This window comes from Vulpes lagopus, chromosome 19, assembly GCF_018345385.1.
Source record: "Vulpes lagopus strain Blue_001 chromosome 19, ASM1834538v1, whole genome shotgun sequence".
In the NCBI taxonomy this organism is placed as follows: Eukaryota; Metazoa; Chordata; class Mammalia; order Carnivora; family Canidae; genus Vulpes; species Vulpes lagopus.
The window spans coordinates 10,127,997-10,270,797 of NC_054842.1; the positions used below are offsets into that span (position 1 = coordinate 10,127,997).

Below are 142,801 nucleotides of genomic sequence, written 5' to 3' on the forward strand. Positions count from 1 at the left end.
AAACAGATGTATTTCTAGTCTGTTTTTCAGTGGTCTATCCATCCTTATTTGAAAATGTAAAGGAAAAGTGGGTGCCTGAGATAACTCACCACTGTCCAAAGACTCCTTTCTCAGCGCACCTGGGTGGCTCAGTGGTTGAGCATCTGCCTTCCGCTCAGGTCAGGATCCCTAGGTCCTGGAATTGGGTCCCACATCAGAATCCCCAAGGGAGCCTGCTTCTCCCTCTGCCTATGTCTCTGCCTCTCTCTGTATGTCTCTCATGTATAAATAAGTAACATCTTTAAAAAACAAAAAACAGGACTCCTACTTGCTTGTTGGGACTCAAATTGATCTCCATGATGACCCCTCTACAACTGAGAAACTTGCCAAGAACAAACAAAAGCCTATCACTCCAGAGACTTCTGAAGATCTGGTACATGACCAGAAGGCAGTCAAGTATGTGGAGTGTTCTGCACTCACGCAGAAAGGCCTCAAGAATGTATTTGATGAAGCAACAATGGCTGCCCTGGAGCTTCCAGAACTGAGGAAGAGGCACAGGTATCTGCTGTTATGAATCTTTCCAGAGGCCTTTCCACACAGCTGGTGTCAGCATCGTACTAAAACAATGTTAAACTAAAGTTTAAAGATTAAAATTCATCTTTATAAGAATGACAAGTGCCTTGTACCTACCCACATGTACTTGTGTGAGACAAGGCCCCTAGGTATGATCCCCTTCCCTCTCTTAGTACTAGTTACTTTAAATAACTGTATTGTCAGAAAAGTGATTACTACTAATTTTTGTTTTGTTGTTTAAAAAAAATTTTTTTTAAAGAAAGGCATGCTTGTGATGACTCTGTAACAGACTAATTTTAGTTGTTGAAGCTGCTCCCAGGCTCTATCTACCCTGGAGAATGATCCGGGACATTTACGGAGTTTTTTTCCTTTTTTTTTTTTCTTTAGGGGTATGTGTATGCAGGGCGTGTGTATGAGATTTATTTATTTTTATTATTTATTTTTATTTAGTCATGTTTTTTAAATTCATTAACCATTGGACAGCCCTTAAGGGAAGGACAGATTGATTGCACATTCCATTTCCTAGATCTAGTTTAGAAAATGTGTTCCCCACTTGGTGCTCTTACAAAGGAGTATAGTAAATGCCTCATTTAATAACATAGTCCTTTTTGAAAGTTGCTTTTTCTCTCCACCCTTGAGTAGTTCCACTCTTTGATGAAAATGGTGAAAGTGGGTGGAGTCTGTCTTGTCCCTTCTCTTTTCTAGGATGCACTATGTATGTGTGACTGTGACTTTCAAGGAAATTTGTTTTCCATTTGATGATTTTTTTGAAGTTAATTTCTAACTTCTGTCACTGATAAATGAAGAAAAGGATTGCACCTTTTGAAATACATCAAATGGATTGAGTGTGCAATTAAAAAAACATTTTTCCGGGGATCCCTGGGTGGCTCAGCGGCTTGGCGCCTGCCTTTGGCCCAGGGCGCAATCCTGGAGTCCCGGGATCGAGTCCCGCGTCGGGCTCCCTGCATGGAGCCTGCTTCTCCCTCTGCCTGTGTCTCTGCCTCTCTCTCTCTCTCTATGTCTATCATGAATGAATAAATAAATCTTAAAAAAAAAAAACATTTTTCCCTGTCAGTCATTGTCTTATATGCTTGCATAGATGTCCAGCTTAATAGTGTATGATACGGCGTTCCTAGAATACAGCTGAAGACCTGATAAATCGAGGAAATGTGAGGGGTGGCCCTAGGAGACAGATGTCTATCCTCTTTCAAGTTGGGAGGATGGAGACATGTTTCAAGAAGAAGAAGGAGGTGGGGGTGGGGGTGGGGAGAACATTTAACAACGTGGGGATTAATCAGGGGAATCCCGTTATTTCTGTTTCGCATATGAGGAAACCTAGAGTAGCTAGTTAAGGCTTTCTAGCTTAATTAAAAAATCATGGGGTCTTATGAAGACTCTTCATAAGTGTTAATAGGGATTTTATCCACTTATTTTGGTTGCAGTTTCCAATTTTTTAAAATGCTTAGATAATCTTCTCTACCTTTCCCAAATCCTAATTCTTGTACATTCATTAGTGTTGAACCAATATTTTCTCATGCTTCAATTCTTGGTATATGTATACTTTTCAGATGTATTAAACAAAAAAAACCCTTCACAAGCCAAAAAAGAAAAGGAAAACCCACCTACCCTAAACAAGGTACTTGGGGTAAATGATTAAAAGAAGGCAAGAGGGGATCCCTGGGTGGCTCAGCAGTTTAGCGCCTGCCTTTGGCCCAGGGACGAGATCCCGGAGTCTCAGGAGCAAGTCCCAGGATGGAGTCCCATATCAGGCTCTCTGCATGGAGACTGCTTCTCCCTCTGCCTCTCTCTGTGTCTCTTATGAATAAATAAATAAAATCTTAAAAAAAATAAAACAAGGCAAGAGAATTTCCATGTTACATAAATTGTCTACAGCAGAGAAAAAGGTAGACTTCTCCCCAACTCATTTATGATTGTGGCATAAATCTGATGCCAACATTACTAAATTAGAAGAAAGTAATTGGTCAATTCTACTTAAGAATATGATGAAAAAGTATCTCAATAAAATACTAGCAAACTGGTCCAGCCGTGAATTAGAAGAATAACATGTTATGGGTTTATTCCAGAAATGGAAAGATGATTCAGCATTAAGCTATTACTATAATTCAGTACAGTGAGATATTAAAGGGGAAATATATCACCATCTCACTAGATGCTGAAAAACCATTTGGCATAATAGAGATTGTTCCACAGTATATTACTGTCAGCCACACAGCAGAGGTTTTTACGAGAGGGTGGGGTGAAAATGAAAAATGATAATCAGTTCCACATCCTGGATGGTAAGAGAATAAAAAGTCATGTGGAGGGAGGCACTCCCAGGAGACATGAGAAGGGTTAAAAGCAAGGAGGTGGGGAGAACATTCCCAGAAGTGGTTGAGGCAGGAGAAACAACCCAGCATTTCTGGAAGTGGAGAACAGTGATGACCACCACTTTGTCAAAGACAAAGAGGAACACAACATGGCAAAGCGACAGATGAGGCAGTAGAGTGGCCGTCATTAAAACTGGGAACTCAGGCTCCCAGGTGGTACCAAGGGATTTGGGAGAGCAGACAGGATTCAGACCCGCTCCTTCCTAACACGAATCTCTCCGAGAAGCTTGCCATCTGCCATTCCTCCTTCTCCTGTAGAAAAGGATCACCTCTCACACATCCCAAACCTTCCAAAGAGAATTGTGCCGGCACACAAATACCTCCGGGGCATCCGAAAACTGGACACATAAAGAACATGTCACTTCTGGAGGAGACTCTGGAGGACACCCTACCTTTTCTATATAGTGGTGTGCTTGTAAAGGAGCATGTATAACATATTTATTTGAATTTTATTTTTTTAAAGATTTTATTTATTAATTTGACAGAGAGAGAGAGAGAGAGAGCACAAGTAGGCAGAGCAGAAAGCAGAGAGAGAGGGTGAAGCAGTTTCCCCGCTGAGCAGAGACCCTGATGCGGGGCTCATTCCCAGGGCCCCGGGATCATGACCTGAGCAGAGGGCAGCCACTTAACCTACTGGACCACCCAGAGGCCGCTATTTGAATTTTAAATGCAGTGACTTCTGTGAAAAAGGAAGCCAGGTCTGGTGGTTGGGTTTGGCCAGGAGGACTGGCACTGCCCACTAGACTGTACCCAGGCATTTCCATAAATTGAATAGGCTCAATCTGTGACTACAGTGCTTTGACAAAAATATATTTAAGAGGGGCACCTGGGTGGGTCAGTGGTTGAGCATCTGCCTTCAGCTCAGTGCACCCGCCCCCTCCAATCCCAGGGTCCTGGGATCCATTCCCACATCAGGCTCCCCGCAGGGAGCCTGCTTCTCCCTCTGCCTGTGTCTCTGCCTCAATCTCTGTGTATTTCATGAATAAATAAATAAAAGCTTTAACAATATATATAAAATTCATATATTAAATGTATACCCTGGAGATTCTATCCTTTGCAGGATTCTATTCTTTATTTAATCTTTTTTTTCTTTTATGAATGTTTATTTTCTAGATATGGCTTAGTTTCTTTTATAAAAACATTAAATTGAACATTTGCTGAATTTCAGTTCAAAAGAGGTTCTAAGGCAATTCTTATACAATTGAAAGCGAAAAAGAAAAATGTGAATGTGCTTTCATATTGCCTACTTGTGAAAAATAATGATTCTACTAGAGAGCTGTTTGATACTAATTTGTCTTTCAAACATTTTCTCTTAATACAAAAATATGGAACACTTCACGAATTTGTGTGTCATCCTTGCGCAGGGGCCATGCTAATCTTCTCTGTATCGTTCCAATTTTAGTATATGTGCTGCCGAAGCGAGCACTCTTTATTTAATCTTATGACAAAAAGAAGTATGGGGATCCCTGGGTGGTGCAGAGGTTTGGCGCCTGCCTTTGGCCCAGGGCGCGATCCTGGAGACCCGGGATCGAATCCCACATCGGGCTCCCGGTGCATGGAGCCTGCTTCTCCCTCTGCCTATGTCTCTGCCTCTCTCTCTCTCTGTGACTATCATAAATAAATAAAAATTAAAAAAAAAAAAAAAGAAGTAGATGTTAACTTAAAAGTGTGTGAAAAGAACATCGTTAGGACATATTCTTTAGGTCCAAGAGCTCGAAGAAAAGTGCACTTGAAATCTGGGGAGGTGGGCACTGGCTAAAGAAATTAGAGATTTTTACCATCTCTTGAGGGGTGGGGGAGGGCGCTAGAGGGAGGACTCATTTCACCTGCATGTGTCATGGTAAACCCAGAAACCTGGTCCCCCCCACAGCTATGGGGTTGGGTGACGGAGGGTGAGTGGTCAACATGAGGAATCTTCACGTTATTCTTTTGAAATCTCACTCCCCTTTCCACCTTTCCTTTCCTTTCTCCACCCTTCTGTTTATTTAATCCTTAGCCCCTACCCACCCCCTTCCCTCCTTCCTATTTCCTCCTCTTTCGGTTCTGTTTCCTCCACCTTCATCCTGTGACTGAATCAGCATCAATCCTGAACTAACAAATATGCTCTAGTGTTAATTTGGGTTTTTGTGTTTCAGGCTCCTAATTCTTCTGGAAATGGTGTGAGATGTATTTTATTTCTCTCTCTTTCAAAAAGTGTAACTCAGCTACCATTTCCTTGTGAAAGATTGTCTGCTTGCTTTATTCCTTGTGGCTCAGAAGCTTTGACAAGCTAGGAAAGAGCCTGTCTGGAATACATCACACAGTGCACACTTTCCTTCCAGAATGCATGCTTCCTTCTCTCTTCGAAGTCTGTAACACAGCCGTTCCTGTGACCTTCCCTCTAAGAGCGCAGCCTTAGCACAGCGTCAGCCTCTAGTCCTTTCTTTCCACAGACTGCCCCTTCTTTTTTCCACCTTGACTATCGGTGTCATTAAGGACTTTTCACTTTATTTCTGGTTGGTTTTACTCCCTGTTTTCTGCCCTCAGTGTTTCTGCTGCCTTTCCATCACTTACTGAGGTTTGTTTTGTTTTGTTTTGTTTACTGCCGTGGCTTAAACTGGTGGCCGGATCAGTTAGGGAGGTCCCCTGCCCTTGGGGACAGTTCCCTTGTCCCTGGCGGGGCTGCTTAGTGAGTTTTTCCTTCTGTGAAAAGTCAAGACATCCCTTTAGCCATGTTTCCGGAACCTTACTATGAAAAGGGGTGCAGAATATCATTGTCTACACCTCTTTCACACTTTTAATAATCTACTGCAGGGACTCCAACCAGGCTGGAAGCTGATTTTCATCTCAGTTCTGCAAATACCAGGGAGATTCTGGGCCAGTTTCCTAATGTCACTGGGACCCATCTGGAAAGATTACTTCTAAGGGACCAACTTTGTGATTCTATCAAATCCTTTGGTTAGTTGGCACCACAGAAAAATACAGAGCATCTTGCCTCACTCCTCCTCTCTGTAATTCCTGAACATAGCCCAGAGTCAACTCATGGTGGGCAGTGAATAAAATTTGATGTTCAAATGACTACGTGACAGATTTCAACAGACATTCTGGAGCCTGCTTCGTCAGGGACATGGTAAATGACATGAGGATGATGGAGTTATGAGGACTTTTAAGGACTGAGTCTCTCTCACCTCCTCTACAATTAAATGAGGCAGCCTTGGGGATGGTGTTTTTCCTCCCCTTTCCTGCCCCCACTGGACATCATGCTTGAGAATGAATCCTTAGGGCCCAGGGGAAAAGTTTTTAGCAAGCACTGGACAAAACACAGTATGCTTAATAACAAGTTAGGCTGCCCCAAAATCGCATCTTGTCTTTAGCAATATCTGTAATTCTAAGTAAACCAGCAGCTAAACTCACCACTAGCTCTGGGAGAAGGATCTATTGTCAAGCTTCAGGACAGAACATTTGGCTTGAAGTCAGCATCGTTCATTTTTAAAAGTGGCAGCAAATACAAGAACATTAAAAGTAGGGCCCATGCCTATGAGAAAGAAAGGGAAGTTGTAGTTATTGTAAATGTGTTGAGTTTCAGCCCAATGACGTGATTATTTTTTCCAGAAAAATTGTTATCAAAACAACAGTATAGAATACTAATGATAGTGTCAACGAATGATGACGTTCCATGAATTTGCAACAAGAGTCACTTCACTGCAGTGAGATTAAATTTATTTTATGGATGCACATCTCATCAGATTTCCTTCTTGTTTTAAATGCCTTTTAAATTAATATCTATTTTAATAACAACAATATAAGCAAATTATCCTGGGAAGAACACATAGAGAGGAATATGTTGGTTGCTTTTGCACAGGGGAACAAGGTGTAAGGGAGCAGGGGAAAAGGCAGACATTTTATTTTTTATTTTTTATTTTTTTAAAGCAGACATTTTATTGCACCATTTGAATTTTGAAATGTGTGAAAATACTTTCTATTATAAAAAATACTGATAGAATAACACAGGTACCTAATTTAACAAATAGTGTTATAAGAGATAGTTCTCTCCTTGGCCTCCCCCACTCCCCCAAATGCCTCCCCCCGGCCTTGTCCTTCTTCAGAAGCATTTGCCTTCAAGTATTTTAGTGTCAGGGCACCTGGGTGGCTCAGTAGTTTAGCATCTGCCTTTGGCTCAGGTCGTGATCCTGGGGTCCAGGATTGAGCCTGCTTCTCCCTCTGCCTGTATCTCTGCCTCTCTCTCTCTCTCTCTCTCTCTCTGTCTCTCATGAATAAGTAAATAAAATCTTTTTTTAAAAAAACAGTATTTTTGTGTCACACTTATAAACAGGATGCTCTTGATTTCCACTTATGGCATTGGTAAGGTTAGTTCTCTTACACAGCCTGATCTCTGCTGCCTCTTCTTCATCTTCTCAATATGGGGATTTTTAAAGAGCCAATGTGGGACTCCATCCCAGGACCCTGGGATCACACCCTGAGCCAAAGGCAGCCGCTCAACCACTGAACCACCCAGGTGCCCCTCAATATGGTTTTATCACAGTTTTTGGTTGAACAAATAGCCAATGTCAGTATTGTTCACTGGTGAACCAAATAATTCTACGATTTGCTTCCTTATCTTACAGTGTTCTGTTATTCCCTAGTTTTTATTTGCTTAATTTTCTGTGGTATTTTTTTCAAGTGACCCCCCCCCCCGAATTTTTTTCATTCTCCCAATCCTGTGATTATCAGCCCAGGTTATCAACAGCAGCACCCAAGGTGACTCACGCTCTTACTAAGAGCCTCCTTTGTTCTGAGACTTTTCACCGAGCCAGTGTTACCAACACAGTCCTACTTGGAAAAAGGTCAATTGGATTCTGTTTCCTTCTGGGATATGCCCACCTCTCCCTGGGGGCCGGAACACCCTGAACTCCCTCTTTGCCTCACAAGATAAGCGGGGCTCAAGGTGTAAACTCTCCTGTTCACATCAGAACACATTTTAACATAAAAAGCTGGCTTCACTGGTAGGATTTGTTTGTGTGCCTGGTATCACAGCGGGTGCGGAGTGGCAGTTAAGTTCCCTCATGCCAAAGACACTGCAATCAGGCTTATCTAGTAGCATAGGGGTAAGACAGAGCCAACAAGAAGTGCTAGAAAAGCTGATTTCTGGGGCGCCTGGGTGGCTCAGTCGGTTAAGGGCTGCCTTGGGCTCAGGGCATGATCCAGGGTCCTGGGAGCAAGCCCTGTACTAGGCTCCCTGTTCATCAGGGAGTCTTCTTCTCCCTCTGCCCCTTCCCTCTTCTCGTGCTTTCTTTCACTCTCTCAAATAAAAAATAATAATAATAATAAATTAATTAATTAAATAAATAAATAAATCTTTTTTAAAAAGCTGACTTTTTTTTCCCTTCCCACTTCTGACTGATATTTTTGTCACCTCTTAAATGTAGTAGTATCTGTAAAATTCTTTCCTACTGTGTTTTAACTTCTAGCCCTGTATGCCAGATACAACATTAACAGCTTACTGCATAATCCAGGTATTTTCATAATTTTTTGGAAACTCATTTTGCCTCCAAAGCTTACTCTCTGCATGGCCTTTGATAAATTACTTAAGCCTGTTGATCTTAATTTCTCCATAGCTATAATGGGAATAATAACGAACGGTATCTTGAACATTTGTTGTATTTAATGAGAAGATCAATGCGAAGAATTTAGCATAGTACCTGACATTTGGTAAGCAGTCAAATATTAGCTATCATCTTTAGATTGGAATTATCATTTAGATTGGAATTATCATCATTTTATTTGGTCATAAAAAGGAATCTTAACACATAACTTCATCATTTTCTAATATTCAGCATTATTATTAAGAACACTGGTGGGGGCAGCCCGGGTGGCTCAGCAGTTTAGTGCCGCCTTCAGCCCAGGGCGTGATCCTGAAGACCCGGGATCGAGTCCCACGTCAGTCTCCCTCCATGGAAACTGCTTCTCCTCTACCTGTGTCTCTGCCCGCCACCACCCACCCCCGTGTTTCTCATAAATAAATAAATAAATAAATAAATAAATAAATAAATAAATGTTTTTTAAAAAAGTACACTGATGGAATACTATATAGTTAATATTAAATATTTGAAAGTTAACTAAGAGAGTAAATCTTAAAAGTTCTCATCACAAGAAAAAAACTTTCTATGTGTGGTGATGGATGTTAACTAGGCTTATTGCAGTGACCATTTTGTAATATATACAAATGTCATACAGCTGAAACTAATATAATGTTATACGTCAGCTATAGCTCAGTGAAAAGAGAAGTCTGGTTAATCTAATTTCCATTCCTATATAAATGAGCTGTTTTCTTTCTCCCCAGTCTTCTCACCATCATCAGTGTTTGGAAAATTCACAATGACATACATGCATGATTGCTTCTTCTCTCATCCATGGTGCTAGGCACTCAACTTAGCACTTTTAATCTGCACATTATTTTTTTTTTCTAGTTCTAAGGATTTTTCTTACACTACTTCTCTGATCATCTCTTCCCTTATATTTTCTTTGCTTTATTCCTGGAACTTCTTACTGGTTGCTGTACTTCCAGGAGTGGCCTTCCAATTTTCTCATAATTTCTCTCCCATTTCCCATATCTTTATCTTTTTATAATATGTCTTAGTATATTTTTCCATCTTTATCTTAACAATCGATTGAGTTCATTACTTCATTTATCATGTTGCAAACGCCCTTTGGAGGATTTCATAGGCTCTGACAGTTCCCATTCCATAGCATCCTTTCTTGCTTAATGGATCCAATACTTTCAAGTCTGTCTGAGAAGCTGAATGGTCATTGGGGTTTGTTCTTATATATTTTCTTCTGTTATTTGCATTGTCTTCATTTTCTCTGAGTTCCTTTTTTTCTGATTTGTTTTGTTATTGCTGTTGTTTCTTGTTTTCTCCCACTTTATCGAGTGTGTTGGTGGTTTTTCTTTACTCATTGTTGGCTATTGGTTCAGATTTATCATTCAGCCTGGAGCTGAGGTCTTCAGTCATCACCAGGCATCTAATGAATTATCCAAACCAGACTCCTAGAGTGTAGACTGTAGGAGAGCCTTAGAACACCCATCCATAGTCTCCTGTGGTGAAGCCATGAAGGGTTTGGTCAGAAGAAACCAAGCGAACCAGTCTGATCCTTTTTAGACATAAGGCCTCCCCTCTCAATCAGACAAGACTTTCTGCAAAACATCCCCAAGTACTCCTTTATGACCCCCAGTCAAGCTCATGTCATACCCTCAGGGAGAAATGTGATCACTATTAGCCAGTTTCCCTTGAATTTCCTTCCTAAATAGACATCACAATTTACTTCAATTTTTTTACTTCAATTTTTCATTCAAAAAATTATTTTTTCTCCAAACCCAAAACAGTAAAACAAGTAAGGGCATGCTTTCTGGGAAAAACAAAACAAAAAATAGGGGTGCCTGGGTGGCTCATTTGGTTAGGCATGAGACTCTTGGTTTTGGCTTAGGTCATGATCAGGGTCTTGAGAATGAGGGGCTTCAGGCTTCAGGCTGTGGGCTCAGCAGGGAGTCTGCTTCCTCCCTCTCTCTCTCTCTGCCCCTCTCCCCCTCCTGCTCACACACTCACTCTCTCTCTCTCTCTAAAATAAATTTTAAATTCTTTTTATAAAAAAGAACAAAAACCTAATGACACCAAATCAGAAGAATTTAAGGAGCATGGATCAGAGCACAGGGCAGGAAGATTAGAACTGAAACTCATAGGAAGGTGACATTTAGTAGACATTTAGTTGACCTGATGCTCAGATATCCTAGCTCGAGGGGCCCTGTAGAGAAAAGGTACAAGTCATCATTTTGATGGGAAATGGATACCAGCAACTGTATGTTGAATAATTCTGTGGCAGAAATACGTATACTAAGAAAGAAACTTTAAATATTAACAGTCAAAAAGGAAATAGAAATATTAAATTCCTTCTAAAATCTGAAAAATTTTCAGAAAAAAGTTATGAGCAACACTCCCATTTTTAACAAGGAACCATTAAAATATAGCATGTCGTTGGAGGAAGATTTACTTTCCATCACATACCCTTTTGTGAGAATTCTGTGTGGGCAGCAGGAGTGTCTATTTGAATTGGCTGCCAGAGCCCCACCACCAAGCAGGAACTAAAGGTCTGGGAGATGTGGAGCTGCACGATCTGGTGTGGCCCTGTATAAGAAGGGAGAAATAGTTTAGCTGAGCAGCCTCAGGGGGCAGGATGAGCAAGAGAGGTCAGCCCTACAAGGCACAGCTTTGGTGCAATGTCACAGCATAGAACCTCCGCCTTTCCCTGGGCCAGCTCAAACCACATCTGGATGCAGCAACCACTCCTCCTCATTGCACAGAGTGGCAGGTGTGGGGAAGCAGAAATTGAAAGGGAGGCAGGCAGTCCCCACAGGGCACTAGTGCATCCTGCAATTCATTCTTTGCCCTTAGCCAATGCTCGTGCAGGTGAAGCAGGTGTGGCAGTTTTCTCATGAGTACTACAGTTCTAAAGAGAACTGTACACCTGCTCTTAGTGTCTACTCTGGTCCATCTGTTGGATCCAGTCTCCAGATTAGGGGAATGGCAGAGAGGCAGGTGTTCCAGATGAAGGGGCATTCGCAGGAGGGTGCCATCTCTCTATGTGGTTCCTGTGAGTTTGTACAGGCAGGACATATCCTTGTGGTTCTTTCAGGTACCGCACTGCTCATGCAACTTGTCCCTCAGTCTGGCTTTTCCTTGGGGTACTTGGCATCCCTCTGAAAATGAGAAGGTCAGTTCTTCCCTGCAAAGTCCAAAGGCTGGGTGCCCCACGTTACAACTGCCAAGACCAGAAGGAGTAGCAACCGTGCTGTCATTGATCAGGTCCTGTCTATCCTCAATCCTGAAACAAACAGACTAGGATTTTCAAGTCCTCCAAAGATTCCAGCAGGTCCAGGGTCTTTGAACACAAACCTTATGTTTAATCCTTTACCTTTTCAAAAAAATTTATTTGAAAGATGAACAACCTAATAAAAAGATAAAGAGTATGAATAGCCAAACTGCGGAAGGAGTCTTGGTGTCTATCAAAAGATGAATGGATCAAGATGTGGTCTATGTATACAATGGAATATTACTCAGTAATTAGAAATGACAAATACCCACCATTTGTTTCAACATGGATGGAACTGGAGGGTATTATGCTGAGTGAAGGAAGTCAATCAGAGAAGGACAATCATTATATGGTTTCACTCATGTAAGGAATATAAAAAATGGTGAAAGGGATTATAGGGGAAAGGAGAGAAAATGAGTGGGAAAAATCATAGAGGGTGACAAAACATGAGAGACACCTAACTCTGAGAAATGAACAAGTGGTAGTGGAAGAGAAGGTGGGCGGGGGGATGGGGTGACTGGGTGACAGGCACTGAGGGGGGCACTTGACAGGATGAGCACTGGGTTTATACTATATGTTGGCAAATCGAACTCCAATTAAAAAAATATACATATATAAAAAAAGATAAAGAGTATGTACTCCCAATTCACCAAAATGAACAAATAAAAACAACAAATGGCCAATAAAATATGAAAAGATACTAAAAATTTTTGTCACTGTTTAAATATGTTAAATACATCATTCTGTCTTTGTTATAAGAATAAAGGATGGAAATTAAGATTTTCTCCAGATCTCATATTTTCATTGGTTTTTCTAAAGCCCACAAATGCCTTTCCCTTGGTCCATCTTACTTTTTTCTAATATCAGAAGCAAAGCAAAGTAGGCTTACTTTCAAAATGAAAACTAACTTGAATAAAGAAGAGCCAAAATATATTCAGTTCTTTAGTCATGCCACCTATCTTCTTTGATTCCTATTATCCACTGTCTAATTGATTTGGGTATTGAGTTCATGTTAATAACTGAAGCTGTCAGTATAATTACTGAAGTCATCTTACTTTGATGGTTTTAAAGCTGGAGATTTCTATATTTAAAAACTACGTAACATCTCACAGTTAAATCTAAAAAAAATTTTAAATATAGGCTAGAAGGCTACATATCTCATTTTCTAACTTTGCTCTGGAATGATTTTAAATTATGTTATAGAAAGATGCATTCAGCTCTGTCCTCTATATAGAACAATAGGAGGCAGAGAAATTTTAAAATAGAAGAACACAAGAGACTGAGTGGCTCAGTTGGCTAAGCGACTGACTATTTTTCCTTTTTTTTTTTTTTTTAAAGATTTTTAATTTATTTATTCGAGAAACAGAGAGGCAGAGACCCAGGCAGAGGGAGAAGCAGGCTCCATGCAGGAAGCCCAATGTGGGACTCGATCCTGAGTCCCCAGGATCACGCCCTGGGCTGAAGGCGGCACTAAACCGCCCAGCCACCCAGGCTGCCCTAAGCGACTGACTCTTGATCTCAGCTCAAGTGTCGATCTCTGGGTTGTGAGTTCAAACCCCAGGTTGGGCTCCACAATGGGTGTGAAGCCTACTTAAAAAAGAAAAAAAGTAGAACACAAGAGAAACATTGAGGATGAAGTGTGGATCATTCATCTGTGAAGTTTATCTCCTTCGTGTCTTCATCAGGACTTTATTTAGGGTGGGACCCCAAAGAATCAGAGTTCCATCTCATTGACAAGTAACGTAACCAGCATCCCTGGTTATAGAATATCCATGCCTATCTGAGCTGTTTTAAGACATTTGTATGTCTTGAGCAGTCCTACTTTGAAAGCCCCACCTATATTCTTACTAAAACCTTCAAAATGCACCCATGTCATAAATATTTATTGAGAGCATTGCCCTAGACGTTGTTCCAGAAACTTGGCATATAGTAATGAACACAATTAAGAACCCTACCTTGGTAGAGCCTTTACTCAACATAATTTATATACAACGATGGAGGAGTCAGGTTGAACTACGTATAGTTGAATGGTGGGTACGTGGTTATGTAGATGCTTGTACACAGGTTAGGCTGGACTCTGCTGAGGTAACAAACAAGCCCCCAAATCTCAGTAGCTTAGCAGAAGACAAATGTATTTCCGACTCATTACATGTCCAGTGTAGATTGGAGGGGCTCTGCTCTCATGAGTACCCAGACTCCAGAAGGCATCATCATCTTGTAGCTGCACCAGTGAGAACATAAGACCTCTTCAGTCTCTATAACTGGGAAGGAGTAACCTGGAGAGTCATGCACTGGCTCTTAAGTGTTTCATACCAGAAGGGACAAGAGTCACTTGTAGTCATAGCCAATGGCCAAAACAAGCCATAAAGTCCTATCTAACTTCAAGGAAACTAAGAAATGCAGGGAAGCCCAAGGTTATTCATGAGCAATAAAGCTTATTTAATATTTACTGATTTTATTTTGCAGTTTTCCTTTTATAGTATTGAGCCAGTGAATGTTTTTTCAAGCTTCAGATAATTTGCACGAAATGCTCATATACCCTGAGCACTGTTATTATAATAGTTTATATTTACTGAAAGTTTGTTATGTGTAGGCACTGTTTTTGGTGCTTTGTAGGCATGCATAAATATGCAGCTTATCTTACTCTTCAAAACAACCCTGTGACATAGGTACTAGTCCTGTCCCCATTCTACAGCTGAGGGGATGGAGGTACAGAAAGGATGAGTCACCTGCCCAAAGGCACACAACTAGTAAGTGGCAATGCCTGAGTGTATACCACCTAGTTTCACTGCCTTTAAGACATGAGGGTGAAGACAGTCTGTGGGACATGCAGAATTTATCTTTTCTGCCTGTACCAATGCTTATGGTAACAATAATGAGAGAGGAAAGAAGAGGAAGGGGATTAGCAAGACCCTTCTCGCCCAAGTCAAGCCCAGTAGTGAGTAGCTCTCATTTTCCTTTGGATGTGTCTCTACCTAGCACAGTGCTATAAAGAAATGGGAGAAATAGGAGGTGGTCCTATCTTTTGAAATCTACTACAGTCCACATTCTGGTAAAATGGTGTAAAACACTTACTCAGCCAGTGCAGGCCTGATGGAGTTCATTTTGTTTTCAAATGAACATCTAAATGTGATTAGAGAACAGAAGTTATTAAGCAAACAGATGAAGTTCACTGAGGCAAAAATTTTCATCATTGTGCCTGAAACAAACATAAATGTAGCCTATTCACCCAAGATGTTGCCTTACCCCAAACCTAGCAATTAGAGATCTACAGCACACCCATTCACTGTGCATGGTGCTTATTTCCGGGTTTGTACTCAATGTGTCACCAAGAAGGGCAAACAAGACTCAGAGTACACAAGTATGTGCTAGCACACACATGCCCATTGCCTAGAGTAAGAAACCACACTTGAGGGCCTATAGCATGCCATTGCATTTATATCAAATTCAAGAAGTGGCAAAACTTATTTATGGTGACAGACGTCAGAATAGTGATTACCCCTTGCAAGAGGCACGAGGGGATGTTCTGAGGCAATGGAAATGTTCCATATCTTGAACTAAGTGGTTCACACATTAGAAATTCATCCAACTAAGCACTTCAGGTGTGTGTGTGTGTGTGTGTGTGTGTGTGTGTGTGTGTGTGTGTGTATCTCAGTAAACTTACCTCACTCCCCTCCCTCACTGGAAATCACTAGTCAGTAGTATATGATTCCACTATAACAGGGTCATAAACAAGGAATTACCTTTACCACACTTTTAGCTGAGTGATCTTGGTCAAGTCACTTAATCTCTCTGCATTTTAATTTCCACATTTGTAAAAAGGGCCTAGTCATTGTGCCTACTTTCAGGGGTTCCTACCTATACCCCCTAAGCCCTAGGCACAAAAAACTCTATGTTATATGCATTAATTAATATATTTGTGTGTAGGGGTGCCTGGGTGGCTTGGTTGGTTAGGCATCTGCCTTCAGCTCTGATCATGATCCCAGGGTACTGGGATGGAGCCCAATATGGGGCTCCCTGCTCACTGGGGAGCCTCTTCTCCCTCTTCCTATCATGCTCCCTGGCTTGTGCTCTCTCATGCATGTTCTACATGTCAGATAAATAAATAAAATCTTTAAAAAATAAAAAAATTCAAATTCATATATTTGTGTGTATACATCTAAATCTGTATTTCAAAGCCATAACCTTCATAGCCCATCAGTACGGGAGACAGAATCATTAGCATCCAAGAACTGGTTCACAGTTCCTAAAGGCGGGAAGAACATGATCTTCAAACAACCCCAGAGGTGAGTTGGGGGGCCGTAGTGGGGGCGCCTCGAGGTACACACTTGGAACTGCAGCCTTGGAAGTTGATCTTATATGAGTTATGGAGACAAAAAGGCAAGATGGGGAGAAACGAGAGCCCTGTTGCTCTGGAAGACTGTGCACCTAGCCAGGTCGGGCCACTGTGCTCAGCTATGCAGATTACACACTGTACAACCCCAGGGCCATAGTCCACATGAATGGCATCCCCTGCAGATGTGTTGAGCAGGATCACTGTGAGAAGCACTGTGGGAGAGCTAAGACCTCACCAGCTGAATGTCCCACCTTCTCCAGGAGAACCTCTCAAATGGGATCTCAACATGGCTGCCTCAGCCTTCACCTGGTGATTTCTCAAGTGAGCAAAACCCATCACTACAGTGCACTTTGTTCCATCAGAGTGCCTGGCTCCATTCAACTCCAACCAATAATGTCTTGGGAACACCTAAACCCAGTGGTGCCCCTGGATAGCCACAAGAGCAGAGGCGTGAAACTCTGCAACTATACTTGTGGAGGAGGGGGACCCCAGAGCTCAGTAATGTTAGTGACACACACACACCCACTGTGCTAGTGGCAGCAGTAGTAAGACTGATAAAATCTGTAGCCGTAGCTTATTTGGGGTTGCCCAAGGCAAAAACTTTGATAAGGCAAAAACTACTAGGGTGCTCAGAAAGGTCCAGATCATGGGACAGACGGGTCTTATCATACCAGAGTGCATCAATACCTGCATTTTTAAAATTTGTAAAGCCTCAGAAAAAAACAAATCCTTTATGTAAACTTTTTGCAAATTTCCCCATCCTCTGACTAGTAGGTGAAGTTAAAAAATGGTGAACCAAAATAAAAAACAAGACAAAAATGTTTTCTTCTGGAATGATGATCCTGAGTTTAATTGTCTATTCCAGTGTTACAGAAAAGGTAAGGGGGGGTGGGTTTAGGGCTCACAGCCCTCCTGGGAGGACACTTAGATCCAGATCTTTGGGCAATGCAAAGTGGGGACCAAAGGCTTTGCGAGGCTAAGAGGGGGCATAATCTTTCTCCCTTATAGAAACATGTTAATTTTAGAAAGAGAGAAAATAAAGATTGCCTCACCACAGAAATGAATCCAGTGGGACAGTTCATCCATTTTTCTTACTGTCTTATTTTTCCTTTTCCTTTTAATCTTTTATAAAACTCTTAGTGGATTTGTTACTTAAGTTGATTATTAAGACAATTTTTAAAAATTGCTCAAGAGATTGTTCAAATTTTCATGAACATCCACATAGGCCCTACACCCATTCTGGTAAAACAAGACTTGTGGCTTCTTGGGAATATACAGATTGAGGGAAGTGGGGCAAACGTAGAAAATTCTTGCTTGGCAAGTTCTGCTCTTGTATTTTTCAAAATGTGTGTGTTAGAGTAGTTGCGTGTATATCTTTTATTCTTACTGTTATTGGGTATAGTTCATGAAATATGGGGGCCCTTTGCCTCAGTCGATGGCTCAGAGCAAAGTGGATATCTTGATTTGGACCAGGCCGAATCCCTGCCTAAATATCCAAAGTCACCTGTTGTGAAAGCCTCAAATAAAAACAGTTTTAATAGGGATGCCTGGGTGGCTCAGTAGTTGAGCATCTGCCTTGAACTCAGGGTGTGATCCCAGAGTTCCACAATTGAGTTCTGAGATCGAGCCCCACGTCGGGCTCCCTGTATGGAGCCTGCTTCTCCCTCTGCCTGTGTCTCTGCCTCTTTCTCTCTCTCTGTGTCTCTCATGAATAAATAAATAAAATCTTTAAAAAAACAGTTATAATAATTGGCCTCACAATGAGAGCAGGTGAATCAGTCTATCAATGACATCAGAGAGGAAAAAGAATGAGTTTGGGCTGTAACAGAATAAAAAGGACTTAAGAGATATAAGAATCAAATGCAATATATGAGTGTGGTTGAAATCTGGACTCAAATAAACCAACTATAAAAAGACACATATTATATGATACTTCTACCGTTAATTTTGTTATGCAGAAAGGAACAGGATCTTTTAATGTCCCTATCAATTTACCAGTGAAATGATATGTCTGATATTTGCTTTAAGATATTCGCAGAAAAACATGTTGCCTGGGGGCATATGGAAGCAACAAAGTGTTAATTATTGAAACCAGATTATAGGAGTTCACAACACTATTTACTTCATTTTTGTGTATGGTTAAAATTTCCATAATAAAAAAATGTTTAAAAAAAAGCAATGGAGGGGTGTCTGGGTAACACAGTTGGTTAAGGAACCAAATCTTGATTTATTTCAGCTCAGGTCATGATCTCAGGGTCAGGAGGTTGAGCCCTGTGTCAGTCTCTGTGCTGGGCATGGAGCCTGCTTGGGATTCTCTCTCTCCCTCTCTCTCTGCCCATCCCCTACACCTCTCTTTCAAAAAAAGAAAAAAGAAAAAGAAGAAGAAGCAAGGGAGAACAAAGAAACTGGTGAACATAACAACTGAATGAAAAAATAAATACCTAAGAATACTAAATAATTTATATAGAAGCTCTGCTCTCAAGGAGGTAGAACATAGCTTCCCACCCCTTAAGTATGGGAATACTCATAGTGACTTCCTTCTAAGAAGTACACAGTGGAAAAGAAGAATAACTTTGGATAGAACTAATAAATATGCTCCAGTCAAGTGCTCAAGATCAACATCATCAGTGACAAGTCATGTTGACAGCAGATACCCTTGATATGATGTGATGAGAAGGGCCCTTCACCTCTGTGGGCTTCCTCCCCCAAACCCATAATTCCTGTTCAACTATGAGAACATCAGACAAACCTAAACTGAAGGACATTCTACAAAACACTTGCAGAGTGTTTCTCAAATTTGTCAAGGTCATCAAAAATAAAGAAAATCTGAGAAAGGATCACAGCCTAGAGGAGTCTAAAGAGACATAATGACTACATGTAATATGGCATCCTGGATGGGATCCTGGGACAGAAAAAGGATATTAAGGTAAAAACTGTAAATCTGAAAAAGTATGGGATTGAACTCATAAAAATGTACAATATCAATTTATTAGATGTCATTGATGTAGCATAGTAACAATAGTGAAAACTGGGTATGGAGAACACAGAAACTGTGATATTCTGGAACTTTTCTGTAAAACTAATTCTAAAATGAAAAGCTTATTTTGGGGCACCTGGGTGGCTCAGTCGGTTAAGCATCTGCCATCAGCTCAAGTAATGATCCGAGGACCCTGGGATCCAGCTTCATATCAAGCTCCCTGCTCATCAGGGAGCCTGCTTTTCCCTCTACCTTTGCCTGCTACTCCCCCTGCTTATGCTCTGTCTCTCTCTCCCTCTCTCTTCCTCTCTCTCTCTCTGACAAATAAATAAAATCCTTAAAAAAATAAAAAATAAAATAAAAAGCATATTTTAAAAAATGACTACCTCGGGGATCCCTGGGTGGCTCAAAGGTTTAGCGCCGCCTTTGGCCCAGGGTGTGATCCTGGAGACCCGGGTTCAAGTCCCATGTCAGGCTTCCTGCATTGGAGCCTGCTTCTCCCTCTGCCTGTGTCTCTGCCTCTCTCTCTCTCCTCTGTATCTTTCATGAATAAATAAATAAAATCTTTAAAAAAATAAAAAATAAAAAAGTGACTACCTCTGAGAAAGTGAAAAATACAAATGTAAAAGTAATGAAATAGCCAAACTGACTACAGGTCACTTAAATCAAAATCACTGGGGGTAGATGTCAGGCATAGTTAGCTTCTATAGTGTCTGAGAAAGAGACACAGAAGGACACAGAAAAAGAGAGATGCATATGTAAATGTTATGGACTGAACTGTTTCCCCCAGAATTTGTATATTGAAGCTCTATCCCTAAATGTAACTATATTTGGAGATAAGGCTTTAGAGAGGGAATTAAGGCTAAATGAGGTCCTAAGGGTGAGGCCCTAATCCAATGAGACTGATGTCCTTATAGGAAGAGACCAGGTCTATCTCTCTCTCCATCCCTCCCTCTCCATAGGCACAGAGGAAAGGCCATGTGAGGATACAATGAAAAGGTGACTATCTACAAGCCAGGAAGAGAGAGATTTCACCAGAAACCAACCTTGACAGCCCCTTGATCTGGGACTTCTGGCCTCCAGAACTGTGAGAAAATAAACTCCTGGTGTTTAGGCCACCCAGTCTGTGGTATTTTGTCATGGTGGTCTGACCTGCCTAATACAATAAATGCATGGCAACATTTTGGGAGATGGGCATACAGTGATTGCATGCTATAGACTGTGCATTGTTTGGGACTAAACTAAAGTTACTGGATTACCTTCATCAGGCATATATTTTATATCTTCGTACATGTTAAAGAGTAACTAAAAGAAAAAAGTTGCACCTATTTTCCTCTCCTTTCACACTTCTGACACCAAACATGTGAGAGTTTTCCCCACACTAATTTTCAAACTCTTCAGACACCAATTGGGTGTCCTAGAATCCAATCATGACATTAACTCCCTGGAGTTAGTGCAGACACCACAGGTCCTTGTAGGATTGGTTCTACAAGACTGCCCCTACTTCAGATGCCAGTCACAGATCTCAGGGTGTCTCCTGTACTTCTGCCTACTGGCTACAAATTAGAGGTTCCCACAACACCCTCCTCAAATTCAATAATTTTCTTTTTTTTTTAATTAACTTTTATTGGTGTTCAATTTACCAACATACAGAAAAACACCCAGTGCTCATCCCGTCAAGTGTCCACCTCAGTGCCCGTCACCCATTCCCCTCCAACACCCGCCCTCCTCCCCTTCCACCACCCCTAGTTCGTTTCCCCGAGTTAGGAGTCTTTATGTTCTGTCTCCCTTCCTGATATTTCCCAACATTTCTTTTCCTTTCCTTTATATTCCCTTTCACTATTATTCATATTCCCCAAATGAATGAGAACATGCACTGTTTGTCCTTCTCCGATTGACTTATTTCACTCAGCATAATACCCTCCAGTTCCATCCACGTTGAAGCAAATGGTGGGTATTTGTCGTTTCTAATTGCTGAGGAATATTCCATTGTATACATAAACCACATCTTCTTTTTTTTTTTTAATTAATTTTTATTGGTGTTCAATTTACCAACATACAGAAAAACACCCAGTGCTCATCCCATCAAGTGTCCACCTCAGTGCCCGTCACCCATTCCCCTCCAACACCCGCCCTCCTCCCCTTCCACCACCCCTAGTTCGTTTCCCCGAGTTAGGAGTCTTTATGTTCTGTCTCCCTTCCTGATATTTCCCAACATTTCTTCTCCCTTCCTTTATATTCCCTTTCACCATTATTCATATTCCCCAAATGAATGAGAACATACACTGTTTGTCCTTCTCCGATTGACTTATTTCACTCAGCATAATACCCTCCAGTTCCATCCACGTTGAAGCAAATGGTGGGTATTTGTCATTTCTAATGGCTGAGTAATATTCCACTGTATACATAAACCACATCTTCTTTATCCATTCATCTTTCGATGGACACCGAGGCTCCTTCCATAGTTTGGCTATTGTGGCCATTGCTGCTAGAAACATCGGGGTGCAGGTGTCCCGACGTTTCATTGCATCTGAATCTTTGGGGTAAATCCCCAACAGTGCAATTGCTGGGTCGTAGGGCAGGTCTATTTTTAACTCTTTGAGGAAACTCCACACAGTTTTCCAGAGTGGCTGCACCAAATTCAATAATTTTCTGTTAATACTCAGAGAACTCACGGAAACACATTTATTAATTCATTATAAAGGAGATAATAATGGAGACAGATATAGAGATACATAGGGCGAGGTCCCAAAGTGTTCCACATGCAGTGAACTTTGGATAGGCCACCCTCCTGGCACATGGCTATGTTCACCCAGAAGCTTTTTGAACCACATAGTTTAGGGATTTTTACAGAAATTTCATCACATAAGCATGATTGATTATTAACTCAGTCTCCAGCCCCTCTTCCCTCCTAGAACGAGGGGTTGTGGCTAAAAGTTCCAAGCTTTTAATAATGCTTTGTCTTTCTGGTGACCAGCCCTCATCCAGGAGCCTGCCAAGAGTTGTCTCTTTAGGACAAAATCTGCTTCTATCACCTAAGAAATTCCAAGGCATTTTGGGAGTTCTGTCATGAACCAGGGGTAGAAACCAATATATACTTATTATGTCAGAATAACCAGTGAAAGAAAAATAGGATGCATACAATCAAAACTGGTGGATGGTGGGATGCCTGGGTGGCTCAGTGGTTGGGCATCTGCCTTCAGCTCAGGGCATGATCTCGGGATCCAGGATCAAGTCCCACATGGGGCTCCCTACATGGAGCCTGCTTCTCCCTCTGCCTTTGTCTCTGACTCTCTCTCTCTCTCTCTCTCTCTCTCATGAATAAAAAAAAAAAAACACTGGTGGATGGAAAACAAGGGAATAAGGAAAGCTCCACATATTCAGTGGAAGGCAGGAAGGAAAGGGTGGAGGAAAGCAAAGAGAGAGAGAAAAGTATAGTAAATAAAAGTCACTAAATAAGATGGTAGAATAATAAGCGCAAATATATCAGTAATCACAAATTCACCTTTTAAAAAGGAAAGGTGTTGGGATGCCTGGGTGGCTCAGTCGTTGAGCATCTGCCTTCAGATCAGGATGTGGTCCTGGGGTCCTGAAATCAAGTCCTGCATTGGGCTCCCCACAGGGAGCCCGCTCTTCCCTCTGCCTATGTCTCTGCCTCTCTCTGTATGTCTCTCATGAATAAATAAAATCTTCAAAAACTATAACATAAAAACAAAAAGGAAAGGTGTTAAGAGGTACATAAAATCTAGTGATACAGCAAGTTTGAAGTAAAAGGATGGAAAAAATCTACCATATGCATAAGTCTGGATCCCAGTAGAATCCAAATCAGATGGTTCAAAAGACCTAGTGACAACCCACAGATAGAGGTAGAGGTAGGGGTAGATTCAGGAAATAAAATAGGGATGAGGGCAGCCCCGGTGGCTCAGCAGTTTAGCGCCACCTTCAGCCCAGGGCCTGATCCTGGAGACCCGAGATCAAGTCCCACGTCAGGCTCTCTGCATGGATTCTGCTTCTCCCTCTGCCTGTATCTCCGCCTCTCTCTCTCTCTCTCTCTCTCTCTCTCTCTCTCTCTCTCTCTCCCTCTCTCTCTCTCTCTCTCTTCTCTCTCATAAATAAATAAATAAAAAGGGATGAGAAGCAGAGAGAAACTATTGATACTCTCAGGGTAGACATAATGAGGGGAAGACAATTTGCCAGGCCTCAGAGGATGCCAGACCCATGGAGGAGGGGTCTCCATAGCCCCCATAGTCATAGGGAAACATGGTACCTGCCAGATAATGAGTTCAGTATAAGGGGGAAGAGGCAAAAAAATACTTTTACCTCTCTTCTCCACTCTTACATCTCCTGCCTCTCCTTGGCAGCCTAACCATGGGCAGTAAGCAAGAGAGCCTGGGTGGTATAGTTTGTGGGCCAGGCAAAGAAAAAAAGATGGGCAAAAGGCATCACAGTATTCATACCCAATAAAAAGGACTTTAAGACAAAAAGCACTGTTAGGCATGAAAAAGGGTTTTTGCATAATTATAAAACAAATTTGTCTAGAAGATGTTAACAATCCTATAGCTGTATGAATCTAACAACATAGGCTTCTCAGTATGCAAAGAAAATACCACAGGGGTTATAAGAAGACAACAACAAATACACTATCATAGTGGAAAGTTAACATATCTCTCCCAGAAAGTGATGGATCCAACAAATGAGAATTGTCTAAGTCTACAGAAAATTTAAACAACACAATAAGTTTCATATGATGGATATATAGAGAATTCTTCTCCCAGTAATTTAAAGCATACGGTGTTCCCGAAAACCATACAAATGTATTTCAGTTGGTGGATGGATAAACGAACTGTAGTATATCCATATAATGGAATACTATTCAGCAATAAAAAGAAACAAATTACTGATAAGCAAAAATGTGGATGAATTTCAAACACACTGTGCTGAATAAATAGATTCCAAAGGCTACATAACGATGTGATTCTATTTATATGACTGGAGGAGGCAAAAGTAAAGCAATAGAAAACAGATTAGTGATGGCCAGGAGCTGGGAAGCAGTTGATTCCAAAAGGGCAGTGGAGGGGGACAGAACCATTCTGGTTGGGGCACGGTAGATAGTTACTTGACTCTTCTTCTGCTAAAATTCACACAGCTGTCCATCCAAACCAGGAATGTTGCTGCATACAAACTTTTAAATTGGATTTTAAAAACATAGTCTATCCAAGCTCAAATAGCAATATAATTGACCAAGTGCATGGTCACAGAATGAATATTAAGAACCACAAAGGATCAGTATTATACCCACCAGAGCTTCTAACTACAGTGCAATAAAACTTTAAATTGCTTTTAAAAATTTAGCTCCCAAATGTCATACTTGTGAAAACTAAGAAAATGTATTTTAAAAAATCAATGGGTCAAAGAATATCATAATAGAAATCACAAACTATTTCAAGTTGAATAATGACAGAAGTGTTAAATATGAAAATGGGTGGCCTGCAGCCAAAATGGCACTTTAAGAGCTGAGTCAGGGAAGACAGAAGTTGTGTTGGTTTGTTTTAAATAATAAGGTAACCTTTTTCTCAGGAGTTAGAAAATGGACAAAGACAATTTAAAAAGTGGAAAGAAGGGGATGCCTGGGTGACTCAGTGGTTGAGCATCTGCCTTTGGCTGTTCAGGTAGTGATCCCGGGGTCTTGGGATTGAGTCTCACATTGGGCTCCCCGCAGGGAGCCTCCTTCTCCCTTTGCCTGTGTCTCTGCCTCTCTCTGTGTCTCTCATGAATAAATAAATGAAATCTTTAAAAAAAAATTTTAATTAAAAGTGAATAAAAAAATTAAAAGTGGAAGGAAGGAAATAATACACCTAAGAACAAAACTCGCTGTAATTGCAACAAGGCATGCTGCAGAGAGGATTGGTAATAAAATGACAAAAGAATTGTGGCTGCCAGCCAGAGAAGAAAACTATGAAAAGAATGCAGAATCCAATCAGGCAGTAAAAAAGAAAGTTGAAGCTGGTCACGTGGAAAAGGAAATCAGACATATTCCAGTGAGGAGTGCAGAGGTTCATTCCCTGAAATCAAGTGATTAAAAAATACAGAGAGATTACACGAAAATTGGTGCCCAGGGAAAGCACTTGTTTTTGAATCTCAACCCACCTGAAAGGCTTTGGTTGGGCCTGCCCATGCCCACAGATGCTGGCATAGACAGGGTCCAGTCCTAAGAAAGGGCTTTAGTATGTGCGCATCTGTGGTCAAGTAGATTTGGCCTAGAACAGTTGTCAGGACACCAAAGGGCTTTTATTTTCATGGGTTTTACCTACCAACATTTAATGTATTTGAATTAAAAATACTTTATTCACTTAAAAATAACAATAATAAACTCAATACAACATTGTTGACAAACAATGCAGAATGAGAACCCAAATATCCAAAAATATGGAAAGTCATGAGTGAATTGCACTTCATTTGTTCAATAAAATACTAGACAGCTTATTTCTAACTAACTCTATAGGTAACAATATGGATAAATCTAAGAAAAAATAAACTTAATGGAAAAGGCAAGTGGCAAAATAACAGAGTATACATAACTTATGTAACTTTTTTAAGGTAGAAAAAGAATTAATTGGCAGAAGCAAATCTTTGAAGGCCAGACTGAATTTGGACCTACTTCAGCAAGCAGTGAGAGCTCATTGTTGAATGAATGAATCATCAAAAGATTTTGAGCAGTTTCGAAATCCACACGTCTGCTGTAAGATCAGTCTGGCAGGTTCTTAACCTGGGGTCCACAGACAGAATTCAGGGGGCTTGTGTCCTTCCATGGGAGGGGAAAAAATCTTTATTTTTAGAAAATGGAACATTTCCTTCAATTAAGTGTACTCAACAAAACACAATGCTATTGGCAGGACCCGTGAGTTCATCACCAACAGAAATCACAGGTATTTTCATATCACATTATAGTTGTAGTGGATGTCTTCAAATATTCTTTATGCTCGTCACACTTTGAAATTAGAGTAGGCTTTATTTTTATTTTTTTAAAAGATTTTATTAATTTATTCATGAGAGACACAGAGAGAGAGGCAGAGACATAGGCAGAGGGAGAAGCAGGCTCCATGCAGGGAGCCCGAGGTGGGACTTGATCCTGAGACCCCAGGATTATGCCCCTGGCCGAAGGCAGACACTAAACCCAGGGGTGGCTTTAGATCTACTGCTGGATCTCACTGCTTAATAAATTTATTTTTTTAAAAACCCACATATATATTACATCCCAAATTTGTTTTTGTTTTTCGTTTTGTTTTGTTTTGAGAGAGAGAGAGAGCATGAGCTGAGGGGTGGGGCAAGACAGTGGGGGAGAGAGTGAATCTTAAGCAGGCTTCATGCCCAGTGCAAAGTCTGACATTGGTCTCGATCTCACGAACCTGAGATTATGACCTGAGCCAAAATCAAGAGCCAGTTGCTTAATCAACTGAGCCACACAGGCATCCTCCTAAATTTGATTTTTAAAAAGTTTGGAGGGGCACCTGGGTAGCTCAGTCAGTTAAGCACCTGCCTTCAGCCCATGTCATGGATCCCAGGGTCTCAGGACCAAGTCCTGCATCTGGCTCCCTGCTTAGCCAGGAGTCTGCTTCTTCTCCTTCTGCCCCTCACCCCACTCATTCTCTCTCTCTCTCTCTCTCTCTCTCTCTCTCTGTCTGTCTCCTTCTCCCAAATAAATAAATAAAATCTTTTTAAAAATAAATAAAACATTTTGAAAACACATTTCAATGTAAGAGTTTCCTTTGTAATTCTGCATTTCATTTAGGACATTTAAAAACATGATTCTGAGAATGTTCATAAGCTTCACCAGACTGGCAAAAGGGGTCCATGGCACCAAAAATGCAGAAAGTAGGATGGCTAAGAGTGGGAAGGAGAGGGCAGATGCCTGAAGGCTGCTGCATCAGTCTGATCCAGGGATAACAGGGCCGGAATGGAGGTGTGAATGACAAGGGGAATGCTCAGTCCTACAGCTCAGACTGACTCATTTCCTGCCCTGCCCCAGCGCCTAGTACGGTGCCTGGAACATAGAGGCCACCAAGTCAAATCTGTTATGTAAATGGAAAATGTCACTGGCATGGGAAGCAGTTGTACAGTAGGATATACTGGGTTTATGGGTGGGCTTATGAGACTAGAAAGAAGGAAGGAGCAAGGGGGATAGAAGCTGGAAGCCGTTGCATCTAACTCAGCTGCTTTCCAGTGGAGTCTGGCACTGGAGCAGGTTCGAGGGATCGAGATTTGCAATGAGCCCACCAAAGGGAGAGGATAGCCCAGAAGCACACAATGGTCTTAGTTTTTAATTTCACTGATCTTGTTCCAAATTTGCCTTTTCTCCTTTTTACATGGGACTCTTGAGCCATTGCCACAAAGCACATTTGTCAATCTTCCTGAATGTCTCCACAGAAGCAGGTTGGGACAAGGCTTTTCCCAGCCCAGAACTTCTATTGTAAAGGATGGCTTGCCTATATGATACCGCCCAGGCAAGACCTGGATCTGGGGCCAGAATCAAAATTAAAGAAAAGGCAAATTGGATTTCATAAGAGTTAATTTTATGTTTCGACTTGGCCGTATCATCACATGCCCGGATATCTGGTTAAATGGTGAGTGGCAGACTAAGAAAATTCACTCTCTGTCTGATTGTCGTTGAGCTAGGACATCAGTCTTCTGTCTACAGACTTGGACTCAAACTGAAACTTAACACTATCAGCTCTCCTGGTTCTCAGGCCTTCGACTCAGATTAGAATTGGCTCTCCTGGGTTTCCAGTTTGTTAGTTGTGGATCCGGGGACTTCTCAACCTTCATAACCACATGATTGATCAATTGGTTGATCTGTCGATTTATCTATCCTCTCTTGATTCTGTTTCTCTGGTGAACCCAGACGAATGGAAAAGATCTTTGCCTATAATCCTTTACCTACAAAAATGTTACAAGACATCTGTTACAAATGCCATAAATTCAGAGAATGATTGTTCCTTGTGCTTTGTTAAATTTGCTAAATCAACAAAAGAACATCAGGAAAAACAAGGTAATGAATTTCAATAGAACTTAAGTTTGGCTGAAATGGTAATGGTGAGGACTGCTTTGGAGGAGAGCAGGAATTAGGGTTGTCTGGGGCATATCTACACAAACATAGCACGCACACAGTTGCTCCATGTCCTTCTTGTGCACTCTTCATGACCTCTGGCGATTTGACTTCAACCTTGAGGCTCCACTTTTATTAATTTTTTTCTCTAAAGATTTTATTTTCTTTATTCATGAGAGACAGAGAGACAGAGGGAGACGCAGGCTCCCCGTGGGGAGCCCAATATGGGATTTGATGGCCAGACCCCGGGATCATGACCTGAGCCGAAGGCAGAGGCTCAACCGCTGAGCCACCCGGGTGTCCAGAGGCTCCACTTTTAGAGCTTTACCCTTAATTACTTCTAGTCTCCAAACACCAGCAATTCCCACTGTGCTAATGATGTTCATCCCTACACTTGAGCTTTCAAAAATAATGGAATCATAGGCAGTCTGATTTCACCTAGTGCCTTCATTTCCCAGATTATAAAACTGAGGATCTTAGAAACCTAGAGATGTGTCCAGAGTCACGTATGTACTGGTAATTAGTAGAGTTGAGACGAGTAGCCAGATTTCCAAACTACCACTCTCACACTCACTTGGACAACCTGGTTTTCTCTGCATAGTGAGCTATGAACTCTCTTCAGTTAGATGTCCTTTGTTCAGCTCAGACATGACAAGCCTCAACATACAGCAGGCACTTATAAAAATGTTGAGTCTTAAGTAGAAGACTAAGGGAAAGAATCTGTCATACAAAACAGTCAAAGGGTTAATATTCTTAATTTGTAAAAGAGCATTCATTCAACACATGTTTATTGAGTGCTCACCAGGTGCACTGTGCTAGACAGTGAGACTACAATGGTGAATAAGAATAGCACGGTTTCTCCTCGCGTGGAGTTTACCGTCTAGTGGGCACAAACAAACTAACCTGAAATTACCCTTGGGAAAGGCAGTCATGCGCAGCTTCTAGCTTCCTGCATAGCAGGGCAGTGTTCCTTGTGAGGACATAGCCCTTACAACCTGTTTTCAGGGGAGGAGATGGGGTCCTTGGCCTACAAGGCAAAGGGGACATGTGTGCAGACCATCTCCTGTGTTGACTGTGTGGGAAGACCTGCTGAGCATAGGAGATAGACATTGGCTATGGAAGCGGATCTTGCTCTGTCTCCTGTTAGTAAAGTGTTGTTTCACCCAAAGCATGTGTGAGTCATGTCTCTCCTGGCAACGCAGACACCTGTAAACTATGCAGTGGGTCAACACCCTGGGACTGCTGCTCCTGGTGATAGGCAACAGGTGCCACTTGTCTCACAATTACTGTAATAAAACACTAACTGAAGGAAAGAAATGCCTTCAGAGGCACTGAAGGCCTGACGCATGTAGTATGTGTGACTCAGACTAGGGAATGTCGGGAGCTATCCGTGAAGTTCTGAGCTAATTAGAGAAGGATGGAAGAAGGGGCAGACACCACAGGCCAAGGAAGTTCTGTGCAAAGGCCATGTGGCATATTTGAAAAAACTGAAAGAAGGCTCATATGCCTTCAGAGCATAAAGGGAGGAGCAGGATGTGGCTCAAATATAACTAGAGAAGGAAGCAACCACCAGACAGCGCAGGGCCTTCTAGGTCACTTTGAGGACTTGAATATGCATCCACTGAGGAATGGACAGCAGAGAAGAGTTTGTTAAGGAAGAGTTGACAGTGAGACTCCTGTTTTAAAGATATGAGGCTATTGGGAGCAGAAAAATGGATGCAAAAGGGAGAAAGCAGACATCAAGAGCCAAGTGAGATCATTGCCAACATCCAGGAGAATGAGGGTGGTAGCTTAGGCCAGTGGTTCTCAACCAGGGAAATGTGACCCCTCAGAAGACCCTTGACAAACTCTGGGAACATTTTTGAGAGTCATACTGTGTAGGGGGATATTGCTGGCATTTAGCAGATAAAGATCAAGAATGTCACTAAATAAACATCCTACGAGAGACACGATTGCTCCCACAACAAGGAATCACCTGGCCTGAAATATAAATAGTGTCTAGACTGACAAACTCTGGCTCAGGCTGTGGTGGTGGTGGAGATGGGGGACACATTGGAGACATAATGAGGGTAACATCAGCGGTACTTAGTGGCTGATGATGAGGGGTGAGGGAACAATTAGCAAAGGGAACACTCAGCTTTCTGGCTTGCTCGCTTGAATGAGTGGGGGTGTCATCTACTGAGACGAAATGCTGGAGAAATTGATGCTTTGCTGGAGAAGGATGAGGAGCTCAGCTGGAGACCTATGAAACTGAGATGCCTCTAAGACATCCAAAAGAAATCAAACAGGCCATTCACTAGGTCTGTAGCTCAAGAGGAAAACCCTGAGCATGACATATGCTTATTAGAGGCTTCTGTGACTAGAACAGAAGCCCCAGGCAGGGATGAGATTACCAAGAGAGGAGGTACAGAGTGAAGAAGAAAGAGGGCCCAGGATGGAATCTTGACAAGCTCTTGGGAGAGGAGCACAAGCCAGCAAAAAACATCTAAGGGGGCATCCGGAGAGTGGGAAGAAAACCAGGGCATGTCACCTCCCAGAAGCTGCAAATGAGACTGTAATCCCACACCTCCTTTAACACAGAGCACCACAGATCTTTTTAAAGCTTTGCTAAACTGACGAGTCAAGAAGAATCTTGTTTAAAGATGTCAAAGTTTTCATTAGCAATTTAGGGGTGAGTAATGAGATTAAACATCTTTGCCACGTTTACTGGCCACTTATACCTCTTGTGTAAATTGGCCAGGGTGTGTCATTGGTCCATTTTCCTTTTTTTTTTTTTAATGGACAACTATACTTATTTTATTTTTTTTAAATATTGCTATGATTTTTTTAAGTTTTAATTTAAACTCCAGTTTATATATATATATATGTATATATATATATATATATATTTATTGGAGTTCAATTTGCCAACATATAGCATAACACCCAGTGCTCATCCCATCAAATTGTCCATTTTCCTATTCTAGAAATTCCTATTTTTCTAGATTTGTATGACTCTATATGATTTTTCACTCTTTGTTATCATATTCTTAAATATTTCCTCACGATTTATCTTTTTTTTTAAAGGTGTCTTTTTCCGTGCAGTTGTTTTATTCCCCCCCCCCCCCCCCCCCCCCCCCGCAACATTGTTGTTTACTTTATCTTCCTGCTTTGATTTCATGCTGAAAGAGGCTGTTCCTTCCCGGGGATCATAAAAATGTTCTCCTATATTTTGTTAGGATACTAAATCCTTTTTCTACATTTAAACTTTTATCTAGGGCAGCCCCAGTAGCTCAGCGGTTCAGCACCACCTTGGGCCCAGGATGTGATCCTGGAGACACAGGTTGGAGTCCCACATCAGGCTCCCTGCATGGAGCCTGCTTCTCCCTCTGCCTGTGTCTCTGCCTCTGTGTGTGTGTGTCTCTCATGAATAAATAAGATCTTTAAAAATAAATAAATAAACTTTTATCTATCTAAAATCTATTTTGGGGTATAATGAGTGACTGAGATTTTTTTTTCTCACTTCAGTTGACCAATATGTTCTTTCAATCTTCTCTTTATGTTAAACTAAATTCAATAACCATTAATCCGGTGTCAGCCTATCTCTTCTGTTCTTTGGATCTGTTGGTTTAGATCCTGTGCCCAAACCAGGCTGTTTTAATTACTGTAGCTTTATCGTATGGTTTGATATCCATGGAGGCACATCTGAATCACTTTATAACCAGGAAAAATCATAAAACTAGAAAGCCAGGAAGAGCTTGTCCTGAATCTGAGCCTAATGATACTGACATAAAATGGGGTAGAGAAGGGCCCTGCTGAGTACAGCGAGCAGATCCCTGCGCAGGGCCAAGGCCGTTGGTCTGAAATATATGACAAGGGACGTCTCTGTATCACTTTGCTCTCCTGGCCCAGGTGATTCGGGGACCAGTGTGCCTGCTAGCCTCACGCCCAACATTACCGGTGTTTACCGGCTTCCGCCTCGCGGAAAGCCGGGGCCCGCGCCCACCTGTGCACGCGCACGAGGTGCCTGGTTTCCTCTTCGCCCTGCCCCCACTCCCCCTCCAGTTAGGCTTGGGGTGAGGATGGAGGAAACCAAAAGAGAGATCAAAGGGTCCTTGGCCTCGGTATTGATGGAAGAGGGAGTCAGGCGGTGGACACCCTCCTGGCCTCCGCCAGGTGAGCTCCGGCGGGATAGGGGTGGAGGGCACTGGAAGGGGGGGAAGCCCGGGTGCTGGGCCTTGACCCCGCCGGGGGCGGTCCCCGGCGGCCCCGCCCCGCCCCGCCCCGCCCCGCCCCGGCTCCCCCGCCTCCGCAGAGCCTCCTGCAGAGCCTCCTGCGGGCTGCGGCCGCCTGTCACTGCGGCAGCGCCGCTCGCGCTCCTCCGACGTCCGCGCGCAGGTGAGGACCGGGGACCCCGCGCCCCAGCGGCTGAGGAAGGAGCGGGAAGCTTCGTAGATCTGGGAGCTGGGAGGGAAGGAAACGAAATCGGATCCCGCCGAGGGCCGCAGGGAGGGAAGGAAGGGCGCGCGCCCCGGTCCTCGGCGGCGGGGAGGTGGCCCCCGCCAAGCCCAGAGAGGGGGACGCGTCTTCACCGGGCGCATCCGAGGCTCCGGCTCCGGGGATGCGCGGGCGCGTAGCTCTTCTGGCTGTGTGGAGACACAGTTCCCGAGCGGGGCCTCCCAGATGCTGGGGCTCTGGATCCCGGGGGCCCCACATCCGCGTGCAATTGTTTCCAGCCAGCAGCTAAAAATACCCCTCCTGGATCTTCCAGGGGCGACTCCCGGCTTGCGGGTCGCCAAGCCCCACAGAAACCTCCCTTGCCGCTGTGATTTGAAGAAGAGCCCTGCCTCAGCCCCGTGCATGTTACTGATAGGTGGAGGATTTGTTCTGCCCAGGTTGGTGTGTACAGGTGGAAAAAATCTGCAAGAAATGACGGACTTAGCTTTTGAAAATTTTCAGTTTAAAATTTCGGCAAGCCTGTTCTCTTCCTTGCATCTGCGGAGGTGACCCTGGAATTTAAGCCCAGCCTTGGGTTTATAGGCAGAGAGGGCTGCGTTTATCTGTCCCCCAAGAGGTTTTTAATTTTTTTTAATTTTTATTTATTTATGATAGTCACAGAGAGAGAGAGGCAGAGACACAGGCAGAGGGAGAAGCAGGCTCCATGCACCGGGTCTCCAGGATCACGCCCTGGGCCAAAGGCAGGCGCCAAACCGCTGCGCCACCCAGAGATCCCCCCCAAGAGGTTTTGACCTGGAAGAAGTGAAGTGGGTTCCAAAGCGGGTTTCGCCTCCTGATAGGCTTTCCTGCTGGTAGTTGTGGCTTTCTACCTGAGGACCAGGAGGCAGCCGCCTGGCCGTGGCCAGGAGACTGCTTATCCCCTCCCTCCCTCCCAGCACAAATGTTCTTTAGCACTGCAAGTTTCTGGAACTGAAGTCGGGGTCCACCGACACACTATCATTCTGTGTTCTCTCACCTGCAGTTGGGAGGAAAGATGTTCACTGTGCTGACTCGCCAACCTTGTGAGCAAGCAGGTTAGTATCTCTCGGCAGGCAGCAAGTGTGGCGTTCTCGAGTCACACTCCCCGTATCAGCCTACAGTTCTTCCCGCGTGTCCCCTGCGAACGACCTTAACGTCTTTGGTTGGAAACTCGGTTGCTTACCAGGGTTTCATCACCAGCATTCCTCAGGTGGAAGTAATGCTTTTCATCACAGCTACACGAAACAAGGACTAACATGCATGTTCCACTGAAATGGTTTTTCCGGTTTGCATAATCCATTAATTTGGCCGTTTGTGGTTTCTCTTACCAAGCTGTGTGTGAGATCTGCTTTAGAATATTGTAGATTTTGTGATAAACTCTAAAGTACTTACCTCTGTCCTCTGCTTCCATCCCAGTGTTGTTGCTGGCACAGCGCCTACAGCGTCCTGCATTCCCTACCCCCACCCTAGGTCAATATTGTTACCCTTGTAACTGGAGGCACATATGTAGAGTTCACACACACACACACACACACACACACACACACACACAATCCAAGCTTGTCCTGCCTGCCTACCTCTGGAGCATGTTTTGCAGTTGCTCATGTGAAAACCCAGAAGGGTCTGGCCTCTCCACCCTCAGACACCTTGTAATTACAGTGTTTGCTCACTCCTAATGACAGCACAGCTCTGAGCTACATTCTCTAAATGAATGAGACCTGGTCTAGTCCATTTTGCTTTGTGATAGGCTTTTCTGCTGGAGCAAGGGTTTGCTGAAGGTAATCATAGCTATTTACCTGCTAAGTGCTGAAGCACAGAGAGGACTGGGAGGCCAGCCACACATCTGTGGTCGGCAGACTGCTCACGTATCACCTCCCTCCGGCCCCTGGACAGATGCTGTCTTTAGCTGTGCGCCAAAACTGGGCATTCTTGTCTTCCAAAAGGATATAATTTTAGAATGGTAGGGGCAATTTATACAAATCTTGTTTTGTAAAAGGAAACTATACCTAAGAAGCCTAGTTTACTTGGATTTTCACATTTTCCTCAAAGGACTTTGGAAGGTTTGATGAATCTTGACAAATGCACACACCTATATACCCCGTAATTCTCAGAAGATATAGAGGATTTCTGTTACCCCAGAAAGTGCCCCTGTGTTCCTTCCTAGTGAGTCCCTACTGCCAATCCCCTGGGCAGTCACTGTTCAGATTTCTGTCACCTATTTTAGAACTTCACATGGATGAAATCATTTCAGTATAGAACAGTATTTGTTTGTTTTTTTTTTAAATGTATTAATGTATTTGCTACTTTATTTATAAAATTTCCATTAGCCCACACTGGTTTAAGACCCAAGTAAATATCTGCTCAAAATCATTTATGTAAGCAATATTAGTTTAATACATAGACATAGTCCATTATGGTAATTATATACTTTTATACAATACAGCTATAATTATCTTTATTCAGAGGCTATATATTTAGTTGAAGATTATTCATAGGCCTTGTTATTATGATTATTATTTTGCTCTTAAATGGATATAGTTTACATGTTTTCATTGAAATACAAATGCCAGAGTTGATATCCCTTTGGGAGAGAACACATGGCTTAGGATCTAGCTATTTTTTGTGAAGATGTAGGTGAGACCCTATGCCTTCACTGTAGACACAGAAAAAATCACTGAGATTAACTTCTTACTGCAAACCCAAATATTTCAGAAATTCATACATGTTACTATTTGTGTAATAGTATATTACTGTGTACTGGATTTATAATCATTGATTATATCTGAAGTATAGTATTGATTTCTTTTATTTATCTGATATTATTTTTAGATGAAATATTATATCACCTGCTTTAATAGAAAACCAATATTTTGAGAATTCTATTAGCCTACATATTATACATCATTAGTTTTAGTTGTAAAGTTCAATATTTCATCAGTTGCATACAGCATCCAGTGTTCATCACATTGTGTGCCCTCCTTAATGCTCATTACCCAATTACCCCATCCCCCCACACCGACCTCCCCTCCAGCAACCCTCAGTTTGTTTCTTAGAGTTAAGAGTCTCTCATGGTTTGTCTCCATCTCTGTTTACTTAGAAAACCTGTATTTTAAAAATCTACATTGAAATAAATGTTATCTTTTTTAAGATTTTATTTATTTATTCATGAGAGACACAGAGAGAGAGGCAGAGACATAGGCAGAGGGAGAAGCAGGCTCCATGCAGGGAACCTGATGCAGGACTTGATCCTGAGACCCCAGGATCATGCCCTGAGCTGAAGGCAGATGTTTAACTGCTGAGCCACCCAGGCGTCCTGAAATAAATGTTATTGTAAATCACCTCAGGGACAATCAGTAATATACATAACACATTTTAGGAGATAGTATAAACTATGCACACTGTCTCTGCAAATGCTATCTATTCCACTCTTTGAAGGAAAAATAAATGGGCATTAGAGTCCAATCTCCACTCCAACTTTAAAATGAGGCCTCATTAAAGGCCTCATAAAGGAAGTGATGTATGCATATGTTTTGTATCCAGTCTGTGGATTCTACAAAGAAAGCCAGTGCCTTGTTCCTACTTCTCCCTCATGTGTCTTCTGGGTCTTCCCATTTTAGGCCTCAAGGCCTTCTCCCGAACCCCAGCCATCATCGCCTTGGTGGTCTTGCTTTTGAGTGTTGTGGTGCTTGTGGCCATCACACTCATCCAGTTTCACCACAAAGAGGTCCTCCTTCCAGGACTGAAGGTAAGTGTGAAGGGATTAGCACTGATGGGATGGGCTGTGACATCAATTATTCTACAGCTGTGACTTAGATGAAAAGCCTTTTCTCTGCATCCAGTGGGAGAAGACCCAAGGGAGAACCGAAAGGATCTTTGGTGTAAGACCTAAGGGAAAAGCTCTGGACATACTGGTTTTGTAACATTTGACACCAGAGAATGTTAATGGTGACACCTTCTCTAAGGACTGTATGTCCTTACTTTGACTCCTGACTGTTGCCCAAAGCTAGACTTTGTAGCCCAGGTATAGATGGCTACCAAAGATCTACCAGCTTGTGCATTCCCCAAGACCACACAACCCTGATCATGAGTGGAGACCAGCAGACCCAGACTTCTCTTCTGGCCTAACCTAGGAAACAAAACATCAAGGACTTGAAAAAGTCTCCTTGAGCTGTATGTCTGCTACCTCTTTTGAGTCTAGAAGTGTGCCATGATCCTTCTAACTCTAACCCTTGAAAAATTACTCAGGATCTTATGCTCAGTTTTAGAGGCTACTCTTAGCCCTTGATAAAGTCTGTCCCCAAATGGCCTCTCAGATGATGCCTGATAGTCTGAGAACCATGTATATCACCCCAGCCTTGGTGTAAGGGCAATGGGAGGTGATCTCCTGAGAGGCTGTCAAGTGAAGTGGAAGAGTTCTTCAGTCATTTGGGTAGATGTTGGCAAACTTTTTCTGTAATGAGCTAAATAGTACATATTTTAGGCTTTGATGGTCATTTGTAGTCTCATATCTTCTCTCTCTTTTTTTTTTGTCTTCTTATGATTCTTTAAACATGTAAAAACTCTTAGCCTAAGGGCCATAGGAGCCAAGAAATTCAACTGTAATTTGAATCTCATTTAGCCTTTACCCTTGTCCTCATGTGTCCTTTCTATATCTTCCTGCTCTTAGTGACTGTTCAAAGGCTATACTTGAAGTAGAAGTTTTTTAAGTTGTTAAAAGATAAAATAGAAACTAATATTGCCTCAGCTTTGTGGGTGTGTTTGACCTACCAATCTGAGGCTGCTCTTCTGGAAGATTAAAGTAAAATCTCCTTTAGATAATGGCATTTGGCTCTTTTATAGGATGTTTTACAGTAAGAATCTTAGTACCTCCCCCCTGCCATGAATAACATGAAGAAAAAAGAAAGAAAAAAAAAAAAAAAGGAAAGAAACCTTATGCAACTGTCCAATGATGAGAGGAAAACAAATTATCCAGTTGTCCAAAAACATTAGCCAAGGCCTAGAGAAGCTATTTCCCAAGCTCCTGGCACTGCCTTCTTCTATAAACTACAGAAAATCAGGATTGCAACTGGGAGTAATACTATCTCCTTACACTTTGTAAGCCGCTGTTCCATTTAGTGAAACTTTTCCCTGAGTTATCTCATGTAACCCTTGTGACAGCTATAGCAGAGGGGCAAAGGAAGTATTGTCACCACCATCTTGCAAGTGAAGAAACATAGGTTTGGCCAGGGAATGGCAGACCAGAAATGACCAACCCTCCTGTTCGTAAGGCCAGGGTTTTCTTCCCTCACCTCTCTCTTCTCCTTGATCCTAAGTTCAGAACAGAGAACCCAGGAGAAGACACTGGCCCCCAAGAGGATAATTTTTCCTCCTTTACATAAGAAGAAAGATGGGGAGGTGGGTGCAAATGCAGGAAGTTTTGCTGAACTGGGGGATGGAAGTATCCCCCAAGTGGGGGGAAGGCTTATAGCCCTCTTAGACCTCTAGAACCACTCTTATACCCCATATTTCAGAGGAACACCTCTAACTGTATTCCAGAGTTATCTCTGTCCACAGCACAGGGAATGTGCCCACCCAGAGCCATGCTTCACCTTCTAGAATAATCTGTGGTGCCGGGGTCTGTGTGGGCCTCCTCCTGAGGACTGACCTCACCACTGGTCTGAAGGGTGCCAAAGGGGCAACTGTTTGCAGAGAGTGTAGACAGAGAATAGATGTGGAGTCTGGACCACCACACCTTCTACAATCAACATATAGGTGCATGAGGCTCTTTAACTCTATGTATTTGCCAGAGGTGGGATGAAGACAAGTGGAAGTTAAAAGGGAGAGTAAAAGACTTCATTTATAAAATTTCCCCTCAGGCCCAATGAAAGTTAGGGATAGGCTGGTTATGGCAGTTGTCAGCTGCTGGCTTCCACTCTATCTGGGAGGTAAGAGGTAAGTCTTCTGTTCATACTGGAGGAACATGGAGGAATTGACAGAAGACCAGAAAACCGAGTAGAGTAGACCCCAGGGCAGTAAGGAGGCTACCGCTGAAGGAGGTCCTGGGTCAGGTGGGTTCCCCTGATCAAAGATGTGAGCAAAAGTAGACCATCTGGGAAGGACCCCGGAAGCACAGGCCGAGGGTGGGGAAGTGAGACAAGAGGGAAGCAGCCAATGGAGGGCCTGCTATCCAGCCAGTTATGGGTAGTGGAGGCTCAGTCCTGCAGAGGATCCCTGGGAGCTGGTACAGAACTCATCCCAGGGTTATCCTCTATCAAAGGGCATCTAGAACACCTGCCTCAGAGGTATCTCATTCAAGGATACTTACACAGCAACTTCTTCTGGGTAATGGTTGAGTGGCTGCTCCCTGGGAGACATGAACTCCCTAGCATTTCCTTAACTCCCTAACATCCCTGGGCACATTGTATGCTCAGGTGAGCTCAGGTCACTGGAGAAAGCCTTAAGGCAGGTGGAAAGCGCATGGCTGGGCATCACCAGGGTAAGGCCTAAAGGACATGTGTAGGGAGCCCTCAGTGATTCTTCCACATAGATATGATTATTGTTATCCTCATTTTCCTGATGAGAAAGTAGAGGAACAGAAAGGGCAGAAAGCTTCTCACAGTTACACAGACTGGAAATAGCAGACGCGGTGCAGAAGAAACAACAGAGAGCAGAGAATGTTGGCGGCCTTGAACAAGGACTTAGAAGGACCAGAAGAGACACCTTCACCCCTTCACAAAGAGTTCAGAGATGGGATTTTTAATCTCCCCAGATCTAGCTGTCAGGCCCCAATCACAGTGTAGGGGACAGGAAGTTGTAGAAAGTTTGAATATTGGCTCAGAAGACCCATTCTGCTTAATTGGGTGGATTAAATGTGAGAAAAGACAGATGTTCTGAGCCAGTGGAACCAGAGCAGAATGGCCACTTGAAAGAACATTCCACATGCAGCTCTTTTCAGAGTGAGGACAAGCCTCTTTTTTTGGTTTTGTTTTGCAGTGTGTGCTAGGGGTGGGAAGGGCAGTTGTGGAAGTGAAGCTGAATGAATACAAGGGCTTTTAAATTGTTCTGTTGATGTTTTCATACCTGGGACCTTGTTTTGCCTTTGTGTGCAGCTGACAGTTGGTTATGAGGGGCCAGCTCCACAATGGCGTATTGGGGGGGGGGGGGCTGGAATGTTCCATAAGACCCTATTGAAAGGTGATCGCTGTCTATTAAATCCAGCCTTAGCTTACCTAACCTTGGTTTATCTGAGTTGAATGGAAGAACTATTAAAACAGTCAAAGGTCAAAGCGTCCCCAGTCCCTTTTCATTGTTACTGGTCTGACTTGTTCTACAAACCTGAAGCGTAAACATGATGGCATCACTTTTATTTTTCACTCAAGCCCTCACTTGCTTTATTATCATTAAGTCTGGTATCTTCCTTTGGAGACTTTGCCCTCCTCACCCCCAATCACAACTGTCTAGAAGCCCTGTAGCTTCTCAGTCCAATATGATCAGCAACCCCGTCACCATTGTCCCTTGCAGCCGCATGATGTCACTGTTGAAGGGGGGCCTACATAGTCCCTCTCGGGTCACACTAGATCCACATGTTGCATCAAACTCCCACTCTTGGCCATTCCTCTCCAAAGCACAACCAGGGGACGAGGCTGTGCTAAAACCATTCCCTTCTAATCCTCACCGGTTCTCAGTCATTGGGCTGGAGCTCTGGTGCCTATGGCCCTCCCTGTTTTATCCTTAGGAGAGTGAGAGTTACATAATTGGTTTCCTCCTTTCCAGAAAGACACAGCACTTTCATCACTTTGATCCACCTCCTCTCCAGCCAGATCTGCACACTACTTAACTACGAGTTTGCTTTTGAGGGACTTTTTGTCTGAACAAAGAAAGTCTGCGATATCACATCTTATTATGAAACAATCAACCCTGATAGACCTGGTTTCCTTGGAACTCAGTGAAAGCATGGGGGCTCTGTGTATAGGTTTGGGGTTGGTTAGATCTAGACTTGAGCCCAAGTCTGGGACTGTGAGCAATTATTTACCTCTGTGAGCTTCAGTTTCCCCAACTGTCAGGTGGGAATGATGACAACACCAGCCTTATGAATGCCACACTAAAGCACTGTGTGTGCCTGGTATACTGTAAATACTCAACAAATGTTTACTACTACAATTCCTATTATGATGCTAATAGTGGTGATGATGATGATGATGGTAATGATGATGATAATAAATAAATCTAAGAAAATTGATCTTATGATCTTTGCTTTTGCTTTGTTAGAAGCTCACACAGTCCTTAAGTTGGGGATCATCGGTTCATATGGAAGGCTGTTTCCTTTTGGTTAATCCACTGAGTGTGTCTCCAGTTCCATGTTCAAGCCATGTTTTTCCTGACACTGCATTAGACAGAGGGTTACTTATTGCTTTCCACGTAGCTGAACTGAATGAAATTCAGTCCCCACCCCAACCCCTCTGTCAAACCACATTGAGTGCCATTGATCTAGGCAAATGAACTCTGAAAACTGGTTAAAGACCAATTTTTCCACTTTTGAAAATGTCAGCAAATGATGGTGGTTACTCGGAAGTAGCACTGGGCTCAGGATTGGTCCCTGTCAGCACATTGGCAGGTGCCGGAAGGGCAGCCATTTCTCCAGGTTCACAGTGGAAAGTCTCTGGTTGTCCCCACCCTGGTGAAAACTGGATCCCAGGTAGGATAAGGAGGAGAATGAGAATGACCCTTCTTCCTCCTTTCTGATCTTGGCCCAACAGCCCCAAGTTTTCTTCACAGGGAAAACACACTGTTTGCAAAGAGCCGGGATCCAGAAGATGTGGAAAGGGTGGGGACCCTGTGGAGTGGCTGCTCTTGTGTGCTCCCTTGCTAGTCAGCACAAGGGGTAGAGGGGCAGGTGGAAGGGTGGTGAGGGGTCAAAAGCAGAGGGGAGGGGAGAGAGTGGACTGGTAGGGAGGCTCAGATCTCTGAGGTGCCTGGTTTCCTTCAGCTCCACCTATGCACTAATCTCCGGGTGAGCCTGCCCAGAGCAGGCTGTGAACAATGCTTCCCTTGTTTGCAGGGGGTGTCATGTCAGGATCCCTGTCAGCATTCATCACACTGAAGGCTGAGATTAAGAGGCTGTCCAAGTTCAAATACCAGTGGACACAGGATGTTCCATCTCAATATAATGGCGAGGCTGTGATTGAGGAGCTGGAGCAACATGTTTTTATTTGGTCCCATTTCAAAGGAAACAAGCACTTGTTAATAGTGGAAAGTTGGAATCCTTCCAAATGTCTAGAATCAGGGAATTAGTTAAATAAATTATTGCGCATCTCACAGAGGATGTGGGGAATGTATTGAAAATGATGATATTTTTACTGGCAGGAGAGATGTGCATGATATATTTATTAAGAAAAGAGCAATGGAAAAGACTATGTACAGTGTAATCCTCTACTGAATTGAAAACATATGTCCTACCATATATTCATATATGTAGTTGTATACACCAAAGACCATTAGAAAAGCTATACAGGAAGGTGTTAAAACAATAGTGGGATTTGAGAGGTTTTATGTTCTTTCCTTTCCTCTTTTCCTTGCTTTGTAATTTTGTTTATTTTGCTTTATTGATCTTTCCAAATAGCCTGTGTTCATTGAGCAGCCACTGAGTGTCGAGCATGTGGTCTCCTGTTTACTTCTCAAGGTTAAGTTGCCTGAAGATGGGGAAACCCAGAGAACTTAGGCCTTGTACCCAGGGCTGTAAAGCAAGCATCAATCTGAGTCACCTTGCCTCCAGAACCCAAATTCATCTTCCTCACTGAGACAAGCAGCCTAACCCCACAGCAGTGGAATTGGGGAAGAGCTGTGACCCAGAAGCCTCTGCTGCCCTGGGCTGACTCCAGGCCCCAGCACATGCTGACCTAAGTCAGCATTACGCATTCCAATCCCCATAGGCTGCTAACGCATGCTCTTTCCGGGTCAGGTTTGGTCCAGAGCCTGAGCTGGAAAGACTTGAGGGGAAGCTCTAGCGAAAGGGATGGTCCAGGACTCCTAGCCAGCTCTCCTGGGCACAGCTAGCCCTGGCACTGCCCTGGCAACACCCTTTGTCTGTTCATGCACCATGTAACTAAAGTGGTATGTCAACATTAGTTTGTGTTGGGAGGTTTTCTCCTTAATTATGGATACTTTCCTTCTGAAGGCTAATGCAGGTATTGATGTGTCTCTCCTTCGTGAGAACTTCCTATGTTGTTTTCCAGGCTGACAGGCCTGGAAGTTTGGAGAATAGAGAGCATCAGGTGACTGACTACTCATTTCCTTCCTGAGATCCAGGTGGCTTCTGTCCCCCACCTCCTCAGAGCTCTGGATGAGGAAGAAACTGAGGATGGGCAAGATTCTCAGAGTGCTAATTTTCTACCTTGGCTGCATATTGGTGTCACCAAGGGAGCTTTAGAAACCGCCAATCCCTGGGTGCACTCCCAGAGATTCCAATTTGATGGGTCTGGGATGTGGCCTGGGAACTGGGAGTTTCAGAAACTCCCCATGTGATTCTAATGTGTGGCCAAAGCTGAGAACCATGCCCTGGAACACCTGACCCACCTCACCCCATCCCCTTTCCCCATAGTCCAAGGAGACAAAGTTGGTTTGGAGAAAATCTTTTTTCCCCTTTGTTCAGCCCCTACCTATATGAAGCAGTGTGGATTAAGCCCTTGAGAGTATTTGGGGTTCTCAGTGGCCCATTGGAAAGGTGTCCTCAGAGAGGCCCAGCCCATTTCTGACTCTCCCTTCCCCCTTTTGTTCAGTATGGGATCGTGCTCGATGCCGGGTCTTCCAGAACCACCGTCTACGTATATCAGTGGCCAGCGGAGAAGGAGAATAATACCGGAGTAGTCAGTCAAACCTTCAAGTGTAGTGTGAAAGGTAAGGTCCTGAGTTTGTGCAGGAGGCCGATTGGGAAGCAAGGGAGAGTCCTAAGGGCCTTCAGAGGCCTGAAGGGATCCTGAGAAGCTGCCTGGAGACAGGGAATGAGCACTGTACTGGGCATCAGGAATATAGACAATCCTGTGCTTGTGCTGTTCCTCTCCATGCAGTGACCGTGGTCCAGTCCCTTCCCTTCCCTAGGCTTCAGTTTTCTCACGTCTGAAATATGGTGGTGCATACTGTGAGATTTTACCTTGCCACACCTGCATGAATGAAGACTGGTGGAAAACACAAGTCTCCTGGGTCAGAACCAAGGATGATTTATTGCTCACAGTAATTGCGGTAAGCAGAACATCAGCATTTTCTTGAGCTGGTTCTCTGAGCCTCACTTTGCACAAGATGATGTAAAGAGGACCAGACAGTATCTGCTCACACAATAGGTTGTATTACAGAAGACAAACCCTAAGATTAGGGAACCTGAAACATTTATAATGCTTCCCTTTTGATCTGGGGGAAAACATCCTTGAAAAAATAATTCAGAACAAAGGCAGTCAGGGCCTCTGCTCATAAGACATGCAGAAACATGAGCGAGTCATGGAGAATTATATTCCAGTAGGGGAATTGTATTCTAATTGGCTGTGTATGTCAGGGTGGGGTTGTGGTGGTGGTAGAAAAGAGGTGAACAAGGATGGACAATACATAAACAAATGGGCATGGCTCTGCTCCAGTAAAGCTTGATTTATGGACCCCAAAATTTTGAATTTCATAATTCCCAACTGTAACACATATTGTTTTAATTTTTCCTTGTTATTTAAAAATGTAAAAACTGTCTTAGCTCACAAGCTGTACAAAAAAAAAAAAGATGATGAACCGAATTTGGCCTGTGAGATGCCAACTCCTGAAACAGAACATTCTCAGCATTTTTAATGACCCTCCAAAACACAGCCTGAATTTTATACATATAAACACATATTTATATATGTTTCCTTGTTCTTCTTTCTAGTTTTGTCCCTATGCATCTAGTTTTTCCTGTTCTTGAAAATCGAATCAAACATGTATCTATATAAATGGAATCAAACATTTATTCTTCTGTAATTTCCTTTGTTCATTAACATTGGGCATTTAAGATTCATCTACACTGACAGAAGTAGCAGAAGCTCATTCATTTTTACCTGTTGATGGACATTTGTTTTTTCATGGTTATGGAAAGGATGGTTATGAATAAGGTTAAGGATATTTTTATTTATAAAATTACAAATTATAAATGCATTTGCATATTTTATATTTATATTGTGTATACTTATGGCCATTTCTGGCTTTGTGAAATACCTGTTTGTGCCTTTTTTTCAGTTTTATACTGAATTGCTTGGCTTTTTCTCATTGACTCATTGGAGTTCTTTATATATATTGTGAATATGAGTACTTTGCTAGTATTGTTATATATTATGTTGTTCTCATATCCCCTTACAGCTTATGGTTTCTCTTTTTAAGTCTCTTCACTGTGTCTTTTGATGATCAGAAGTTCTTACTTTTTATGTAGGAACAATTATCACTCTTCTCCTTTATCATTTGCTTTTTTATATTCAAGAAATCCTTCTTAACTTGAGGTCATAAAGATATTCTTCAAAGTTTCATAATTTTTCCTTCTACAATTAAGTCTTTAGTACACATAACAAACCCCACTTAGTGAGTGTGTGTATGCGTGCATGTTTTTAAAAGCTATCCTCTTTAGAGCATCATGATCTTTGACTTGGCCTGGAGCATCCCAACCAGTGTATCCTGAATGTGTTAACAGGTATACCCTTGGCCCACAGACAACAGGCTAGAGACTCTGGACCAGTTCCCCAACCCCAAGCAACTTCCTTTTTTTTACCTCAATGAACTGCCAAAATATAATAATTGGGGGGAGGGGTGTCATGGCATTGAAAAAGGGGGGAGAAGAATTAGCCTTTCCCATAGGGAGGCCAACACACTTCTTTGAATAACAGAGTCAGTTCTGATCATCTGCCCTTCCATGGAAGGCAGCTAGGAGCTCACCTATCCTGGTACATAGATGTCCCAGATTAAGTTAGAAGCTAATATTGAGATAGAGTTTGGGATGCAAGGTAATTACTAGAGATTCACACCTGTGGAAGGAAGGGAACAGAAGGAAGACTGGTCAGAAGGAAAAGTCAATCACATGGGCCTGACAAAGCTTCAGCCAACCAGTTAACCTGCACGGCCTGAATTGGCTGGGCTGCAATACTCCTTTTGAGCAAGGCAGATCTCTGCAGCTGAGGCAAACCATGAAAGAGACGACAGCTGACGCATTAAGTCTTTATTTGAAGGGGCATCTCTCTCTGGGTTCCATACAACAGGGGACTTAGGTGTTTTCTGAGTACTGATTGCATTGTTATCCATGAGACACAGGTGGCCACAACTTTGCTTGGAGCTCAGCCAGAGATCCATATCTGTTGTCCTAACTTCTGAGCCATTTCCTTACCTTCAAACATGACAGAGGGCAGCAGGATGCTTATTTAGAAAGGTGAGACCCGCCACTTCAAGAAAAGTGAGGATAGTGTAGGATAATGATTAAGACTTCACCTCATCCCTCCTATGTGAGCTCTGGGAAGTTTCTAATATCTCTGTGTCTTGACCTCTTCATCTATAGTAGTAACTCACATCCCAGAGGAATCATTTGAAGATTCTGTGATGATATATGTAAAGAAGGTAGCAAATGCATGGCATACAGTTAGCACTCAATTAAGTGTTAGCTATTATTTTTCATGGGGCAGCCCACTTGAGAGCTCCTGGTGGATATTCTTGCTAAGAAGTTAGTCTGTCCCAGATCTATCTTTAGACCCAGAGAAAAATTCAGCCAAGTCAGTCCTGCTGATCTTCTGACCATAGGAGGAGAGGTGACCTTCATGGAGGGACACAGGCAGTCTCTCAGGGAAGAGGGCCCTTGGCCACCCTGGATGTGATTTAGAGGAGGGGCAGGATCATGAAGCCCACACCACATCCATAAATGGATCTTCCCTTTGATCACAGTAGCCTCAGGGATCCATATATATACTCCAAATGACCAGAAGACCACAAACTAAAGCTCAAAATACAGAGTTAAAGTTTGGCAAGTGCCATCCCCTTGAAGACCTGTGGCTTCTCCAGGGATAATTTGGGTTTCTGGTTTCCCAGTCGCAAATTTCCCAGGACTCCCCTGCCTCAGCCGTTCTGAGAGGGGGATGAATGCTTGCTTGCCTAGCAGTGTTTCCCAGATACTCAGGCTCTTGGAAACTTCTTTCTTGGGGTGGGGAGAAGAGGGGTGGTGGAGGGGCCCTGGTAAGTATCATCAGTCCTCAGTTGCTGCTGTTTTCCTGAGCTTACTGGGTGCTGCCTTAGCTGCTGGTGCCCATGCTGACATCTGAAGCTCCGGCTGCCATTCCCCAGAGGGCACAGGGCCTCTACATGCCTCTCATCTCTTTCATGGTGTGTGGTGCTCATGCTTGCTGCTGCCTCCTCCCACAAAGGACATTCATGTGTTCCCTTTAAACCAGTGGTTAAAGTTCTTTAAACTCCACTGAAGTTTAAGTGTAACCATCCCCTCCATTGAAATAACTTAAAGAACTACTGTGGGGAGATGGGCACTGAAAGCCCATATGGCGTTGAAAGCATCCATTGCTTGGGTACATATCTTCTACTTCTGTCCCACCTTAAGTACATTTTGTGTCATCTGTCCAATCATCTTTCTCAGATTGGAATAGCAATTTCAATCCTCCTTTCTTTGGTTTGTGACTCCCAGGATCCCTTGAGCCTGTGAGCCCAACCTTGTTTTTTCTTTAGGAGGCTTACTGGACCTTATGCAAATAGGTCTCAGGTGACACGCTCAGATACTCTGAGTTTTGACATTCCAGCAACCCTCCTAAGTCTCTCTCCAGAGACCAGCTCTGGCAGATCAGATTAGATTACCTGATCCCTTTAGTATAGAGTTACACACTGGTTTGAAAATCTCATTGACTGATTCATTTATTCATTTATTTAATAAATATGTGTTGGGTATCAACTGTTGGCCAGTAACTGTTCTTGACACCAAGGATTCTAAAATGAAATATACAGAAGTCTCTGCTGTTGTGGAACTTACATTTGAATCAAGGAGATAGATCATAAATAAAAAGGTCTATAACATGTCAGGGAGAAGTGCTGTGAAGAAATTGAGTAGGGAAGGTGGACAGAGAATAATCGTGCTATCTTATTTTTTAAAGATATTTATTTATTTATTTTTTTGTTTGTTTGTTTATTTATTTATTTATTTATTTGCCAGAGAAAGAGCATAAGCAGGGGAAACAGCAGGCAGAGGGAGAGGGAGAAGCAGGCTCCCCACTGAGCAGGGACCCTAACACAGAACTCCATCCCAGCACCCTGGGATCATGACCTGAGCTGAAGGCAGATGCTTAACTGAGCTGTGCAGGCATCCCTGATCATATTTATTTAAACAGGACGGTCAGGGAAGAACAAAGGAGGGGGTAAATACAGGCAAAAGTGAAAGGAGAGTGTGAGCATTTTTGCAAGAAGGACGTGTCTGGCAAGCAGAAAAGCCAGGGGTGGAAGCTGCTCAGCATCTTTTAGGAAAGGCAAAGGGACGGGTGTGGCAGAGCAGAATGAATAAGAGGAAGCAAGGTAAGTAATGAAGCCAGAGCTATGGTCGAAGGCAGCTCACAGAGGACCTTGAGAGCAATGAGAGGTTTGACTTGTACTCAGATGCATTTCCGTCAGAGCATACTGTGAAGCCGTTAGAGGATCCTAGTCAAGGAACTAAAATGGGTATGACTTATACTTTTAACAGAGCACTCTGGTTGTGGAACATGTAGTCAGAGGCTGAGATCAGAAGCAGGGAAACCAGGATGCCTGGGTGGCTCAGTGAGTGGTTGAGGGTCTGCCTTTGGCTCAGGGCATGATCACAAGTCTGGGGATCGAGTTCCACATTGGGCTCCCTGTGAGGAGCCCACTTCTCCCTCTGCCTATGTCTCTCATAAATAAAAAAATAAAATATTAAAAAAATATTTTAAAAAAATCAAGGAAACCAGGGTTATCAGAGCAGTGCATGTTATGATGCATAAAGTTATGACATTGTGGTGGTCTGGCTGAGACTGTGCTTGTCAGTGTGAGGTAATCTGGGGGCAGTGTTCCCCAGGGAACATTTAACAATGACAGAGGACATTTTTTATTGTCACTACTGGGGTTGGTGGCATCTACTGATAGAGACCAGGAATGCTGCTAAACAATGTACAAGACAGCCCCACAACAAAGAATTTTATCCAGCCCCAAGTGTCAGTAGTGCCAAGATTAAGAAACTGTGATCTAGCATGGTTCTGAGGAAGGGTGGAAGAAGTGCTCAGATTTGAGAAGTATTTTGAAAGTAGAGCCAACAAAATTTTATGATAGATTCAATGTGAAGTGTTTAAGTTGGTGATGCCTGAGCACTAGTTGTGACCTGAGCAATTGCATGCATGATGGTACCACTTCCTGAGAGGGGAACACTGGGAGTGGGTCAATTGGGAACATAGCAGGGATTAAAGAATTTGGTTTTAGACAGATTAAACTGGAGATGCCTACAAACTATAAACTCTCAGAATAGCAAATTTTTTCTGTAAAGAGTTAGATGATAAATATTTGTTACTTGTTGGCCATTCGACTCTGCCACTTTAGCACAAAAGCAGTCACAGACAATGTGCAGACAGATTAGCATATACATATATGTATTTCAAGAAAATTTTTATTTATGGATGCTATACATAGGGCCCATAATGCCTAATGGGATATACCGTAAGGACAAAAAGAACTTAAAAAATATATCTTAAACTGTTTTCAATAACGATACAGTTGGTAGCAGTACTAGTATTGTCATACTAAGAGCCTTGTGGGTGGATTGTGAAATAAAGCAAGTGAGTTCTTCAGTTGGAGTTGCTGGGAAACAGGATTCTTAGCATAGGAAAAAGAAAGTAAAGATCAACTGAAGTGAAAACCTATAGCTTTGAAGTAGAAGTACCAAAAGAACTCATGATGCATTTTTCTCTCAAAACAAAGTTTCTCCTAGGTCTGTCTTCTGAAAAGGCTTGCAAGGGCTTCCAAATTTCAGACCCTAAATACCATACTCAAAAAAAGAAGCCAGGACTCCTTGGAGAAATGGCTGATTCCAGAGTCAGAGCAAGAAGTGTGTACGATCACACATCTAATATCAGAGAGCAAAGGAGCTCTCAAAGGTTTCTGGGATCATATCTAAAGGACTCAGGAGTCATGTTGAAGAGAACTCTACTGCCCAACAATGGGACCGTCAATAAGAATAATAATTGCAATGAATCGAAACACATCAACTATATATTCAAATTCATATGATCCTAAAGATATGCAGCAAACAAAATCCCTCACTGGATAAATTAGGATATAGGACATGCAATATTTATTTCTTAAGCTGGTGAAGGGGAAATATTCAAGCACTTATCCTGCCTTCCCTGTACAAACTGTACTGTAGGGTAACCAAATAGTTAACGAGAGAGAAATTTTCTTCTTATGAAAGCATTTAGGTAATAAGCAAGAAAGATGGAGATAAAACATCACCATTTCATAAACCCTATTGGGCTAATGGGTCTAAACAGTGATCTCTGATGCCTGCTCACAGCACAAAGAGAAGCAACTAGACCTATGTACCTCGTACTAGAAGTGCACACTAATCCCTATAAATTATTTCTTCAAAAAAAGTCCAAACCTGAATCCGATTGGGCCTCTGTGTTCAGTTACCAATTCATTGGAGAAGCCTGGACTAAACAGCATGTTACATGAACCACAGGGATACAGTCAGCAAATTCTAGGCTGTGGAAAACTCTATAGGACAAATGAAATTGCAAGGACAGGGCACGCCTGGGTGGCTCAGCGGTTGAGCGTCTGCCTTCAGCTCAGGCCCATACTGGGCTCCCTTGCATGGAGCCTGCTTCTCCCTCTCCCTGCGTCTCTGCCTCTCTCTGTGTGTCTCTCATGAATAAATAAATAAAATCTTAAAAAAAAAAAAAAGAAATTGCAAAGACAATTTTTTTTTAATTTCAAGGGAAAATTTGAAAGGGAGGATAGAACTTACAGATAAAGAGACTTAAGAGACATACCAGCCAACTGCAATGGGTGGAATTTATTTGGACTCTAATTCATACAAACTAGTTAGAGAGAAAGAGGGAACGGGGGAGTGAGGGGGGAGAAAAAGTATGAATATGGAGGAATGTGCACCTTCACTGGAATTTGAGTCTATTAGGGATTATTTTTAATTTTTATAGGCATAATAATAGAACAGTGGTTATGCTTCTTTAAAAGAATTCTGGCCTAACTTTCAGTTCTTTTTGTGATGGTTCATTTCAGCTGCATGGAGATTTCTTTTTTTTTTTTTTAATATTTTATTTAATTATTCATGAGACACACACAGAGAGAGGCAGATAAACAGGCAGAAGGAGAAGCAGGCTCCATGCAGGGAGCCCAAAGTGGGACTCGATCCCAGAACTCCAGGATCACACCCTAAGCTGAAGGCAAATGCTCAACCGCTGAGCCACCCAGGCATCCCTTCATAGAGATTTCTGACCAAACTGAGGAACTCTGTCATGGGTTTGTTTGGGTCATATGTCTTTCTACACATGTTACTTCTTGAAATTTATAAATGTGGACTTTTGGTGCTTTATTACATTTAATGTTTAAGATGATATCTTGTTAAATTATATATAGTTACACTAAAATGTTTCATGAAGTCATGACAAGATTCCTTTTTCCCCCTCTGTCTGAACACATGGGACACAGATTTGAATTTTTGTTCCATTTTTCCTGTTCCACCTTTCACTGTGTCTCTAAACCTATTTGGTGGAAGTTCTGTCAAAAAATGAACTTAATGGAGTGCCTGGTTGGCTCCATTGGTGGAGTGTAGGACTCTTGATCTTGGGGTTGTAGGTTCAAGCCCCACATTGAGGATAGAGATTCCTTAAAAATAAAATCTTTATAAAAAAATAAAAAATAAAATAAAATAAAATATTTAAAAAACAAAACAAAAAATAAATGAACTTACCAAAGGCAAGTAGTGTGAAAGGATACTAGAGAAGCAAAAGGCCAATAAGATTGATTATCTCTGGGGAAAAAAAAAAAAAAACTTTCTGTCTTTTAGTGAAACATACTGATGTATCTAGAGAATGAAATGATGTTTCTGCAGTTTGATCTGTGAGGAGAGAGAGCAGATGAAACAAGAGTTGATCATTGTGGAAGCTGGAAGATGGGTACAATGGGGTTCATTATACTATTCTCCCTACTTTTATTTACTTTTGAAATTTCCATAATGAGACTTTTTTCTTAAGCAGATCCTGGTTCATTTTTCACTTTTGTAATTCCTTCTTTCCACATTTTGGGAGTTGACTCATCAGCGTGACCACATGTGACTTAGCATATCCACTTATTTTCAACCCCCTACTTAAACCCATTAATTTCCAAAGCTGATTTGTTTTTTTTTATTTAGAAATTGTACTGCTCTTATTGGTTCCTGGAAATGCTAAGAAGTACTGACTGCTTGCTCTTCAGGCTCTGGGATCTCCAGCTATGGGAAAAATCCCCAAGATGTCCCCAAAGCCTTTGAGGATTGCATGCAAAAAGTCCAGGGACAGATTCCAGGCCACCTCCATAGATCCACTCGCATTTACCTAGGGGCCACAGCTGGGATGCGCTTGCTGAGGTAAGGGCTGGACTGGCCCATGGAGCCCCACCTGACCAAAATAGCCAGGAATGTGTTGAATCCTGCCAAGAATGTAACTCTATTTCTGGGAACAAATCTGAAAGAAAGAAACCTATATTCTGCCATAAATTTACGCTTCAAAAGCAGGGAAACTTTCAGTCTTTATTTTAATACACAGAAAGAAATAGTTCTAAATGGATTCCCTCCCGCTTGGTGATTTTCTTGAGAACTCTGGAAGAAAGGAAGGAAAGATGAAATCTCATGGGGTGCACCTCTTGTTTTTTAGAAAAGTGAAAACTGTGTTTGATGCCTGGGCCTTTGATACCTGTGCGCACCTGGCTCCACTGAATGCGGCTCATAGTTATGTCGCTTCTACCCATGCGCACAATGTCACTGGAATCTGCTTTAAATAGTAGAATTTCTGCTATTCCCAAAGTCTTTTGAACTATTAGGAAACAAACAGCTCATTTCATTCAATTAAGCAGATCCTATTAAATTTGCAACCGTGACTTTAACCCCAGTTGCACTGGTTTTAAGTGCCCTTTCTCTTTTTTTTTTCCCCCACTATTTAATTTCCTTGACCTTGAAATAAAAGAAAAATAGTTTTTTTAAAAAAATCAAACTTTAATCTATACCCAGGGTAGAGGCTGCTCCAAACTTTGAAAATAAGGCGTTAGCCCCCAAAGATGACATTCGTCCTGCTTCAAAGCCACTTTGTCTCTGGTGCCAGTAACATAAAATTGTATGTGTGGGCATGAGGAAGATACATAGGAACAAACAAACAGAGCCACTTTAACATGATCATTAAAATACATCAGGGAGCACCCTCAGTTGGATTGGGCCTTTTTCTTGTGGTTTTTCTCTCCTTGTTTCTACTCCTATGTCCTGGTTGGCCAAGTAGAATGTGGGAGAAAGTTGGATTTCTTTGCTTTCTCTTGAAATCTACAGTGTGTTTCAAAACTGTTGTGTTTACCTGAAATAGAAATGATATAGAAATTCCTTCCTTCTGTGTTTTCTTTCTTATAGAAACAAAGCACTCAACTTTTTTTTTTTTTAACTCCTTTTTCTCCCAGTCTTCCCAGTGAGGAATAATTAAAAGACTCTGTGGTTTATAGCCCATGACAAAAACCATAAAATAGCCCACAACAAAAACCATAGAATAGCCCATGACAAAAACCATGTAACAGAAAGTTCACCACTTAGGAACACAGTGAATGTCCCATTTGAATAAACTAAATATTAACTCCTCCTTGTAAAATCTTCTGATGGTGATCCATTCTTTCTGAGGAACTAGCTGACATTTTAATTGCTAGAAAAATCAAATATTTTTTAAAAAGCAATTAATGAGAACCCTCTGGGATGGAAACTAATAAAACTAGGAAAACTTTTGAATTATTTTCCAAGCAGTGATAATTTGCTGCTGAATTAGAATGAACTTCAGCTTGTAGCATGGCTATTTTTTCTTGAGCCAAGAGTGAGTCAATGCCCCTGGCTTTCTTAATCCACTGATGAAAGGTAAAATAATCTCCCAAGTGAATCTTCTTCCATAAGGTAAAATGGCAGCAAATGAATATTATAGTACTATGTCATGGGTAATATAGAAATGCCACTCTTCCATGGCTCAACACACTGATGGATTTCATTCCAATGATGACCGTGATGGCCATCATATCCCCTCATGATGAAGAGCAAAACAGGGACTGCTGAAAACTCAAGTCCTCTTCTTTTCCTCCCTCGTCCTAAGATCCCACTTCCTTCTGGCCTGATGAGGGTTCCTTTATATATGGTCCCCCCAACAGATTACTTATGCCACCCCTATGGCTTCACAGTTCCCTTTCCTGTGCTGATCTGAGAGCAATGGTGATTAAGCAGGAGCCTCTTTTGTTTAGCTGGTTGCTAGAGAATGGGATGGGAACAGGTAAGCGAGGAAAGGACAAGAGGTATTTTTACTTGAAGCTATTTTTCTGATTGGCAGTTTGACAGGTAACAAGTGAATCTGCCTTCACGGTTGCCTAGGAGGCTTCAACTTGCAAAAGGGTTGCCATTTTTGCACACATCTGGAAAACCTTCCCTGCCAGCAGAGGGGTGGGGAGGTTTACCTTTCACCTGAGGTTATTTTAAGACTCTCTTGTCCAGGCATTTAGCCTTTTGTGTTCTGTGCCTTGCATAGGTTACAAAATGAATCAGCAGCTAATGAAGTCCTTACAAGCATCCAAAACTACTTCAAGTCCCAGCCCTTTGATTTTAGGGGTGCTCAAATCATTTCTGGGCAAGAGGAAGGGATATATGGATGGATTACAGCCAACTATTTAATGGGAAATTTCCTGGAGGTGTGTGAAAATAAATGCATGGTTTTTAATCTTGCTATTTATCCTGTCCCCTGTGGGTGGCCACTTAAAGCAGAGGTGCATGCTGAAGGGGGCATCTGTCCTGTGTCATTCCTATCATACAATGCATTAAGGAAATACCTATGAGACAATAGCTAAGACAAGACACATAGAGCTGGGGCAAAAACATTGCATCCTAAACAGGACCGAATGCACAGAGCAGATGGAATAACATCACTTACTAGCTGATAAGAAATTGGAGGTTGGGGTGGGGGGTGGAATCTAAATCTAAAGCTTCTGAGTCTTTTGAAGGGTAGTTGGAGAATGATCCTTCCCAAAGCTCCACAGCTCTCTGAAATTTCTGGAACCCTCAGGCTTCCCAACCCATCCTGTGTCCCCAGGTCCCTTATATTGCAGTCCCCACATGCCCTGCCCCTTGTTCAAAGAAAAGTTAACTCCAAGAGATAATCCCCATGTTATAGAGGGCATAAACCATATCCTACCCAAGACTTATTTTGTTCCCCCTCAAATATATTAATTTTAATTAATTGCCAGCAGTTAATATTTTAGAAATTTCACATAAAAATTGACATTTCTAGTTTGTCCTGACCCCCGGCCCCCCTAAAAGTTGGAAGCACTGGTCACAATGGATTCACATTTTGCATGGCAATTGTCTACACCTAATCTGCTTCACTCATTTGTTGCCTGCCCAGCATTTGAGGTCACCACCCTTGAAATAAAGGAGAGATTTGACCCCCAAATGTTCCCCATGTCATACTTTTCAGCAATAAGATATGGATCTTGGGTGGAAAGCCCTGGGCAAACAGAGATGGTGCCTCTCGACTTTTCTCTTGCTTCCTTTTCCCACTGTGCAGAAGAACCTGTGGCATATGTGGGTGCATCCAAATGGAGTGGAGACCATAGGTGCCCTGGATTTAGGTGGTGCCTCCACTCAAATATCCTTTGCGGCTGGAGAGAAGGTAGGGCTGAACACCAGCAGCATCATGAAAGTGTCCCTGTACGGCTATGTGTACACACTCTACACACATAGCTTCCAGTGCTACGGCAGGAACGAGGCTGAGAAGAGGTTTCTGGCAATGCTCCTTCAGGTACCTGAGCTGGGGCGGGGAGGTGGGGGTACAGCAGGTGTTCCCTTGGGGGTCTTAAGGGGAGGGTGCCTTGCCTTCTGGTGTCTGTCCTTTCCACTTCAATTAGAATGTGGATAGATAGGGGCCTGGGTGGCTCAGTTGGTTAAGTGTCTGCCGTCAGCTCAGGTCATGATCCTAGGGTTTTGAGATAGAGCTCTTGCCTCCCTGTTCGGTGGGGAGTCTGTTTCTCCCTCTGCCCCTCCCCATGCTCATGCTCACTCGCTCGCTCTCATATAAATGCATAAAAATCCTTAAAAAATAGAATGTGGAGGGATCCCTGGGTGGCGCAGTGGTTTGGCGCCTGCCTTTGGCCCAGGGCACAATCCTGGAGACCCGGGATCGAATCCCACATCGGGCTCCCGGTGCATGGAGCCTGCTTCTCCCTCTGCCTGTGTCTCTGCCTCTCTCTCTCCCTCTCTCTCTCTGTGACTATCATAAATAAATAAAAAAAAATTTAAAAAAAAAAAAAACAAGAACATTATCCAGTTCGCTCATGGGGGTCCTAGATCTCTCTCTCTCTCTCTCTCTGTTGTATTGACCAATTCCAGTGAATTTGAATCAGAAATCTAGGGAAATTCCAGGGCACCAGATGTTTTATAAATGATTCAAGACCTGGGATCCCTTTATGGACACAAACTGTTTAAAACCAATAGCTAAATAAGCCTGAGCATTTTTCAACTCCCTTGAGTACAGACAAAATAATAAAAGTGATTCCAAGAGAAATATTTGCTGACGGGAGAGGACTGAGCCTTCCCCAGGCTCAGCCTCTTTTTAGATGGGCCTATATTAGGCAGGCTTGATGGCCTTTATATGGTGGGATTGTGGAGTAACAGAATTCCATCACATTGGTCAGTCAATCACATGGTAACTATTCCATGGCACAGATGGCTACTGCAGGCATCAGCTAGAAGGCTGTCAATAAGGTAAACTCAACATTAGTGTGGTGTGTGTTGGAGGCTGGGCACTGCCTGGGAAGAACAGAGTGGGAGACACTGCATATGGTCCTTGGGGCTTCAGAGACCCAGTGCCCAGCCCAGACACACTACCCCTAATTGGCCAAACCAAGCTCCACGGGGAACCTTGTCAATACTCCCTAGCAAGGTTTCTATAACCATCACTCCACCCCACTTGCTCACTAACATACTTCAGCCAATACGTTACTTTCTAGGACAGAAGTTCTGGAAACACCTCTTTTCTCCATCTCTTTTTATTTCTAGCAATGCTTAATGCCCCTCCCTCCAGCTCTGGTCCTGACAAGGGTGGAGAGCAGGGGCTCCTCTAAACTTATATCAGGAGAAAGGCAGGATGAATCCCAGGGTCAATTAAGGTCAGAGAAGCTAACCTCTTATATTTGGCTGGCCCTGAAGAATATTTATTTGTGAGTTTTTATTTTTATAATGCTTATTAAAGAATGATTATGCATCCAAGAATCTACAGCAGAGCAGGAAGTACTCCACCTGTCTGAGGTCTCATTTGTGTTTGAGAAACGTAGGTCTCAAGGTTTGAGCTCAGGCCTGGGGCATGTGGGAGACCCCAGCCTCTACTGTAGACAGTCAGCTCGCAGGGATGAGGACAGCTCTCCAATTTGCCTGGTAACCTCTGGATGCCCTCAAAGCCTTCTGACTCAGGTGAGGCGAAGGATCCAGGTGTGCTGAGGATCACCCACAAATGCATGTCCAGACCTGCCTAACCAATACTTTCATGTGCCAAATACATACTGCCAAGCCCCAACTTAGGAGGTTCATAAAGATCACATCATGAACACTGGCTGAGTAAATTCCACCAGTCTGGATCTGGTTTCCTTATCTGTCACAGGGTGGTGAGAATGGTACCTAGATATATGCTTTGCAAACTGTTTTCGTATGAACAAGCCTTTAGTTGCCCTGAGCTGGAGTCTCTGACAGCCTGTAGGAGGCCAGAGACATGCATTCACTGTCTTTCCCTCTTTAAGAAAGTTTTTTCTTTTTTCATTTTTAAAAAAGATTTTATCCATTCACTTGACAGAGAGAGCCAGAGAGCACAAGCGAGGAGGTAGGGGAGGTGGGGGACAGCAGAGGGAGAGGGAGAGGCAGGCTCCCCACTGAGCAGGGAGCCTGACCTGACTGCTCATTTCCAGGACCCTGAGGTCATGACCTGAGATGCTTAACTGACTAAGCCACCCAGGCTCCCTAAAAGTTTTTTCTTTTGTTTTTAAAGACAGACATGTTGAATGAAAACAGACATGTTTGCATTTAGAAAAGGAAAAATATAAATAACAAAAAAAACCTAGAATTAACTACCATAAACATATTGCATTTTCTTCCAGTTTTTTTTTTCTTCCAGTTTTTTTTCATGCAGGAATAAGTATATTTACAAATTTGGCTTCATATAGTATATATAATTTTGTATCCAGTTTTTTTCTTTTACGTAACAGTAAATCATGAGCAGTTTCCTCTGTTGTTCAGTATCCTTTGATGTTATTATTTAAATGGACACATAATATTCCAGGTATCATTATTTAAAAAGAAAAACTGAACTGGGCATTTTATTATAAAAGAAAGTACATTTTTATTGTAAAAATGTCAAACTGCATAAAACATTAAAGTAAAAATGAAAGAATCTCTTTCCAACCCCATTCACCAAATGTCTTCCCTGTTCACAGCTTGATACGTTGTTGTTCTAGACTTTCCAGATCAATCTCTAACTTTCTTTACCTTTTAGTATTTCACAATTTGTCAACCATTCCTATCTTGATGGACATAAGGCTATGTCCTGTTTTGCTGCAGCAATCTTAATGCAGTGAAGCTTCTTGTGCATATGACCTTATGAACTAGTGATTTTGCTGCTATAGGATAGACTTGAAGAATATGTATATTTTTTATATAAGTGAATAAATAGGCAATCTTCCAAAGAGTTAAAAACCATCCAGATTCCCACCAACAATGTTGTGATGACAATCTGATAATTTCAGGGATTCTGAGACATTCTATTAATAAGTCCGTGGATAAGGAGGATCTGTTTCTGGATTTCCTATTCAATTCATCCATTTTCCCATTTTTGAGCCAACTATTCTAGTTGCAATAGTTTTTCTTTCTACTCTCAGACATTTATTCTGAACTTCAAAACATTTTAAGTAGTGACAAAATGGAATTTTTTCATTGAGATTATGATTATGGTTGCGGTGAGTGAAAATTAATTTGGTAAAAAAATTTGCTTATTGATAATATTATAAATTCCTATATAGGATTTAAAAATATCCTTCCAATTATTTAGTTTGTATCCTTCAAAAAACATAATTTTCATTTTTGGTCTTGTACCTTCCTTTTATATTTGCTTCTTTGTATGTGTTTTTAATAGTTTCTGTCACTATTAGGGAGAGTCCCTATTGCTGTTTTTCCACTTTTGGGAAGATTTCTCTAAGATCAAGATATGCTGTGAACAGCCAGTGCTGTGCAAACACTATTCAGAGTAAATTTGTTGAAAGTTGAGGGCCTGAGAAACTTGGACCATTGGCAAATTATATTTTAAGAATGCCATCACAAATCATTTAAACTCCAAAAAGATCATAGAAATAATCTTTACTGAGCTGCTTCTATGTTCCAAGCCAAAGATAATTGATATTCTCTTGCTTCTTCTCCAGACCAAGCCAGAAATAATTTATTGTGTTTTAATGATTTAAAAAGTATGTCAGATTTGGAGGGGGAAATTAAATAACCATCTGATTGATTTCTCCCCCCCCCCCTTTAAACCAATATTTCAGCCACAGAGTGACCCTGGTGTGACATGTTACAAATTAGACATATTAATTTTTGAAATCATTTTTTTCATACTATTGAATCAGAAAGGAGCCTGTTTGCTGCCTCCACAGACTCAGTCATTATAAGACCTTCCTGGAGGACACAGATTTGAGCTACACTGGATGAGTGTTGGACTTCTATAGGCCTATGTGTGGAGTCCTGTCACTGGTCTTTGTTAAATGATTGTATTAAATTGTTGTGTACCTCAATTTCCTGCATCACTAAACTGAAGAGTTAGAAAAAAATATTGTGAGTCAAGACTTTACTACAGGAGATGCTTGGTGACTTTGAAATTGGACAGAGTTCTAATCCAATATCTTAGAAAAGAGAGTCCATAAATAGGACCAAGAATATTTAGAATTTAGCATAAGAAGAATATTTTTCACCAGTAGATAAAATATTGGATAGTCATTTGAAAAAAGTAAAGTCAGGTTCCCTACTACAATCTTTACACCAAATAAATTACAAATGGATCAAAGATTTATATGTAACAAGGATATTTGTTGGACCATTGTTTATAATAGCAGAATGATTGGAAACCATCTAAATATTCACATAGAGGAGATTCCTTATCCAAGGAATATTTGTATAGTGGAGTGCTATACAGCTACTAAAAAGAGGAGGCCATTCTGTATGTACAAAGGAAAAGATGTGAAAGGTATATTTTTAAGTAATAAAAGCAAGGGCAAAACAGTGTGTATAGAGTACTACCATTTCTACTTTTTAGAAAAAGAAAGAAGGGGGAAAATAAAGATATTTGCATATGCATATAAGAAGTATCTCTGGTAGGAAATCACAAAAATTGGCAATAAAGGTTACTTCTAGGGAGGGGATCTGGTGGCTAGAAGTGGTTGGGATGGAACCTTAATTTTCATAATATACTTATTTATAACCTTTTGGATTATTTTGTTAACTGGATAGGTGATCTTCTATTCAAAATGATCAATTAATCTAAACATATCTTGTTTTCCCATCAAAATGAATTTCATACAATCTGTTTCATAGGACTGCCTTAAGGGGTGGGTCAGATAACGTGAGCAAGAGCCTAACCTCGTGCCTGGTGCAGGGTAACTGTTCACCCACCCCCAGTGGAGCTCTCAAGACAACCTGACAGTTGCCTTCAAGTACACACTGACACAAAATGGCATGTTTTTCATCCATATCTCTCTTGGCATGGGAGGGTAACAATAGTGAAGATTTGCAAAAGGGAAACACTTGGCCCTCCACAAAAGAGTAGTTTCTGACACCCTCCCTCTCATTCCTCCAGAATTCTCCCATCAAAACCAGTATCATCAACCCCTGTTACCCTCAGAATTATGTCACCACCTTCACTGGGGGCTACATATTTGACAGCCTGTGCACAGCAGATCTGAGGCCTGAAAATTATGATCCTGATGACATCATCACTTTTGAAGGAACCGGGGACCCATCACTGTGTAGGGAAAAGGTGGCTTCCTTGTTTGACTTCGAAGCTTGCCATGACCAAGAAGCTTGTTCCTTTGATGGGGTTTACCAGCCAAAAGTTAAAGGGGCATTTGTGGTAAGAGCAAAAATCACTAAAAGATTCCCTTTTTCCCCATTGAAGATTTAGCTCTCACGTTTGTTTCTCTTCTGCTGATCTGTTTCCCACTTTCTTATTCCCCACCCTGAGGCTCCATATTACATGCCATTCTGAGAACTGACTTTCTTCTGTGCTACCCCCTTCCAGGCTTTTGCAGGATTCTACTACACAGTCAGTGCTTTCAATCTTTCAGGGAGCTTTTCCCTGAACGCCTTCAATTCAAGCACCTGGGATCTCTGCTCTGAAAGCTGGAGTCAGGTCAGTATTTACAGAGAAAGGGGCAGCATCAGTATGAAACAGTAAGTGGAGTTGAATATATTCCATTTTTGTACATGTGTACGTTTGTTCCGAATCTGGACCTTATGCCATTCTACTTTCACCACATCCACAAAATGTGGTAATAAGGAACCTACCTCGTACCCACATTGTGAACTAATGTTCTGACCATGGGCACAATGGTTACAACAGTATGTGATACAGAAGAAGCATGATACTCCCTAGAGGTATTTTCATTATGGTATGGTACAACTGGAATATTTATGGTGATGGTATTATGAAATTCTAAGTGATGAGATTCTTTAAAATTGTTCTGAAACATGCATTTTCAAATATGCCTGCCTCACCTATTTGGAATTGCCTCTTTAGCTCCCACTGCGGCTTCCTAGGTTTGATGAGGTATATGCCCGCTCCTACTGCTTCTCAGCCCACTATATCTACCACCTGCTTGTAAATGGATACAGATTCACCGAGGAGACCTGGCCCCAAATACGTTTTAAAAAAGAAGTAAGTCAAGGCACAGGTTGTTTTCTCCTCTTCCTTTTAAAGGTATTGTGCATATATACATGAAAGAAATGTAGAAATTATGAGGGTATTGGTGATTTCAGTTTGCTGAAGGGAAGCTGATGAGCCTTTGATCCCTTGTGAGCTTTCCAGAAGAGATAGTGGAGAATTCAGAGAAGGTGTCACTGGAGACCCTTCCACATGAGTGAAGGAACAGAGGCCAAGAGCTCACAGACCCTGAGCGCCACAAGGGCAGGACCTGTTGTATTATTTTCACATTCCTAGAATTCAGCACAGAGCAAGAACCTAGAAGGGGTTTACTAAATGTTTGTTGAGAGATATAAATATTGTAAGGATCAGACTTCATCCAGAAAAGAAGCTTTAAATAGAGCAGTAATTTTTTTTAAGAGGATGGTAACTAACTGCTCTCCATTTTATGCAGATGTCAGGGTAAATGCTCTCTCTTAGGGTATTAGGGATTTACAGCAAACAAGAAGTAAGAGCTTCTCTCGGAATGTGCCTGAGGTCACTGTATTTACTGTCAAGTGTTCAGGATGGCCTGAAGCTGGAATCATAGCTGTCACCCTCCAGACCTTGCTTTCAGGCAGGACTCACCCAGCACTATGTTCCCCAGGTTCGAGGAGAATTTTCTCATTTCAGGAATAGCTGATATAAAGCCTGAAGTCAGTCTACTCAATATTAGCTTTAGCAATAATTAGATTTAACCAATCAATAACCAGCATTATGCCTGTGACTGTCTACTTTTACATAAATAAAATTGAGTCATCTACAAAAAGATAAGGCTGTCTGGAGACATATAAGGACTGTTGGTGGGCATGCACTCTCTAAGCTTTGCTTCTAATGAATCTAATTAGCAGGAAAATACATTATAAGAATGGAACATGACGTCCCTTGGATACCAGTTTGGATGGATATAGAATTCCAGCTTTCAAGTCCCTTTCCTTTATTCATAAAGAAGTTTATATACAGCCAAATTAGTATTCAAATGTGAAGGCATAAAAAGAAAATATGCCACACAAAGATGTCAAAAATATTTTTGGAGGAAATAATCAAATAATAAGAGATATAAATCCAAGGGTTGTAAAAATATAGGCAGTAAAAATAAATTATGTGGTGGCTTAAAATGTATATTTAAAAAAAGAAAACTTACACCAAAGAAAAGTAAAAGAGAAGTGTCCATCCATACATAACAACCCAAAATTCAGTATTGCTAATATCCAATGTGAAGAGAGCAGGTAAGGGGTCATAAGAGTGGCCTAAAATGTCCATCTTATAAAGGGGGACTTCATATATGAATATCATTTTTAAGGCAAGAAAAGAAAAAATATAGAAAAAGGAAAGTAGAACTGAAAATTTAAAACTAAGATACTAGGAAGTAGTAGTCCAAATATATCAATAATGACAATAATCATAAATTGACTAAACTTACCAGTTAAAACACAAATATTGCAGATTGTATTTTTAAAAATCAAACATATGCTGTTTATAAGAGAAACCCTTAGACATTAAGCATAAAGACATGGAAAGATTAAAAAATTTTTAAAAATTTAACTATCAGGCAACCCAAAAGAAATGGTAATTAAAAAAGATTTCTGTACAGCTATTTAATATCTGACCAGAGTCTTTAAAATGAAGAGGATTGTTCAAGGTACAGAGGATTATAACATAATGATACAGAATTCATTCTTAAGATTGCAAATTGGAAACTTTTTTGTATCTAATAAACAGTCTAAAAACATGGAAACAAAAACTGATGGAACATAAGAAATTGACACAGCCTGTTCCCTATTTAGACTCACACCCTGTGCTTAGAAGTGGTCCTGGGTTCAGTAAACTGCACATTACCCTTTCTTTGGCCACAGACACTTCTGTATCTGACAGTAGAAAAACTCCCACTGTTGTTAACTGTGCCCTTATGCCATTTGGCTGTGACAAGGTTGTGAGGGCTCTGACGGTTTTCTCCACGGTGCTGAGCATAGGGCCCTCAAGCCTTTGTGGTCTCACTGACCTGGATTCTAGCCAGTGTCTGAACGTGAGAAAATTCTTTGACCTTAGACTGCAGTTTCAGGTGGGTGTTTCATGAGGATGATGGTGGGACACGTGTAATTCCCAACTCAAACCCTACCCTGAGAACTGAGCCATCTTTCTACCATACAGGTGGGGAACAGCAGCATAGCCTGGTCTCTGGGGTACATGCTCAGCCTGACCAACCAGATCCCAGCCGAAAGCCCTCTGATCCGACTGCCTATGGACCCACCTGCCTTTCTGGGCATCCTCGCCTTCTTCACAGCAGTGGCCTTGCTGTGTCTGGCATTTCTTGTATACCTGTATGTTTCGTCCAGGAAGCAGAGGCAGTCCCAACACGCCTTCAACCACACAGTGGATTCTGAGTGAGCCTTGTGAAGCAGCTCTTGGAGCCTGTGGGCTGCCCAGGACCAGCCTGAGTAGCACAAGACAATGTCAGCGAAATGTCCATCTTCAGGAAATACAACGAAAGTCAAGTACCTAGGTCATGCACCTCTCTGATAGTGATTTATGCCAAAGCACCTCTTGCGGAGTCCCCCAACAATTCTGGGCACAATGCTTCTCCAAGGACCCTACCATCCACTTGCTGGCCTGTTGGAGAACTGAGGAGAGACAGGCCATCAAGGTCAGGCTTTTTATTCCAAGTGCTAGGAACAGTAAGTTGAGAATATGACAGTTTGATGTTGAAGAACTGACCTCAGGGCTCAGTTTGCATTTTTCCTTCCTCAGAAGTGCCCTATACCTCCTGGCAAGTTTGGAAGTTGCCCATTAAGGGCAGGTGCCCATTAAGCTGCCCATTAATGGGCAGGTGCCCATTAAGCATTTGACACAGTTAGATATGTTGCATCATGGCTTCCTCCCATTGATTCTTAACTAAGAGTTAGCAATCCCATAAACATTGAGATACCTCAGACTAGTAGAATATAGTATCTGGGGGAGAAGATTCCTTTACCCCAAGGATAGTGGCCATGGCCAGGCTCTGTCATACGGGCAGAATCTGGAAGACAGAGACACATAGAAAATCTCCCAGGAAACTGCAGTCTTTCCAGAGTGGGATTCCCACTCAGGGCACTAGTCAGTAGATTGCAGCCTGTGTGTATGAATTCATTCTCACCTACCCTTCATATGGCTCGGTCCTCCTATAAAACATTTACTCCTAGTGAGGCTATCATGTAACACATCTTTTTGCCTTTCTAGGCTTTTGCTTAGGGCTATTTCTCCATTGACAGCGTGGTGTGTGTTTTGCCCACTGTTCCCACAAGTGTACTTGATGCTGTCCTGAGATTTCCTCACTTACCACTTTCCTACGTAGGATGAGAAAGAACTACGGCAAGTCCAATGTTGAAAAAAAAACAATCAACATTATTTCCGATTGTTGGTTAGCTGAATATGGAATAAAGGACTCTTATTTTTATTTGAAATGTGTTTGTTGCCTTGCAAACAGTATTTTTTCTACTAAGGACCCAAGGTGGTATTTATGAGAGGAAGTTCTTAAAATGAGGAAAAATTTCTTAGGAAATCTTTCCTATTGAACTAAGAAAATTATGCATTAATATCACCTTTATTCTTTGACTTCAAGAGAAGTCAAAGTACTTCACTTTGGAAAGCCTTTGGCTCCTTGAGGTAATTGAGTCAAACATTTCTGTATCTTATTTGACATCTAAAACTTCTGTGCTACAACCTGCCACTCAGATCTGATTCCCACCCAGAATGGCTGCTCCATTCCCAAAATGCATCCTTGCTCACACAATTCTCACTCCTTCACCTGTGGGTCATCCTCCCAACCATCCAAATCATGCATATTTCTCAAGCCCTAATTTAGCTCTGCTCCTTTCCACAAAGCTTTCCTTACACACACACACACACACACACACACACACACACACACACACTATGATCTACTGGACCACCTTTTAAAAACTAGTTGGGGGGGGGGGCTGGGCTCTGGGCTCAGTGGTTGAGCATCTACGTTCAACTCAGGTCATGATGCTGGACCTCCAGGATCAAGCCCCACATCTGGCTCTCTCCTCAGGGGGAGTCTGCTTCTCCCTCTCCCTCTTGCCTCTCCTCCAGCTTCTGTTTGCGCGTTCTGTGTGTGTGTGTGTCTCTCTCAAATAAATATTTTTTTAAGAACCTAGTACAGGGGACACCTGGGTGACTCAGTGGTTGAGCATCTGCCTTAGGCTTAGGTGGTGATCTGGCGATCCTGGGATTGAGTCCCACAATAGGCTCCCTGCCTGCTTCTTCCTCTGCCTATGTCTGCCTCTCTTGTGTGTGTCTCCCATGAAAAAATAAATAAATCTTAAAAAAAATAAAAATAAAAAGCTAGTTAGGAATACATATATACATATATACAAACTAGTTAGGTAAATTCTTATTTATCTTGTGTGTGTATATGACTTATTTCTAAAATAGACAGTAGGCTACTGAAGGGCAAATCCTGCTATTAATCACTCATTCATTCAACAAAATTCTAAGAAATACCTACTATGGGAGTAACACCTTGCCAGGTGTGATCTCGGATTTGGATAAGTGCTATAAATGTAATATACTTACTTAATGTATTTGTTGGTTGGTGTTATTTCCATAAAGGATGACGAGTGGGTAATAAAGTATAGATATATTAGATAAAAATAGTATCCAAATAACCAAGAGTTTGCATGAAAAGACATTTAAGTCTAAGCAGGGAAGAGGGCCATGAGTCCAAGAAGGCAAATCACAGTCAATGTTTCTAGCTGATTCGGGAACTTGGAATAAGCTAATGAAATATTTTGTGTTTTCTAACATACATCAAAGAATTCTTACCAGATGAACTATCATGAAATCTGCAGTCCTGGTAACATATCTAGTAAGATTATGATAAACAGAAGTCTAACATGGTCCCGCCACTTTACCTCCTAGTGTTACTCGGGAGATTATGTTGTACACCGCAAAAGGGATTTGCAGATGTAGTCACCAGTCAGTGGACCTTAAATAGGAGAGATTATCCAGGTAGGCTTTTTTCTCACGTGAACTCTTTAAAGGTAGAGCACTTGCTCCAGAAGACAGAGATATTCAAAGCCTGAGAAGGAGTTTTGATATGCTATTGCTAACTTAAAGATGGAGAAGGCCAGGCATGAGAGAACCCAAGAGCAGCCTCTAGGAATGAAGAGCAGCCCTTGGCTGACAGCCCACAAGAAAGCAGGGGCCTCAGTCTTACAACTGCAAGCAACTATGTTCTTTTAGCAATTTGCATAAACTTGAAAGCATAGTTCCCCAGAACTTCCAGTTAAGAGCTCCACCAGATTTGACCTGTCAATTTCAGCCTTTAGAGACCCTAAGCAGAGAACCCAGTTGAGCTCACCCAGGCTTCTGACCTACAGAATTTGGAGGTAATACATGGGTATTGTTTGAGGCCACTAAGTTTATGGCAATTTGTTACACGGCCAATAGAAAATTAATACTATAGAACCTAGGCCCCAAGACCCCAACCAAAACAAGTGCTTACATTTGAAATATAAGTGAAGATAAAAGTGATTAGTATCACAAATTGTGTTTATTCCTTACAGTAACGTGCAGGAAAGGCATAGGCTTAGAGGTAAAATAACATACCAACATTACCCAGCTAGTAAACTTCTTTGGAGGTGGAGACTGTGAGTTGAGATTCTGGTCTGATTGAATCTAAAGCCCATTATGCCTGTCACATTTCCTGTCACAGGAAAAGGCAGTGTCACATGGCAGATAGGAGTTTGGCTTTAGAATGTTGTAGTCCAACATACTCATTCACATACAGACACTTGATTTTTGACAGAAGTATTATACCAGAGCAATGAAAAAGATGTGGGACAACTGGATTTCCATATGGAGGAAAAAAAGGAAATTCGACTGCTTCCTCACACTATTTTCAAAAATTACTTGCAGGTCAGTTAGAGACCTAAGCATGAAAGACAAACCTACAAAGGTTTTAGAACAGAAAAGAGGAGAAAAATTTTAAGATCTTCAGTAAGGGAAGGGTTTCCTAAGCATTGCACAAAATGCGCTTACCATAGAGAATATGTGATATTCAATTACATTAAAATTAAGAACTTCTATTCCTCAAAAAACACCATTATAAGAGTGAAAAGATAAGCTACAGAGTGGAAGGAGGTATTTGCAATGTATATGACTGATAAAGGACTAGTTTCCAAATTACATGGAGAATTCCTACAAATCAGTGAGAAAAAGGCAAGTGAAAAGCCATTTTACAAAAGGAGAAATCTAACTGTTCAATAAATATGAAAAGGTGCTCACCTTCATTTATAGATTAGGGCAATGCATATTAAAACTATGATGAATCATCATAATACACCCATTGTTTGATAAAATTAAAAACTCTGACAACACTAAATGTTGGTAAGTATGGAACAACTAGAACTCTCATGCACTGGATGTAATTAATGTAACCATTCTGGGAAACTGGTATTATCAGTTGGTAATAAAGTTGAAGCTATGCGTACCAAATGAAATTCTAGTCTAAGGTATATACCTAGACATACATGTTTTAATGTACACCAGGCTACATGCCTAAGAATGCTTTTACCAGCAGCCAAGATGCCTATCCCATAAAATGGAAGGGTCTATATAGTGATATATCTATAGTACTAAAAAATACCGTATAGTATGAAAACAAAAGAAATGTAAATCTATGCTCAAAATGGTTGGATCTTGCCAAGGTGACATTGAGGGTAAAATCAAGTCACAAAAACACATATGAATAATTCCATTTATATGAAGTTCAAAAACCGGCAAAACTAAACACAGAAAGTCAACTCTCAAGGAAAGCAAGGAAATTATTACTCTTAAATTTGAGGGAAGATGGAGGTAGTGTTTAGAAAGGGATACATGAGTGTCTTAGTATGTTAGAGCTGCCATGACAAAGTACCATAGAACAGGTGACTTAAACAACACACATTTATTTTCTCACAGCTCTGGAAGCCAGAAAGCCTGAGACCAAGGTGTCAGCCAATTCAGTGCCTGGTGAGAGACTTCTTTCAGGCTTATAAACAGCCTGCCTTCTTACTGAGGCTCCCCTTGGCCTTTCTACTGTGCTTGTGTAGGGAGAAAGACAGTGAGCTCTCTGGTATCTCTTCTTTTAAGAGTACCAATCCCATCACAAGAGCCTGATCCTCGTGGCCTCATCTCACCCTAAATACCTGCTGAAGTACCAAATACCATCACAGTGAAGGTTGGGGTTTCAATATATAAATATTGGGGGATACAAACATTTGGTCCATAACAAGTTCTGGGGTGGCAGTGCTGTTCTGTAACAGGCCAGTAGTTACAGGTGTTCCCTTTTTTCAACCATGTATACACTTTCTAGATGTCTTATATGACACTTAAAAAATAAAATTAGGGCAGCCCTGGTGGCACAGCAGTTTGACACTGCCTGCGTCCCGGGGTGTGATCCAGGGATTGGGTCCCGCGTCGGGCTTCCTCCATGGAGCCTGCTTGTTCCTCTGCCTGTGTCTCTGCCTCTCTCTCTCTCTCTCTGAATAAATAAATAAATCTTTAAAAAAATAAAATAAAATTATAGATCTACATTAACTCAAAGATTTTCTATCTCTATGATCTTCATAAAGCCTTTGAATTTCTTTGAGCTCTGATTTCCTCATATACAAAATAAGGATAATACCTACCTCATGGGATGGTTATAATAAAAGAGAAAATTGGGATTCCTGGGTGGTTCAGCAGTTGAGTGTCTGCCTTTGGCTCAAGGCATGATCCTGGAGTCCTGGGATCGAGTCCCACATCTGCTCCCTGCATAGAGTCTGCTTCTCCCTCTGCCTGTGTCTCTGCTTCTCTCTCTTTGTGTCTCTCATGAATAAATAAAGTATTTTTAAAAAAAGAAAGAAAATTTAGCATATTGCCAGTGCCTGGCACAGAGTACAGCCAATGAATACAAGTTTAAAAAATATTTCTTTCACCCACGTACTTATTCATCCATTCACTCATCATATATTTACCAAAAATCTACCATGTGCTAAGTAAGCACTGGGCCAAACGACTGAGATTATAGGAGAAACCAAACTACTTTCTTCTGGAAAATGAGACACATGAGACTTGAGGCCCTCTGCTGGAGCCAAGAAGAAAATCATTTCCAGACTTTTTCCTTCCCTAACTAAATATGCTGGAAAAAAAAAATCAGTAGTTCAAAAATATTTTTAGTATTATGAAGTTATGTGACAATTGGAGGTCTGAACATTTGATGATATCAAGAAACTGCTTTTGATTTTTGTCTAGGTGAGATGATGAAATTGTGTATTGTTTTTTGTTTGTTTTTCAAGAATCCTTACCATTTAGATATTGCTCAACTATTTCCAGATGAAATGACATATTGTGTGTATCAGTCAGGGCTTAGCTGGAGAAGGAGAATCAGTAGGAGATATATGTTAAGGTATTGTTTTTGCAAGACATTGGCTTATGTGATCATGGGGGCTGAAGGCAAGTCTGAAATCCACAGAGCAGGCTGTCAGGAGGGGCAGGCTGGAACTTCATGTAGATAAGTCAGAAAAGTATTTTCTGGTGAGATGACATTTGAACCAAAACTTGAAGAAAGTGAAGGAATCAGCTGTTTGAGTATCTGGTGGAAGAGCATTCTTAGCAAAGGACATAGTATGTGCAAAGGCTCTAGGGTAGGAACATGTTCAAGATACAGAGAGGCTGGAACAGAAGGAACGAAGAGATGTAGGAAATGAAGTCAGAGAGTTAACAGGAGGTAGACAGGTCAAGAGGGAGCCACTGGAGGGTTTGAAAAAATGAAGGATATCTGGCTTCTGTTTTAAAGGGCCTAATCTCTAGCTGCATTAAGAAAAATAAAGTGTACAAAGGCAGAAACAGAAAAACCAATTGGTAGGTGATTAGAACCATCCAGATGAGAGATGCTGGTAGCTTAGACTGAGAGGTAGCAGTGGACACTGTAAGCAACGGTCAGCTACTGCATATTTTTGAAAATAGAGCCTATAAGATATCCTGGTGCACACAGAGTAAGAGAGAGGAGGATTCAAGAATTATCCTGAACTTCTGCCTGAACAACTGAAAGTATAGGGTTGCCATTAACTGAGATGTGAAAGCAGTAAAGGGAAAGGGTTGAGTAGGGAGAAGGTTAGAATCCAGACTGCTTTTGAAGAAGGCTGTCCATATCAGCATAAATCCACAAGCATGGGGGAGAACAGAAGGCAACAATAACATTTTGCACCTGAAATGCTGATCAACCAGAGGTAATTGATTTAGCAGACCCAAGAAATCTTAATCCCAAATCAATTAGGAAATTAATAATCAACCAGGGTGCTACTGCTAATTAAACAGTAGCATCATTTAAAAGCTCAGGAATTGGAGATCCCTGGGTGGCTCAGCAGTTTAGCACCTGCCTTTGGCCCAGGGAGTGATCCTGTTGTCCCAGGATTGAGTCCCACATTAGGCTCCCTGCACGGAGCCTGCTTCTCCCTCTGCCTGTGTCTCTGCCTCTCTCTCTCATGAATAAATAAATAAAATCTTTAAAAAAATAAAAGCTCAGGAATTAGTGAATTAGGTACAGCTGGAACTTGGGTTGGGGGCACAAAATAAACATGATTAGTTTAAAGCTATTTGAGAAATAGGAGCTCCCGGGATCCCTTCTCCCTCTGTTTGTTGGTGAGAGACTACCTCTCCCAAATGCAGGCAGAGGGATTGGAAGACTCACAGTTGAGGGTGGAGGCATCATACCCCAAAGAGCAGGGTTAAGGGAACTGGAGTATATTCAGTGTTTAGAATCCAGTGTTTAGAGCCCTCTAACCCAGGCTCTAGGCTATCTCTGCCCTCCAGGCAGGTCAGAGGAGCCTTTTGTTATGGGGAAGCCAAGCAACTGCACAAAGGACAAAATATGGTGTTGGTGGGGTGCCTGGTGGCTCAGAGGGTTAGGCATCTAATCTTGATTTCACCTCAAGTAATGATCTCAAGGCTCTGAGATGGAGTCTCATGTTGGGTTCATGCTGGGCATGAAGTCTACTTAAGATTTTCTCTTTCCCTCTGCCCTTCCTCCCATCCTCTAAAGAAATGTTGTTGGCATTTGGACTTTCCCAGTAAAATTATCCTATAGTGAAGCTTGAATCAACAACTGAGAACCTCATTTTTACTTCACCCCCTAGCTTAAATATGAGAAGATAAACAAGGGTTCCCCGATATCTAAGGAGTCTCATCACAGTTTTGTAGTGCAGTATTAAGACGGAATGCAACTAGATATTTGTGTTCTATCAGCCATCTCTACCCAGAGTCTGTCTGTTGTTGTTGTTGTTGTTGTTTTTTACCACCCCTCTACTTTTATCACCTGCCCTTTTCCTTACTAAAAAAGTAGTGGTGTTTCAAGGGCCCTCTGATTTTGTTTCTTTGCTCTTGTCTACCTAAAACTCACTTTTAAAAATCTTTTTCTAAATATTTTATTTATTTATTCATGAGAGACACACAGAGAGAAGCAGAGACAGAAGCAGGCTCCATGCAAGGAGCCCGATGTGGGACTCGATCCCAGAACTCTAGGATCACGCCCTGAGCCAAAGGCAGACCCTCAACCACTGAGCCACCCAGGCGTCCATAAAAACTCACTTCTGAAACATCTTAGAACTTGACCTCTCAGCAGAGGGAAAGTCTCACTGCCTTTCTCTGGATTTCAGAACCACGGTCAGGGATAAAAATACTCTGGGGTAAAGTGGGCTCCATAACACTTTCATATTATTTATGGTTGCTTTTGCACTAAAAAAGCAGAACTTAATAGCTGTGGCTAAGACTGTATGGCCAGCAATGTCTAAAATATTCACTATTAGGCCTTTTGCAAGAAAAGTGTGCAGATCCCTGATATAGATAGTACCATTTAGTCCTAAAAGCCCTTGAAGTTGACACTCATCATCCTTATTTTATCATGAAGGAAGCTTAAGTTTAGAGAAAGCAAGTAACTTGCTCAGAGTCACAGAAAGTATTGGGAAAATCATCAAAGTGTCTGTTGACAATAGCATACAATCTCCTATCACAGTCACTTCCCCACCTCCTGGAACCCTCAATGAGGAGATAAAGTAGGTCAAAGAAATCCAAAGTATTGAAGTATCAAGCCACCTGAGACATCATAAGTACTTTTTCTAGAGCTAATGGCCATTCTACATGTCTCTGTCCCTTTAGTTTTTCAGAAGTGACTCTGTTCATTGGTGCAGGAGCACCAACCTCACCCTAGGATCCCAACCAACCCTCCAGCTCTCTCTGCAAACCTCCTACATCTCTGCCACCTTTCCCCAGGCAGACAGCCCAACCTTTCTGAGGTAAACTCATTCTACAGGTGAATAAGAATATCAGTGGGTTCCAACAAAGCCATCGCAGAGTGCTCCTTCCCACTTTTCCAGAGCTCTGGCAGCCCTCCCAGAGGAAAAGCCCTTCCTTATTCTCAGGTTCCAATAAGCACAGAAGTGAGAGTAAACCAAACCCAACTCTCCTGAGGGAGAGGCTGCCCCAGGTTATGGAGCCCAGTCTTATCAGGCGAATTCATCCCAGGCTGCAGTCCTGCGCTGGCAGAAGGCAGTCCCCTCACACAGCTAGAGTTTTTTGAGGGTGGAAGCTGTCTTATGGACCACAGGGCCTTACTGAGCATAGGGCTTGGCACTTGTTAGCAACAGATGAGAGCTATAATCATTATGTGTGCATGTGAGTTTGCTAAATAAATGAACCAATGAATGATAATCTCACTACAAATCTCTTAGCACCAGGGTAGTTAATTACATAAACAAATTTATAATTTACAAAGTATTTTTCATATCTTCTATCCCAGTTCACCCTTCCAACAATATTTAGGGAAACACAGAGAGTTTTCAAACCTCAATTTTAGGAAGGAAGGACCACTAAAAGGTTGAGTAACTCAACCAATATCACACAGAGAGGGCCAGAGGGGAGATGTGAACCCAGGGCTGACTCTGCAGCCTGTGTTTTTCCAGCAAACCACATTGCTTCTCTCTGCCAGACACCCAGATGCACTCACAATGTATGTCTTTTTTTTCTATCTTTTCCCTTCTGTCTGAAGATCCCCTTTTTACTCTCTCTCTCCCTTGTCTCTCAGGTCCCATAAAAGGATTCCTTGACCCTACTAATGACTCTATACTAGATATTGTTGCTTTAAAAAAAAAAAAAAAGCGTGCTTGGGTTTCTCCACAAAGTTTTAATCTAATAACAGCAGGTAAAGAAAACGTACAAGGCCACTTGCATTAAGAGCTCCACACATAGTTCTATTTTCTTTACTGAATCACTGATTGAATTTTAAATATATCGAGCAACCTTACTTGCCTCTTATGCAATTGTCCCTCAACCTGACTGCATTAAAGTTCACAAGATTTACCTTCTCTAGTACAAGTACAAGCTCCGTTGACACTTGAAAGCCGTTTTAAAATAATCACATAAGTCAAACAGCAAAACCCAAAAGTCTGCTCAGCAGATACATTTGCCTTGGGGCAAGCTCCAAGTACCAGTTATAAGGTGAGCAACTCAGCCTTCTAGCCACTCTGTGTGTGTATGGGTCAAAGTCATCCAAGACCTGATGGCCATCAGATGTCCTGAGGATTCATGTCAGGGCCAGCCCAGGCAAGTCTTGGCTCCCTTCCAGAATGCCTCATCAGATTCTCTCCTGCTGCAGATTGGACATGAATAGGCATAGTGGCCAACATAGTGGCTGGAATAGAGACAGCTGTACTGATACTGGGGTAGGAAATGAGATTCAAGTGTAAGGCAGCAAGGATATTATATTATTGCCCTTGCCTAGGAACAGCCATCCTCTGCAGCTCTGCTCTATACTCACTCAGGTAGGGACTATCTCCCTGGAAAGCCTCATAGAGTACCATCTCAGACTCATCATTCTCCAGCAGATGCAGATGGTGTGGGATGTATGTATGTATGTATCACAGTTAGCATTTAAACAGCTGCTCCTGCACATCAGAAATGACATGGTTCAGAAGGAGAATGAACAAGGCCTTTCTGTGGCTCTCTTGGAAGCCTATGGCTATGAAGACATTATGGGAACTTGCTGGCCATTCATCATGGGGAAAGTGGGAGGAGATCCTTCTATTCTCATACTTTACTTCACTGTACCAGGGCACAAAGCCTGGGTCCCACTTCCCCTCATCTTCAGAAACCTCTGGATGACAAGGTTGGCATCATTTGACAAGTGAACGGGGTCAGTATCAGCCTGCTGCATATCCTGAGGCAAGGACTCGGGATATGAAAAAAATGTATTCAACACACAGCATCATCACTGTAAAGTCAAACTTGCTGATAGAATAAAAGAGGCCAAAAAAATAAAAAATAAAAGAATAAAAGAGGCCTCTCAGCACTGCTGTAGGAGCCTATTTCCTGAAAAATGTTAATGGTGATTGTACACTTAGCTGTGAAAAGGCTCAGACTCTGAGAGTCTGCTCCATGTGGCATTTTCTCTGATGCTTCTCTCCCACTCCTCTTCCTCCTCCCAGGATTTCCCTTACTCATTCAGGAATGCCTGCAGCAAACCCAGCCAAGTGGTGAAGTGCTCTGAGAAGCAGAGCATTAGCAGTCCATGACTTGCCCACGGTGTCTAGAAGCCTGGTAACTGGCTCCACTGCATAGGACCAAATAACAGCTGAGGCCATCTCCCATGTTTTAGAGGTCAAGAAAAAGACCTTGTGGAAGCTGTCACAAATCCTTGCCAGCTGACCATTGACGGATAAATGAAACCCCACAGGTACTCCTCTGGTAAACCTTAGACTGCTATATTCTCTGCAAGAGACTCTCAGTCATGTCAGCAGCCTTTACAAATCAAACAGAGCTTAACAAAGTTCCACCTTACCTTCTGCCCTCTGGTGAAAACAGCACACAAAGAGGGGGAGATTTCCATTGGAAGAGATACCAGTGCTCCTATCTAAAATTACACTGAAGAATGTATCTGCTTTTACATGTTCCTGGAGCTTGTTCTGAATTTAGGGGCCTATTAGCTTGACCAGTTCATTTTGCAATTGTTCAACTGTTTCCAGAGTACATAGCCAACATTTTCTTTTAACAGTGGGCTCCTGTTCCATATTATAATGTGAGAAAGTATATATAATCTTGGTGTCAGTGAGCTTTCCATGCAATGGAATATTCTGTCTTCCACAGAGTATAAGGAGTTTAATGGTCTATTTTAGGGCATGACAACTTCTTTCTATCAACAGCTTCTTACACTCAAAGGCAACAGAAGCCTCACCTTTGCTGTGGCCTTACCACGTCCCATAGAGCTGCTATATTTCCCAAGCATTTTCTTGACATTGGACCAATATTTCTTTTTTTTTTTTTTTAAAGATTTTATTTATTTATTTGAGAGAGAGAGGGAGACAGAGAAAGAGAGAGCAGCAGGGGGAGCAGCAGAGGGAGAGGGAGAAGCACATTCCTTAATGAGCAGGGAGCCTGATGCCTGACTCCATCCCAAGACCCTGGGATCATGACCTGACTGAAGGTAGACGCTTACCACGCTGAGCCACCCAGTTGCCCCAGGACCAATCTTTGAAAAGCACAGAACCCAACACTGACTCTTTGGTTGCTAGACATAAAAAACAGACCACAAAATACCCCATCCAGGAATTTGGAGTATTGGACAAATTCATACTGCTGAAGGAGCTGGGTGCTATATCCCAAGAGTCCTGACCCATTCTAGAGTCCTGACCCATTCTAGAGTCCATCATCTCTGGAAGCTGGAAGTGAGCAACCAATGGATGGTTAAAAACCCTCACTTTCTGGGATGCCTGAGTGGCTCAGTGGTTGAGCATCTGCCTTTGGCTCAGGGTTCAATCCTGGCTCTGGGGAATCAAGTTCCGCAGCGGGCTCCTTGCGAGGAGCCTGCTTCTCCCTCTATGTCTCTGCCTCTCTCTCTCTCTCTCTCTCTCTCTCTCTCTCATCTCTCATGAATGAATAAATAAAAACAAAACAAAGCCTTCCTTTTCTCTTACTCAGGTTCCCATGATTTAATAGCCAAATGTCTTCCACATTGTGGGTATCTTTCTCATACCAGAATATGTCATTACCTGTGATTTGTGACTTTACCTCCTGCTTTACAACATAGAAGATCTAAAACTTCCCCATTGATAAAACCTTCAGAGTTCTTTCCTTCTATATGTATTATCAGCATTTCTGTGGTGTAAAAAAATTACCTCTAAGAGAGTAAAATCTTCATAGCTCTTCCTTCAGGCAGACAAAAGAGATACAAATAAACACAGCTATAAAGTAAAAAAGGAACACTATTTCTTCCAATGAATACTACATCTATAGTGTCATAATAACTTTCTTCGAGGCTTTGAAGACTATTGCTTTCTTACTAAGAAACTTTGTTCTCTAAAATCAAAGACTCTCTGAAAGGCTGGTGCTTGGAATTTTATCAGTAAAAATGAAACAGTTTCAACTTACCACTCAGATAAGAAGCTTCAGAAAAGTGGTTTCTACACAAAGTTCTCAAAGAAACAGGACCATGGGTCCATTTTGCTGTCTAGGACTAATGTTGACCCCTTTAAACAGTCCTGCTTTGCACTGAGCCTATCAAAACAGTGTTTCATTTAAATTTCATCTAAACTTTACACCTGCCCACAATTCTATAACTCTCTTTTCCTTCTTTGGTTAAAAGCCTCATGGTGTCTCTGGTGTGCAGTCTCCCTCATTACAATGAAATCAACACACCTGATTTTGCAGGACTACTGGTTTATTCCTGATGGTTTTAGGTTGAAACAGCTGTGACTCTGTCTTTCTCTGCTTTGGGGTTCCTAAGACGAAAATCCTGAAAACAGATGTACCATACACTTCTTTTCACTCCTAAATATATCATGCCAAGTAGGCATACGAATGACTACCATGCCAGTTTGGTCATAACTGTGATGTGTTCACATCCCAAAGAGGTTACAGGAACAAGAAAGAAGTCAGGGTTCTGGGTAGGTTTCTGTTCACTTCTCAAACAGGCTTAGATTTCTGTTTTGGGCCCTCCACAAACATTCTGCCTGCTGAACCCACACTTCCACCCTCCTGACTGACAGAAACAAACGAGACACGCCTACCTCAGCTGAAGCCGGCAGGTACTCCAGCTGGTTACAGGTGGACAGTCCTGGACACGCCGACACCTGCGCCCCAAGGGGCAGTGGGTTGCTGCTGCCGTCCCCCGCCAGGACCCGGGACCAGCTGGTTACAGGTGGACAGTCCTGGACGTGCTGACACCTGCAGGGACCCCAAGGGGCAGTGGGCTGCTGCTGCCGTCCCCCGCCAGGACCCGGGACCAGCTGGTTACAGGTGGACAGTCCTGCACACGCCGACACCTGCAGGGACCCTAAGAGGCAGTGGGCTGCTGCTGCCGTCCCCCGCGTCCCCCGCCAGGACCCGGGACCAGCGGGTTACAGGTGGACAGTCCTGCACACGCCGACACCTGCAGGGACCCTAAGCGGTAGTGGGCTGCTGCTGCCGTCCCCCGCGTCCCCCGCCAGGACCCGGGACCAGCTGGTTACAGGTGGACAGTCCTGGACGTGCTGACAGCTGCAGGGACCCCAAGGGGAAGTGGGCTGCAGCTGCCGTCCCCCGCCAGGACCCGCGACCAGCTGGTTACAGGTGGACAGTCCTGCACACGCCGACACCTGCGGGGACCCCAAGGGGAAGTGGGCTGCTGCTGCCGTCCCCCGCGTCCCCCGCCAGGACCCGGGACCAGCGCGGCCCCTCTGCTCGGTGCTCCCTCGCAGGAACCCCACGCGGGCGCCCGCCTGCCCCTCACATCCATCCCTCGCCATAAGCAAGCGCCACACGGCGCGGCTCCAGCAGCACACAGCTTCCAAATAGCCCACGGGCAGGCTCAACGAAGGAACCGCGCCAGAGAGCGAGCGCCAGCGGGCCGCCCAGCTTAACCCGCGCGGACCTCGGCCCGCCCTCCCTCCCGGTGATTGGACGAGCCGGGGCGACGACCGGCCGGTGCGTGACTCCGCAGGGAGGAGCCGAGCCCACTACGCAGCGTGCCCCGGACGCCATCTTGGATCCTGGCGTGGTCCCGGAGTTGCCCTTCCTCCCGGTGATTGGATGAGGCCGTTGGGTGGCCGGGACGGGGCGTGTCCAGCCGCCCCGCGCTGCTCGCTCGCTGGGTCGGGTGGCCCGGCTCCCGGAGTGTGTAGCTGTTCATGATTGTCTTGCTCATTCCTGGACGCCCGCGACCTCCGGAGGCACATAAGGCTTAGTTGGATTTACCTACCCATTCCAGTGGAGCTTCGAAGAAATCTGAAAACCGCTTTGGAGTTGGTTGGGGTGGGATCTTTAGATGCTGCTTCTTCAAGGACGTGCTGTCGTTCTTCAGGGCGAGTGGGATCGTATTCTAGGAAGAGGGGGCACAACTGCATGAAGAGCTGCGAAGCCTACAGCTAGAACGAGATGAGGGGTGAAGGACGCAGAAGTGGCAGGAGGAAAATGCGAGGAAGGTGCTGGGGTGAGCTTATGGGGAACTTTGAATGCCAGGCTAGGGAGTGTGGACTTTATCCTGTAGAAAAGGGGGAAAATGAACATTCGGAGGCTGAACACACTGGTGTAACCAACACCTAGATGAACAAACGTCACCAAGAGCTCAGAAGCCCCTCTTCCACCCCAGCCACTGCTACCTGCACCAAGGTTAAACATGATCATTATTCCTAATAACCATAGATCGCCCGTTATGAATTTTATATAAATTAAATCACACAACACAACATATACTCTTTGTATGTGGCTTATTTTACTCAGTGTTATGTGTATTGTTCCTTATAGTTACTGTTGACTCCATTGCTAACAACTTTTATCTATTCACGTATTTATGGCCTTTGAGTAGTTTCCAGTTTGGGGCTATTACCAAAAAAGTGCTGCTATGAACTTTCTTATTCATGCCTTTTGCTTTGTAAATTATAAAGCAAGATCCCAAGGCTTAAATACCAATTCATTGAGCCTACTATACAAAGAAAAAAAAAAAAATGGGGCAACTGGGTGACTCCGTTGGTTATGTGTCTGCCTTTGGCCAGGGCCTGGGATCAAGTCCTACAAGAAGCCTGCTTCTTCCTCTCCCTCTGCCTGCCACTGCCCCCTGCTTGTGTGTGCTCTCTCTCTGTCAAATAAAATTAAAAAAGAAAAGAAAAGAAACAACAACAAAAAAATGGCCAAGGTCCTGCCCTCACGGAACTTATTCCAACTGGTATAAAACTATAATCTCTATGGACAGAAAAATAAGTCAAACAATTGCAATTATGATAACAGCTCTGAGGAAATTTAAAAATTGAGCTAGAAAAGGAGGAAGGGGACTAACGTTTTTTTTTTTTTAGGTGGTAAGTTTTTCAGAAGAGATCTCTAGAAAAATCTACAAGACACTGTTGGCACTGCTATACAAGGAGTATGAACAGAGGGAAGAGCATTCCTGGCAGAAGAGTCATCCTGTGAAAAACTCATAGACCAGGAGAGGACTTGTCCTGTTCAAGACCAATGTAGCTGAGGCACAATGAAGATGGGAAAGGAGAGATGGCTCAGGTGTGTTTGAATGTAGGAGCATATGATGCAGGGCCTATGTAGGCTACAGTAAGAAGTTTAGATTTTATTGTAAGTACTGTAGAAAACCACTGAAGTGTTTTAACAATGAAGTGATGTTATCTGACTTATGTTATTACAAGATCCCTCTGATGAGCAGAGAATAGATTAAGGGAAGCAATGGAGAAAGTAGATCATTTAGGAGGCTGGTGGAACAGTCCTGGGAAGTACTGACACAGAGCTTAGAGGAAAGGACTGAAAGACTTTTGGGAATTGCCAGTACAATGATCACCTTAACCTGGTGATGATGATGGCAAAGAGATAGCCTAAGCTTGTAGTCTTATGTTTTGCATCAAAGGCACAGCGTTTCTACTTAAAGTGCATAATCTGAATCTGATCACGGGGGAAACTTTAAGTCCATATTAAGAGATAGTCTACAAACCAACTAGCCTGTATTTTAAGATATCAGTATTATGAAAGAGAAAGATGTAAAAACTATTCTAGATTTTAAGGCTAGACATGACAGCTTCCAATTTGTAATCCTCCATTCCATCACGAACCAGGAAACAAAACTTAATTTGCACTAAAGGACATAAGTGGGACAACTGATAACACGTGAATAAAACTACCAAATAAATGATAGATTACATTGGTATAGTTTTCCTGATTTTGTTCATTGTATTGATATGTAAGATGATTTCTTTCTTTTTTTTTTTTTTTAAGGAAATGGCACATTTAAGTGCTGTTAAGAGATAAAGGAACATCACATATAACATTCTCTTAAAAGGACTCAGAAAAAAATGATAGAAAGATAAAGCAAACAGAAATGTTAACATTTGGGGAGAGTTGCCTGGGTGGCTTAGTGAAGCATCAGACTCTTGATTTCAGCTCAGGTCATGATCTCAGTCAAGGTCATGAGATCAAGCCCTAACTCCAGCTCTGCACTGGGTGTGGGGCCTGCTTAAGACTGACACACACTCTCTCTCTCTCTCTCTCTCTCTCTCTCTCTCTCTCTCTCTCGGGCAGCCCCGGTGGCTCAGCGGTTTAGCGCCGCATTCCACCCAGGGCCTGATCCTGCAGTCCCGGGAGTCCCACGTCAGGCTCCCTGCATGGAGCCTGCTTCTCCCTCTGCCTGGGTCTCTGTCTCTCATGAATAAATAAAATCTTAAAAAAAAAAAAAAAAAAAAAAAAAAAAAAAACCTCTCTCTCAATAATGTAAGATTATTTGGGTAATTTGAAAGAAGCGCTTATTGGAATTCTTTGTGCTAGTTTTGCAACTTTTCTGTTAAGTCTAAATTACTTTAAAATAAAATGGTAACAGAATTGCTGGGATTACTTAGGGAGAGAAAAAAATTCTAGTACTAAGCCGTAACAACATTGAAGCAAAAATCTGAAATACTTAGGAGAAAGGGAAGGAAAAGTGGGAGAATGTTACAAGAAGTAAAACAACGCGGGCAGTGACATCGAAAGGCACAGCCGTGTGCAGTCCTTCACCCTAAAGTCCTAAGATGCGGCAGGCCCCTCCCCAGCCAGGCGGTACCCCCGGAGCTCAGCTCACCGCCAGCCCTCGCCAAAAGGAAGTCCACTGCCGACCGACTCCGCCGAGTTTTCCCAGCGAGCATGCGTGCACGTACGCACGTACGACCCCAGCCAATCGGTGCTGACGCCGGCGGCTCGTTACGCGCGGGGGCGGGGCGACCGTCCACACATGCGCACGGGCGGGCGGGCCTTCTTCCTTCTCGCCGAACGCCGCCGACATGGTGAGTATCGCTGTGCCGGGCTCCTGGGCTGGAGGCCTCGCCGCTCCACCTCAGCCTGGGAGGGGGAAACGAAGGCTTGGAATGACGCTCATCGGGTCTTAGGTGGCGAATGGAGAGGGTCCCTGGGCGGGCGGAGCACTGAGCAGAGGAGCTTCCGGGGCGCGCGGCCGCCGAGCGCGTGGAGGGCCGTGCAGGCCGGGTGCGCCTGGGGCCTCGCGTGCGCCGCGCGGCCGCCGACCGGGAACGCCGCGGCGGCCCGGCCAGTCCGGGGCTTTGGAGAGCCCATAGCCCGGGAGGCCGGCGGGAACCCTGCTTTAGCCGCTGCCGTCTCTGCGTATTTCCTGCGTCCATCAGATCGCCCGTGGCGTTTGGGCGTGTTCCCTAACGTTCTTTTTCGCTGTGCTTAGTTACGCAGCCTTTGAGCTGCAAAGCCTTATAAACTAATGAGTCTTTCTAATAGAAGTCTCGTTGTCTCTCTCGCCCTCGATTTTAGGTGTTCAGGCGTTTCGTGGAGGTTGGCCGGGTGGCCTACGTCTCCTTTGGGCCTCATGCCGGGAAACTGGTCGCGATTGTAGATGTTATTGATCAGAACAGGGTAAGTGTAAGGATAAGTGTCAGTCTCCCACGCCAATCAATGACCGATAGGCAGTATCGTAATGGTAATGGTCATCTTCCCAACGGCCCTCTAAGGGCGGGAGTGTTGTGGTAGTTTTATTTTACCTTTAAGGAGACAGCTGGTGCGAAGTGGGGATTTCGAGCACAGACTGGAGTTGGCCAGTATCGCTGAGTTTCCGTGTTGTCTCTGCCACTTAGACTAGCCAGACCAATTAGCCAGCCATGGGTGGAAACACTGGTGAGGTTTCAGGGAGTTAGAACAAAGTCAGGCACGCAGCTTCCTGTGCCCTTGTGTGCTCTTGTTGGTGTTTGAGAACCACAAACTAAGAGGTCAGCCAAAGACCGTGAATGAGCATGATGTTGATTGTTAGAACCGTAAGGATCAAAGACTTAAAAATTGCCCAGTAAGTTACAGGTACTATTGCGGATAATAGGTTTATCTTTCTTCAGGACATTTAGATAATAGAGATTTGGTGGTTCTAAAAGGACAAATATAGAGATCTGCTTGGGGTGCTGTTATGTTCTGCACTGAAATTTTTATCTTACGTGTTCTAGGCTTTGGTTGATGGACCCTGCACTCAGGTAAGGAGACAGGCGATGCCTTTCAAGTGCATGCAGCTGACTGACTTCATCCTCAAGTTCCCTCACAGGTAACCATCCACCTCTCAACACCCCTCCTCCAGCTTTGTTTGTACTGATAAAAATTTGCTTAGTTTAATTGAGAAAGTGTTTTTGCTGTCTTGTTTCTTGAGAATGTAGTACAGAAGAAGGATTTTCGTTATAGAAGTGGGTGGCCATTTTTAAAATTTTTTAAATGTTCTGTGATTATTCCACTCTGCCTTCTCTGGCTTTAATTTTCCAGATTTGCCACCCTCTTTCTCTTGCCCCCTTTCAGGATTTACACAACAAAGACCTCTCTCTGGAATTCTGGTCTCCCAGACATATTTTAGGCACCTTAGTCACCGTTAGCTTCAAAACAAAAATACTAAATATTTTTTTCTTAGAATAGTAGCTATCATTAGTTGAGCTTTTAGTGTGTGTCAGTTAATAAGTGTTTAAAGTATGTCATCTCATTTTGACCGGTACTAAAGAGGTTGTTCTCTTACTAGCTGCTTAGGGAATTGAAGTCAGTAGTGATTCTTTCTTGACATGATGTAGGTTATGGAAATTAAAATACTGGTGGTTACTCTTTGGCTATTTCAACTACAATGGCGCTTGCAGTGGAACATGCTATAAAGTGTACTGGTACATCTTTTTAAGCATGCAGGCTTTGGTACTTGAAATATTTGAAAGAAACTTCAAAATGGTTAGACTTTGGTGTTTAGCCACATTCCTTTAAGCATTATTGTACAGAAGGCCCAAGGATTAGCTTTACCTCATTCTTTTTTTTTTTTTTTTAAATTTTCTAAGATTTTATTTATTTGTTCATGAGAGAGGCAGAAGGAAAAGTAGGCTCCCTGTGGGACTGTTCCACAGGGAGCCTGATGCAGGACTCGATTCCAGGCAGACCACTGAGCCACCCATGTGTCCCTTTTTAAGATTTTGAGAGGGCACAAGCAGTGGGGAGGGGCAGAGGGAGAGGGAGAAGCAGGCTCCCCGCTGTGCAGGTAGCCTAATGTGGGACTCCATCCCAGGACCTCAGGACCACGACCTGAGCGGTAGGCAGATGCTCAACTAACCAAGCCACCCAGGTACCCACCCGCTTTACCTCATTCTTTATGAAAAGGAAATTGCTTTCTATAATCTCCATAGAGTGATGTTATATACAAGATCAGAGGTGATTTTTAAATACAGAAAATAAGCTGATTTGCCCTTTTTTTTTTTTTTTTAATTACAATGGCTTGTTTGAGGGGTGCCTGGCTGGCTCTGAAGAGCATGTGACTTAACTTTGGGGTTATGAGTTCAAGCCCCATATTGGAACTAGAGCTTACTTTGAAAGTAAATAAAAACAAAACTGAAAAAATTTAAAATACATAAAATCATGTGCTTTGGATTATAAGAAATCCCGGTTTAGTGAACAACATTCAAGTAAGTAAAAGACGTAATGTGCTAAGTGGTATGTGGTGGATGGAGTCACCAAGAGCTGGAAGTACAATGAATGTGAAGCGTGCTTTTGGCTTATGCTTTTTAAATTAAGGGGGCATAAACTGTGCTTTCAGAGGGCTCAAAGCTGTCCTTGGGTCTGTGTGGCTTCAAAGCTGGTTCCTTATTCTGGTCTTGGCTCTTTCCTAGTGCTCGCCAGAAGTATGTCCGGCAAGCCTGGCAGAAGGCTGATATCAATACAAAATGGGCAGCTACGAGATGGGCCAAGAAGATTGAAGCCAGAGAAAGGGTAATGGTTTAGGGTCATTTGAATTGTGACCTTTTCTTTTGGAGGAAGGTGATAGGTCGTGTGAGTGATTATGTGCTTTATTTTTAACAGAAAGCCAAGATGACAGACTTTGATCGTTACAAAGTCATGAAGGCAAAGAAAATGGTAAGTTTTTAAATTATTTCAGGATTTTTATATTCTAACCCTAAACTTGGCTAGTAATTCTGCTTTCTTGAGCTTAGTGTCGACCAAAGTCGAATTCATACAGGTTTTAGGTTTGTTTTCTTACATATGCATTCCATACGTATAGGTTAGACAAAATCGTTTTTTATGTGCATATATGACAAATAACTTATATTGAATTTTTTCAGAGGAACAGAATAATCAAGCTTGAAGTTAGGAAGCTACAAAAAGCAGCTCTCCTGAAAGCTTCTCCTAAAAAAGCACCTGCTGCTAAGGGTGCGGCTGCAGCACCTGCTGCAAAGGTTCCAGCCAAAAAGGTGGCTGCTGCGGGCAAGAAGGCTCCAGCCCAGAAGGTTCCTGCCCCAAAAGCTGCAGGCCAGAAAGCAGCACCTCCAAAGGCTCAGAAGGGTCAGAAAGCTCCAGCCCAGAAAGCACCTGCTCCAAAGGCATCTGGCAAGAAGGCATAAAAAACATAAGAGGCTGTTATAAATAAGTAATAAAGGTTCTTTTTGACACACTGGCAAGTGCACTTAATCTGTGGCGTAAAGTCTGTTGTTAGTCAGGATTTTGAAGCAGAATGTTGGGATTGTTAATGTTGTCATTAGAGAATTGGTTCTTTAGCCTCGGTCTGTCCAGACTTTATAAAACCATCACAAAGTCATAGCTAGTGTGTTCATGGGAAATAGATAATTTCAAAGACCGCGTAACTTTTTCCCCTTATACAAATACATTTCCTATAAAGTCCCAGCAGCATTTGATGCTTAAGAGTTTAGCAATTTTTCTTTAGAAAATGTACTATATATAAGAAAGCAAGACAAGTACACAATACATTATGGTATGATAAAGTTTCTCTTTATTTTTATTCTCAGAAGTTGGCTTCCAAGCCTCACTGGGATTAATGGGGACAAAACTCAATGGCAACAAGCCATTGAGGGTTTCCAGAGTAATCCCTCAGATTTAGGTCCTATTGGATTGAATCTTAAGAGAAAAATACTGAGAAGATCAAGGTGGTACAAGTTTGGCAATATTTTCACTTTGATGGCGTTCCAAGCCAAGAGGCAGTAGTAGTACCACCATTTAGTAGGCCTTGGCAGATTGGGCTAAAAGGAAAGTAAGCCAAATAATGCCAAGTTTCTGGTTTGTACTTCGGGATCATTGTGAAAGAAAAAGAATTGGAATAAGATTATTCTGGGGATGTGAGTTTGAAGCCACCACCCAGACTTGTAGCCTGGTAGGTAAGGATGCCAACAACCTGCATTCAGGTCCTGCCTCTGCTACCTAAATGCCGTGTGATTTAGGCTTGCTCCTTTTCCTCAATCCTGATAGCCTGTGTGGTGGTGTGCTTCATGCAGTAGGGAAGTTAAATTATGAATGGACAGCCCCATGACTGGTTCACAGTAATAGCTATGATAGTTGTGACATGGCTCTTAAAGACAGGTTTGCAGGTAGGTGAGCAGTCACTCCAGATTGCCCAGTGAGAGAGATGAACAGAAAGATTGGGAAGGAGTGTTTAGAGGTGGGCAACCAATGGGGACACAGAAGCCACAGAATGTTGGTTGAGATTGTCAAAGTGAGGGGGAAAAGGCAGTGAGGGAAGAAGTGTTAATGGAGTTTGGAGGTTGCAATTTCATGAAATTGGAGTGATGGGCATGTGTGGATGCTTCTGGAAAAGCAGCTAATCAGAGGAAAGGAGTTAGGTTTTTGAGAAAGAATGGGGCCTAGAGGAGGGATTAATAGAACCTTTGAAGAGGAAAGAAGTGGGTTTAGAAGCTAGATTTGTAGTTTCACTGTCAGAAAATTGAGAGTGTGGTATCTGAATTTCTTGAGTTAGAACACGAGAAAGGAAGAGGGATATAGATTTGCAGGTTTGAAATTGCTCATGGAATAGAGGGGAAAGTGCTTCTGTCAGATTGTCATTGATTGGAAAGTCCTTTTACCTCCAATCCGTGTGCTGTCTATACTCAGGATGAGAAAGCTTCAGGGTGGAAGCATTTACACTGCACCTACACGGTAGCGCAATACGGCACAGCAGAAATTGGAAATTCCAGTCTAGGGGACCTGCTGGAAAGTAAGTATAAGGTATAAGGCACTTGTAAAGGAGTGGGAAGGATGTATGGGTGGCTCAGCTGGTTAACTATCTGCCTCTGGCTCAGGTCATGCTCCTGGAGTCCTGAGATGAAGCCCGGCGTTGGGCTCTGTTGAGGAGGTTGACTCCCTCTCCTGCCACTACTCCTATTTGGACTCACTCTCAAATAAATAAAATCTTAAAAAAGAGTGATAAGTACAATAGATGGTGGACCCAGATAATAAAGATTTTTGATTTAGGTTGTAATCCTCAGAAAAATCCATCTGGCAGCATTGTCTGGATTGGATTGGGGGTTTGGAAGAGGTTATCTGGAAATATTAAAATACAGAGGTGTATAATCCGCTCTGTTTATAGAGGATTGCGTACTTATCCACTTACCTTATTAGGTAAGCATTATGGGGACAGCATTATGAGAGACAGCATTATGAGAGAATATAGATTTCAGACTCCGATCCAAGCTTCAATCCTGTCATGCAGCCCCAGCTCATTCTTGTACTTCATGTAAGTCTTATCTGAAGAATAGGGACCCTGATAACCTGCCTTACACAATATTGTGGCAAGGATCAAATGAGATAGTGTGGACAAGGTCCATATTCCCCACACACACCTAAGAGTTCTTTTCACACATTAGGTTCTCTATTTTGGGTTTAATTAATGTTGAGGTAAACTGGTCCTCTAGGCAAAATTGGGCTGTTGGATAGTTTGCTTTTCAGAGAGCCTCTGCCCCTTTGGCAGCCTCCATTTTCCAGGTAATCAGTATCTCCCAAATGTGACACCCCACAAGAATTTGTCTTGAATTCCATTTTCTCAACTTCACATGTTTACCCCTTTACCCCTCATCTGTTGGTTATTTTTTAGTACCAAAGTTATTAAGGTTACCTCTAGGTCCTTCAGCTAGCTGAATTTATTTTTATTCAGAATAAATTATGAATACATCTACATTGTAATAAAAATACTAGAATAGAGATTAAAGGACCCCTTGATTATCTCTACTACAATTGCATTATCTTGCAAAGGAAACCATTGTGTATGTCCTTGCAGACATTTTCCATGCATTTAAAATAGACATGATAGGTTTGCTTGTTTTAAACAAATCTTACACTGTGTATATTCTGCAACTTTTTCTTTTTAATACATCTGGAGATCTTATCTAGTCAGCCCCTACTGATCTACCCAATTATCTTCTACATAATAATCCCTAGTGTGAATGTTGGTGTGACCTATTGAAGTTCATTGTGGAGGTTTATTTGATCTCTATTGATAAACTAAGAATGGTGCCAATTTTCTTGTCATAAACAGACACTTGTGAATATCCTTGCATGTTCCTCTTTTGGTACATGTCATTTTATATTTGAGGCGCATTACCAGTCAGTGCACTTGCTGGGTTTAAGAATGAATGCATGATTTGTTTTGTTTTGTTTTGTTTTTTAAAGATTTCATTTATTTATTTGACAGAGAGCAGGGGGAGTGGGAGAAGGAGAAGCAGACTCCACCAAACAGGGAGACTGAACTATGGGCCTCAATCCCAGGACCTAGAGATCATGACCTGAGCTGAAGGCAGATATTCAACCAACTAAGCCATCCAGGCACCCCTGAATGCATGTTTTTAATCACTCCTTTGGTAGGTTCTACCAATTTAGACTTGCTCTATCAATTTAGACTTAAATCAGCAGTGAATGAGGACGTTCCTGCCTGACAATCTTGAACTGCTGATATCTTACATTTCTGCCAATCCAGTATGTGAAAAGTAGTATGTTATCTTAATTTGCGCTTTCCTGGACCAATATAACACTAATACCCTAGCTTTACATTCTGTTTAGCCATTAAGGCAAGTCCTTCTTTAGAGTTATTTCAAATTCTTTTTCCTTTAGTAACCATATACATTTTCACTTTCAGATAAATTTTTATTTTTTAAAAAAAGATGTATCCATTCATTTTAAAGAGAGAAGGAGAGCTTGCATTCAAGTGGGATGAGGGACAAAGGGAAAGAATTTTCAAGCAGACTCTCTGCTGAGCATGGAGCCGCTGCAGGCTTTGATCTCATGACACTTGAGATCATGACCTGAGCAGAGACCAAGAGTTGGAAGCTCAACCCACGAGCCACCCAGATGCCCTTAACTTTCAGATAAATTTTAGAATTTGCTTGTTGAGTTATTTAAGTCCTATTGTGATTTTAGGATTGCACTGAATTTATAGATCTATTGGGACATGCCACATCTTTGCAATACTAACTTCTATCCAGGAACATGGTATATCTCCAACTACTTAAGTCTTATATGCTTTTCAGAATTACATATATTTCAGTTTTTCCTAGTAATTTTGAACTAGAACCTTTTTAAATTGGGCATTAATGGATATAAAAGGGTTATGAGAGCAGCCCAGGTGGTTCAGTGGTTTAGTGCCACCTTCAGCCCAGGGTATGATCCTGGAGACCTGGGATGGAGTCCCAGGTCAGGCTCCCTGCATGGAGTCTGCTTCTCCCTCTGCCTGTGTCTGTTTCTTTCTCTTTCTCTCTCTCTCTTTCTCTCTGTGTCTCTCATGAATAAAATCTTTTTTTAAAAAAAAGGTTATGAATTTTTGTATGTGTCCATATTGCTGACCCTTCTTACTAGTTCTAATAGATTTTTTAAGTTGGTTTTCTTGGATGTTTATTGACTTTTTTAAAAGTAATCTCCATGCCTAATGTGAGACTCAAATTCATGACTCTGAGATCAAGAGTCGCATGCTCTACTGACCTAGTTACCAGGTGCCCCTAATGGATTTTCTATGCAGATGATCATGAAAACAGCTTCTAATAAAATAGCACTCTACCTCAGTAGGTAAAGTTAGTCTCAGAAAAACAATAGATCCTTAGATGTTTTTAATGGATAAACACTGCAACTTCTTTCAAATGTATGTTCTTGCCACTCCTTTCAAATAGATGCCTTACAAACCATGAGAGACTCCTAACTCCGGGAAACAAACAAAGGGTTGCAGAAGGGGAGGTTGGTGGGAGGGTGAGGTGACTGGGTGATGGGCATTAAGGAGGGCATGTGATGTAATAAGCATTAGGTGTTATACTGTGTTGGCAAATTGAATTTAACTTAAAAAAAAACAAACAGATGTCTTGAGGATTACCATCCATCACGAGTACCACAAAGTCTTACCTCAGATACCTGAATGTTACAAGGCCCTCAAGATCATTCTTGGAAAGGGCTTCATTTTATAGTTCTGTATAAAACAAATCCTGGGCCTGGGTAGCTCAGTCCGTTAAATGTCTGCCTTCAGCTCAGGTTGTAATCCCAGAGTCTCAGGATAGAGCCCTGCATTGTACTTCCTGCTCAGTGGAGAGTCTGCTTCTCCCTCTGCCTCTGCCATTCCCCTAGCTTGTGCTCTCTGGCTCTCTCTGTTAAATAAATAAAATCTAAAAATCAATCAATCAGGGACGCCTGGGTGGCTCAGCAGTTGAGCATCTGCCTTTGGCTCAGGGTATGATCCCAGGGTCCTGGGATTGAGTTCTGTATCAGGCTCCCTGCGAGGAGCCTGCTTCTCCCTCTATGTCTCTGCCTCTCTCTGTGTCTCTCATGAATAAACAAAATCTTTAAAACATAAAAAAATGAAAAATAAAAATCAAATCCTGTAACTGTGGTGTGCTAAGGAATAGAAGTCTGTATCAATTCTAGTAATAGTTAATCCTGATTAGTTATATCACTCCTATGAATAGTTACTCAAATAGTTAAATTATTTAAATTATTTGTATCACATATTTTCGGCTATTTGAGTTTGGGAGAGTTGTGAAAACTCCCTTTATAAGTATGGATTCGTCAATTATATTTCTATCAGGTTTTTGCTTTACATATATTGAAATGATGTTAGAGACATAAAGATGGGTTGTAATTAGATCTTCATGTGGATTAGCTTTTTCCCAATACAGGTGTCTCTCTTTTAATACTTTCTTCCTTGAATCATTTTTTTCATTGTTTTCATTTTGTCAGCATTTGATAGATCTTGTTCTACCCTTTCATTTTCAATGTCACTGTGTTATTTTTATTTTGCTTCGGATGTGTCATGTGTAAATAGATTACAACTGTTTTTTTTTAATCTAATCTGAGTCTCTCATACATCAGTGCAAGCCGTTTATGTATGCTGCATTTCATTACCCTGTATTTGGACTTCCGTCATCTCTGTTTTCCACTTGCTGGCCTCTGGTATATTCCTCCTCCTTCCCTACACTTCCACCCCTTGTTTCTTGAATTTGTTTTGAAGTCACATACCTTCTATTTCTGTTATTTTGTGCATCCACAGAATTAAACCAATATCTGTATCTTTTGCCCATCCTCACTGAACAGTATTTAAAGAGGCAATATGGGGCAACTGGGTGGCTCACTTGGCTAACTGGCTGGTTCTTTTTAAAAAAATATTTAGTTAATTTGACAGCTTGAGAGAGCACAAACAGAGGGAGTGGCAGGCAGAGGGAGAGGGAGAAGCAGGCTCCCCACTGCCTGGAGCCCAACATGGGGCTTGATCCCAGGACCCTGAGATCATGACCTGAGCCAAAGGCAGATGCTTAACTGAGTAAGCCACTCAGCTGTCCCTAAGTGGTCGATTCTTGATTTCAGCTCCAGATCTCAGGGTCATGAGTTCAAGTCCCACACTGGGCTCCATGCTGAGTGTGAAGCCTACATACATACATAAAGAGGTAATATGTATTTAGTTTAATATCCTTTACAAAATTCCTTGGTTTACCACTGCTGCTTCTGTCCCACAGCTTCCTCTTGGATTCACATTTTTTTTTTTAATTTTCGTAGACTGCATCCTCTAGTATTTCAGCTAGCATTCACGAGTAATGAACTTTCCGAATACTTGCTTCTCTGAAAGCATTCTTATTTTGCTCTTATATAGATGAACTGGTTTTTATTACAGCATTTCCGATAATGTGTAGGGTTTTTTTTTTCCCATGTCAACCAATTTTCTAACTCTCTGGACACCAACTGGATGTCCTACAAATTTCTTTTTTTTTTTTTTTCCTTTTTTTTTTTTAAGTAGGCACGGGGCTTTAACTCACAACCCTGAGATCAAGACCTGGGCTGAGACCAAGAATTGGAGGCTCAACTGACTGAGGCAAAATCAATTTAATTCATGCACTACCCAGAGTTAATGTTGGACCCCACAGCTTAAGGAGTCTGCCACACTTGAGATGTCAATCCCAAGTCCCAGGCCCCCTGCACTTCTGACTACCCAGCTATACATTGGAGTTCCCATGACTCCCTCCCTCAAGTTGGATAACTTACTGGAATGGATTGCAGAATTCAGGAAAATACTATTAACAGCTTATTATAAGGGATACAACTCCGGAGCATCAAAATGGAAGAAGTGCATAGGGTAAAGTGTGAGGGGAGGGGCAAAACAGTGCACATCCCCTTTCCTGCTTGCCACCCTCCCAGCACCTTGATGTGTTCACCAGCCTGGAAGCTCTCTGAACCCCCCAACCCTTTAGTGTTTTTTAATGGAGGTTCATTATGTAGGCATAATTGGTTAAATCATTGACCACTGCTGATTAACTCAGTCTCCAGTCCCTCTCTGCTCCAGGGGGTGGGGATGAAAGTTCTAGTCACATGGTTGGTTCTTCTGGTGACCAGTCCCCATCCTGAAGCTTCCTAGGAGCCCCAGCCACCTGTCTCCATTCTCATACAAAAGGACACTCTTATTATCCTCAGACATTCAAAGTTTAGAAGCTTCCTGTGTTGGGACCTGAGGAGAAAGGTAATGTCATAACAAAAGATGCTCCTATCATCCCTATCACTCAAGAAATTAAGCTCTTAGGAATTCTATGCCAGGAACTGGAGAAGAAGACCAAATAAATATTTCTTATTATCACAACATTACATCTTATGTCTGTGTAATAGCCTAGCTCTTTAGAGTTTTAAATTCAAAATGACTTTCCTTTAGAACTTTGTAGAACATCCTCCAGTGCCCTTATTTGATCTTACTGTGGACTAAGTGCTTTTAGTAAAAGCGGGTTCAGGAATAAGAATTTGTTTTTGTTTTTTTTCTTTATTTTTAAATTTTTATTTATTTATGATAGAGAGAGAGAGAGAGGCAGAGACATAGGCAGAGGGAGAAGCAGGCTCCATGCACCGGGAGCCTGACGTAGGATTCGATTCCGGGTCTCCAGGATCGCGCCCTGGGCCAAAGGCAGGCGCTAAACCGCTGCGCCACCCAGGGATCCCAGAAATAAGGATTTGTTGACGTCTTTATTCCAGCCACTTTACACAAGTCTCATTTCCTCTTCACAATATTCCTATTTTCAGAAGAAGCTAAAAGGTGAAACAAGTTTACTCGTTTAGTAAATATTTTGGGAGTGCCTACTAAAAGAGCTCACAGTCTACTTGGAAGAATGACACTGAAAAAGCTGATGTCAGCATGTAGTAAGTACTGTTACCAGGGTAAGCATGGGGACCCTGGAAGGCCATCACCTAGGACATCATTAAAGACTTGTTCAAGTGACAGCTATTCTACTTTTTTTCCAAATTTTTTTAAAAATTCAAGGTAGTTAACATACAGTGCAATATCAGTTTCAGGAGTAGAATTCAGTGATTTATCACTTATATAAAACACCCAGTGCTCATCTAATACCCATCACCCACCTAGCTCATTCCCCACTCACTTCCCTCTGTAACCCTCAGTTTATTCTTCATTGTCTCTCATGGCTTGCTTCCCTCTCTTTTTGTCTCTCCTCCCCATATGTTTAACTGTTTTGTTTCTTAAACTCTACACATGTGAAATTTTATGGTATTTGCCTTTCTCTGTCTTATTTCACTTAGCATAATATACTCTAGCTCCATGCACATCATTGCAAATGCCAAGAGTTCATTCTTTTTGATGGCTGTGTAATATTCCATTGTACACATATGCCATGTCTTCTTTATCCATTCATCAGTCAACAGACATTTGGGCTCTTTCCATAGTTTGGCTATTGTGGATAATGCTGCTATAAACATAGGGTGCATGTGCTCCTTCAAATATATATTTTTGTATTCTTTGGGTAAATAGTAGCACAATTGCTGGGTTAGAGGGTAGTTCTATTTTTAACTTTTTGAGAAACCTCCATACTGTTTTCCAGAGTGGCTGCACCAGCTTGCATTCCCACCAACAGTACAAGAGAGTTCCCCTTTCTCCACATCCTTGCCAACATCTGTTGTTTCCTGAGTTGTTAATTTTAGTCATTCTGACAGGAGTGAGGTGGCATCTCATTGTAGTTTTAAGATTTTTATTTATTTATTCATGAGATACACACAGAGAGAGGCAGAGAGAGGGAGAAGCGGGCTCCTTGCAGGAAGCCTGATGTGGGACTTGATTCCAGGACTCCAGATCACACACTGAGCCAAAGGCAGATGCTCAATCACTGAGCCACCCAGGCGTCCTTCATTGTCATTTTGATTTTTATTTCCCTGATGATGAGTGATGTTGATCATCTTTTCATGTGTCTGTTAGCCATCTGGATGTCTTCTTTGGAAAAGTGTCTATTCATGTCTCCTGCCCATTTCTTAACTGGATTATTTGTTTTTTGGTGTTGAGTTTGAGAAGTTCTTTAGATTTTGGATTCTAGCCCTTTATTAGATATGTCATTTGCAAATATCTTCTCCCTTTTCGTAGGTTGCCTTTAGTTTGTTTCCTTCACTGTGCAGAAGCTTTTTGTCTTAATTAAGTCCCAATAGTTCTATTGCTTTGGTTTCCCTTGCCTCTGGTGAAGTGTCTAGTAAAAAGTTGCTATGGACGATGTCAAAGAGGTTGCTGCCTCTGTTCTCCTTTAGGATTTTGATGGTTCCCTGTCTCACATGTAGGTCTTTCATCTATTTTGAATTTATTTTTGGGTATGGTATAAGAAAGTGGTCCAGTTTCATTCTTCTGCATGTTGCTGCCCAGTTTTCCCAAGATCGTTTGTTGAAGAGACTGTCTTTTTTTTTTTCCATTGGATATTCTTTCCTGCTTTGTCGAAGATTAGCTGACCATAGAGTTGGGGGGTCCACTTCTGGGTTTTCTATTCTGTTTGTTCCATTGATCTGTTTTTGTGTCAGTACCATACTGTCTTGGTCACTACAGCTTTGTAATTACTTTGAAGTCTGGAATCATGATGTCTCCTGCTTTGCTTTGCTTTTTCAGGATTGCTTTGGCTATCCAGGGTCTTTTGTGGTTCCATATACACTTTAGGATTGTTTGTTCTAGGGGATCCCTAGGTGGCTCAGTGATTTAGCACCTGCCTTCAGCCCAGGGTGTGATCCTGGGGTTCCGGGATCGAGTCCCACATTGGGTTCCCTGTGTAGAGGCTACCTCTCTGTGTCTCTCATGAATAAATAAATAAAATCTTAAAAAAAAAAAAAAGGATTGTTCTAGCTCTGTGAAAAACGCTGGTAGTATTTTGATAAGGATTGCATTAAATGTTTAGATTGCTTTGAGTAGTATAGAAATTTTAACAATATTCTTCCAATCCATGAGCATGGAATGTTTTTCCATTTCTTTGTTGTCCTCTTTACTTTCTTTCATAAGTGTTCCATAGTTTTCAGAGTACAGATCTTTTATTTCTTTCATTAAGTTTATTCCTAGGTATCTTATTATTTTTGGTGCCATTGTAAATGGGATTGATTCCTTGATTTCTTTTTCTGCTGCTTCGTGATTGGTGTATAGAAATGCAACAGATTTTTGTACGTTGATTTTATATCCTGTAATTTTGTTTAATTAATTTATTAGTTCTAGCAATTTTTTGGAGGGTATCTTTTGGGTTTTCTACAGAATGTATTGTTGCAAGTGACAGCCATTCTAGAATCTGAAGGTTTTGGGACAGTATCTGAAAAATCAGATACTTTTGAAGGGTTTTAAAAAGCAAACCACCACCAACAAAAAAGCAGAACCGTGTCATGACCAGATTCATATTTTAGATCATCCTGGTTGTCCTGAGGAAAGAAGGGAGCAATGGGGCCAGACTGGGGGCAAGAACAGCAATTCAGGTAGAAGCCGTTCCTAACAGAACAGTTAGGAGGCGGCTACAACAATCCAGGTAAGAAGAGATACAGAACAAGGGATCAGTTATGACTCCCACATGAATGATTTGGTTGGTGGATGGAGAGGGGCGCTGAAACCATGCTCCACAGGGTTAATGAGGTAAAATGTTACCAGCAAGACCTCCACTGAGCCCCTTTCTTCACAGGAATGTTAACTTTATCTTTTAGAGGCAAACAACAGGAAGAGCTCCAGCTGGCCTAAACCAGTTCCAGCTCTGACCACTGGCTCACACTGTGATCTATCTAGATCATGGAGTGTTTTGCCTCATTAAAATCTCACTCCAGAGAAGCACAAGCTTTATTAACATAACACAGAATGCATGCATAGGCATGTTTCCTAAGCACACCTGTGCAACCTTATGCCCACCTTTACATGTGATGACAAAACTCTCCTTTCTGAATATTCATTCTAACCTAAAATAAAAAGAACCCGCTCACCTCTGCTGTGCGAGTCCCAGCCTTGGGAGTGATTCCTGGTGATTCCTTCAGTGCAAAAAAAGTTTCCTTTGTCTGACAACTCCACCTGGTGTAGTCTCTACCTGTAACGCACCAAGAAACAACTCACCTCGTTGGGTTACAGTTTGTGGGGGGACAGGGGCAAGGCAACCCTGGAAAGTGGAACAGGAGGGCGAGGAGAGGAGGATGAGATCGGCCTGGAACCGTTTTAGGTTCTCGTGGATTAGCCAAGTAGAAAGAGGCAGCAGGCAAGTTGATACCCAGGACTTTAGCTCAAAGGCGTCTGCACGAGGTGCGGCCAGGAGGAAGCTCCGCTACCCTACTACTCTACCGGGCCTGGGGAGAGATGCGGGAGCGTGTTCCAGGAAGCTGGCCGCCGCGCAGGAAGAGCGACGTGTCAGCACTTCTTTATGCTGCAGATCCAGAGCTGACTCCATGACTGTGCTGAGCTTGAGCTCGAAACTACTGCCGCTCCCAATTAAGAAACGGAAGCACCGAGTTTAGTCACCCGCACGGAGCCGACAGTGACCAGCTGGGGGAGCCGGGGGCCGAAGCGGACAGCCAGACCTGGCACCTGGCGATCTCAGGTGCCGGACAGAGCCTGGGGCCGGGGGTTGGCGAGGCGGCTACGTTGCTGCCGGCGACCCTAGAGCCGCACAGCGCGTGGCGGGCTCGGGGTCCCGCAGCAGGCGCCCCGCGCAGGGCGGGAGGCAGGTGGCGCGCCTGGCTCGGCACCATGGAGACGGCGGCCTCCCGGCTTCCTAGAGCGGCGCGGGCGGGGAGCGCCCGGGCCGCGCTTCCGCCTCGGCTGCGCCCGCGCCCGCGCCCGCCCCCGCCCCCGCCTCCGTGCGGCGGCCCGGCCCGCGGGGTCCCGGAGCTCGGGCGGCGGAGCTGCGGACGCGCCCTCGGCCTCCTGCCCCGCGGCGCTGGCCTGACCCCGGCTCGCGGTACTCGGGGTGGGGCCGGCGGCGCGGGCGGGCGGGCGGGGCGTTCCGGTGCCGGTCGCGTCTGCGGGCAGCACCGAGCCCCGCGGCTGGGGCGCCGAGCGCTTCCCCTCCCCGGGGCCAGGTCACCCACCGCCTGTCCCGGGGCTCCGTTATCCGGCTTTGCTCTAAATTCTCGCTTTGGGTTTTTGCCACGTTTGCTAGAACCGTTCGGGACAGACTACTACTTAGTAATTCATTCGTAGTGGCCCAGGGATTTTCTTGACTCTTGCTCCGCAGGCGTTCTTTCGAGGAATTTTAAGCCTCACCAGGCAGATTTGTAGAATTTATTTATTTTTTAAAGGTTCTATTTATTTATTCACGAGAGACAGAGACAGACAGAGACCCAGGCAGAGGGAGGAGCAGGCTCCCTGCAGGGAGCCCGACGCGGGACTCGATCTCGGGTCTCCTGGATCACGCCCTGGGCCGCAGGCGGCGCTGAACCGCTGAGCCACCGGGGCTGCCCCAGATTTGTAGAATTGATAGATGCAGGAAGCAGATGCAGCACCCCATGAACCACTGGAGAAGGTGCACCGAGAGCATCCACAGTGTCCCCAGAATATTGTTTCCAATGAGAGAGGCAGGGAGACGGAGGGGGAAGAGGTGGGGAACAAGGCAAGGTCAGCCTCATTGTCATTCTCTCTCTTAGCCCCGCAGGTTCTTGCTTTTCCAAACAGAGAGGGCAGTGCATGAAGCCAGGGGTCATCAGCCATGCTCCAGACAGTGTGGCCCCAGGTGAGCTGAGCTTTCTTCCAGCTTTCCACATTCAGAACAGATCTGATCCATCACTACAGGAGTAGTAGCCTGACCTGGCCAGTCATGTGCCTAGCTTTGCATCCATCAGTTGAGTATGGCAGAGGAGTATGTTAGGGGAAGTGATGAGGGCGAGTAGGTAAATGGGAGGATCGGGTTGCTTGGAAATGAGGGAAGCTCCAGCTAAGAAACTCTCCAAGAAAGTGAGGATCTATATCCGTGCAGACTAGAGACCATAAAAGTATGGCTCACAGATGAGCAGCTTCGGCATCACCCAGGGGCTTGCTAAAAAGGCAGAATCTTAGGCCCCGACACAGATCTCCAGAATCAGAATCTATGTTTGTATGATCTCTGGGGAATGAATGGGCAAGTTAAAATTTGGGGAGTGCTAGTCTGCATCACACCATACAGAGGAAGGCCACATGCTGCGTTTAAAAAGGCATTCCCACAGGAGGAGCTTGCCTTGTAGATCACAAAGTCAGTGTACAATGAAGCCAGCACTGGGGAGCCTTTGGAGGGTTGGATTGATGAGGGAGGTAGATTCTCGGAGGAACGCGGAGTTTGGAGCTGATGCCAGTGCCACCAGCCCATTGCAAAGATTATAGCTTAACCTCTGTGAAAGCCTGAACCCTTTGTTGGCACAAATTCATACAGCACTGGAAGCAGTGGTCCTTCCAAAAATTTCCTGGCACTAGAGGATGCTTGCATTGAATTTTTCTCTAGCATTCTAGATCATGTAATAAGAAGCCTGGTGTCTCATGTAATGGATGTGTCATGTAATTAGGAACCCTGTTCAGGACTCAAGGATGATGTGTATGTAGACACTGGACCATCCACCCCTGTTCCAGCACTTAAGCCAAAATTAGTTCCAAGTCAGGAAATGTTTAAACATCTGTAGGGGCAATCTCTTCTCTCCTAGTGCTTTATGTCAGGTATGGTAGTCACTCAGGATTGGGTTCCAATAAGGAGACCTGAAGTGACAGTGGCTTAAAGGAGATAGAGGCTTCTTTCCCATGCAAGAGAAGTCGGGGAGAGGCAGTCCAGGGATGTTGTAGCAGTGCCAGTGTTATCACACACCAGGCTCTTTCACTTTTTCTGCTTCACCATCTTACCACTGACTCTCATGTTCAGGGCCATTTCACCGTCCAAGGTGGCTGCTTTATCTCCATCTATCATGTGTGCATTCCAGATGGAGATGACAAAAAAGCCTAACCTCTCATCTCTTTGCACGCTTTCAGGAACCTTCCCGGAGAGTCCCCAACAATTTTTGTACTTGTGTTTCATTGGCTTCACTTAGTTGCCAGAGCTGGGAGCAGCCCCAAGTAAAATTACAATTTGATTTTTAAAAAAGAAAGGGAGGGAAAAAAATACACACACATATGTTTAGACAATGGTCATGCTTTTTTTTTTTTTTAAGATGTATTTATTTGAGTGAGAATGAGGGAGAGAGAGAGAGAGAGAGAGAGCGTGAAGGGGGGTAGGAGGCGAACAGAGGGAGGGGGGAGAGAGAGAATCCTTAAGCAGACTCCCCACTGAGCATAGAGCCTGACGTGAGGCTCGATCCCCACACCCTGGGATCATGACCTAGGCTAAAATCTAGAGTTGGCCGCTTACCTGACTGAGGCATGCAAGCCCCCCCTAGACAACTGTGTTATCTATAATCTCTATGAGAAATGTTCCCCTAATCTCATTTGTACTTGTAAGTGCAGGGATTTATATAACACCATGTGCCAGGCAATATTTTAGTTCATTACATGTATCAACTCATTCCACCCTTATAAGAGCCTTGTAAGATAGGCACTCCTATTATCCCAGTTTTCCAAGTGGGGAAACCGAGGCAAAAAAGTTTGAATATCTCATCCAAGGTCACACAGATGGTGGTTATCAGAGATGGGATGTGAACCTAGGGATTCTGAGTCTAGAGCTGAGTTTGTCAACCTCAGTGTTATTGACATTTTGGGCCAGATAATTTTTTTCTTGTGGGGGAGGGTCTCCTGTGTGTTGTAGGATGATTAGCAGCATCCCTGGCCTCTACCTACTAAATGCCAGTAGCACTCCCACCATCTGATGGTTGTGACAACTAAAAACGTCTCCAGGGGCGCCTGAGTGGCTTAATCAGTTAAGCATCTGCCTTCAGCACAGGTCATGATCTTGGGGTCCTGGGATCGAGCCCCACATTGGGCCCTGCACTCAGTAAGGAGTCGCCCTCTCCCTCTGCCCCTCCCTCCCACTTGTGTACACTCTCTCTCTCAAATAATTATTATAAATAAATCTAAAAAAAAAAAAATCCAGTCCCAGACAGTGAGTGCCATATGTCTCCTTGTGAGCATTTCCCCGTTGAGAAGCACAGCCCTAAAGCCTGTGCTATTTTTCTCTGTGCTATGCTGCCTCCAAACCCACTTCCCCTATAGGGGAATCAACAGCCCTGTTTCACATCATGGAGAGGGACTAAGTGCTAGCAAAGGACAGAAGTGGAGTGATCAGAGATGAAACAATATGTTGAGAAGCTGAATGTTGTAGGAAACAAGGAACAAGGAATGCACCAATTAGAGGGGTGTCTCAGAGGTGTGGAGGGGTAGAAGGCCATGATATGAGGAAGGCAGGTCAAGTCCATGTTCCCAGCTGTTGTCTCTGAAGGAAGTAAAGAGAAGTTTGGTTAACATTTGGGGTCAGTGAACTATTTATTATGCACTGTCCAGTAAGGAAGCCACTAGCTATATGTGCCTGTTTAGAATTAAAATTAATTAAAGTAAGAAATTCAGTTCCTCATACTAGGCACATTTAAACTTCCTGGTCAAGGTGATACCTGATTTCTTCAGTGTCTGGTTATTATCGTTCCTTTGCAACTATTCAGAAATCTATGGGGAGACATTTTTTTTTTTTTTTTTTTTTGCAATCTATGGGGAGACATTTAAGATCATGCAAGTATCCTGCTCCTCACCAAAATCTCCTCCTAGATTTAGCATCCATTGATGATTCTTGTCTATACCAGTTCTTTATCATGATGGCTGCAATCCTGAAGTTCTTCTGTAGTTCTGTTTCTTCCATCCAGCAAGACACTAGGCAGTTTGTTGACAGACTGAGGTGTAGAGTATAGTGTAAGACAAGGAGAGACGGCATAGTGCCCTTCATTTATATAAGTGGTCAGTTCATTTTGAAATGTTTGCTTCCTCATACAACCTTAAAATACTCAGATAAAGAAGACTCCTTCTTGTCTATTTCAAGGTGCTTAACATCACTAATTCCCATCATCTATGATAGAGAATAATAATTCTTACTTCACACGTGTGTTCTGATGATTGAATGAATTGATGTAAAAGTAGTTGGCATAGGACAAGGGATGGTTTCCTTCTCTCCTGAGAACGTGGAAATGGCCCCATCGGGAGGCAGTGAGACACACTTGGCGCAGAGGGCAGGTTGGATAGAGCTTAGATGATCAGGGAGCAAGTCCATGCTCAAGGATGGAGACTGCCATCCTGTTCCTGGAGTCAGGTGTTAGGGGAGGAGGTGTTACTGCACATTGCTTTCAAGGGAAAACCAACTCTCTGATAAGACCTTAATCAGACCACATCCTCTGATTAAATCTGATAAGGCAAGATGGCAGAAAGAGGGAGAACCAACCAGGGTGAAGGGAACTCTGTGCCCATGGAATTGTTCCTCTGTCTATAAAAAGACACGGAAGAAAAAGACCAGAGAGAAACCCAGTAGATGGAGTCAGGGTAAAAGACAGATACCTGCTATGGTCATTTTAGAGAACATTCTAGAAAGATCAACCCAGCTCACGGAACCAGACATGGGGGTGATGTGACCATCAGGCAGGTGTGCTCCAGAGGTATGCACATGGAAAATGTGCTGAGGGCTGTCCTCACCTAGGGTACTTTTGTGGCTCTCCAGTATAAGCCTCCCATGGGGCTCCAAGCCATGGACTCCAGTAGAGTCAGCTCTTCCCTGGAGTTCAGGTCCCTCCTCAGCACTCACATGGGGCTTGAGCAGGAGCCTGTTGTTCCAGGGGCCAGTGACCTTTGAGGATGTGGCCGTGTACTTCCCCCAGAGTCAGTGGACCAGCCTGGACCCCATGCAGAGGGCCTTGTACCGGGAGGTGATGCTGGAGAATTATGCAAACATAACTTCCTTGGGTAAGTCCTTCCTTGTCCCTGAACTAGCCCTGCCCAGGGGCTGCTGGCTTCCTCCTTGGTGGATCTGGGATCTCCTGTACTGCTAGGACTGATGTGCCATGAGGCGAGCTCCCTAATCTCCCATTTCTGGTGCAGCTAATGGAGAAAGATCTAGGCTCACTTTGGTTTTCAGAAGGACTTGCCTCTTCACTTCTTCCTGGTGGGGCTCTCCTGAGAGGGGTTTTTGCTCGGCACAGACAGCTGAGCAGGTTCCTGGTGGCCCCACCTTCGCCCCTCCACTCTTGTAGTACCCTGAAGTCCTGGGCCCCATTTCCCCTGTGTGAGAGGCTCCTAGGACCCCTGGACACACCTCTAACTACAGCAGGAGCTTTCTGTCTTCTCTTACAGAGCTAGAGTACGCTTCTTCTCCAGCAAGACAATTTGCGCCTTCCTTAGATCCCCAGATTCTCTCCACACTGAGCTCACTTCGTGTCTCAGGATGCTTAGTCACCTGGCAAAGCAGATGGTGGATGGACAGGTGTCAGCAGGGACCCTGTTCAGCTTCTTATTCCTTTTCTTTCTTCTTCAGCAGCATTTCCATTCCCCAAACCAGATCTGATATTCCAGCTGGAGCGCGGGGAAGCACCATGGGGCCTGGATCCCTGGATACCCACTGAGGGAGAGGCCTTGGGAGGTGTCCACCCAGGTAAGCAGGAGAACCTATCACCTTCCTCTTTGGCTTGGCCCCCTCCTGTCTTTTAATGATTCAACATGAAAAGAGTTTTGCTTCTGTCTTACCAGTTCTTGTGAGGGTGAAGATGGTCACTCTCATTCAGGAGAAAGCCCCTCACTAGAGCTTCAGCCCCATACTGGAAAAGATCCACCCAGAAATTTCTTTTTCTGTTATTTTTCTTTGTAAAGCTAAAGGATTTCAGAGACACTTAGTGAAAAAAGGCTTTTGGGGGTCAATTTAGGAATATAAATACAATATAGTAAGAACTTGTTTCTTTTTTAAAGACTTATTTATTTGAGAGCGAGAGAGAAATGGGGAGGTGTAGAGGGATAGGGAGACAGTCTTTTTTTTAATATTTTATTTATTCATGAGAGACACAGAGAGAAGTCAGAGACATAGGCAGAGGGAGAAGCAGGCTCCTCGAAGGGAGCTCGATGTAAGACTTGATCCTGGAACTCTAGGATCACATCCTGAGCCAAAGGCAGATGCTCAACCACTGAGCCACCCAGGTGTCCTGGGAGAGAGAGTATTAAACAGACTGCACTAAGAATGGAGCCTTATCCCATGACCCCTAGATTATGACCTGAGCTGAAACCAAGAGTTGACGCTTCACCAACTGAGCCATGCAGGAGCCCCAGAACTTGTTTCTGTAAGAACATTTTATGTATGTGTGTATGAAATTACATGAGAAGAGAAATTCCATGAACTCTTAAACATTATTAGCTTTTGAAAGAAAGCCTGTTTATTTATTGGGAACAAATGCTTTCCTGTTTCGGAAGGTACAGAATTGAGGTGAATGAGAACCATCCAGAGATTGGGTGCTTAGCCTTCTCATTCAGTTGGCTCTGTTCTCATGCTCTTTCCATTCCTTATGTTGTTCAGAGTCTTGTAAACCAAATGCTCCTTCCTAATTTGGCGCCACTTCTGTCATCATCTGTCCCTTTGGGTTGACTCAGCACTTCCTATCATCATTTTTTTTATTAAGATTTTATTTGAGAGAGAGAGAGCAAGAGCGAGGGAGCATGAGCAGAGGGAGAGGGAGAAGCAGACTCCCTGCTGAGTAGGGAGCCCAGTGCACAACTCAATCCCAGGACTCTGGGATCATGACCTGAGTTTAAGGCAGATGCTTAACTAATTGAACCATCCAGGTGCCCTTTCCCCATCTTGATGAGAAACCTTTTCCTGTCGACCGCCTGCAGTGGACAGTGTTTTCCTTTGCCACAGCTGCGCATGGTCTGTTTAGTGTGCCAATGTCTTTTCAAGCCAGCACTGTCTAGTGATAGAAATGTTCTATATCTGTGCTGCCCAATATATTAGCCATTGTCCTCATCAGTGCTTGAACTGTGGCTATACAAACAAGGAACTGAATTTTAAATTTTGTCCCATTTTAATTAAATTTAATTAGCCACATCTTAGTCAGTGTCTGCCTTCGGCTCAGGTCATGATCTCAGTGTCCTAGAATCAAGCCCCATGTGGGGCTCCCTACTTATTAGCAGGGAGTCTGCTTCTCCCTTTCCCTCTGCCCCTCCCTCTGCTTGTGCTCTTGAGCATGCTCTCTCTCTTTCTCTCTCTCAAATAAATAAATAAAATCTTTAAACAGCCAAAAATAAAAGAAAAATAAGAAAATAAATGTAAATAACCACAGGTGTCTAGGGTTGCCTTATGGGCAGTGCAGCTTAAAACAATTACAAGAACAGCCTCCACCTGCCTTTTTAGCTCTAGATCAGTGGTTTCGAATTCTAGTGAGCATCCGAATCTTGTGAGGGGCTTGTTAGAACGTGGACTTATTGGATACCACCTCCGGAGGTTCTAATTCAGCAGGACTGGAGTGGGGCCTGGGAATTTGCATTACTAACAAGTTTCCTTGTGGTGGTAGTCCCAGGACCACGCTTTGAGGGCTACTGTCCTTGAGAATCTCAAACCATATCTTTTAAACTCTGTAGAGTATGTGACTCTTGGTCTCAGGGTCATGAGTTCAAGCCCCACATTGGGTGTAGAGATTACGTGATATAAATAAGTAAATAAAATTTGAAAAACTACATAGTTGTAAAAAACCTAGTTCTTCTAATAGAGAAGACTCAGTTAAAAAAAATTAGTCTGGACTATACTAGACTTAAATAGTATAAAATCTGTCATAAATCCATTTTTTTTTTAAAAAGCAAACTCTACATTTATAGCTTAAATGCTTCCTCTGTTTTCTTTTTATCATGTGAGGTGGTAAAAACAAGACTGAGAATGAGGAGCAAACCCCAAGACTGAACATTTCCGAAGACTCAGTGGTCCACAGGCTGATGGTGGAGGGACTGCTCAGAGAAGCTCCCCAGCCCCCTCACCGTAAGGTTAGCTTAGAGAAGCCACAGCTGTGTGACATAGGGGAGAAAACAAAGGAGTTTTCACAGACTTACTGGCCCAGGATTACAAATCCTCCAGCATTGAAAGAGAGGAGACAGTCAGGCAACTAGAAGGAAATGCTGGTGTCAGCACACATTTCCTTACACAGCAGGGCCTCCCCAGAGGACAGGCAGTTTATAAATGTGGTGCATGTGGCCGGTATTTCAGCCAACACTCAGACCTTCTCCAGCATCAGAGGATTCATACTGATGACCAGCCCTACAAGTGCAAAGAATGCGGGAAAGCCTTCAGGTATAACTCAAAACTATTTCGGCACCAGAAAACCCACACTGGGGAGAAACCTTACTCGTGTCAGGAATGTGGACAGGCCTTCAGTCAAAATTCCCACCTCCTTCAGCACCAGAAACTCCACGGTGGAGAGAAGCCCTATGCATGTAAGGACTGTGGGAAAGCCTTCAGCTACAACTCAAAACTTATTCGGCATCAGCGAATCCACACTGGGGAGAAACCCTTTAGGTGTAAGGACTGTGGGAAGGCTTTCAGGTGTAGCTATGACTGCATTGTCCATGAGCGAATTCACACCGGGGAGAAGCCCTACGAATGTCAGGTGTGTGGGAAAAGTTTCAGTTCAAATTCAGTCCTCGTTCAGCACCAGCGAATCCACACTGGAGAGAAACCGTACAAGTGTAAGGAGTGTGGGAAAGCCTTCCGCCGAAGCTCGGTATTTCTCCAGCACCAGAGGCTCCACACAGGGGAGAAGCTCTATAAATGCAAAGAGTGCTGGAAAACTTTCAGCTGTAGCTCACGCTTTATAGTACACCAGCGAATCCACACTGGGGAGAAGCCCTATGGCTGCCTGGAGTGTGGGAAAGCATTCAGTCAGAAGGTAACCCTGGTCCAGCATCAGCGGCTCCACACAGGGGAGAGGCCTTACGAGTGCAAGGTGTGCGGGAAAGCCTTCAAGTGGAGCGCAAGTTTCATTCAGCACCAAAAGTTGCATGCTCGCAAGAAAGTGGCCCAAGTGACAGGGCCAGCCACACTGGGGCCCCGCTGCCCCTCTTCTAGCTGCCCCCCTCTGCCTGCCCCACATGTGCACTCTGCCCCCACCGTGCCAGGGGCTGCCTCAGCTTCCCCACACCCCTTGCTCCTTCCTCCCTCCATGCCTGTCTTTGTGCTGCTCCCCTTGTCTGAAATGGCCAATTCTTCACCTGTTCAAATAGTGCCTTTCTTTCAGGATCTCACTTCCCCTGGGAAGTCCTCCACTGGGAGCCCGAATCCTTTGTCCCACTGCCCCTGAGCTCCCTCACATCCTCCACCACCCACCCACCTAGACTTACCAGTTTCCCTGGGCTCCTGACCATGTCTGTGTTGTTTCTCCTCTCATCTTCCCAACTCCATTTTTGTCCTCACACTGAAGAACTGGGTTTGATTCCTCTCTTGCATGCCCTGGGTAAGAAATGGTAGGTGTTGTCCTTTACAGTTTCCAGTTTCGGCCTGTACCATCAGTCTACTAGACTTGGTAGAATTTACAGAACATTTTGGGGCTTAGGGAGATGGCATTCCAATGGCATAGCCTGTTGTAATTCAAGAGACAGGAGATTCAAAGACCGTGGGAGGAGGTAATGAGAGAAAGTATCCAGTGATTGCTTTCAGAAATTAAGGAGGCTCAATTGGTGGGGCAGTAGCAAGGCTCACTGTGTGGAATCTGAGCCTGGAACTAACTTATTACCTTCTTATTACCATTATGAGGATCCTGTGTAACTAGGCAATAGACCGAGGAAATCATCAGTGAAAAGAATATGAAGTGAGAGTCAGCATTGGTAGCAATAATGTAAAATCATGTCTCTAAACCTCGTTGGAAGGGGATGTTTCTGTTTGGGTTCCTTTTCTATTCCTGTCAACATCTTTGTTTAATTTCAGTGCCCACTCAAATATGTAGGTATGAAAAGTGATTTGGGCCTGTCTAGTAGAGGGCAGGTGCCTGGTTATAGCCATCTTTCAGTTATACATGGAATGAACTTGGCATCATGCTGGCGAGCCTCTGAGGAAAGGTGAGAAACCTGACCCTGACTTACTGTAGCTCCTGCCTCAGAGGAGAGATCATAATTAATCATACACATACTCGGATGTATTCTCACACCTATTCCACATCCTCTGATTAAATCTGAATTTTTGAGTCCTGGTACTTTTTTAAAAGATTTTTTTATTTATCCATTTGAGAGAGAGCACAAGCAGGTGGAGTGGCAGGAAGAGGGAGAGGGAGAAGCAGGCTCCACACTGAGCAGGGAGCCTGATGTGAAACTTGAACCCAGGACCCCAGGATCATGACCTGAGCCAAAGGCAGACGTTTAACCAACTGAGCCACCCAGGCACTCCTGTTTATGAACTCTAATCTTATCAGATGTTTTGATGTCACTGGTTTAGTTATACTGTTCATCTAATGGTATGGGCCCTGATCCTTCTCACAATCACTGCTTCAGGACAGTGTAGCAACATACGGAAACGTACTTTACATAGTTAAGGAATTTAGCACTAAGGAAAGGATATGTACACTGTTATGATAACACCATACTATTATGTCTGCAAGGGAGGGCATAAAGAAACATTTTTGGTTAGGCTTATTGAGATATACTTCATATCCTTTACCCTTTTGTTTTTATTTTTTAAAAGATTTATTTATTTATTTATGATAGAGAGAGAGGGACAGAGACACAGGCAGAGGGAGAAGCAGGCTCCATGCCAGGAGCCTGACACGGGACTGGATCCCAGGACTCCAGGATCGTGCCCTGGGCCAAAGGCAGGCGCAAAACCACTGAGCCACCCAGGGATCCCCGCTTTACCCTTTTAAAGTAGACAGTTTGGTGAACTTTGACAAATGAATACAGTTGTGTATCCAAGGTAAAGAAAATTTCCATCACCCTCAGCATAGGGAGAAATTTAAATGGTTTGTGGGATGTTGGAGGTTTTTCTTTATTTTCTTCCTTGATAAGATTTGTGTAATACATATAATTCAGCAGAAGAAAAGGCAGAAACCAAACTTACCTTCAGAGCTTCCAGACTCTGTAAAATGCAAAGATCCCTCACCTGGAATCAGTGTTAAGCAGTCAAAATGCAGGAAAATGACAATGACTGTGGTTTCTTTGTCATTATTTCGCTCACATACACTATATATATATTTCTAAAAGTCCTATTTATTTCCCACAAGCACTATTCAACAGGGCCTCAGGGCTTCTGGGAGGATTAGAGAAAGAAGAGTGGGAATGAGAGGCTCTGAAACTAGCCAGACTTCAGAAAAGTAGAACTTCTAAATATAGTTTAAGGTGAGAAGCAAGCAAAAAGTGTAGGGAAAAATAAATACCAGCTCTGGCTTGAAAAATGATTTTTGATTCCTCACAGCCAATAGATCTATGGGTTTCTGATGATGATTGTTATTTTCTCATTTATTTCTTCCTTTATCATTAACTCAACAGGCATGTAGGGTTGCACATTGTTGCACAAATGTGCAATACAACCTCCACAGCACTTATTAGGTGCTAAAAGATGAATAATGTGCCGTTCTTTCTAATGTAGGGACCAGTGTCACCAGGTTGTCTGGCATTTAGTAGGCACTTGGGTGTCTTTTGACAAGAGCCATATGTAGCTCACAGAAAGGGCAGTTGTATAAAAATAAACTCATATGTCACTTAAAGTCCAACGTAGAGTTCTTCCAAGAGTTTTATTTTCTCTAAAGTGCAATGACAATGTCTAAACATACTGACTCCCCCCTCCCTCCCAAACTTATTAGTTTCACATGAGCAGGAGTACTGCCCACCTCCTTCAGGAAAGGGATATGGGTATCACAATACCTGAATTGTTTAGTTTTGCGACTTTTGCCTTTATCAGTGAGTTGGCTAGGTTAAGACCCTTTAAAAATAACAAACTTACTTTAATGAACGTAAATACACTCAATTATCAGGATTCCTACGAGTAGCCTGGCAGCAAGGGCAAGAATGCAGCGGGAGATCTGGAGCCTGGAAGACCCAAGCGAGAACAACAGGCTGTCTCTGCTTTCTTCACTTCTGACCACTAATCTCCTCTTTGCAGTGCTGCTGTCTCTGCCCCTAGGCACACAACAGAAGTTGCCCTAGGTTTCATGTTTACAACTCCATTCCAGGGAGCAGTCCAATCTCCCAGGCTGTGGTGCATTTCTGGGAGAGAATCTAATCTGCCCACTTTAGGTGAGGTGTTCACTTGTCTACTCCTCGCTGGCAGAGGGGTTAGGTCACATAGTGAATGAGGCTGCTCTGGTCCCACTCTGGTAAGGGGGAGTTAACTGGGCTGATCAGACACCTGAAAAGTATCTTGTGGACTTCTGAGATCACAACATTTTCTCTTGTTTCTATTGTTCCAGGTCTCCTGGCACTAAGATAACTGAGGAGAAGCTTCAGGGTATTTTTTCCCCAATGCCTGTAATTTAGCTTTGACATCCCTCTATGGGAGGTGTTGATCATCCTGCATTAATGTTTCTTGGTTCACAGTAAGCTCTCAGTGTGTGCATTCAGATCTTTTGTTGACGACTTGTGACTGGCTAGTGTTGGGGTGGAGGAGCTAGTGGGTTATGGGAAGTGAGGTAATGGTTCCCTCTGATTTCCACATACTCTGTATTTGGGATAAACAGGCACTTCTGGTCATGAGTTGAGTGAGAGTGAATCTCTGTGCCTTTTGGGCCTTTTTCTTTGGGGTCTGTGTATGTAGTCCACTCAGCAGCTGTAAGGCCAGCTCCCTGGTTAGAGCTCTCCATCTGGTTCATTTCTTGTTATAGTTATTGATTTTCCTTGTCTTTCCACAGCCACTCCAACATGGAAGTTGGCTGGTGGTAAAAAACAAGGTGGCTGCATGATTTCTCCTTTAATCTAGCTACCACTGCCATGCCTCCTGAAGGAATAGGCCTCCAGCAGGTACTCCCTCCATCTCCCTAAACTGTTCCTACCCCATCCCTCATTCCCTGAAGCTGAGATTTCTAAGTAGCACCTTCAGAGAGCTCTCATTCTGTACACTGCCTGTATCCTTTATGGTAACAGAGATCAGGCATGTTGTGGGCAGACCTCCTCCTATAAGTCCAGTGTAAATTGTAATGTGCTCGGTTGTCCTCAGTGTTTACAGTGTGAAGTTGGGCTAATTCTCTAGTTTCTGGCCTTCTCTCCAGGTTAGCACTCAGTATGTCAAGTCTGGCCCTACTAAGACCTCAGTTAAGGGAACAGTGATAGAGCACAGACTCCAAATTGTTCATCTTCACCAGTCCTGCCCCTGCGTTGGGTTCCAGGAACAGTTCGGGCTTAGGAGATGCACACAGCTGTTTGCCTGTGTGACGCGCCCTGCAGGCCAACAAGTCTGGCTTTTCCATCGCAGCTGCACGTGGAACCCCCAAACATCTGCGTAGTTCCTGGCCCTGCTGCAGCCCCATCTGTGGCCAGCTGCTGAAGTGTGCGCAGGCAGGCAGGCTTGCAACAAGACCGCCGCTAGACATCTGCGGCACTGACACCTGCAGTGAGGGCGCGGCTTTGCAAGCGGGCGCAGGAGCTTCGGGGACCAGCGCAGCACCGAGAGGGAAGCCTCCGGCTTCCTAGAAGGGGAGGCGGGCTCCGGGGGGGCTTCGGCTCGCCGCGGGGTGGCCGAGCCCCTGCGCTCCGCTGGTGCCCGTGAGCCGTCTTCGGCCTCTCCAGGGTCTGGCCAGCCTTGACCGGGAAGCGCCTGGCCCAGGGGGCCGGTGATCTGCGCCCCGGGCCGTGGAGCGCGCTCCCTGGTCCTCGTGCGCACCTGCCTCGTGCCAGCGCCCCGTCGCGGCTGGAGGTGGCGGCTGGCGTCCCGGCTCCCCGGGATCCGAGCGGGCCTGCGCCCGCCGCCACCCAGGGGCGCACCGGAGCAGCTTTGTCCTGCTTGGACTCGCGGCCACGCCGCCACCTGCAGCTGTCCCGCAGCCCTCCTGGGTCCGGGCGTCCTCCGCCCTCTTTCCCTCCAGAGGCGGCCTCTCTTGGTCATGGTGTCCAAGATGAACAGAGCCCGACAGGTTTTAATCAGCAATAACTGTTGCAGGAGGGAAGAGTCCAGGGTGAACTGAACGCAGCTTTGACTGGTACAGAAGTGGCTGGACTTTTTAAAAGGAGAATGGACCGTGTGTGTGTGTGTGTGAGTGGAGGCCCCGGGGAGGCAGGGAGAAGTCATGTGAGACCATATGGTTTGCTAGCGGGTCTCAGGGAAGTTTGGCTCCTACCCTCCAGAGACTGGGAGACAGGGGCCCTGTCTTCAGGTGTTGGGTGGAACGAACACTAAATTCTTTTGGCAGCCCTGAATCTTCTCAGATAGACACTCTTGAGTGTTTGTTGGTCTTTACACGCCAAGGTTAAGGCTGAGTAGAGAAAGGGCCCAGGAGAGACCGGCTCGAGTTTGGCCAAGGACAGAATCTTTGTCAATGGTCAGGGTCACTGAACATGCTCAGCAAAAACAATTTTCTTCTCCAACCCAGTCACTGAAGCCAGGATTCTCCAGCTGAGACTCAGTTCTGGACAATGGAGTGTAGTGGTTTATTTTGAGAAGCTTTATGCCTTGCCCGCAAGAATGTGGAAAAATACACTGAAGGAGTAATTACAACTGTGGGTGAGGGTAGGGGCCCAGCTGCCCTGGAGTGGTAGGATAGTCATTGTTTTGAGTCTAGGAGTCCGGGGATGGTGAGTAATGAATGTACTTACGGGCTGCAAGAGAGGGGAAATCTCACTTGGAGGTCTTCTGCTGTCTTACTCTCAGGCTCTTCCTTTTCCAAAATTAGGGAGCCATGCGGGAAGCTGGGACTCAGTACCTATGCTCCAGAAAGTGTGGTCTTAGGTGATCTTGGTAACCTTTCTTAGATTAGCTCTCAGATCAGCACAGGACTCAGGCGTGACATGGCTCCCCCTTGCTACACAGTTACGGAGAGTGTATGTGTGTGTCTATATGCACATGATGGTGTGTTTGGGAAAAGTGGTTTGAGGTGACATGAGATTATCCAGGGAAATATCTTTGATTGGAGAGAGGACATGCTATTCAGAAGATCCATTTAAATGTGTGAAGTTGGAAGCACCTGCCAGTAAAACTTTCTGGGAACTATAAATCCATATCACTTTCAAAAAATGAAGTCTATCAACAGGCAGGAAAAGCCTTTTAGGGGAATATGTTTGCTCTGTAAATTGTGTATGCAGAAGAGCATAAGATTAGGGCTTTTCTGTTCATTCAGTAGGTATGTACTGAGCACCCTATGTGCCATGCCATGAAATAGGCTTTGGAAGTATCAGGGAAACATCACTAATTGTTACATAATGTATTGACCTCTTACTTTTATAGATTCATTCATTTAACAAATTTTATGAAGTTCCTACTTTGTGCCAATGCTCATCAAAACTGCCTTCATAAAAGAGCTGAATAAATGACAAGAGCACCATGTCCCATTAGTTTTATGAAACTGTCGCTTCACAAATTAATCTATAAATCAAGGCAATCCCAATGGAAATAATTTTTGTTCCAAAGTCCTAAAGAATCTGGATTCAGAAATTTATATGAAAGAATAGATCAAAAGATTAGCTAAGGATATTTTGAGAAAATAAGGGAATTTGCTCGACCCAGATAGCAATATTTTCTTGAGATCTTGGTTCTCTACCGCTACCCCTACTTTAGTACATACTCAGGGCCTCCTAAGTTTCTAAAGTTTCTTCCTGAGTAAGACAGTTGTGCTCCTTCTTTAGAAGGCTCCTCTTTCCCCAACCCACCCACCTTGTCCTCCTAGATGTTCCACTTCCCTTTCCACTTGCTAAAAGCAGAGGATGAGCTGAAAGGAGTTCCAGAATCCACTTTGATTTCCAGTACTCTTCTGTTCTAATAGCTCTGGTGGAGCAAGGGAAGGTACCATGGGCCCAGATGCCTGCACACAGGTTGGCTGAAAGGTCATGAGAGAGGTCAGTACAGGTAAGTAGGAGAATCTATGAACTTCCTTTCCAATTCATCTCTCCCTTTGTTTTAATAATTTATCACACATGGGACACCTGGGTGGCTCAGTGGTTGAACATCTGCCTTCAGTTCCGAGCATGAACTTGGAGACCCAGGATCGACTCCCTCAGTGGCCTCCTTGCAGGGAACCTGCATCTTCCTCCTCTGCCTCTCTCTCTGTGTCTCTCATGAATAAATAAAATATTTTAAAGATTTTGTCACACAAAGGGGTTTTCTTTCTCGAATGGCTGCTGTGGGGGATGAAAATGGTCATTCTTAAAGTATTGTAGAATTTTTGGCAGAGGCTCACTGGATTACCAGCCCTGAACTGGAAAGGACCTTCCCCAGGGATCCATACCTGCAAGGGTTCTACAGGTTTTGCCACATATTTGTGTTACCACCCTCCTCCAGCCACACACTTTTTTTTTTCATGTAATGGGATAATTTAATTTTCTACTATTTTCAGTACAAAGATGCATTTTATTTTATGTTTATTCTTATATTTTTAAATTTTTATTCATTTGAGACAGAGATACAGAGACAGCAGGGGCAGAGAGAGAAGCAGACTCCCTGCTGAGCAGGAGCCAGATACAGGGCTCCCTCCATTCCCTGACCATGAGATTATGACCTGAGCGGAAACCAAGAGTCAGATGCTTAACTGACTGAGCCACCCAGGTGTCCTAGAAATGTAATGTTCCTAAACATTGACCTAAAAATAAACTTGGTGAGGAATTCATGGTCATAACTGGGATGGAGATTAGCTTTCTTCATTTGAAAGAAGTCCATTAAGTGAGATTTTTAAAAATCCAGAAGAGTATATTGTGGCCTTTCCTATTCTTCTCAGCCTCTTCCAATTTCTCAAACTATACAGTGTTTATATAGCATTTCCCCTTTTAATTCAGCCCTACTGTTACTTTGAAGCAGTGCCTCTCAGGAAGGACTTTACTCCAGGAAGGACTTACGACTATTTTGGTGAGGGGGCGCCTGGGTGGCTCAGTCTGTTAAGCATCTGCTTCGAGCTCAGTTCATGATCCCAGGGTCCTGGAATGGAGCCCTGCATCAGGTTCCCTGATCAGCAGAGAATCTGCTTGTCCCTCTTGCTCTGGCTTGTGCTCTCTCTCTTGCTCTCTCTCTCTCATAAATAAATTCTAAAAAAAAGACAATTTTGGTGAAAAAACTTCCCTGCATCTACTGTGAATTCTCTTCATGGGCTTTTTAGCCTGGTAATGACCTTCACGGGGGAACTCAGAGGACTTTTCTTCCATTCTTTTTTAATGGGTAGGAAATAGGTAGGACTCAGGAGGAAAAAAATAAAAATTCAAGCTTAGTGCATCCAGATGCAGATGCATCACTGCATCACTCCCACATCATCTCTAAGAAAAACAACTAAAGCTGGAGAAAAAAAGATAATGATTTTGATTTCTGGAAGTTATATTCATTAACTGTGTTTTCCAGTAGTAATTAGGAAGAAAACTTTCAGTAGAGAGGATCTTTAGTGTAGCGAGTAGGGGTCCAGACAAGCTGGAGGTGCACCATCTTTTTTCATAGCTAGTCTACAGGACAGAGGAACCTCTGAAAAACCATTGTATTATAGCAGTGTAAGAGCAGGAGAGAAAAAGATGGGATCTCTGTGGTCCTATTTGATGGACAGGAATTTGTCCTGCTCATAGTCCATCATATGGAACACTGGGAAGGCTGAGACAGTATGCCTTAAATTATTTGTAATAGTCCTTGGAGTATTTATAAAGAGCTTGATCGTAATATTTGATTTCAGAGACCTATTCTGCAGTGAGTTAGTTTTTTTTTTTTTATCAATGACAAGATAAAACAGAATAAAAGCCCATCTAGAATAATGCCTTATATACAATATAGGAAAGATAACATCTTTGATGGAGAGAAAAACCTTTGTAAACTGTACAGATAAGAGAAAAAATCTAAATGTTCCTTCAACACTTAACAGAAAACAGTTTTCCTCTCAGATACTAAAGGACTAATGGAACTGGTTTTGGAATAGGATTTAGGCTTGTAGTCAGAACAAGGACACTGGGCAAATGGTAGACAAAATGAAAGAAGATAAGCTGAGTGGGAGGGAAAGGAGTTTCCTTAGAAGAAAGTTTGAGTCCATAAAAGGCAGGCCAGGCAGATATACAAGGGAGCAGGACATTCCTATATATAAATGGCCTTAAAGATACAACTAAACATCTTCATTAATAGAGGGCAAAAAGAAGGAAGAATGGGGAGGACATCATGTCCAGGAAAGCATGGATCTGTTGTGGGGGAAACTGTGGACTCAATGTGACAGTTGTCCATGCTCAGCAGCAGGGCTGGAAACTTGTGTCCTCATACTGTTAAGAATAGGCAGATAGTCAGGTTCTAGGAGACCCCTGGAGACCAGCACTAAGGAAGTCATGGCCAGCTATCAGGAAGCTCAGAGTCCTGTCCTGACAGTGGTCCACAATAGGCCAGATCAAACCAGATAAGCCCAATATGGCAGATGCCGTAACAGGAAACTCCTGACCAAATTAGGAAGAAAAAGGAGGAAACCCACTTTTCACACCAAGTAATGAATATTCTGCCCCCTAGTTAACAACTCTCAATAAAAGATAAAAATCCAATGGCCTGGGCACACATCTCTCTCTTTCCTCTGTCTCTCTTGAGGTCACCTGCTCTTATATCTCACGTGTATTTTTCACTTTAATAAACTTTCCCACTTGTGTCACTTGTCTGCTGTGCTGTGTGTCTGTCCTTGAATTCATTCTCATGACAAGACCAAGAACCTTCAGTTGCTCCTTTGGGTCTAGTTGGGTCAAGGCCCCAGGGCCTGAGTTCTCCCCAGTTTACCCAGCAGCAATACCAAGGAGGGTTTGTAAAAAACCTAGGATATCATAAAGCCAAGCAGTGGAAAATAGAAAGGCAACGAGGAATTTTTTAAAAATTGTGCAATAAGAAAATATAATCTTTGTACACCATTTGGCTCTATAGTGAGCACTGTTTACATGGTACAGGGAAAAGGCCTTTCTAAATTACTGGAATAACCAGAGATAGAGATATTGTTGGGTGATATCTGGGCACTGCAATCATTATTGCCACCTACAGATTCTGGCCATATTGCAGGGACCAAAAGGGCCCAGAATTTATAAACATTCCTTTACACACAGCAGTGCACACATTTGTGTGTGTGTAAATTCTTCTGACTAGCTTACCTTGAGTATAAAAGCATGGCTCGCAAAAGAGGAGTTGCTCTGATACAGAAGGACCCACTCCAGTATCCTAATGCAGGGCTTGATCTCAGGGCCTTGAGATAATGACCTGAGCTGAAATCAAGAGTTAGATGCTAAACCGAATGAGCCACTCAGGCACCCCTGCTTCTGCTTTCTGTGGTTACCTCATTTCAAATAAAATTTCGTAAAACTTTTGCTAATTAAATCTTATTTAACCATATATAAATGTTGCATGACGTTTTCTCAGGGTATTTGTCATTTGTTAGTTTTTAGCAGTGATAATTTGGTATTGTTTCCATTAGTTTCATATTTCTTTTGTCTTTACTTTCTTTGGCATAAACGTTCAGACATTAAATATTACATGTGTGGGTAGCCCGGGTGGCTCAGCGGTTTAGCTCCGCCTTCAGCCCAGGACCTGATCCTGGAGACCCGGGATCCAGTCCCACATCAGGCTCCCTGCATGGAGCCTGTTTCTCCCTCTGCCTGTGCCTCTGCCTCTCTCTCTCTCTCTCTCTCTCTCTCTCTCTGTCTCTCATGAATAAATAAATAAAATCTTTAAAAAATATATTACATGTGTGCTTTGTAATGTCTTAAGTATATTGTATATAACACCTTCCTAAGACAATGCTGAATGAAGATGGTCACACAGCCATATTGTAATTAATGAAAGAAATGACTTTTTTTGTGATATGTCAAATGTTGAAATAATTGCTTTTTTTCAAAGATTTTATTTATTTTAGACAGAGGCAGCGAGAGAGAGAGAGAACAAGCAAGGGGAGGGAGAGGGACAAACAGACTCCATGCTGAGCAGAACTTGACTTGATCCCATGACCCTAAGATCATGACCTGAGCCAAATCAAGAGTCAGACGTCCAACTGACTGAACCACCCAGGTGACCCAATTGTGTTTATCTTAATAAACTTTGTTCTGGCATAATTTGTAATGCTAGAGCTTGGAAATGTTTAAATCTTTTCCATGTAGATTAATAGTATGATAGTTTAACTGACTTAATAGTAAATGGCCTTAAGGTTTTTTGTTTTTCAACATATTGGCCTCATGATTTGGGGAAGATGCTCTTGTTTAAAAGTCCTTAAAAGAAACAGCCTTGGGACACCTGAGTGGTTGTCCGTTACACATCTGCCTTCAGCTCACATCATAATCCTGGGGGTCCTGCCTGGAGCTTGGTGTCTGGCTCCCTTTCCCTCTGCCTGCTGTTCCCCCTACTTGTGCTCTCTTTCAAATAAATAAGTAAAACCTTAAAATAAAAAAAGCAGCCTTGATGCAGCCTGGCTAGTTGGCTAGTTGACCTAGAGGGGGTCCTACAGGCCCAGCCAAGAGTACTTGGCTTTGCACAGGATGGAAATCAAACCAAAGCTGAGAGATTAAGAGCAGAGTATAGATACAGTCAGAGCATCTGGGAGCCTTGGAAAGGAAAGGGAGGGAAAGTAAGTCTCATCTTTGCTTGGGACCTGGGGTTTTTTATTGAGGACAGTCTGTTGCACTGGTCTTCTCAGTAATCCAGAAACAAAGATTTAGGTGTTCTCCATAAGTCACTATGCCCTGGAGGCAGGGGTCTTAAATAATTGATCTTGGAAAACTTTCATAAAGACCCCACTCAGTCCTTAGATACTATCTTCTGTGTTAGAAGACTCCAAAGAATCATTAAATCCTTGACCTTTACAAGGAGGACATATATCATCCATTCTATGACACTTGTGTAGGTCCGAGTAAGAATAGAAGCAGGAAAAGGAGTCAGTTTTTCCCTTTAGTTTCCCTGTCTCAGCCTGATCCCAAATCCTTTTCCTGATTCCATGTAGCCTAGAGACTCTCCTTCCCCTACCCAGGCAGAAATCTTAAAGTAGGTTTTCTTGAACTGGTGAACCATAGATGTTTTTCAGGGACACCATGCAAAGTTGAGGGGGCAGGAGTGAGCTATCCTGTTTTAGAAAACTGGGATTATCAGAGGATAATGCATGCAGTATGCATCTGACTCTCTAGGCTCCTCTTCCTGCTCAGCTTCTAGAATGCTCAAATCATTCTTCCTAGTCTTGGAGAAGAGGGAGTGTAGCTAGGGCTCAAGAGCTAAACAGGCTAGGTTCAGCTACTCCCCACTGACAAAATCCAAAGGCAGAGAAATGAGTGGTGGTGAAACAAGAAAGTTTATTTTAGTGAGCAGACTAATGTCTCAAAGACTGTCACCAAAATGCCAAAAATACTTCTGGGTTTATATAAGGAGAATGCGGGACAAAGTGGGTGTATATGTGTGGGTAGGCCAGTGAAGGTTAAAAGGATCATTGACTTGGAATCAATCACCCATAGGGTCTTGCTGCCTCAGGGCAGTTCTTATTGCTTGAAGGGGTAGTTTTGGTTTCCATCAGGGCATACTTGGCTGTATGTGTCTTCTGGCTGAGCCAAGAGACAAGCTGGAAAGGAGACCCGACTAAAAAGTTTGAGGTCAGAATGGAGGCAGCCAAAGTCCTCCTTCAGGAGGACAATTCTTATGTGGCACAGTAGTGCTTGGCTAGTTAGAAGCCATGTCTCTGAAGCTATTCTCAGGAGTATTAGAGCCCTCGGGGTAAATCAAAGCCTTCCCACATTGACAACTTCCAAGAAGAGCTTTTTGGGATTAGGATGGAGACATTTGCTTGGATTGCAAATATGTAATAAAGGCGAATCATGGTGACTTATCCCATTGGCATGTCTAGCTGTGTAGTGGGGTGCCCTGGCAAGTCTTTGAGGATGAAATGGTTCTGAAGACTGGCAGAGGAGGGGCTATATGAAACGTTTAACTTAATACGAAGGAACCAGTATTCCCAGGAAAGGCTGGTGGGCCATTAGCTGAAATCTGTTTCCAGGCTGGGCCTGGAACACATATCCAGGTATAGGGTGGGAAGAGGGTCTAAGGCTAAATTTAATAGCTCTTTCCCTAAACTGTGCCATATGTTGAAAGTCCCAGCAGCACTCGTATCTTCGAAAGATAGATTAGAAACAAACACAATTAGAAAACAACTCACAAGCGCTAATCTTGTGCCAGGCGTTGCTGTAAATGTTTAGCTAATCCACCAACTCATTTAATTATTAAACCTTGACCGCCCTTTGACGTTGGTATCACTATTATACCCATTTAACACATAAGGAAACAGGCAAAGACACTTGCTGCTGCTCACACAGCTAAGAAGTGGTACAGCCAGGTTTCTGGACCTCGGTAGTCCACACTCTCCACCGATACACAGTTGCAGTGACGGGCCCCACTCCTCCCATTTCCAACCCCCCCCACTGCAGCACAGCCCCAGAACCTGGGCAGCAGGCACCTTCAGTCCCTGGAAGAGCGGCCAGGTGGGGCAAACGCCAGGGAACCCTAGAGGGATTCCCAGGATTGCAGCCCGCTCCAGAGCCTGAGCGGGCCCGGCGCCCTCCCCCGGAGGAGCTGCCGAGAGGGGGCGCTGCAGGACCGGGCCTGGAGCCGGCAACTCTGGCTCGCAGTCTCCGACAGTAGAGACCGGCAGGGGCGGTTGCCGCTGGGCTGGGGAACCACGGAGACGGGCCCGTGTACGGGTTCCTAGAGAGGAGGGGCAGCGGCCCTACGTGCTTCCGGCGGAGCGCGTCCCAGCCTTCCCGGGATCGCACCTGGCGGCTGTCCCGCGCTCCCTGTGCGTCACCTGGGCTGCGGGCCGGCTAACGGGGTCGCATCCGCACGGCCTTCTCAGTACCCGCTTCCTCAATCCCTATGCCTCCGGGGTGACGGGGTCCCAGGACGGAGGGGGCATCTGTGGGGTCCCCGGCAGCAGCGGCGCTGCCCGTGCCTGTTTTCTCTTCGGCCTCACCTCGAACCCCGGGGGCGCTGTGTGGCGCGGGGGCCCCAGCCATGCTCCAGATCACGTGGCACCAGGTGAGCGAGCATCCTGTCTGCCTCTGTTGGCCTTACTGGTCCTCCCACCCGCTGCTGTCAAGAGGTAGCAGATGTCAGCCTGCATTCAGGTGTTCTGGGACTCGGGTCCTTGGACTCTGCGTTGGTAGAGACGAGGGGACCCAAAACATAAAGTCACAAAGGCTTTATTGAGGCTGACGCCCGAGTACAGGGGAGCAGCACCAAGGAAACGATCCTCAGGCTGCCTTTCCAAGGAGACGTCAAAGAGAGGGTTTCGTTTTGTTCTTAAGATTTTTATATATTTATTCATGAGAGTCAAGAGAGGCAGAGACATAGGCAGAGGGAGAAGGGGGCGCCTCGTGGGGAACCCGATGCGGGACTCGATCCCAGGACCTCGGGATCATGACCTGAGCATGAAGGCAGATGCTCAACCGCTGAGGTGCCCCCAAGAAGAGTTCTTAAAAGTTACTTGGGTGGGTAGAGGGTGCCGTCTAAACAAGTAGAGGCGGGGGTTTATTAGCACCTACACAAAGGTCATGTTTCTTCACGTATCACTTGCATAATGAACTTGCTACAATCCCCACCGCTAGGCATGATTTTTAGTATTATAATGGGGTGGGGGGTGGGGGGAGTCGTGAAAGTACCGCACTGCGGTTGATCTTGGAGGAGACTGGTTTGGACAGGTCGGAGCTTGCTCCTCAGGTGGTGCTTTGCTCTGCAAGCAAAGTGGTAATAGCCACTGGGGGGTTGTGCAAGAAAAGAGTTAAGGGTCAGCAGGCAGCGGGGAGTTTCACAGGTTTACATGGGGCTTGTTACCAAGGTTCCTGTTTCACAGGTTTGTGGCTTTGTGCGTCTGTTGCTATCAGGTGTGTTTGCGCAGGGGAGGAGGAGTTGAGAGGGGTGGAGAGTTGAGAATGCCCAAACTAAGACATAATCAGAATGGAAATACAGTAGTGGGGGATTGATTGGGATAGGTTTGCAGTTGAAGCTGAAAAGGAGAAATCTGAATCATTGCACACAGTGAAGATGCTTTTCACCTTTGTCTGCAAGATTGGAGAATTCTTTCCTTGGATAAAGTAATTCTAGGGTTTTGTTTTGTTTTTGTAGATGCCATTGGATTTGTTACATCGACATGCCACCTACAAATAAAAAGTTTTACTTCTTTCCTGTTTGGATACCTTTTATTTATTTTTCTTGCCTAACTGCACTGGCTAAAACTTCCATTTCAATGCTGAGTAGAGGTGATGAGGGCAGATAACCTTGTCATATTTGTGATCTTAAGGTGAAACATGCAGTATTTCCCTATTAAGTATGACCTCCATCAGGTTTTGTTTTGTAAATGCCGCGCATATCAGATTTAGGATGTTCTATGTCTATAGCTTGCTGAGAATTTTTATCAAGAATGGATGTTGGATTTTGACAAATGCTTTTTCTGTGTTGGTTTATTTTTTTTTAATATTTTATTTATTTATTCATGAGAGAAAGAGAGAGAGGGAGAGGCAGAGACACAGGCAGAGGGAGAAGCCGGCTCCCTGCAGGAGCCGGATGCAGGACTGGATCCCAGGACTCCAGGATCATGACCTAATCCAAAGGCAGACGCTCAGCCACTTGAGCCACCCAGGTGTCCCTTCTGTGTTGGTTTAGAAGATTATATGATTTTTCTATTTTAGTTTCTTTTTTTTTTTTTATAGCAAACATGGCTTCTTTTTTTTTTTTAATTTTTATTTATTTATGATAGTCAAAGAGAGAGAGAGAGAGGCAGAGACATAGGCAGAGGGAGAAGCGGGCTCCATGCACCGGGAGCCTGATGTGGGATTCGATCCTGGGTCTCCAGGATCGCGCCCTGGGCCAAAGGCAGGCGCCAAACCGCTGCGCCACCCAGGGATCCCCTCTATTTTAGTTTCTTAATGTAGTAAATTGCATTGATTTTTCAAGTGTTCAACCAACCTTGTACTCCTTGAATAAAAAATCCTTAGTCATGATGTATCATATTTATTCTTTTACTATATTTTGGGTTTTCTTGTTAAAAGTTTGATTACAATTTTTGCTTCTATATTTGTAAGAGGTGTCTATGTGCGGTTTTCATTTCTTGTAATGTCTTTGTCCTATTGAATGAGTTGGGAAGTATTCTGTCCTCTTCAATATTTTGGAAGACTTTGTATAGAACTGATTACGTTTCTTCCTTAAATGTTTGGTAGAATTAGCCAGGAAAACCATTTAGGTGTGGAGTTTTCTTTCTGATGAGTTTTAAGATACAGTTTCAGTTCCTTTGGTAGGTCTATATAGGGCTATTCTGTTTCTCCTTGAATGAGTGTTGGTAATTTGTCTCTTTCAAGAAATGTCTAATTTGTCTCAGTTGTAGACGTTAATGGCATAAAGTTGTTCATAATATATCTTCATTATCCTTTTGTTATCTGCAGTGATGTCACCTTTTTTAGAACTAGTGTTGCTAATTTCTTTTTTTTCCTGATTAATCTGACTAGAGATTTATAAGTTGCATTGATCTTCACAGAGAGCCAGTTTTTTGTTTTGCTGATTTTCTCTATTTGTGTGTGTGTGTTTTATGCCACTGATTTCCACTTGGATCTTTTTAAAATTCAATTTGCCAGCATGAAGTATAACACCCAGTGCTCATCCCATCAAGTGTTTTCCTTAGTGCCGGTGACCCAGTCACCCCATCCCCGCAACCACCTCCCCTTCCACAACCCTTTGTTTCCCAGAGTTAGGAGTCTCACATGATTTGTCTTCCTCCCTAATTTTTCCCTACTCAGTTTCCCTCCCTTTCCTTATGGTCCCTTTCACTGTATCTTATATTCCACATATGAGTGAAACCACATGATGATTGTCTTTCGCTGATTGACTTATTTCGCTCAGCATAATGCCCTCCAGTTCCATCCACATCAATGTAAACGGTAGGTATTCTTCCTTTCTAATGGCTGAGTAATATTCCATTGTATATATAGACCACATCTTTATCCAGTCATCTGTCGATGGACACCGAAGCTCCTTCCGCAGTTTGGCTACTGTGGACATTGCTGCTATGAACTTTGGAGTGCAGGTGTCCTGTCGTTTCATTGCATCTGTATCTTTGGGGTAAATCCCCAGCAGTGCAATTGCTGGCTCGTAGGGCAGATCTATTTTTAATTCTTTGAGGAACCTCCACACAGTTTTCCAGAGTGGCTGCACCAGTTCACATTCCCACCAACAGTACAAGAGGGTTCCCCTTTCTCCACATCCTCTCCAACATTTGTTGTTTCCTGTCTTGTTAATTTTCACCATTCTCACTGGTGTGAGGTGGTATCTCATTGTGGTTTTGGTTTGTATTTCCCTGATGACAACCACTTGGATCTTTATTTTGTTTCTTCTGCTTAGTTTGTGTTAAGTTTGCGGTTCTTTTTCTAGATTTTAAAGGTGAATCTGAGGTCACTGATTCAAGACCCTTTTTCCTTTTCAAATTTTGTAATACAGGCATTTAATACACTAAATATCTTCCTAAGTACTGCCTTAGCAGCATCCCTCATTTTGGTACATTGTGTTTTCATTTTCCTTCAGTTCAAAAAAAACTTTCTGCATTCTTTTCTGTTTTATTCTTTGATCTTTATTTAGAAATGTGTTATTTAGTTTATAAATACTTGAGAATTTTCCATGTGTCTCTGTGTTAATTCTAATTTAATTCTGTTATGATTAGTGAACATTCTTTGTATGACTTGATTTTTCTTTTATGGTCCAGAATTTGGTCTACTTTACAAAATATTCTTGGTCATCTGGGAAGAATGTGTATTCTGTTCTTGTTGGGTGGAGTGTTCTGTAAATGTCCATTAAGTCAAGTTGGGTAATAGTATTGTTCGTGTTTGCTGTATCCTTGTTGAGAGGGGTTATTGAAATTTCCAGCTCTAATTATGAATTTGCCTATCTCTCTTGCAATATTATCAGTTTTTGCTTCATGTATTTGGAAGATCTGTTACTAACTACATAAATATGTAGAATTGTTATGTCTTCATGATGACATAATCCCTTTATTTTTATGAATGACTTCCTTTATCTCTTAATATTCTTTGCTCTGGGGGTGCCTGAGTGGCTTAGTGAGTTAAGTAAGCCTCTGACTTCAGCTCAGGTCATGATCTCTGGTTCGGGATCAAGCCCATCTGTTGGGCTCTGCACTTACCGGGTAGTCGGCTTGAGCATTCTCTCCTTGCTCTGTGCACCCCCTGCCCCGAAACAAATAAATCTTTAAAAATATATTCTTTGGGGTGCCTGGGTGGCTCATTCAGTTAAGTGTCTGGCTTCAGCTCAGGTCATGATCTCAGGGTCCTGAGATTGAGCCCCGCATCAGGCTCCCTGCTCACTGGGGAGTCTGCTGCTGCTTCTCCCTTGCTTGTGCTCTCTCTGGTTCTTAAATAAATAAATAAATAAATAAATAAATAAATAAATAAATAAATAAATAAAATATTTTATAAAATAGTCTTTGCTCTGAAATCTACATTGCCTTAAATTAATGTAGCTGCTCCATCTTTTTTTGACTAGCATATTTTTTCCATGTCTTTTGCTTTTAACTTATTCTTTTTTTTTTTTTTTTAAAGAATTTATTTATTCATGAGAGACATAGAAAGAGAGACAGAGACACAGGCAGAGGGAGAAGCAGGCTCCATGCAGGGAGCCTGACTTGGGACTCGATCTCGGGTTTCCAGGATCAGGCCCTGGGCTAAAGGCGGCGCTAAACGGCTGAGCCACCCAGACTGCCCTTATTCTTGTCTTTATGTGTAATATGTGTTTTTTGAAGGCAGCATATAGAAGGCCTTTGCTTTTTAGAAAATCTGATAATGTTTACCTTTGGGATGTTTAGATTATGTGCATTGGTATAACTATTATTTTTTGCATTGGTATAACTATTGATATGGTTAGATTTGACTCTGTCATATTCCTAATTGTTTTCTAATTATCCTATCTGTTCTTTGTTCCCTTTTCTCCTGACTTTCCATCTTTTTTAGAATGAATGGTGTATTTTACTTCATGTTTCCCTCTCTGCTGGCTATATATAAACTATAACTCTTTGTGTTACTATTTCAGAGATTGCTCTGGGGTTTGTGGTTATATATCTTTAGTTTATCACAGTCTACTTTCAATTACTTGTCCATTAAGCTTTTCGAGGTTCTCTCACAGCTACCTGATGGCTCTGCTTTTTTTCCTTCAGTCTTTTTCTGTTTCCTTTTGGTTTTAATTGCTCTGCCTTCAAATTCACAAGTTGTGTATGTGTGTGTGTGTGTGTGTGTGTGTGTTTCCTGCAGTGTCTGATTTGCTGTTAATCCCATGAATTTTTCATCTCAGATACTGTCGTTTTCATATCTAGAAGTTTGATTTGGGCCTTCTTTTCTTAAATTTTTAAAAAGATTTTATTTATTTTTTTTGACAGAGCAAGAGAGAGAGAGCACATAAGTAGGGGGAGTAGCAGGTAGAGGAAGAAGCAGGCTTCCTGCTGAGCAGGATCTTGACCTGGGACTCAATTCCAGGACCCTGGCATCATGACCTGAGCCAAAGGCAGACACTTAACTGACTGAGCTTCCCAGGCATCCTGATTTGGACCTTTAAAAAATATTTTTGGGATGCTGGGTGGCTCAGGTCGTTAAGCATCAAACTCAATTTCTGCTCACGTTGTGATCTCAGGGTAGTGAGATCCAGACACATCAAGACTGAGTGAAGTGTAGGGCTGTATGCTCAATGGGATATTGAGTCTGCTTGAGATTCTGTCCCCCTCTCTCTGCCCCTGCTTCCCAGCTCAGCTCGCTCTCAAATAAATAAATCTTTTCTTTTTTTAAAGATATTATTTATTTATTCGAGAGAGAGAGAGAGAGAGACAGAGACAGAGACATAGGCAGAGAGAGAAGCAGGCTCCATGCAGGAAGGAAGCCTGATGCGGGACTTGATCCCAGGACTTGAGGATCACACCCTGAGCCCAAAGCAGATGTTCAACCACTGAGCCACCTAGGCGTCTCTCAAATAAGTAAATCTTTAAAAAATAAATGTCTCTCTATATATCTTCCTTGTCTCTATTTAACATTTTTTTTTTTTTTTTAAGATTTTTATTTGAGAGATGGGGGTAAAGGGAGAGCACAGAGGGAGCGAGAGAGGGAGAAGCAGGAGCCTGATGCTGGGCTCTATCCCAGCATCCCAGGATCATGACCTGAGCTCAACTAACTGAGCGATTCAGGCACCCCCCTATTTAACTTTTGAACATTTGGAATACATTTATAATAACTGCTTTAATGTCCATCTTTGCTAATGCTGTCAGTTCTGGGTTGGTTTTGATTGACTGATTGGTCTCATTATGGGTCATGTATTCCTGCCTCTTTGAATGCCTAGTAATCTATGATTGAATGCCAGATATTGTAAATTTTACCTTGCCCAATTCTAGATGTTTTTATGGTCCCCCAAGTCTTCTTTTTAATATTTTTTCTTTAGGATTTTATTTTTAAGTAACTTCTACACCTAGTGTAGGGCTTGAACTTAAAACCTTAAGATCAAGAGTTGCACGCTCTACTGACTGAGCCAGACAGGCACCGTTCCCCAAAATATTCTCATTTTCTGGAGTAAGGTTGTGATTTGGAAACAATTTGGTTCTTTCTGCTCTTAATATTTATGATTTGCTAGTAGAATCTAGCAAATGGAGTGGTGCTCAGCCTAAGAATAGTTATTCTCCACTACTGAGGCAAAGTTTCCTGAGAGCTCTAGCCAATGGCCTATGAATTATGAAATTTTCCAGCGTGGCTAGTAGATATAGGTACTGTTTCTGGCCCTGTGTGAATGCCAGGCATTGTGCCCTTCAGTCCTTTCAAATGATCCTTTCTGGCTTTGGGTAGTTTCCACACACCTATGCCCTGGTCATTCTTCTGTTGAATACTCTGGGGAACCCAGTGCAGATAATTGGTTTGTTTCTTGGTGCAGCTCTCTTCTCTGTGCTATTCTGTCCTGTAAACTCTACTGTCTTGATCTCCTCAGAACCCAATAGGAATCTGCCAGGCTCCACCTCATTTCTCCCTCCCTGTGTTGCAACCTGGAAACTCTTTTTAAAGTAGTAAGCTTGGTGAATCATAGGGCTCACCTCTTTATTTCCCATCTCTCGGGGTTTGTTGTCTTTCGTTACCATCACCCAGTATCTGATAACTTGTTACGTGTAATTTGTCTTGTCATGGTTCAGGCAGGATAAACCTGATCTCTTTGACTATCTGGAGAAGAAGCAGTTTTCACTCAGCATTTTAAAATGTTTTAAAATTATTTGAAGGGGGGGGGGCGGTGGAGAAGGCTAGAAAGAATCCCAAGCTGACTCCGTGCTGAGCATAGAGCCTGACACAGGGCCCATCTCATAACCCTGAGATCATGATCTGAGCAGAAATCAAGAGTCAGAGGCTTAACCGACTGAGCCACCCAGGCGCCCCTTCACTCAGCATTTTTCAAAACATTTCTCCATTTACTTTCACCATGTAGTCTGTTGCTATCTTGATTCCCCAGGCTGTATGTGTGTTTTTCCTGCTCTGAAAGCCTTAAGGATTTTTTTTAAGAATTTTTTTTTTTTTTTATGTTCTCATTTTTCTGAGACTTCTAAGTGATGGGTCTTTGCATAGGTATTTTTGAGTTAGTGCCCTAAGTACTTTGTGGGTCCTCTCTCCTCTCTGGTGCTTTTAAACAGATAGAATATTTTACCAAGTTTTAAAAGTGGAGCACACTTTAAAAAGTCCTGAGCTCATCCTTGGTTTTATGTGATGATCAGCCTCCTTTTTGTTTGCTTCCCCCTCTGCCAGCAGTTAAGATTCAGCTTTCTCTGCTCTTCTAATGTAGTTACCATTTATCCTTTTTATGCCTTCTAAAATTCTGTTAACACCCCTGCTCTGCTCTGACTCTCCTCTTGGGCCATTATGTTACTGCTACTTTAGTGGGATTAGGGAGAGAGTGGAGATGAGTACAGAAGTGCTGTGGGCTGTGTTTATGCAGATGTCCCCTGTGCACATGCACACAAAACCGTGGAAAGGAACATGAGGGACCAACAGGCACAGAGAGCAGGGCCCAGCAGAGTCAACACAGAGACCAGCAGGTGACAGAAGGGCTGTTTGTGGGGATGTTCACAAAGGGGTGCAGTGAGTCTTGGACTGTCCTGTTGAGGAGGGTGATGCTAGCTGAGGGCTGGCCCCTGAGGGGTGGGTAGGGGCCCAGGAGAGCTGTCTTTGGCAATCCCACCACACTCACTCTGCCCCAGTACTTAGGCTCCTCTGCCTTCACACTGGGCTTGAGCAGGAACCTGTTGTTTCAGGAGCCAGTGACCTTTGAGGATGTGGCCGTGTACTTCACTCAGAATGAATGGGTTATCCTGGACCCTTCACAGAGGGCCCTGTACCGGGAGGTGATGTTGGAGAATTATGCCAATGTGGCTTCTCTGGGTAAGACTTCTCTTCTCTTTGCTGTTGTCTGCCTCTGACCTGTGTGCGTCCTGGCTTCTTTCTTCCTTAGACACTGTGGCCTCTCTGACAACCCTCATGGGCATTCACTCCAAAGGCTGAGCTCCTCATAGGCTACTGGGTGGGGAGAGTTTTGGTTCCCCAGGCTTTGAAATCCACTGTCCCTCTGGCCCCGGGAGGGACTCTGCCCCATACATAGAGGGAAAGCAAGAGCTCTTGGGAGCTCAGCAGAGCCCTTTTGCCTCTGTCTTCCATGTTCTCTGAACAAGATCTGGGACTCCCTCATGTGAGTGGGGGGGTATTCCAGGACTCTACCCCCATTTGTGGGGATTTTCTGTCCTCTGAAATAGCACAAGCTGACTTCTCTTCTTTCCCTCCTTGGCTCAGTGAAAAAAGGTCAAGACAGCCATGAGGGGACCTTGCTTCCTGATTCGCTTTACCTTTTTTGTTCCTCTTTCTCCTGGGCAGCTTTTCTATTCACCAGACCTGTTTTGGTCTCCCAGCTAGAGCGAGGGGAACTGCCGTGGGGCCTGGAACCCTGGGAACCCGTGGGCAGGGAAGCCCTTAGAGGCATCTGTCCAGGTGAGCATAAGAACCTACCAGCTTTTTTTTTTTTTTTTTTGCTTAGCCTACTTTCCTGTTTTCACATTTCAGTGTGCGTGAAGAGTTTCTTCTCTTGTAAAGCTGTTTTCTTTCCTCTGGAATCATTACATGTGGTTCTTGTGTTGACGATGGTAGCCCCCCTCAAATGAAGAAGGGCCAATCTCTTCTGGACAGGGATGGCTGCAAGATTTCTCTGCATGTTCATCTTTGTCTCTCCACCTCACCTGCTAAGGGACACCATCTGACTGAGCAGCTCTTGAACCATGACAGCCCTTTGGAGCCCTGTGTTGTGGAAAGTTTACTTTTCTACCAGTTTGTTTTTGCTGAGATGAGGACATCAACCACCTTAGAAGGAAAATAGGCTCCTGGGGTCTATTTGGCCATTCACATATTCACAAGAGCACATTATTTCTAGGGAGTTTTTTGTTTGTTTGTTTGTTTGTTTGTTTTTTTAAGTAAACTGTGCCCATTATGGGGCTTGGACTCACAATCCTGAAGTCAAGAGTTGCATGCTCTCCCAGCTGAGCCACCCAGGCTCCCCTATATGGGAAATTGAATTATTAGTTCCCAAACACTGACTTAAATAAAAATAAAAAATAAAATATAATTTAAAAAATTATTTAAAAAATAAAATCCATTTTTGTAATGGAAATTTTCACACATAGGCAGACACCAGCACAACACACCTCATGATTCCCTTGCCTCTATAGCCATCTGTCATCTTTTTCCCACAGACACTTAAAAAAACTTGTATTTTAACAGCTGAACTTTCGAAACAAAACTTGTTATAAAAGAAAGGTGACTCACTTTCTCATTTTAAAAGGTATGGATAGGAGATTTTTAAATAGCAACATAGTGTATTTTTTTTTTTGCCTTTTTTACTCTGTTTCACCCCTACTCTGCCTATCAAATTTCTTTTTATTTTATTTTATTTTTTTTATTTATTATTTATGATAGACATAGAGAGGCAGAGACACAGGAGGAGGGAGAAGCGGGCTTCATGCCAGGAGCCCGACGCAGGACTTGATCCGGGGACTCCAGAATCGCGCCCTGGGCCAAAGGCAGGTGCTAAACCACTGAGCCACCCAGAGATCCCCTGCCTATCAAATTTCATATGCTCTTCAGACTCTTCACAGAGAATGTCCATTAATAATGCACAACTCCTCTTCCCCCCCAGCCTTCTGTTAAAATTGTGCCTTTTTTGGATATGATCCCAGGACTTCAGATTGGGTAAAAAGTATTTAAACAGTGTTGCCCTGACCCAGTGCCGAGGATTGTATTAGCCTGCAAAAGACCTTATTTAACAGGAGAGGGAAAATAGTCTTTGGTTTTCTCTATTTCACATTCCTGCTGTCATATTAAACTGTATACACAGTCTGTACAGCATTTTAGGAAAAGCACAGGAAAAGTTGTTAATCAGGTCCGCTCTGAGGCTTATGTCCCTTCTTGGAAGGGTTCTTCACATGTGCAGTTAGTGCTCTTTTGTTTTAGAAGGAAGTCTCCATGTCTTCCCCCTTTCCTTCCATCTGCCATGGTGTTAGCCTGCCATAGTCCCCTTAACCACAGCAAAGGAGTCTGTTGCTTTACTAGAGCCAACTTGATGACAGAGATGATTTTTTTTTTTTTAAGATTTTATTTATTTATTCGAGAGAGAGACAGAAACATAGGGAGAGGGAGAAGCAGACTCCCTGTGGGGAACCCAATGTGGAAATTGATCCCTAAACCCCAGGATCATGACCTGAGCCAAAGGCACACACTGAGGTACCTGGGTGCCCCCATTCCTTTGTTTTTTTATTTTATTTTATTTTATTTTATTTTATTTTATTTTATTTTATTTTATTTTATTTTATTTTTTATTTTATATTTTATTTTATTTTATTTTATTTTATTTTATTTTATTTTATTTTATTTTATTTTATTTTATTTTATTTTATTTTATTTTATTTTATTTTATTTTATTTTATTTTATTTTATTTTATTTTTTTTATTTATTTGAGAGAGGGAGAGAGCATGAGTGGAAAGGAGGGGCAGAGGGAGAGGGAGAAGCAAGAGTCCCTGCTGAGCAGGCAGCCTGGCTTGGAGCTCAATCCCAGGACCCTGGGATCATGCCCTTGGCCAAAGGCAGATGCTTAATGACTGAACCACACATTGCCCCAACAGAGACCATTTTCTTTTCAAAGATTGACGTGGATAATGTTGTAAAAAAATAGGCAGCTCTTAGGAAATTTCAGCTGTGGGACCTTTGTAGTTTGAGCTGTTTGACCTGCCCCTTCTTCAGTCTGGTGGATTTCCTCTAGGGGTCTCTATTCATCACTTTTCCATGCCTTCTTATCTCACCCATTTGCTTGGGAGAAAGATGTTGGTCTTCCCATCCTAGTAGGTAGTAGGTAACAGTCTTTGCTGTTTTCCAGTCTTACACTCTTTCTGGGAATGCCTCTTGGCATTGCTTGCCTCCCACCCATAGAGTCTTCATTTAACTTGTGGGGCTGTGCTGTGTGGTTGTCTTTGGTAGCCATTTTGTGTGCGTATTGGAAAATAGCCACATAGGGCAGACTAGAACCATTTGATCCTGTTTCTTCTTCACAAGTATTTTCTTTTTGCACTATCCGAGGCTGACACTTGTGGTTTTTGTTTTGTTTTGTGATATCAGGGGGTGAGACCAGAGCTGAGAAGGAAGAATCAACTCCAAAGGGACACATTTCTAAAGAAACAGAGTTCCACAGACTGACATTAAGAGGGCTGCCAGGGAATGTTCCCCCGCACCTGGACTTTGGGAACAGCCTACAGCAGCAGCATGGTCACTGGATAGCTAAGAAGACCAAGTCAAAGAGGAGAGATTTCACAGATGAGCCAAGCAGCCATCGTGAGGCCTGCACTGTTGAGACTGAGGAGCAGTGTGAGAAATCTGGGGAAAATGTTAGTGTCAGCACACAACTCAGTACAAATCAGCCAGCTCTTAGTGGTCAGATATCATATGAATGTAGAAAATGTGGCAGATATTTTAGTCGAATGGCAGATTTTCAGGGCTGTCACACTGGTGAAAGGTCTTTCAAATGCAAAGAATGTGGAAAAGCCTTCAGATACAACTCATTGCTTATTCGGCATCAGGTAATTCATACTGGAAAGAAACCATTTAAATGTAAAGAATGTGGGAAAGGTTTAAGTTCAGACACGGCCTTGATTCAGCACCAGAGAATCCACACTGGAGAGAAGCCCTATGAATGTAAGGAGTGCGGCAAGGCCTTCATTAGCAGTTCTGTCTTCCTCCAGCACCAGAGGTTCCACACTGGGGAGAAACTCTATGAATGTAACGAATGTTGGAAAACTTTCAGTTGTAGCTCAAGCTTTATTGTTCATCAGCGAGTACACACTGGGGAGAAACACTATGAATGTAAAGAGTGCGGAAAACGATTAAGCTCCCCCACGGCCTTGACTCAGCATCAGCGCATTCACACCGGGGAAAAACCTTTTGAATGTAAGGAGTGTGGGAAGGCCTTCAGTCAGAAAATCACCCTGGTCCAGCACGAGCGAGTTCACACTGGTGAGAAGCCGTATGAGTGTGAGGTGTGTGGGAAAACCTTCAGCTGGTGTGGGCGATTCACTCTGCATCGGAAACTACACACACAGAAGATACCTGTGCAAGAGTAAGGTTGTCTGCGGCTGGGGGTGCTGTTCCTCCTTTTTTCTCCCCACTCGTGTTCTTCACCAGTGCACTCTTCATAGTTAGACAAGAAGAAACAAACCTCCAGACTCACAAGTGTATGAAGAAATGTAACTGGCTGATCCTCTGGAATTTGTGGTGTCCCTGAGTGCCCTGCAGAATGGATGAAGAATGTGTCAGAGGACCTATGTGAGAGAACACCGCTGTGAATTATCAAATAATTCCAGGCTTAAAGAGGAGCTCTTTAAAAGGTTCAAGAGAAAACAAAAGATCGGGAATAAAATTGCACTGGATTTCATAACAGCAGTTTTGAAGGTAAAAGGACAATGGTGTGTTCCTTCAAAATTCGAAGGGAAAATAATTCCTACTCAGAATTCAGTACCCTCAAGTGTGAGTTTAGTATAAACCCTTAGATTTTGAACCTTTATTTCCCATGTATCCTTTCTCAGGTGTGCAACACTAAAGGAGGGGGTCAACCAGAAAAGAAAAAGATACATGGACATCCTATCACAGTTAATATATTAGGAGTCTCCTAAACTCAGAAACAGAAGGCCCTTGTCCATATAGAGCCATCTGTATTTTGGAGGACATTCCTAGTAGGCTGCAAATTTTCAGAGACCTACCTCAGTGCAGTGCCCACCCACACTACTTTGTAGTTACTTTTCACTGCTCAGCTGTAGGCTGTGCCTTTGCAAAAGTTGCGGTGTATGCACCCTTTGAGTCAAATGCAAGGCCACTTATCAGTTCATCCATCTCATTTCTGTTCCATGTGACCTCACAGCAGGAAGAATTTCCTTGCAACTTCATCTAGTTCTTTCTCATCACGGAAGAAGTGTCCATTATTTTGTTACCAGTGGAAATGAAGGGAGATGTAAATGTGTTCTGTTTTAGATCCCTCTTCTGCAAGCTGCTTGACTTTGCCCATTGCAGGAAGCAGAGCCAGGCAGACTTTGGTATGAGCCCAGGCATGTTACCTTGGTTAAGTTACAGATACTACTCATTTCCTTGTTTGTAAAATCTGGATGACAGTCTACCTCATAGGTTTGTGTTGAGTATTAACTGCATTAATACATGTAAGAGTGCTTAGAACAATGACTAGACCCTAATAAAAGTGTTATTATTAATAACACCATTGCTAAGTTTTGACTTATGTATACACCAGTGAAACCCGTCAAGGTAATAAACAGAGCCATAACCTCCCAAACATCCCTTATGCCCCTTGGTAATCCCTCTCAAGCTTTCCACAGCAACTGCTGATTGTCACTTTGGATGAGTAGTACTTTTCTAGGATTTTATAGAAATATTCCATTGTATGTACTCTTCTTTTTGGTGTCTTTCACCCTCCATAAATTATTTTGAGGTTCACCTATATTGCATATTCATTATATCATTGGTTCTTCTTCTTCTTCTTCTTCTTCTTTTTTTTTTTTTTTGGCAAGCAGTATTCCACTATGGAAATAACCAGAATATGTTTTATTCATCTCTTGATGGCCATTTGAATTGTTTCCAGTTTTTGGTTATTATAAATAAAGCTGCTATGAACATTTGTGTTTAAGTCTTTGTAATGACATATGCTTTTCTTTCTCTTGGGTAAATAAGAGGAGTGGAATGCTTGGGTCATAAGGTAGGTATGTATTTACTTTTTTAAAAAAGATTTATTTATTTAAAGGAGAGGGACTCCTGCGTGGCTCAGTGGTTGGGCGTCTGCCTTTGCTTAGGGCATGATCCGGGGATCCAGGATCGAGTCCCACATTGGGCTCCCTGCATGGAGCCTGCTTCTCCCTCTGCCTGTGTCTCTGCCTCTCTCTCTCTCTCCGTGTCTCTCATGAATAAAGAAATAAAATCTTTAAAAAAAAATAAAAGGGAGAGAGGGACGCCTGGGTGGCTCAGCAGTTGAACGTCTGCCTTTGGCCCAAGGCACAATCCTGGAGTCCCGGGATCAAGTCCCATATCAGGCTCCCTGCATGGAGCCTGCTTCTCTCTCTGCCTGTGTCTCTGCCTCTCTGTGTCTCTCATGAATAAAGAAATAAAATCTTTAAAAAGAGAGGGAGAGAGAGCGTGTGCCCACACAGGAGCGAGGCAGGGGGCGAGTGGGGCAGAGGGAGAAGCAGAGCATGGAGCCCCATGCCCAGACAGCTGGGGCTCTATCCCAGGAAGCTCTATCCCTGTGATCATGACCTGAGCCAGACACTTAACCCAACTGAGCTACACAGTTGCCCTGTTATATATTTATGTTTTTTGTTTGTTTGTTTTTAAGTTTTTTTTATGATAGTCACAGAGAGAGGCAGAGAGAGATAGGCAGAGGGAGAAGCAGGCTCCATGCACCGGGAGCCCGATGTGGGATTCGATCCCGGGTCTCCAGGATCCCGTCCTGGGCCAAAGGCAGGCGCCAAACCGCTGCGCCACCCAGGGATCCCTATATTTATGTTTTTAAGAATCTTCAAAATGGTTCTACAAAGAAGTTGGACCATTTTATATCCCCACTAGCATTGTATGAGAGTTATACTTCCAAGACATTTTTGGCTATGCTCAATAGTGCCAATCCTTTAAATTTTAGCTCTTCTAATAAATGTAATGCTGTCTCATTGTGATTTTAATTTGCATTTCCTGAATGACTTGATGTTGAGCATATTTTCATGTGCTTATTTGCCTTCCATATATCTTAGGTTAAGTGTCTATATCTTTTGTCTGTATTTTTATTCTTTGGGATATCTTTTTGAGGTGGGGGAGGTTCTTTATATATTGTGGATACAAGTCCTTTTTCAGATGTGTGATTTATTTTTTAAAATATTTTATTTATTTATTCATGAGAAACTCAGGAAGAGACAGGCAGTGGGAAAAGCCAGCTCCCTGCTGGGAGCCTGATGTGGGACTTGATCCTAGGACTCCAGGATCAGGACCTGAGCCAAAGGCAGATGCTCAACTGCTGAGCCACCCAGGTGTCTCTGGATGTATGGTTTCTAAACATTCTCTCCCAGCATGTGGCTTGTGTTTTCATTCTCTTGATCTTTTTTTTTTTTTTTTTTAAGATTTATTTGAGAGTACTTGAGCATGAGCAGGGCCGGGGGTGGGTGGGCTGGGGTGGGGGGGATAGGGACAGAGGGAGGGAGAGGGATAAGCAGACTCCACTGAACAAAGAGTCCAATGTGGGGCTCAATCCCAGGACCTTGAGATCATGACCCAAGCCAAAGGCAGATGGTTAACCAACTGAGCCATCGAGGCATTCCTCATTCTTTTAGTGTTTGAAGAGCAGAAGACTTTAATATTAATGAGGTCCAGTATATCAGGTTGTTCATTTATGGATTATGCTTTTAGTGTGTCATATTTAAGAAATCTTTGTCTTACCCAAGTTTACAAAGATTTTCCCTATTTCCTAGAAGTTTTATAATTTTAGATGTTATGTTCTATCATCTATTTTGTGTTAAGTTTTGTATAGCGTATGAGGTATGGATCTACGTTTCTTCCTGCTTTTTTAGGTAGGTATTCTATTTTTGAAAATGATTCCTCCACTGAATTGCCTTTGTACCACTGTTGCAGATCAGTTGCCCGTATAGGTTTGGGTCTACTTCTGGATTCTATTTGTTCATTGGTCTGTGTCCATCTTGATGCCGTTGCCTTAATCTGTAGTTTTTCTAAGTGTTGAGGTCACACAGCATTAGTTTTTCTATTTTGTGTTTTGCCAGAGTTTTGGCCTTTGCATTTCGAGGCCCTTTGCATTTCATATGAATTTTGTTTTATTTTTAAAAGATTTTATTTATTTATTCATGAGAAATATATATATATATATAGAGAGAGAGAGAGGCAGAGGGAGAAGCAGGTTCCATGCAGGGAGCCTGACGTTGGATTCAATCCCACTGGGCCACTGGGGCTGCCCCTCATATGAATTTTAGAATCAGTTTGCAAACTTCTACAAAACATATCCTGATTGAGATTGTATGGACTCTTTAGATCAATTTTGGGGAGAATTCACATCTTTCTTAACTATACAGTCCTTTGGGGCAGCCCGGGTGGCTCAGTGGTTTAGCGCTGCCTTCAGCCCAGGGTGTGATCCTGGAGACCTGGGATCCATTGGGCACCCTGCATGGAGTCTGCTTCTCCCTCTGCCTGTGTCTCTACCTCTCTCTCTGTGTCTCTCATGAATAAATAAAATCTTTAAAAAAAACAAACTAAACAGTCTTTTGACTCAAAATCATGGTAAGTCCATTTATTTGGATTTTTATTTCAGCATTGTTTTATCATTTTTACTGTATAAATCTTTCATACCTTTTCTCAGATTTGTCTATATCATTTTTTGATTCTGTTATAATAGTAAATTTCTAAGTGTTTATTGATGGTATAGAGAAATGTAATTGATTTTTGTATTTTGACCTTGTATCCTGCAATCTTGCACAACTCATTTAGTCTAAATTTTTTAGGGCTTTCTAACATTGAGAAGCATGTTTATAAATAACCATTTTACTTCCAATTCTGGATTTTTTTTTTCTTGCCTCTGCACTGGCTAGTGGCTGGGGATAGTGTGTTTCTAGGGAGAGCACTGGTCAGGTGAGGGATTTCCAGCTCTAGACTTTTAATTTTGCTGATACATGAGCAGACTTCCTGACAGCTGTTTCCCATCCCCTGGTTCACTTGCCTATAGGTCAGCACTGCCTGTATTCTGTCCCTCTGGTGAGGCTGCTCTGGGAAAGAATGGAACTCTTGTTGCATGCTCCCATTTTTGTCCTCTGACTGCCCATGATTCTAATTCTCATTTTCACAACTTGGGGATTTTTGAGTCTACCAAAACTTCCTCACTTGTTCTCCCTGTACTATAATACAAGATAGAGGAGTTCCATGTCCAGTGTTATCCCCCTTCAAGTTAAACCTGTTTGTGATAACTGGCTAATATTTTTAAAGAAGTTGTGATGTTTATGTGTATATGTATGTGCACACATGTGTGTGGTCATCTCTCTAGATTGGTGGTAGATGTTCATTTTGATAGGTTTAGAGAAGGGGCAGTATGAAAATACAAGTCCTTATCATGTTATTGTTCCTGGAAGTCTAATTCATTTATTTAAAACAATTGTACATCAGCTTTACAATAAAAATACTGGAAATTTATAAAATACACAGTTTCTGTGATAGGTAAAATCTCAGTGTTAGGCAGTCTCCATATGGTCCCCAGTGATTCTGATCCTTGCCTTCATGCCCTTGTGTATCTTCTCTAACACTGTATTATGACTGGCCTGTGTTGGTAGTATATTGATTGATGGTGCATGACTTCCAAAGCTAGATTATAACACTGTAGTTGGCCTTGGCCTTTTTTTTAATTTTTATTTTTAAAAAAGATTTTGATTTTTTAAGTTAACTCTACACCCAATATGACCCTGAGATCAATAAGAGTCATATGTTCCACCAGCTGAGCCAGCCAGGCACCCTTGGCCTTGGCCTTTTGGATTGCTTACCTTAGTTTGAATCCTGTAGTCATGTTGTGAGGACTCCGCTGTGTGCAGAAACCTGTGTGGGGAGTGAATTTCTGGTTTATAGAAACTTTAAGAAATAGTAAGTGTATATTTTCAACCACACAGTTTTGGGGTGATTATGCAGCAGGAGATACCTACTGTACTCTTCGTGGGAGGACTTTAAGCTATAGTTTGTCAGTAACAGTTTTAATTCCCTTGGAAATGTAACAGCACTCTAGCAGGTCTTAAGAGTTAATTCGCTTCAACTTAACACTCCTTATTTGCTGACATAAGGCCTTTGGTCTGTAACAGAACTGATTTACTTTCTTTGAGATTTGTAGGCCCTTGGCCTTGAGAAGTGAAGAAACAAACTTCCCAGGCCCCAAAGTCCAGCAAGTGTGTTTGAAGCCATCTCAGATTTTTTATTAGTCCAACATTTTGTTTTTTTAATTAATTAATTAATTAATTAATTAATTTAAATTTTTATTTATTTATCATAGTCACACAGAGAGAGAGAGAGGCAGAGAGAGACACAGGCAGAGGGAGAAGCAGGCTCCATGCACCGGGAGCCCGACATGGGATTCGATCCCGGATCTCCAGGATCGCGCCCTGGGCCAAAGGCAGGCGCTAAACCGCTGCGCCACCCAGGGATCCCTAGTCCAACATTTTAAACAATATTTTTCTTTTCTTAGGTTACATAAATGATTTTACTAACCTCCCTTTGTCTATCTGTAGACCTTGCCCTCCTTTGCAGAAAGAAGAGTACTCAGGCACCTCAGGAAACAAGAACCAAAGCCCCCAAGCACAACTCCTGAGCAATGAAAATGTAGCTGGCATCTAGTCTGCACGTGATTAAAGAAATGTTGCAGGCCACTGCTCTCCCTTTGCCCATTAGCTACCCTAGACTTCTTAACACCCTCCTGGGCCAGGCAGAAATATCCGAGTGGGCTTTTGGACAAAAGTCCAACTTCTCCCTAGGTTGCCAGCCTCCCGAATAAAGAATAAAGCTCAGATTCCTTTACAAACAGCTCTCTTGAGTGATGATCTTTCAGGTAACAGCCAGCCAAAGGGGTTTTTGGTAACAAAAGGAGTAAAACAACTGTGATAGAACCCACGTCCAGATATCAAGGATCGAGGTTTCAGCAGTGGGAGGCCAATTCTCCTCCGTAGCACCGAAGCGCCTGGTGAGTAGGAGGCGTCTATCTGAAAATGTGTTCAATAGAAATAATCAAAGTAAAGTCTGTTCACGTTGGCAACCACCCTGGCAAACCGTGGTCATTGGAACCAGACTACCCAGGGATTTTCAAAAGCTTGGTCGCTCTGTGAAGGGCACTGATTGGCTAACTTTCAGGGGTATTTGTCACTGATTGGCTCATGTTCAGAAGCTTGGGCTGCCATCGATCTGCTACCTTTCACAAGCGAATGGCCACCCAAGCGAGGCTGTCACTGATTGGCTTGTAGAACGTGTACTGACCCAAAGTTATGCAAATTAGCGGCAATTACTTGACTCTAAAGAACGTAATTTTAATCTGTTGTCAGTTTTCTTAAACTTCATTCAGCCAAATTGCAGGAGAGACTGTTAACGGATTATCCAGATCTTCATGGAAGGTTTTTTTTTTTTTTTTTTTTTGAAATTACCTAAATGCCAGTTACTGGGTGGGAAAATAGCTCTAAACTGCAGATTTGTTGGTAAATTTCTTGGGAAAAGCTAAACAGAGGACCTATAGATCGATACAGAACAAAATCATCTAATAAAGGACATGTCCGGTACATACAGGATGCCTGGCAACTTGGTCGCCAGTATTCTGGTAGCTAAGTGAGACTGTCCCAAGACACTCCCGCACGTGCGGGTCCTGGGAGGGGAGCGGGCTTTGAACGGCCGGACGGAAACCTCAGTTTTCCTAAGGGGGGCCCAGCTTGCGACCCACGGAGGATGCTTGGCTTGGGCCTCTGAGCGGCGGCACGCCGGGACCGTCCTCCGCACAGCAGCGCAGCCCGGGCGACCCGCGGTCCAGGCGGTCCAGAGGGTCCCCGGGGGCGCGGCGCCGCAGAGCCCAGGAGCTCGCGACGGCTGCGGCGGGGCAGGCACCAGCCAATGAGCGCGCGCGGCGGGCCGGTCACGTGGGCCGGGCCGCCGGGACCACAGAGAGGCGCTGCCTCCGCGGCCTAGAGGGGCGCCGGGCGCTCGCTCTCCCTTCCGCGTCGCGGCGCACCTGGCGGCTTTTCGGCGCTGGGTGAGGGACGGCGTGAGTCCCCCCTCGTTCGACGCCGAGGCCCGCCCGGCGTCCCTCCTCGCCGGGCCCAGTGTCGGCTCGCCCGCCGCGCGGTCGCGGAGGTCGGCGTGTGGCCTGCCGAAGCCGCCCGAGGGGGTTGCGCGGCCTCCGTGGCGCAGCCCCGGTCCGGCCGGCCGCCCGCCGAGGCGGGGGCTCCGTTCTCCAGGTGGGGGTCCCGGGCGGGCCCCCGGTCAGCATCGCCCGCCGAGCACCGAGTATTTCACCGTTAACGCGCAGCCGGGCACCTCTGCGTCCTTCTCCATTGGCTCCGTGTGGGTCAACGTCATGGTTCCTGTAAGCGCGCTTTTAGGTTTGTTGGGACTCAGCCCTGTAGGGAGAGGATCCGTCGGTGCGCTCCGTGTGGATGCGCTCGGGCGCGTGCAGGGCCTGAGCAGGCCGGCGGCGCAGCGTCCTGAGGCCCGGGCGGAGCCGTTCCGGAGGTGGTCGGGGCCCGTCGGCCTGGGGGGGGGGCGGGGGCGGCGAGGGGTCTGAGGGCGCCTCCTCCGCGTGCTGGAAATGGGAGACTGGGGACGCTGCGGGCGGCTTATGGTGTTGCAGGACAGGGCCTGTGGCGCTCATGGCTCTTCTCTCAGCTCCTAAGGTTCTTGCTTTTCCAAATCAAGAAGACAGTGCACGAAGCCAGGGGACATCAGCCATGCTCCAGACAACTTGGCCTCAGGTGAGCTGAGCTTCCCTGCAGTCGTTTAAAATCACGTTAGCTCTCAGGTAGGTAATCAGGAAAGGACCAAGAAGGCCTTACTTGGCCACGCTCTGATTTCCCCCTTAAGTGTATCTCACAGCTACAGCTGTCAGTAGTGGTGGAGGAGAGGAGTTGTGTGTATGAAAGTGATGACTGCCCGTGTGTAGGGTTAAGTGGGAAAAGAGGCACCCAAGCTAAGAAATCCTCCCTGAATGTGGAAATACAGATCATGTTTTGCAAATAAAAGTTGCCTGCTGAGATCGGAGAAATTCTCTATTGAGGAAGTTGTTCTACAGATTCTAGAGGTATCACAGGGAGACCAGCATTGTTCTTTCCATAGGCAGTTTGTAAGTGCGAGGTACATAGTATTGGATGATGCAGAACAAGTTTCCTTTTCTCGTGGAAGGTACTTGCAGCAAAATGGTTTGCAAACAAATCAGTAAGTTAATTACATGTTGCTAACCTAAGTGTTTCTCAAAAGTGTGGTCCGCCTGTGGGCAGCATCAGCATCACCTGGGAGGTCATGAGAATTGCACATTTTTGGGCCCCATCCTAGACCCAGAATCAGACTGGGGAGGAGGGAGAGGGACCAGGAATCTATTGTAACAAGCTCTTCAGGCGATTCTTATGCATGTACATTTTCAGATCTGAGAAGCCTTGAAGCAGCTCCCCCTCAAGGAACATGACATGAGGTTGAGACCCCAAGGATGAGCTAGAAACAGTTCTGGGAAGCCCTGAAGAGAGAGCTAAAGAGCACTTTCCAGAGAGAAGGACAGCAAATGCAAAGGTCCTGAAGTCAGGGAGAAAGCTGGGTA

The 142,801-nt window shown here is 43.3% G+C and overlaps 5 protein-coding genes, 1 non-coding gene and 1 pseudogene across 15 annotated transcripts in view; 6 read left to right on the forward strand and 1 right to left on the reverse strand.

Annotated features, from left to right (window-relative positions):
• LOC121478979 overlaps window positions 1-553 on the forward strand; it is a 749-nt pseudogene extending 196 nt beyond the window's left edge.
• Window positions 554-4,258: 3,705 nt separating this feature from the next.
• On the reverse strand, window positions 4,259-4,365 carry LOC121479171. The gene has a single exon (XR_005984674.1). It is a non-coding gene; the product is annotated as a U6 spliceosomal RNA (small nuclear RNA).
• Window positions 4,366-32,496: 28,131 nt separating this feature from the next.
• ENTPD3 (ectonucleoside triphosphate diphosphohydrolase 3) lies at window positions 32,497-65,297 on the forward strand. Of its 2 annotated transcripts, XM_041734547.1 has the most exons (12): window positions 32,502-32,573; window positions 32,947-33,070; window positions 33,655-33,706; window positions 36,269-36,396; window positions 43,406-43,523; window positions 52,095-52,245; window positions 54,416-54,575; window positions 55,448-55,681; window positions 60,764-61,036; window positions 61,205-61,315; window positions 61,703-61,840; window positions 64,016-65,297. In XM_041734547.1, the coding sequence occupies exons 3-12, from the start codon at window positions 33,667-33,669 to the stop codon at window positions 64,250-64,252; spliced, it is 1,590 nt and encodes a 529-aa protein (XP_041590481.1). In that variant the 5' UTR covers window positions 32,502-32,573; window positions 32,947-33,070; window positions 33,655-33,666; the 3' UTR covers window positions 64,253-65,297. The 2 variants fall into 2 exon arrangements, with proteins under 2 accessions (XP_041590480.1, XP_041590481.1); XM_041734546.1 differs by lacking the exon at window positions 32,947-33,070 and having other exon boundaries at window positions 32,497-32,573.
• A 16,742-nt stretch (window positions 65,298-82,039) lies between these two features.
• Window positions 82,040-85,787, forward strand: RPL14 (ribosomal protein L14). Its single transcript, XM_041734612.1, has 6 exons — window positions 82,040-82,161; window positions 82,655-82,756; window positions 83,332-83,426; window positions 85,009-85,108; window positions 85,199-85,252; window positions 85,459-85,787. The coding sequence occupies exons 1-6, from the start codon at window positions 82,159-82,161 to the stop codon at window positions 85,735-85,737; spliced, it is 633 nt and encodes a 210-aa protein (XP_041590546.1). The 5' UTR covers window positions 82,040-82,158; the 3' UTR covers window positions 85,738-85,787.
• Window positions 85,788-97,379: 11,592 nt separating this feature from the next.
• On the forward strand, window positions 97,380-107,202 carry ZNF619 (zinc finger protein 619). Its single transcript, XM_041734011.1, is given in 6 exon segments — window positions 97,380-97,437; window positions 98,483-98,568; window positions 102,596-102,722; window positions 103,291-103,407; window positions 105,649-105,816; window positions 105,819-107,202. Coding segments are annotated over 5 exon segments (1,701 nt in total). The 5' UTR covers window positions 97,380-97,437; window positions 98,483-98,544; the 3' UTR covers window positions 107,084-107,202.
• Window positions 107,203-120,724: 13,522 nt separating this feature from the next.
• Window positions 120,725-135,150, forward strand: ZNF620 (zinc finger protein 620). 5 transcript variants are annotated; one of them, XM_041734018.1, is made up of 4 exons: window positions 120,725-120,888; window positions 129,170-129,293; window positions 129,780-129,893; window positions 132,565-135,150. In XM_041734018.1, the coding sequence occupies exons 1-4, from the start codon at window positions 120,865-120,867 to the stop codon at window positions 133,560-133,562; spliced, it is 1,260 nt and encodes a 419-aa protein (XP_041589952.1). In that variant the 5' UTR covers window positions 120,725-120,864; the 3' UTR covers window positions 133,563-135,150. The 5 variants fall into 5 exon arrangements, with proteins under 5 accessions (XP_041589952.1, XP_041589951.1, XP_041589953.1 ...); XM_041734017.1 differs by having other exon boundaries at window positions 129,167-129,293; window positions 132,565-135,149; XM_041734020.1 differs by having other exon boundaries at window positions 120,753-120,888; window positions 129,167-129,293; window positions 129,815-129,893; window positions 132,565-135,149.
• A 6,059-nt stretch (window positions 135,151-141,209) lies between these two features.
• The window catches only part of ZNF621 (zinc finger protein 621), a 13,295-nt gene continuing 11,703 nt past the window's right edge, over window positions 141,210-142,801 (forward strand). For 3 of the 5 annotated variants that reach the window (XM_041734012.1, XM_041734013.1, XM_041734015.1), the window contains exons 1-2: window positions 141,210-141,596; window positions 141,880-141,965. In XM_041734012.1, coding sequence (XP_041589946.1) covers window positions 141,572-141,596; window positions 141,880-141,965 — 111 coding nt within the window. In that variant the 5' untranslated portion in view covers window positions 141,210-141,571. The remainder of the gene's footprint in view (window positions 141,597-141,879; window positions 141,966-142,801) is intronic. The other 2 variants (XM_041734016.1, XM_041734014.1) reach the window with 2 other exon arrangements.

What these genes read in the sequence shown, in the direction of transcription:
- ENTPD3 (XM_041734546.1), top strand. Translation starts at nt 33,667, where the DNA reads ATGTTCACTGTGCTGACTCGCCAACCTTGTGAGCAAGCAG. An exon ending in TAATGGGAAATTTCCTGGAG is followed by an intron (nt 54,576 to 55,447) that starts GTGTGTGAAAAT and finishes CCCACTGTGCAG; the next exon opens with AAGAACCTGTGGCATATGTG. An exon ending in AAATACGTTTTAAAAAAGAA is followed by an intron (nt 61,841 to 64,015) that starts GTAAGTCAAGGC and finishes TCTACCATACAG; the next exon opens with GTGGGGAACAGCAGCATAGC.
- RPL14 (XM_041734612.1), top strand. An exon ending in ATCCTCAAGTTCCCTCACAG is followed by an intron (nt 83,427 to 85,008) that starts GTAACCATCCAC and finishes GCTCTTTCCTAG; the next exon opens with TGCTCGCCAGAAGTATGTCC. An exon ending in TCATGAAGGCAAAGAAAATG is followed by an intron (nt 85,253 to 85,458) that starts GTAAGTTTTTAA and finishes GAATTTTTTCAG; the next exon opens with AGGAACAGAATAATCAAGCT.
- ZNF620 (XM_041734017.1), top strand. Translation starts at nt 120,865, where the DNA reads ATGCTCCAGATCACGTGGCACCAG. An exon ending in TCCAGATCACGTGGCACCAG is followed by an intron (nt 120,889 to 129,166) that starts GTGAGCGAGCAT and finishes CTGTTGTTTCAG; the next exon opens with GAGCCAGTGACCTTTGAGGA. An exon ending in TGCCAATGTGGCTTCTCTGG is followed by an intron (nt 129,294 to 129,779) that starts GTAAGACTTCTC and finishes TCTCCTGGGCAG; the next exon opens with CTTTTCTATTCACCAGACCT.